Here is a 134,290-nt window from a genome sequence, read left to right on the forward strand (position 1 = left end):
CATATGGGATCACTTTATTCAATTTTGGAATTTCCATTACTAATTTTTATAGTATGAGTTTACATTTTATGCAGTTTATACTTGTTTACAGAGGGAGGTTGAGTCTGATACAAGCTACTTTATCATGTCTGTGTAGAAATAACAATTTTCCTTTTTTTAAAACTTATAATTTGACTTTTCTCTGCCTCCTTTTAAAAGTCAACTTTATAGAGGTATAATTTGCTTATACTAAAATGCATCCATTTTAGGTGCACAGTTGGATGTGTTTTGACAAATTTTGTCTACCACCACAATCAAGACAAAAGAACCTTTACATCACCACTATAGAGTCCCTTGTGTTTCTTCTCAGTCATTCCCTCACCACCCTGAGACCCAGGGTGGTGTCTGACTTCTTTTGTGTCTGATTCTTTTGCTCACCCTTCTTTTTCTCACTCATCTATGTATTTGTGCATATCAATAATTCATTTCTTACTTAAAAGTAGTCCATTCTATAAATATGTAACAATTTATCACCTATTGCTTAACATTTGTGTTGCTTCCAGTTTTGGTATATTATTAATAAGGATGCTATGTAGATTCATTTGCAAATATTTGTGTGGACATATGTTTTCAATTCCCTTGGATAAACATCAAAAAGTAGAATTGCTAAGTCAAATAGTAAGTCAGATTAGAAGAGCATGTTTAATATTTTAAGAAACTGATTGTTCTGCAAACTGATTATAACATTTTATATATCCAGGAGGAACATATGAATTCCAATTGCTCTGCATTTGATTTTGTCACTAATATTTGATTTTGTCAGTTTTCTAAATTTTTGCCATTTGATTACATGTGGTTGTATCTTATCATGGTTTAATTTACACTTCACTGATGAATAATAATGTTAAATACTTTTTCATCTTCTCATTGACCAATCACATATTTCCTTTGTGAAGTATGTGGCCAAATCTTTTGCCCATTTCTCCTTGGGTGGTTTGTTTTTGAATATTGACTTGTGGGATATCTTTACACTTTTTAGATTCCTATTTTTATTGGATATGTGCATTACAAATATTTGCATCCAGTGAGTATCTTTCCTACTCTTGTCCTTATTAATATCATTTGAAGAACACAGTTTTTGATTTTGGTAAAATCTAATTTTTAATTTATTTTTATAGCTCATGCTTTTCTGTCTTTTCTAAGAAATCTATAGCTATTCCATGTTTATGAAGGTTTTTCTCCCGCTTTTTCCCCTAGAAACTTAGTAGTTTTAGCTTTTGCATTTAGGATAATAATGTAATTTAAGACAATTTGTGTGTGTAGATTGAGGTAATAGTCAAATTACTGATGGATAGCCAGAATTTTCAGCATCATTTGTTGAAAGCACTAAACTGCCCCTTTTAAATGCTTTGTCGTTTTGATTAAAAATCACCTGAGTGAGGGGCTGGCCCCGTGGCCGAGTGGTTAAGTTCGCGCGCTCCGCTGCAGGCGGCCCAGTGTTTCGTCAGTTCGAATCCTGGGCGCGGACATGGCACTGCTCATCAAACCACGCTGAGGCAACGTCCCACATGCCACAACTAGAAGGACCCACAACTAAGAATATGCAACTATGTACCTGGGGGCTTTGGGGAGAAAAAGGAAAAAACTAAAATCTTTAAAAAAAAAAAAATCACCTGAGTGATATGTGTTGGTCTGGACTCCATATTCTTCTCCATTGACCTATATCTCAAAACTTATGCCAATTGTGCACACTCTAATTGCTCTGAATACAATACTTATCACTATATTTAGACAACACAAGTTGTATATTTCTGTGGCTAGAATGCACACAATGTGCCTACTATGACTACCTTCATCCCCTAAACCCTCTGGCTGCCCCTTCTTTATTACAAATTAGTGCTTTTGACACGTCATTTCCTTCTAATCGTCTTCAAATGCACTCTTGATCCTATTTATATGTGATCTCTGTAAGGAATAGTTCAATAGCATTAGGGAACTGGAGGAGCAACAGTTTTGGCACTTTCATCCCTTGGTATCTCCCAGGACCATTCCATAAAGAAGTAGCTGCTTTTATAAGTTCTATCTCTGGGCCTCTTTAAATTTACAATCTCAATAAATGTCTTTGGGTGATATTGTGAGAAATAATTCTTTAAGATTCTACAACGGGTTTGTATATATCTCCCAAAGACTATCTTTCTTGGGCTTGTTTTGGGAATGTAGGAAGGGTGGTTGTTACACTACTGATCTGGTTCCGTTTTATACTACTCATTAGGAGAAGTTTCCTTCTCCATGTTCAGGAAATGGATGTTTAACAGCCAGATAAACCAAAGAATTTAATGACCAGTTCTCTTCCTTACTTAACTTTGTAAGCTTTCCTGGTTTGTCTTCTAAGCTATACTGTCAACCACATAATTTTTACCTGAAATGTTCACAGGTACTTAACACAAACATTTCTTACTTAGATTCTTTGTTCTACCTTAAGAACTTACCCTTATAACTTTCTCTATTTTGTTGAGTTGTATCACAACTGCCGAAGACTACTAAACTTCTCCGTCAACTTTACGTCCTCACACAATTGGCTATTATTTGCCATCCATTGCACCACTCCCAATTCCCACTGCTACTACCTGAACTCTGACTTTCATGTGTGTCTTTTTGTGATATGCATTTGAAGAAGCTCTGTAGTTGATCTTTCTGCCCTAAAGCTTACCTTCCTCCCATCTGTCTTCCACACTGCTACTATTTACATCTCTAAATATAAATGCTATCATATTACTGTTATATCACCTGTATTTCAATAACTCTCTGAAATGTACAAGATAAAAATCCTTCTTCCTAGTGTTGTATACAAGTTTCCTTCATTATTCCTCTAATTTTTTTGACTCCTCTTCCTATACATCCCATGCTTCTTTTATATTGGGACTATAAACTCCTTAAAAAGGAGGTCTATGTCTGTTCAATATTTGTACTCATGTTACATAGCTCACAATAGCCACTTATTACATATTACATTTTAAATGAATAAATAGGTGGATATATGCAGGAAAGAGAAAAAAGAGAATATAAAAATGTAAGCAAAAACAAATATAACTCAAAGTTGTTTTATCTAACCCTCTAACAATTAAAATACTATTTGATAGCTTTATTCAGTGGTCAGTCTTCATATTAGCTAAAAAATCATCACATATGAGATTCTTAAAGTCTTAGAACTGTTCAATATTTTGACAGATGTGGTGGATACACAAGCCTAGACAGGTCTTAAAATTGTGTACTACTTCGCACATACACACATATACACATACAAATAAAACTGGGGAAATCTGAATATGAACTATGGATTATATCAATGTCAATACCCTGGTTGTGATATTTTGTTATAGTTTTGCAAATTGTTACCACTGGGGGAACCTGGACAAAGGTATACAGGGATCTCTCTGTGTTACGTCTTACAACTTTATGTTATTCTACAATTATTTCCATAAAACTCTCAATTAAAAAAAGACACTGATATTAGCCTTATAGATCATCATTAAAAATCTAAATTACTTTCAACATGGTTTTGTTTAATACGTATTATTACACTATTTTGAACCTTCCAGCATGATTCAAAGTTAAATTTAATAAAAGGTCTGTCCTTGGGCACCATTACACTTATCACAACCTATCCTGGATGATCTGCACTCGTTTTTTTCCTCACCAGAATGATGACTTTCATGAAGGCAGAGACCTTGTCTGTTCTATTGTTTATTACATATTTTAAATCTCTGTAAATTTCCCATAACACTTTGTGTTGTTGTGAGTTAAATAAAATAGTGTGATGTTACAAGGAACTGAAAAGAATCCAAGTGAATTCAATGGCTAAGTAATTTTTATCTAACTTGTCCTCGTTTTTTCTTTGCCAAATGAGTAAGGTTATATAATACGTCATATCAGTCTTGTTTATTGGAGTGAATACTAATAATCAACCTCTTACGTAGCTCACTGTTTCATGGTTTATATAGGCCATGCTTTCACAGTTAGTATGAGTTTCTTCTAAGAGTAACTTCATACCTTATATAGAGCAAGATATGCCAAGCTAGCACACAGGGATGTCTTGCTAAAGCATCACTGGAAGGCAGCTGCTACAAGTCTGAGGAGTCTGAGTGTTACTGAACCAGGTTCACTTTTGCCCGTTACCCAGAAAGCCAAACACTGAGACAACGAGATTGCAGCTGAGACAGAGTTTAATCACAAGGCAGCCACATGAGGAAGCCTCAAATTCACTTCCCCAAAAATAAGGACTTAGGGATATTTATGGGATAGAGGTGCAAGGTGATGGGAGGTGAGGAGAGGTGAGGTAATTGATGATCTACACAAGCATAGTCAGACTTCATGCCTCTTCATAGGACTCATGTTCACAAAATGGCAGTGTTAGTATGATCTGAGGATGGAGTTTCTAGCCTCTCGACATCAAAAGGTCAACTACTGGACATCTGTGTGGGTCTAGTTGATGAGTTGGTGGTCTCAATTGGCCTGAAGTGGACAAAGAGTTCTAATTCCTGAAAAACAGCTCACACATCCATTACCATGGTGACCCAGGCTACAGGAAGATGTAATCTATAGGAGCCTAGTGGGAGTCAGAAAGCATATTGCCCAAATAGCAAAGTTAGCAATGGGTGGGTTAAATAGCTAAAAGCTATAATCAGTAATTGCAAAAAGGAAAAAAAATTGGTTCCTAGCTACTTAATCATCAATGGCTGTTTGTCAGTTTCAATCCTCCCTACTCTTTGGTCATTCCTCATTCTTGAGGGATTTGGGGTGATGACCAATCTAGCTACTTCCTGCTGAATCGGGGCATAGATCTCTGTTAGAGGAATGAAACTATTTAGCACTCATTTGGAAATATTCCCTTGTTCCTGGCTTCAGGTTGACACTTTGGTATTATTAGAATTTTGTATCTTGCTCAATAGTTTTGGAACATCTAAAAGCACATTTTATAATCAAGTGTCCAACTAGAAGGATAAGAAGTATAGATAACCCAAATTTTAACAGCTCCTGAAAAATAGACTAAATCCTAGTGGGGCCTCCATCTGATCTCCAGGTGGGCTCAGACATCTAGTCTCAGATCCTACAGTCTTTTGTTTTACTGTATATGTAGAGACCAGAACAATGCTCTGTATCCTGATCTTTCAGTTGTCATTGATGATGGCCATCAGCATAGACTCTCTGCCTGGGGATCATCACATTCCTAAGGAACTCATAAGAGCAAAGTTATCAACTTATAGCAGCTGAGAGTGGCCATAACATCTACAGAGCATGTCTGGGTTAGTTAATCAGAGGTCATTCAAAGTTATAATATGGTTTTTTTCTTACAATATAGCTTCCCTTATGTCAACCTTGTGTCAACCAGTATCGTGAGAAGTGCTCTCAGGTTCTAGAGGTTGCCTACCAGTTTTCTCTTTGCTCTTCTTGTTATGCTAGGCTGTGTTGACATTTATTGCACTAACATGATTCATGAGGCATCTAAATTAAACATTTATTTTGAGAAAAAATAATTTATACTTTCAATATAGGTATATATTTGGATGACTGCTTGTGAGGTTCATGTTCCAAAGCTTACCACCTCAGAAGGTATCCATATCTGTTTTATACTTTAAGTTACACAAATGTGAATTACAGAAAGCTTATAATTACACAAGAAGTACTTCTTAGGACATAGTTTTAAAATTGAGAGATGCTTTCAATATTTTGTGGTGGTATATTTTTGTCTCTAAAGTTATTTGTTTATTTTTCATGTATTTAATATTTTTCCCCTATTTACTTACAAAAATAATTTGAAAATTGCCAAAAAATAGAAGCTTTGCATGTAGGTCGTTTACAACACCGAGAGTCCTGTAAACACAGAAGGAAAATCTAGATAGTTGTATTAGCAGCCAAAATACAGTATACTAACAGTGCATATAGCACATAAGTAGACAGATGTTTACTTCCAAAAATCTTGAAGCTTAAAGTTAAAAAAAATTAGCTATACAGTTTTCATTAGCTCATTAATGTGGATAAAGCCATTCTTCTTGATAATCAAGCATTTTTGGTCTGATATTTTCTAATGTAAAAATTTCATTATATGGATACTATATTATCTAATGGATTGTGAATATTATAAGTGATTTTTTCAACACACTTTTGAAGGTTTACAAAGAGAACAAGAAGCTTTTTATAAAGCTTTGATTTAAATTTCACAGAATAAAATATAAGAGTATTATACTGGATTGCAATTCTGGAAAATATTTGCTTAGAGGATTGAAGTAAACCACTTCTCTGATGATTTACTTGAGAGATCATAAAAAATAGGAATAGGCCATTATCATTCCTCTTTGATTATCACCACTAAATGGTTACTTAAACTGGGATCTCACAAGTATCACACAGGAAAAATATGAAAAGTTCATTAAATTTTCATTAAAAAGTTAAGATTGTGTAATTGAAATGTTCTTTAAAACTATAATATTCATGTTGGTGGTTTAATTTAATTATAAATAAAAAGAGGAGCTAGTCATATCTGGCCTTTCTTGGTTATTTACTCTGAGTGAACACTGACTCACTTTTCAGCTTGAGCAGAGCTTTCTTCACTTCCTTGTTCCTCAGGGTGTATACCACAGAGTTTATAAGGGGTGTCAGCACAGTAGAGAAAACTGCCACAACTCCATCCACTGCATCTTTGGAGCCTGGCCTCAAGTTAATGAAAATACCATGGCCAAAGAAACAAAGGACTTCAATGCAATGGGAGGCATGGGTCTGAAAGGCTTTGTGTCCCCTCTGAGGTGTGGGTCTTCAGGATGGAACAGACAATGGACACGGAGGACAGCACTATCAGGAGAAAGTAGCCTGAGGCCTGAACTCCAATGTTGACAAAGACCAGGATGTCCACGAATGCCCTCTACTGGGAGAACTTTTGGTATGGCAAGTCCATTGCAAATATAAGAATTATGGAAAAAGAAGAGAGAAAAAAAGGCCAACATTAGGAAAACCTACCCTTTGGGCTTGGTATGTGTTTGCTTAGGGCACAGGCTAAAGTCAGGAATGTTCCAGCAATGATAGCCCACTTCTTTGGCACTGGATTATGGTAACTGTAGGTGAAGAGTCAGGAGATTGGCACGTAACCTGCCTTCTGCCCAGATCCTTCTGACAAGCAGTATCTACAACGCGTGCTTCATGGTGATCATACATTGTGATAGAAAAGCAATGGCAGCAAACTGGTGGCACTGAATCACTGTGTACAGGAAAATCTCAGTATATGAGAATAATGTGGGCAGCAGAACCCTCATAATAAATGACCTGTCTTTGTTTGAAAGGTAAAGCAATCTTTGAAGACAAACTCATGTCAAACATAGAGACTTTTTCAAGCCAAAAAAAAAAAAGTACATGGTGTTTGAAGTTCCAAAGAAACAAGCAATAACTTCAAATACAACATTCCCCAAGAGGATACATAATTAATAGACAAGAGCAGGATAATAAAATAACTAATACATAATTAAAGATAAGACTAGGATAATAAAATACAGTTGCCAGCCCTTAGCAATTCTCGGTAAGATAAACTCAGACATCGATGTGTGGCTTTGCAGTTTAGAGAAGAGTCAACAGAAAGATATCAATGAAAGAAAAGTTTTTCTTAATATAAAGATCCTTCTAAATAAACAACTTTTAGATAGACGAGGTAAAAAGGCCGTTCAGAGTGTTGTTAAATTACATTTTGGATTGGCAGGCTGTTCTTTACAGTATCTATCTCTAAATTGAAGTTTCTAGTTTCAGGTAATCCTCATTAGTACTTTCCCCAAGGAAACTCTTTGAATAGAGTCTTACATTCATTTTTTTCCACATGTTTCATCTTATAACTCTTCATAAAACCAATGAAAAGCATTCTTCACAGTTTTCCCTCCCTTCACCATCCTGGACTAGCACAGTCCCTGCCCGTTAGCTTCTGCCTCCACACTAGGCATCTAATCTCTGTGCTTATCTGATTTCATTAAAGCCGTAGACCTTTCTCTGAGAGTAGTAAAAGAAATACTCGCCTAAGGACAAGACGCTCATCATATCCTGCCACTAGATTCATCATTACATGGGAGCATCAAAGATGATGGAGGAGACAAGAACACTATCTCAAATAAAATGTGATGGTGAGAAAGTGACGTTATTAGAATCCGCAAAACAGAAAAGCCTCTCACAAAACATCTCATTCAGATTTTGATAGACATCCCAGTTTCTACTTACTTTTGCTTAGACAGAAGCATATCTCTCGAAGTGCATGAGAATGTAAATAAACTTGGTCTTAATCTTCCTTTAAAATTTTTTTTCTCTACAGTCATAATTCGTATTATGGAAAGACTTGATAAGTAGTTCTTAATGTAGGCTTTTGTAACAGTAGAATTCTTAGTTCTGGGATGAAAACTAATAATGATTTCCTTGTAAAATCAGTTTTAATTGGAGATCATGACTGTTCTGATCAGAACAATTTACTTGGTGTGTGTCATAATATGACATTTATGATTATTTTACATGATTCTTTCTTGTTTCTCTGAGGCTAATTTTAAGTTACTTTGTATTTCTGAATGTACAGAAATTAATTCTTTGAACATGATAGTTAATAATGTTAATTGACACTGTACATATGTATTTATTAATGACACATTTCATTGCTCACTGAACTCTTATTGACTATCCCTTATTTGAAGGCATTGTTCTAAGTGTTTAAGATTTACAATTCCATCAAAGAACCTTTACAACCTAGATGGGAATGACAGGGAAGGGGAAAAAATGATTACAAATTACTGTTTTATCTTTATGCACAAGGATTATCATGGGTGCTTAATGAATATTATCTAATCCTGCCAAAATCTACATGAAGGAAGTGTTATTATTTAGGACTGAAGTGGAAGAAACTAATGCCCAGGAAGTTTAAGAGGCTCAATGTCACACAGCAAGTAAGTAGTGTTTCTGGAAAATCAACTGAAGTCTGTATTTCTTACTGTCTCTAAAGTGTTCCACTGAAGGAAGTCCATCAGTAAAAGTGCATACCACTAGAGAAACACAGAGGAGAAAAGCTTCTCCAAGTCACTGTCGTGGAAGAGACACTATTTGAGAGGAGTCTAGACTGAAGAATTTAGTAGTGGTTTATCAAACATTCCTGGACTCACAGCACAGCGTGTTTGAGAAAACCAGAGCTCAGCTTCAAACATGGGCATGTGACTAGAAATGCCTGCAGGAGTCAGCCTGTGAAGGGCCTTGTGTGATATGCTATAAAGTTTCTACTTCATACCACAGACTGTGGAGATCAGATGGTGTTCTAAAGGGTAACATAAATCAGTGTGGACAGGAGGCTGGACTGAGACTGGAGTAGTGGCTGGGATTCTCTTTAGGAGGCCATCTGGGTGAGATCAGGGTGTGAAAAGAGGTGGTGACAATTAGGAAGGAGAGTGGATGATAAATAAAGGAAAAATAATTAACAAATAGAGTAGTAGGACTTAATGGACAATCTGTAGAGTGAGAGAGTGAAAATGTAATAGTCTGCTCTTTGTTTCTGACTTGGGCATTTGAACACGTTGCAATGTCATTGCTCAAAATACTGAAGGGATGAAGGGAGATAATAATTTCTCTTGTGTAGTATCTTAATTATGTAAAAAGGCTCTGATGATCGATAGAGAATTACTCTCTTTGTTGTGTGTTCAGTATAAAGCTTAGCTTGCCATTCAGTTGGAGAGTATTTATGGTGCTTCTTGATACATATTAGGCTGAGGTTAGGAAAAACTTTAAACTACGTTATTTAACTATATTTCATAAGTACATCCATTCATCTACAAGCAGATTGGGTTGTGTGAAGTATCATAACAGAGGATAGAATAACATAACAACGTATATTGAAGGATCCTAATCAATCATCTTTCTGCCAATTTCCTCATCTATGAGTACTAAAAACTGATGAGTAACATAAGGATTCAATCAAGGGTCAAAATAAAATGTCAGTTCTTTTACTAATAAAGCTGGATTAAGAATGAAAGAGAATGCCCTTTCTTTCTCCTTCTAAAACCTTGGAACCAGCAGCATCTTGATCTGCCCTCCCCCTTCTGCTCTGGGGAAGCAGGACCCTGACTTCAGCCAACTGGTTGCCAAGCAACCCAGGGAGAGCTGCCTGGATCATCCAGCAGACTATCCTGCTGCTCTCTCTTCAGAACAGAACATAAATTGATTTAATATCAAGGATACACGGTACTCTCAGCCAAAAATGCATTCTCTAATCTATTTCTCATCATGAATTATGTCAAGACATGTTTTTCAATATAATTCAACAGAAGAACCCGCAAAATGAACATGAACAGTGTTAAAATATGCCAAATAATATAATGCCAACAAAATTAAACTGCATATGAATATCAATTCTGAATATGAATCTTCTGAAATCTGAATTTCAGAAAGAAATTAAAATATAAATATGAAATACCCTTTTGTTGAACGTTAAAGTCCAAAGAATTAAGATTCCACACTTCTTCCCTCCACAATTTCATATCCTTCTTGTTCTAAGACTGAGGCGCCTTATTTGGGGTCATGGTTCCTTCTGCCGTGGCTCATTTCTGGTCTCTCTCCTTGCAATGGGATGACGCTCCCGCAGTACTTCCAGTGTGAATTGCTCCAACACAAAAGCTCTTAATTAGTGTCCACTTTCTCAAGTGGTAATAGATCATTTTCACAAAATCAGCCCAATGCCTAAAATATTAAAAACTAAAACAAAGCCCAGCCATATACCAATATCCCAAGCAAAAGAATATTTTCAGGACACAGTACATGATTTAATTTCAACCCAATTGCTATTACAACCAAAAACTATGTGAGAGACCTAGTGGTTCTGGAGGGTAGGAGCATAGACAGAGAAATGTGAGAGAAAGGAGAAAATCTTGATGTCACCCCTATCGGGATGCCAGTCGGTCTGTGCAGGTTGCTTGGAGCCCATAAACTCTGAATTTGGATTTAAAATTAAATCGTGAGAAATATTCTTTTGAGAGGTTTATTATGGCATTAGGCTTCCATTAGGGAAAGGATTCACATATAAATAGTTCTCCTTGGTGGAGGAATTTGAGATATTCTTGGTTTTAGCAATATTCAGAAATTTACACTGGTGACAACATAGTCTTCTGGTTTTACTTAAGATGTCCTTCAATTGATGTCAGTTTCTTAAATTTAGTGTCCATGTTCATTTTATTCACTTCCTAACTATTTTACTGATCCTAACTATTGTACATAATATGTGATCAAGAAATATGTGTTGACTAATAATACATAATCCAATACATGCTTAACATTAATTTCCATTTCACTTGAGCCTTGCTTTCTGTCACAGCAATTATGAATGCAGTACAGTCATGCATCACTTAACTATGGGGATATGTGCTGAGAAATGTGTCGTCAGGCGATTTTGTCATTGTGTGAACATCACAGTGTGTATTTACACACACAAACCTAGATGGTATAGCCTACTGCATACCTAGGCTATGTGGTACGAATCTTATGGGACCACCATTGTTTATCCAGTACTTCATTGACTGAAACATCGTTATGCTTTGCATGACTTTGTAGTAATTCTAACTCATTTTACAATCAAGGTACCCCACATTCATAACTCTGTAAGCAATGTTTATGGCCTTGCATTCTCCTCAGCCAAACTTTCCCTCACTCTACAAAGGTGATTTGCTCTATGTTTGATTGCACAACACTGGATCCCACACTACTCAGTGCTCATCTCCTACATATGTTCCAAAACTGTTAGGAGTTTGCCATTTCACTGTTTCTTGCCCACTTAAATGAGTTTTAGGCAAAGTTATTTCAAATCATGTGCTCACAGGTGATAGTTTAAGGAAAACTATGAAGATTTCATATTGATATGTTAATGGACAAAGAAGTCTTCTGGGCCTAGGTGATTTGGCTTCAGGGTTTCTGGCTAGTAGAGGAGAGGACAATTTTGTGTTGTAGAAAATGTGAAATTCCAAAACAGTACCAGGTGGTGGAAGAGTGTAATGTGAGACAAAGTGTTGAGTGAAATGGACGATGGAATTCTTAATTTGATCCCCTAAGAATTCTGGGAAATGGTTTCCTTTCCTAATTCTGCAGCACCTAGTTCAGGAATGTATTCACAGGAGAGTCCATGGACTGCAGCATCTCAGAGCAATGGTTGAGGATTTTGTGATGGACCGAATTTACTGTGTCCTCCGCCCTATAATTCTGTTGTGTATTCCTGTAATACTGAGAATTATGAGGTATTTCTGTCCCAGGTTGAGGCAGTTGGCAGCATATATATACACAGGGATAGTCTAATCTTATGTTCTAATGTCCATTAGTCTGAGTCTGAAGGGACTCAATGATGTTTCTAGAGGTAAACTCACTCATTCCTATACTATCATTAACAGCCCTGGGTTCAATGGTAAAATTTAAGTCCAAGAATATTGTATCTTCTGTCTTGAGAAATGTTGCTGGTGTCTCTGTAATATATCATGATTGTGCCACTTGTCTTCTATATCTTCAGAATAATAAATTCTGTTTTTTGGTTGACTGATGTCATTGCCTAGTGTTTCATATCTATATTTGCAACTAGCAGGCACTAAGAAAGTGAAAGAAAAATTGTTTTCATTTGTTGGATAATTTAGCAAGGATTTCATTCCAAGAAAACATGTGTTTTTCAGTCCCATTATTATTATTATTTTCAGTCCCATTATTCTTCCCTCTATCCATAATCCCATTTCCCCAACCAGATAAAATGATCCACAGTAATACAGAATGACAGAATTAGTATGTCAGAGTTGGAAGGGAACTTAGAAGGCATCTAGTCAGGTGGAAAAATCTTGTTTTGATATCTTTCACATCTCCTCCCCAAGGAGATAAAGTCTTAATATGATCATCTCATCTCATGATTGCAGCTGACAGCCTTTATCATATTCTCAAGAAGATAGGTATCATATGCTTAACCCACTCTTAGAATGTCATTTTGATATAAATAAATAGGGCAAAAGGGAAAACTCTTCCTTACAGTAGAAAGCTAATTAATAAATATAGTAGGAATGATAAATTGGAAAATCATTATTTGGCAAATATCATACAATAATTGATTCAGGCAAGAATCATCCATGTATGCTAAAACTAACAGGTAAAAATTTGAGGAGTAACAGGATATTTATATAATTTCAAAGTACTTCTCTCTCTAAAAAAGATCACTATTTATGAGGAAATTGAAGTAATAATTAGCACTTGATTAATCTGGCAGCTACCACCTTAAAAGAATGATCAGCATTAACCTCACTAGTAATGGGACAAAAGCACAACACTTGCCTCCTGATATGATGTATTGGAAAGAACACAACATCATTTCTGAGTCAGTCCTGCCCAAAATGCATAATCTGAATCTAATAGGAAGGAAACATCAGACAAACTAAAATTGATGGATGTCCTACAAAATATCAAGCTTAAAATCTTTGATAACATTAATGTCCTGGAATACAATGGAATACATGACTGAAGAAATATTTTAGATGAAAGGAAACCAAAGAGAAATAACTTTATGCAATCCATGACTCTGGAAATTTTCTTTTTTCTTTTTTCTTTTTGCTATAAAGGATATTATTGGAATAGTTGGTAAAATATAAAGAATGTCTGTAGATTACATAAAGAGGTGTATCAATGTTAATTTCCTGGTTTTGATAACTATATTATAGTTGTATAAGGAGGTATTCTTGTTTTAAGAAAACACACTCCAAGTAAGGTGTGAGGGGAAAGAGGACATTATGTCTGCAACTTATCACATCTACAACTTATTGTGGTTTAGAAAATAAAGTGAGTGTGTTTGTATGTGTATATATATATATAAGAGGGAATAAAGCAAATATAATAACATTTTTGGAATCTGAGTAAAGGGTATACATGGATTCTTTGTACTACTTTTCCAACTTTTCTGTAAGTCTGACATTGTGTCTAAATTTAAAAAGTAATTTGATGAAGTTTATAGGGGTGCTTCATGAGAACATAAAGGTTAAAAATTATTTATTTTGTATTAGATTTTTTATGTTTAAAAGCTGTTATATGTTTTATGTTAGGAGAAATGAAAGTTCAGATTCAATAAAAATGCCCTCTTACAACAAAATGATTAATTCTTGTTTATTAGGTATTTTTATGGTTATGATGACTTGTCTGGAAATTAAGCAAAGTTATGTAGCATCAAGATCATCTGTAAATTTCTCAGTTGCGTTTATAAGTTTGTGAAGCAGAAAAAGAAGTGATCTGCAAATCAGAAGCTCTGGTTTCTACTTTTGATTCTGCCATTGACTAAACACATTTCTCAATCCAGGCTCTTAGCCTATAAACTCTTCGCTTCTGTGGAAAGTGAAGAAATTGGAGGACAGAAGGAGGACAGGACTAGTTGGAATTACATTTTAATACACATTAGAGGAAAATTGTTAGGGTAAAATTCAAAGAGACTTTCTAAATCATTTTACTTTTACAAGTGCATATTATTTTTTAGTATTGCCACCTGTTTCTTTGTAGTGACATGTGATAAAACGCGGAAAACAAAAAGTGTGTGTGTGTCTGAGTGTGTTTAAAGAACAGAAGAGTGGGAGTTGTAAAGCATATGCCTATTTCAACATTCGCATGCCAAACGGGGAGTTTAAGGAAGAAAAAAAATGAGTGTTTACATTTAGGAAGATGGAAAGCAATTAATATGAATCCTTGGAGTTTAGAGGAAGAAAGAGGTTAATGTGTATGAATGCAGCTGACGACATCATGATAGGGCTTAAAGAATAACAATGACTATTGTGTTTTTTGGGTAACAGAACGTTTAAAATGATAAAAACATTGCTATAATGGAAGCTATTTTTTTGATATTTATAGTAAAGAGATACAGAAAATTGAGCTATTACATTTTATCTTTTAACATTTGATGTTTAATATTTCAGTTCAATTGTTGCCTATCTGAAGGCTGTAACTTCAGCGTAACTAACGTTGTGTTACCTCACAAGGTTGTGGTTCTCCTGCCCAGTGCATACGAACACCTAACTAATTACAACATCAGCTTTTGGGGGAGAAATCGGCTTTATTCTATTTTAATCAGCTAGATCGATCTGCAGGGTGACAGGTGGCGTGTGCCCTCAGATCTGCCTCCCTGATTCAGGATTTGGGGCAAAATTTAAGAAGTTAGGGAGAACAGGCTGGCAAACACGGAAATGCTAGTGGTACAGGTTTTGATTGGTGGATTCGAGCATTTATGGCAAGGTTTTAAACATTTATGACAGGGCTCTAAACATTTCTGATGAGATTTTAAACTTTTATGAGAGGGTGCTAAACATTTGTGATGAGGTATGGAAGGAATTTTAACCCTGGATTTTCCTGAATGAGAGACCCCTCTCTTTTTGATAAGAGTCTGACTTTTAAGTTCCGGTCATGTCCTGGTCCTTTGGTTATGTGGGGATATGTCCTTTAGTTATGAAGATCTTTGGTTCTGTGGTAATTTCAGGTCAGGATTTCTTCTGTGCATGCCCTGGCTACATGACTGCAGATTTTCTGAAAGACAAGTCTTAATCCCTCTGTTGATAAGAGCTGAGATCAGTTGAACTGGCACTGGAGGGCCCACAGTTACAGTTACCTGAAATCGGATTAGTGTCCTTTTGATTTCTAGCCACAGTGACTACCTAATTACTTGTAAGGTACAATTACAGGGTCTCACATTACAGATTCTTATACAGCAAATCACAAAGCACTGGTGATTGACATTTCCTGTCACTGGAGCTCATTTAATATTTCCTAATAGCTCACTCCACACTCAGTGTGATGGTTATAGTTTCTACCTAGGAAACTTATTTTTAATCATCTGAGATGTTAGGCAGGAACTGAAGGGAAGAGAAGCAAGAAAATAATAATTCTATTATGAAAAATACTGTTTCACTTCTAAAGTAGATATTTATTATTATTTTTGGGTTTTTTTTGTTTAGTGTACTATTAATTCTCTGGTTATTTCCAAAAATGACTTAATGTGGGCTACAAGAAAAGCCATAAAGAACTGGTAGGTAAAATATAAAAAGAGAAAACAAACTTAGGAAAACAAGAATGAGAATATATTAAGTTCACATAGTATCTATAAATAAAATGTACCTATTTGTTTTCCTTAGCATTATGGATCACAGAGATTAGAGAAGTCAAAACAAATTTTATAAATCTTACTATGAGAAAAAAAGAAACATATTCTTTTCAATGGAGAAGCAAGTTTATCGCTACATGAATTTAAATGAAAATTCTAACTTGGGTTTTCTGTAACACATAGGGATAAACTAATATTCCTTGTTTGGGAAAAACATGTAGTAGCATATTTAAACTAGATTGGGCTTTTTTGGTTTGTCTGTTTTTTACTATATTTTACAAAACTAATGCTGATTCTTTTAGGGGATAATGGGAAATGATTCAAGTTCGTAGCCTTCCAGGACTCTAATAATACAGAAAGAATATCCAGATACCAAAGGAATGTGCACACTAGAAAAATCTTTAAATCCCATTAGACTTCACTAAAAAGATCTTACTTTAAACATTACTTGAATGAATTTGAGTTTTGGTGCTTATTGGCAGAAAATTGGAGATTATACTCTACGAGAAAAAAGGATATTGAGTTATTCTATTCTGTATTAAGCTAGGCTCTCTCGAAATTTTTTTCCATTCTCTCTTCACTCTAGACACATATGAATGAATTTTCTTGTTTGTTTGTTTTTTTGTTCAAGGAAGATTAGCCCTGAGCTAACATCTGTGCCCATCTTCCACTATTTTATATGTGGGACACCTGCCACAGCATGGCTTGATAAATGGTGCTAGGTCTGTGCCCAGAATCCAAACCAGTGAATCAGGGGCCATCGAAGTAGGGTGCATGAAGGTAACTGCTGTGCCACCAGGGCTGGCACATGAATGCACTTTTAACTGAGATTATGAGAAAGAAAATAAGTTCTCTTAACTCTTTGGAAGATTTAAAGAACTAAGAAATGCTTTGTGGAGAATGATGCTGCTGGGAGAGCATCCATGCAGTGTAAGAATCAGTTCAATATCTGCTAAATGACTCCATTAATTAGATTTTATTATGAAACAGGGAAATATGAAAACAGACATATATTTTAAAAGTTAGCAAGTTTAAGTGATATATTTATTCAGAGTACATTTAATTTCAACATGTCGTGGAAGCTGCAGATGAGAATTTGTCCTAAGAAATGGAGAAACAAACTTTGTCCAGCAAAGTTTTAGAGTTTCTCACTTATTTTTCAGAGCCAAACCTCTTTTAGGAAATACATTCCTCAGGGCTGATTTTACATCCTTGTTCCTCAGGCTATAGATCAGTGGGTTCAACATGGGGGTTACAAGATTATTGAATACCTGAACTGTAGCACCAAGCAAGGCACTCGGATTGGGCTGTAGATAGATGATGATCACTGGCCCATAAGCACAAAAAATTGCAGTGATGTGTGCACTGCAGGTGGAGAATGCTCGTTGCCTGCCCTCTGCTGAGCGAATTTTTGATATGGAGATCCCAATTCTAGCATAAGAAACAAGGATGAGAAAAAAGCAAATGAGAGACAAAAGACCAACATTTGTAAAACCCACCCTCTGAGCTAGAGATGTATCACCACAGGCTAGAGGTAAGATTGCAGGTATGTCACAGAAGTAATAGCCCACCTCATTAGAGCCACAGTAGGACAATTGGAAGGTGAGGGAGGTTAGGGTAATGGCATGGACACATCCACCTATCCAGGTCCCTGTGGCCAAGATGAAGCAGAACTTGTGGTTCATTATGACCATGTATCTCAAAGGGTAGCATATGGCAACAAAGCGGTCATAAGCCATGACTGTGTACAGAAAACCCTCAGTACAGCCCAGGAAATGGTAGAAGAAGAGCTGGGACACACAGCCCTGTAAAGAGATACCTTGACTCTGCCCTGAAAGGTATAACAGCATCTTGGGAGCAGTTGTTGAAGAGAAACCCAAGTCAAACATGGAGAGATTTCCCAAGAAAAAATACATGGGAGTGTGAAGCTGAGAGGACGAGATGATAGCTGTAAGGATGAGCACATTTCCCAAGAGAGTACATAAATATAATGATAAAAACAGGAGAAAAAGCACCGTCTCTAGGCCCTCTGTCTCAGGGATTCCCAGCAGGATGAATTCAGTCACCATTGTGTGATTTCTCATTTTTATGGAAGAATCAACTCGTGTGTGTCTGTGAAAAGAAATTTGTGGTTAAATTTAGTATGCAAATTACATGTGTTTGAACTGGTGAAATGGAAAAGGATGAAATGATCTAGATTTTTAGAGAGTGGTGCTTCCTGTTAGAATTGTCTTGATTTGCCTGCTTCTCTCCATACTGGATGTCTCTCTGCAGTGTAGTTTCTATTTACAGATGATCCTTTTTACAATATCACCAAGAGGCCTTACATGACCAACCTCCTAGCCTCCATTCATCATATACATTACTAAATCGCATTAATTCTTAATATACTTTGTGATTCTAAATGGATAAATATAAAGACTTAATGTTTTTATAACAAATAAGTTTCCATCCAAGTTTCTTATATTCATCTAAGACAATTTGGTTAAAGTAACTCTCCAAAAATCATTTAGGATCATAGAAGCCATGCTTAGAAAAGATACAGAATCTTTTCCACTTCGCCTTCCTTGGTATGCTGGTCAGCATTGACAAAGTAGCCAAAAGAAGGGTCTTCGATAGCTTTTAATGAACAAAAAGTTACATTAACAGGTCCCATAAGCTCTGGATTTTACTACATGTGACTAACAGGTAGTCTCCATTTTCCTGAATTTGTACAATGAGTAACTGATAGTCCCCTTTCTGACTCCAAAATCTGTAATAGTTTAAGCAGATCCAACTTAAGCAATTGCCCAATTTTATTATAAATTCACATGGGTAGGAGTCGTAGAGACTCATTTCTAATTTCCATATTTTGAAAAATTTTGATTTCTTTTTCTACTTTTTAAAAATTTTCCAACACAGTCAGATCTGTAAATTATAGATCAATCTATCAGTTCTATTGCCTAAAACCCTATCTATCTCTTTTTATTTTTTTAATTGTGAGAGGATGGACTGAGAGCCAAAATAAAATAAAAGTGAAAGACAAAATTTGGGTGCTTAAATGGCAAAAAGGGAACATCACTTGCTGGTGCTTTGAATGTTGTTTTCCTTTCCTAATCCAGCAGAAGGAAGGAGTCCTCCCCTGCCTAAATCATTACCAGCCTGAACTCTGCAGGGAAATATCTTGAATTCTTCTCTTTTTCAGTCACTTTCAAATAGAGTGTCACAAATCTAAATGTGCTTAAGCTCCCTTACAGTAATTTCCTTTCCAACTCCAAGAAGTGCAATAATTTCCAAACACAGGAGATTTTAAATAACCTTGGTTTCCCTTTGGGTATTAATCCCCCAAGTCAGGGCTCTTACTGAGTCAGGGAATGATTAACTACTGGGTATAATTACACCTTAGAAATGAGAGGGAGAAGGAAACTAATTAAAGATTAAAACTTTTGTGATTTCCTTTATAAAATATACTTCAGTGGTATAATAATTGCTTTGGCACACTTATCATATGTGTTTATATGTATAGTTTCATATTTAATGCTTTTTCATATTTATGTGTTGTTTTATGAATAAATTACGTTATTTTACCACATTGTACCAATGTGATTGACTTATTGCAAGGGACAGTAACTGGGGTAGTTGAGAGAATTAAATAAATGTATGAAAATCTAGGCTCATTAAAGAGTGGGAACTAGGGCAGGTCCAGGTGTCTCAGCAGTAAGAACGTATGGAGCAGCCTCAGGGCGCTGCCATCACATGATTCAGCCTCAGCTGCCTATGGCTTCTGTGTACCCCAGATCAAGATCCAAATCTGGTTTCCTTGACTGGGTCACAAGTTTACCTCTGTGGCCAGGGTTCGGGGACAGTTGAATGGAGATGGGCAATTCTTCAAAGGGGAAAGGCCCATTGCCAGGAGAATGGGGGAAGAAATATGCAGAGAGGTCAAAAGGAATTTTAAGCTATCACTTGAAGTATCTGTCCTAGACTACTTGGTATCTGTTCAAGCTTCTGAGTTAAATGCCTTGCATACTCAATAAGTATTTGAGGAAAGTAGATTCCCAAATTCCTTATTGAATACATTCATTCATTTGCTTATTTATGCATACATAGATTCATTTATTCCAGCTAATACTGAGTACCAATTATGTCAGACAGGACATTAATTATTTGCCAGGAGAGCCAGAAAGTTCGAGAGAGTCCCTCTGCTCAAAAAACTTAGACTCTATCTGAGAGGAAAAGAGGGTGTTACAGTCTTATTTAAACCTCAAAGAACACTGATGAAGTCTTTCACAGATGAGGAAAGTTAGGATCAAAGAATTTAAATAACTAGCCCCAAATTATGAAGCTACTCTGAAAGGAAATGGGATTTGGCCTCTTCTTTAGGACTTTTGGACATAAAGTTTCTGATCATCAAGTTTCAGTATCTAAGGAGTTATACTATTCCAAATATATCTGGAATTATGACTTAAAAATTAGAAGTAATGTTTCTGTTGCACCATTAACTAATGATAAAAGATTATAAAAGTTATTGATTCTACCATCCTAGTCATCCCTGATTACTTTTAATGTTTTTAAGCATGACGACTGACTTGAAAAATAGTTTGTACAGCCAAATAAGATGATAAATACACTTCTCACAAGGAAATAAAATACTATTAAATTTACCTTGGTCTGGTAAAAATTTATTCAGGTGAAAATGACATGGATTCTTTTAGATGTCCAACCGGACATTTTAGAATCAGGTGGCATGTGCAAAACTAATATCATGGTCACAGTGTAAACACAAATCTACATTCTCAAAAGGTCAGATGTTTCCAGTGATGATACTTCTTACAGAACAAAGAGTGATCAGACCACAATAGGACAGACTAACAAAATAACTGAGAAAGTTTTCTTATTTTCATGTTTAATTTCCTCCAGAAAGTGTAAAGAGGTTCCAGACTTATCACATACAAGAAAAGCATAATGGTAAATTGTATTTTATCTGTATTTTTTAGGCAAAGCTTCAATTTGTTTTTTATAAAAATAAATTGTTATTTTAAGCCTCTAAGTTTTATTATTGCATTTTATATAGCAACAGACAACTGAACCGTTAATTCTTGACCTTGAAGCTGAACCCGTAAAGGCAGCTTTCATCCATCCTTCTGTTACTTATTTATTTATTTGTGGGGAAGATTCACCCTGAGCTAAAATCCATTGCCAATCCTCCTCTATTTTTTTCGCTTGAGGAAAATTAGCCCTGAGCTAACATCTGTGCTGGTCTTCCTCTGCTTTGTATGTGGGATGCCTTCACAGCACGGTTGATGAGTTGAGTAGATCCACAAACCTGTCTGCAAACCCAGCCACCAAAGTGGAGCACACAGAACTTTAGCCACTTGGCCGTGAAGCCAGCCCCCATCGTCTGTTTTCAACAGCTTTACTGAGGTATAATTGACAAATAAAAATTGTATGTGTTTAATGTGTATAACTTGATGTTTTGATATGTGTATACATGTTGGAAAGATCGCCACAATCAGGCTGGTTAACATATCCATCATCTCACAGTAATCTTTTTTGGTTGTTGTGGTAAAACACTTAAAGCCCACCCTCTCAGCAAATTTCAAATATTCAATACAGTATCGTATTGTTAACTGTAGCTAACATGCTATACGTTAGATTTCTAGAACTTCTTCACCTTGCATAACTAAACCTTTGTACCCAAGTTGCGTTAAATGTAGATTCTAGATCTGTCTTGAATATAGAAAATATTTATAATTAATAAAATATAATTTTTTAAGTTAGTGTTTAATTTACATTTTACTCAGCAAACCATGTATTCAGGATTTTTATTTTCTTCAACAGATGAAGGGCACATTAAAGAAGTGATCATACAACAAAGCATTTCACCCTTTAGGAAATTTAATTTATTAAAGACTAATATTTATTCAAAAAGGTTTGAAATGCATAAGCACCATGCTTGATAGAAAGTTCATATAGAAAGCTAAATGATAGAATGATGTACTTGGTCTAGGTTCTCGGTATGAGACAGAGAGAGGGTGAGGAATGAGGCTCACTAGTCGGAGAAGAAAGCCATTCTCCTTCTCTCCTGGTTTCAGCTTTCCCTGCTGTGACTGGGCAGATAAATCAGGTGGCTCCTGTTCTACAGGTCTGGCTGTCTCCACTTTAGCCAGGAAAGAGGAAGAGTCTCCCCCTGGACTCAATTTAAGCCACATTTTCCACTAAGTTTAGCAGAGAATTTCATGATGGGAGATATTAAAATATTGCTGATCTTTTAGTCCTTGCTTTGCTAGTGAATCCCATTTTGATTCTTCATTAGGCAGAACTCAAGACTAGACTAAAATTCTTAGGCACCAACCCCATATCGACAGTCATTCCAATAGGGCATGAATGGAATTCCAATAAAGAAGAGTAACAGGATAGCTAGTAAACACTTAAGGTAGTGATAATGAATTTATGGTGTTGCTAAACTGCCTGGCTTGTGATTTTTCTCTAAGAAAGCCTAGCAGTATGGGTGCAGGCAGTAGGCAGATGGGTTCCCTGAAGACTGGGCAGGGAGACAGAATGGAGGAAAGGATTTGAGTAATTTGGAACTACTCACAGTAATGGTCAAAACATCTAAGCTAGATAAGAATCTAAGTAAAACAAGAAAAGGCTGAGAAGAGGAGAGAAAGTGACGTGAATGAATTAGAAGCTTCAATGAGTTCATCCATTCCTTCCTCAAAAATTTATTAGCAGCTACTGTGATGTGCCCAAATTGCTATGTTCTGGTGAAGAGAAACTAGACCATAGCTCTGCCCTCAAGGAATTTACAGTCTAGCAGAAGAAAGGCATTAATCAAATAATCATATATATATATATATATATATATATATATAAATAATTATTTAATGTGGTAGATGCTGAGAAGAAAAGTTCAACTGATTAAAAATTATAATGATATCGTATTTGTACCCTAATTAGTTCACTCATGTTCCTCTTTCATGTCAATAAATATGTACTCACATCACAATTTGTGTGGCTAGGTAGTCTTCCTGGATGGTCTGGGAGGACTTCCCTGAGAAAATGTTATCCCAGCTGAAATGTGAAGAGTGAGTAAGAGTACAGGGAGGGGAACAGAAAACATTCTAGGCAGGGGCAATAGCATGCGCAAAGGCTTTGCAAAAGAGCACAGCACATTTGATAAACTTGAGGAAACAGAGGAAAAGAGTTGTGAGATAAAGCTTGAGAGGCTGAAAAGAAAATGATTACTCAGGGTCTGGTTGGTCATTTTCAAGGATATGTTCTCTATATTAGGAGCTTTAAAAAACTAAGAGTGTTTTAGCAGCATTGCCTTTGAATGTATTGTGGAAGAGAGGGGTATGAAGAAACAAATCTAGCTACAGTGGGGAGAGTGGTTGGAGGGAGTTAGAAAACATTTGGGGGGACAAATAAGGAAAGATCGATGGGCTACAGAATTTTTAGATGTTTGGTGAAAAAAAAACAGAAGAAAGGATAATCACTAGCTCAGAGAAACACTGCTATCAATGTATATATTCAATGCCCTACTTTAGCCTAATCTGATGACATAAGAACAGAATTTTATTTTTTGCTTTTTAAGTTTCTATACCTGAACATACAATGAGACTCAGATTTCAGTTCTAATGATCAGGTAAGGCCCCTACACAGATATCTTCTGCAAACACCTAGAAGAGTAGAACTGACAAATGATAGCGCCAAAATGAGGATGGGAATGATAGAACCTCAATGCATGGGAAAAGAACATTTTATTAGAAATTAGTTTATGGGTAATTTATAAATAATATAATAGCATTAACTTTAGAAATGACCACTCAGTTCTTTCTCCTAAATAATTGCTCTGGATTTTTTTTCCTTAAAACTCTGTAGTTCAGATAATTAGCCTTACTTGATCCCATTCTTATATGTCCTTTTTATTCTCTTGAAAATAGCTTTTTTAAAAAAGTAAGTGTTACAATCTCTTTGTAAAATCGTGAAAGAGACACAGAAAAAATATAATGAAGAAAGGAAAAATCGCTCAAAATTAGATTACCCATTTTTAACATTTGAGGGAACACTGTTTCAATCATCCATTTATACACAGATACATTTATATGGAAATAAAAAAATATGGTATAAGTATTTACAATCTTTTTACTGCTTCTACGTGCTATGAGATTTCTGTCTTTGCCATATTCTCTGGGTCTTTATTTTATAGAATCAGTCTATTGGGTAAGGGGAGGGCTAGAGAACTTGGGAAGGAAAGATAAATGAAAATGTTTCTAATATTTTTAATCCTAAGCAACTTAAGTGTGGTGCCTGGAACATGACAGATGCTGAATTAATGTTTAATAAACCAAAAAAGAATAAATAAATGCATTCCCTTATGCTGTTTGATAGAGTGAATGGAGGCAATGACTCTAGTCATTACATAAAATGAGAAAGAAGCCCTTAGTTGTGACTTCTTACAACAATCCTCGATACCCAGACTCCAGAGTGCTCTGAGCACTGTCAAGAGTCATGACTGACTCAGTTATGGCTCAATTATGGAAAACAAATGTTTTTTCCCCTACTTTTCAGTTTCTTCTATAGAGTTCTTAGGGTCTCCATGCCAAAACTCTCTCTTTCCTAGGTACCATGGAAATCGACTTGGTTTCTCTAACTGCAGACCCGAAATGGTCATTTTCATTCAGAATTACCAGAGAGGATGCTGTATATATGATGGCTACCTTATCACTTATGGTGATTTTCTCAGAGTTAACATAGGTAAAAATATGTCCTACCTTTGTAGGAATTTAAATTATCTCTAGTGCTTTGGGAGCCCGATCCATAATATATCCCAAGACTCAAGGAGCAGGAGCCCTCTAAGCATAGGGAGCAATTAAATGCTGGATGTTGAGAGAGTTTATGAGTAAGAAAATAGTACACAATAATCAAGATAATCTTTAAAAGAATTGGTAATCAAAGAGCTTGTGGATTCCCCCTGGCCACCCTATTATTCTATTCTTGATAGACATTTGATGGACCCCTTTCATTCTCTATAGATCTCAGAGATTTGGCCTAATTATCTGTCATTTTTCCTGTTTCAACCTATTCCCTTCCCTTTTACCATTGTAGAATAAATTAGAACATAATGAAAAGAGTACCATTTTGGAGCCAGAAGATTCTGGGAGTGAAAAACAAGTCTTTTTCTCATTAGCTGTATGTCCTTGTGCAGGTCAATGGTCCTCTCTGAACCTTAATATTGCCATTTGTAAAATGTAGTTATAATAATATTCCTTAGGAAGATTTCAAGGATTAAATGAAATTATGCTTTATAAACTTACTGAAACATGCTACTTACCCCTATGATTTTTATTGAAATCGGATGATACATAGATTTCTCTTCATTGTTAGAATCTTTCTTTTCTTTTCTCTTCCCTTCCTAATTTTAAGATGATTGTTTTGTTCTGTTTTGTTTTTTTCTATTTGGTTGGCTTTGTTTTGTTTTAACTAGTAGTAATTACAGTGACAAACCAAACCAAAATGAAACAAAACAATTAATATTCATAGAGTCAGAAAAAAATATAAGAAATCTCAGAGTCCTTTTCATAATAATAGCCTGTTCTCTATGGAATGAAAGTAAAATTTTCCAGAATCTCTGGATTCAACCAGGCCAATGCAAGAAAAGGAAAGTGGACCTAACATTTCAAGACTTCTGAGCGATGACTTTAAAAAATCTTATTTTAGGTAATTCTTACAACACGCATTTAAGGTAGGTATTATTAGTCCTTTTTACAAATGATGAGAACATCAGAGAAGTTGTTTTGTGTAATCCCAATATTATACAACTAAGTAGTAGAGATAGGAATTGAGCCCTAGCTCTTTGAACCTAAAGCTCACAGACTTGATTCTATGGCAGAATCAAGTTGATCCTAATAAATCAGAACCTGATTCCTAGTTTTCTCTACAATTTTTGACCCTCTGGATGAGCAAAGTATGCTGTTTACTAGTTCTCAGAGATTTAAACCTCTGAGCTTCACCTTGCCTATCTCCTTTTGCACTTATTTATGCTTCTAGTTTGCCCAAAGTATATTTGCTTATAGTTGATGACAACTGTTAATTTTAAGCAATGATCAGCGTCTTCTAAGGAATTTCTGACAAACAGCTAAGTGGCTTTGTGATGACAGCCATTATTGCTGTCTGAAATTAAAGCTGTTTGTCTTAACATGTAAAATACTTAGCACTGGTTTCTAAGAACTCAGTACATATTAGCTAGATATGTTTTTTTTACTCCATCCTATCTAGTATCCATCCATCTAAGATAAGTTTCTGTTGAATCTGGTTTTCATGTTCTCTCTCCAAACATAAAGTGTGCGTGCTACTGGTGATCATATAAACATGATGCCTATTTTTTTTACTGTGGAATACTACTCAGCCATAAAAAAGACAAAATTGTGCCATTTGCAACGATATGGATGGACCTTGAAGGAATTATTCTAAGCGAAATAAGCCACACAGAGAAAAACAAACACCATAAGATTTCACTCATATTTAGAAGATAAACAAACATGGATAAGAAGGACAAATTAGTGGTTACCAGAGGGGGACGGGGTGGGCGGAGTGTGAAAGTCGTAAAGGGGCACATATGTATGGTGATGGATAAAAACTAGACCATTGGGGGTGAACTCGATGCAGTCTATACAGAAACTGATATATAATAATGTACACCTGAAACTTACAAAGTGTTATAAGCCAATATGACCTCAATAAAATAATTTTCAAAATATCTATTAATTATAATTGTTACCATGAATAGGTCTGGTAATAAAAGCTTATAAGACTGGTGTATTCTTCTGGGCATTCGTTTATTTGATCTTTTTGAAATCTATCTTACAATATCTTTAGTGGATAGCAATCACAAGGCTTAACAGTATAAATAAACATGAGTATTTATACGTATTTATTCATTAATCAAACAATTTTATACATTTGGGGCATTTATTTACTTGAAGGTTTGTAAGTTTTAGGAACACATAAAGGGCTGAAATATGAGAACAGTAGGAAGTCTTAGAGGAATTGCTATGGAAACATCAGAGGAGAGAGAACAAACCAAATAGGAGACTTTGATAAAATTCCATGAGAACAAATGTAGAGAGAGAACAGCAGGAAATGAGAGGATGAGCAAAACAACTTATTGACAGCCTGTTCTGAACCGGTGCTGAGTATTCTACGTGATAACACAAATAACTGTTTTTCAGAAAAGGAAATGACTCCCAGAACTGGATGAAAATAAGCAGCATTCTACGACCAACATACACTGGCATAAATGAGGGCATATGTGTTACATTGATGGGTGCTGAAGTGAATTGGATCCTGTTCTAATAATGCGCAGATCTCTCTCTTTTATGCAAATATGCTTTTCATATTCAGAAGAAGATAATTTTCTTAAAAGTTTACTCTTTTGGCGGCTGGCCCAGTGGTGTAGTGATTAAGTTCACACACTCTGCTTCAGTGGCCCAGGGTTCCTGGGTTCAGATCTCTGGCACAGACTCACATACTGCTCGTCAAATCGTGCCGTGGTGGCTACAATCTTCCAAATAGAGGAAGATTGGCATAAATGTTAGCTCAGGGATAAAACTTTACTGTTTTTATTGATCACAATCAGGTGTATTAGGTAGGATAAAATTTGTGTGGCACAAAGCCCAAATAGCTGTTACAAATCATAGAGAAATTCATTACTTTCTCATGTAAAAATCTGTGCTAATATAGCATTTCTACTTCATGAAAGACTCAGGGATTTAGGATCCTTCTAGCTTGTTGCTTCTCTATTCTTTCACTTATTGCCCTAGTCCTCATGGTCCAACATGGCTCAGAATATATCTGCATTCTCACCAGTAGGTAGGAAGAGGGGAAAGTGAGTAGGGGAGACCATTCTCTTCTCCTTGAAAGGGTACAATATTGTGTTGCACCCATTCCTTGCATCCCATGGGCCAGAACTTAGTCATGAGGTCACATCTAAATTAAAGGAGGCTGGGAAATGTTTTTATTCTGAATGACCATAGACTTGACTAAACTTGGACTAAACTTGAGAAGGAATATTGGAGAATACTTAGCAAGCAACATTAAGGCACAAGGACAGATGTTTGAACGGAGACTCCTAATCTAAAGTAGTCTCTTCATTCTCTGTTACACTACTTATCCTGTTTTCTTTAAGCACTTTCACTACCAGATTTTGCTTTTGCTTATTTTCTTGTTTATTTGTTTTTTTTTATTTTAATATTTCTTTTCCTTGCAATGTAAGCTCCAGGTGGGTAAAGATTTTTGTGTCTTGCTATTGCCATAATGTCAACGTCTAGAACAATGCCTTACATATAGTAAAAGCCCAATAAACATACGTTGATTAAAAGAATGCATTATATGTTTCTCTTTCAAAAGTTTGATCATTGGGTTTATTAAATAGTTTATATGAAAAGATGAAATTACTTATTGTTTTTAAACAAAATATGAATAAACATAAATAAAATGCATTCATATTTTAATAGCTATAAAGATCAGTTTAATTGTGTTCATAGTGCCAGGTTCAGAGACTTTTCATATAATTATCTTTCCACTAACCGGCACATTATGTATGTTTCCTGATTCGGTTCCTTCCAACCAAACTGCCATGTCTGGTCTGTGGCAGACATCTAGTTCTAATCTCTTTAGTCCAGCTGGATCAGGTGACGAACTCTGCCCACTTTTCCAGCTTCTGACTCTTGTTGCCCAGATACTTCAGCCAAGAGAAAAACATTATAGCTGAGAGAGACAATGCTAGACATAATTTCTACCAAGAGAAAAGGATCATTCCCTCTCATAATTAACCTTGGTATATGTAAAGAACATAATTCTAGGGTCAAATAATGATAAAATAGAATTTCTGCTTATATTGTGCTTTATTATATAGGTATATATGCGTGTGTGTGTGTGTGTAGACATATCCATTACTTTCACATCCATTAAGACCCATTGGATTTTTAAATACAACCCAGGGAGGTAGGTATGGCATTAGCTCATTTCATAAAAAAGAGAACAAACTCAGAGTGAGTAAATGTGGCAGAATGAATACATCGCAGAGACCAAAATCAAGCTGTGTCTTCTATACATATCGTATTTTCTTTACCCTGTACAGATTCTCAGCAGCAATTTGACATCTTTTTAAAGCCTGAGATTTAATAGGAAAACAAAATAAAGAAAACATAGGAAACCTGATCACTTCCAGTGTCCTTTAGCCAGAAAAATGAGCACAGATCTCAATTACTTACATTGTTACCCTCCAAAACTTGGTTTTATAATCTTGATGGCAAACCCATAAGTGACACATGACTGGAAGACTTGGATCCTGTGGGTATTGCCCTGGATCCTCCTCCTCTTCACCCTATGCTGTAGGGAGGATACAATCTAGGGACATATGACTCAAATTAGAGAGGAAGATTCAATAATATAATGCCCATAAAGTTCAGGGCCTACCACGCAGTATTATTAGCAGTGGGTAATACACACTAAGCCCTTTGTGATTTAGTCTATTACAGAAAGGGTTTTTGTTTTTGTTTTGTGAGGAATATTGGCCCCGAGCTAATATCCCTTGCCAATCTTCATCTTTTGCTTGAGGAAGATTGTCCCTCAGCTAACATCTGTGATAATCTTTCTCTATTTCATACGGAATGCCTCCACAGCGTGACTTAAAGATTGGTGCTAGCTCCCCGACAGGCATCCAGGCCTGCAAACCCAGGTCCCCCAAGCTGAGCCTGCAAATGTAACCACTAAATGTAACCAGGCAGACCCAAGAAATGCATAGTTTTGGAAGTCATTGTCGATGTTACTGTTACAGCATTTTCACTTGAAGAAAAAAAATACCTTCCCTTTGCCTATCCTCTGATTGCTCCCTAGCCTAGAACAGGCAAAGGAAAAAGCAATAGTTCCAGGGTGGAAGAATTTTCCGTTGATCCAGAGAAGAGCGAATGTTAGACTAATTGTTTAAGAATTTCCCGTCGATCCCTTAGTCTTGTAATCGCTACTTTATAAACGGTCCCTAGAAGGGGGAGGGCCTTCCTGGAAATTTTGACTGCAGCTGTTTTCTCTTTGCTGTGACTCCGAGCCTCCGACCTACAGCGGAAGGTAGGTGACCAGGCTGCCCGCGCTGGGGCTGGCTCCCATCCCTGACCTCTGAGGACTTGGACCCGCCCATTCTAACTCGCTTTCTCCATCTCCAAATCTCTCGGGGTTTGTTTAAACTGCAAGCCCAAGGGGCGGGGAATTTAGTCCTGGGGTGCAATCCCCGGGGGGGTGTCTGCAGTTTGGCAGTTTAAGGGAATTTTGTGGGGGGAGGTGGGGGTGGAAGGGGGATTTAGCCATCTTCTAATAATCTCCAAGTTCCTCTTCCTACTTTCCTTTATTTTTACTTAACATTTCTTTCTTTCATACGGACAATTGATGTTTTCTCAGTTTTATGTAACTTTATGTTGTGGAAATGGAGCTTCAAACTCCGCTTCCCCCAACCTCGATCTTATTGTAGCCCCCTCAGCTCTTCTATATGGAAATTTAAGGGACCGACTCTGATCCCTTCTGTTAACACTTGGACGCTGAAAATCTAGGACTGAAAATGTAGGGATTAAATCATTCTCGGTTTCTATCCAAGCCCCATTCCACAAACAAACCGCCTGCTTGGCTGGGCACCAGGTTCTCCACTTCTCCCCTGCAACAGGCTGCAGGGGTGTGGTGCGCTGGGCCACCCTGCCCCTTCCTCCCCCAGGTGTGGCTGAACAGTGCTGGGCCTGGACTCCTGGATGTCTGAGGGTCCACGTAACACGCAGCCCTTCTGGCTCAGGGAGTCACCCTCTATTTTCCCAGCTGCCTCAGATTCAAGCCTTTGACCTGTTCAGCTGCTGTGGCCAACTTTGCCTACTTGTTGCTAGGTGCATTTCCGAAATGCATCCTGAGGGACAGAGAACTAATTCTGACCCAGCTTAGTTTGTACTGGGAAGGGTCAGGGAGAGGGTGCAGAGCAGCAAATTTCCCTCAGTGAGGGATTTGTCCTGGGGTTAGAATCAGGAAGTAAGGCTGTTTCTTTGTAGGAGACACCCCTCTACTTCTGTCAGCTCACCTGAAAGCCATCCTGGTGAGTCCTGCTGAGCCTCAGAGCACCATTTGGTAGCCTGAGACAATTTCTTCAGCTGTTGTATCCCTGTGTCCTGTGACCTTCTACGTTAAGCTCCCTGCTGGTGTTATTAGAAATTCTTCCCTCCCCCACTCCCCCTGTTCTACCAGACAACTTACCCCAGTCAACTGTCTTCATGGAAACCCTTTTCCTGAGCAGCCTCTTCTCTGCCTACAGCCACTACTGCCCTCAGTGTTTCTATCAAATGTGAGCCATGTTGCCACTCTCAGTTTTTATTCAATTCCTCAAAATAAAAACAGACACAGAACAAAAAGTCTGATTTGTTGGCATTGATTTGTGGGGACAGGGCATGGTGTATAAGAAACATTATTTCCATCAAATGGATGAGCAACATAGACATTGCTCTGGATTGGGGTAGGGTGTGATGTTTTAAATGGTGATTGGGATGAGCATTGAGGGCCTAGAAAGAGTCCTGCCAAAAGCTTCAGTATCCTTGAGGGGAGTGTTCTTCTAGGAAAGAAGCTTGCCTTTCTCAAGAGCCCACATGTTTTACTGGCCTGTAGGTTCCTGAGTGAAGGTTGTGGTTCCCAGTGACTCATCTGCTCCGGAGACTCTAGATAAGGACATTAGTTTCACTTTTTTTCAGCATTCTCTGTGCACCACGTAATTCCATTTTAATTCGTAAAGCTGTATTTTGAGTGAAAGTCCCCTTCATTGATGCTGGAGATTGCAGCTCAGGTCACCCTTTGACAGAACAGGGAGAGGCAAGCTCACAAATGATTCAGTTCAGAATGGTCAGCGGGCAGCTTCTAGTGGTTGTAAGGCCAATGAGTAAGACCAGACCCATCTATTGATTCTCTGGATTAAAGAATCATAATTTAAATCATAATCTAGGTAGATAATTTTGTCTCTTTGTTCCCATATCACATGAAATGGTTGTCTAAGTTTATAATAAAATTTGGAAGATATGTTTAGTATGACCTGATTTAAAATAGAGGACATGTTGCATGTATGGTGTTTGTACATATATTAGAGTATCTTGGATGGAAGCAACAAACAGTGGTTTCAATTATGCGCCTCAAATGAAAAGTGACAAGGTAAGTGATCTAAGTTGCAGGGATCCCCTTTGGATCAGGCAGCTTCTTACATGCAGGTCTCTGAATACCATGATCCAAAGTAACAGTCAGGCTCTATTTAACAATAGTAACAGCAATAACAGGAACAACACTTATGTCAATCATCATTGATTAAATGCTTCCTATAGGCAGGCTCTCTGCTAGAGACTTTACATATATTCATTCATACGTGCATATACGACATATAGGTATTATGGTTTTCATTTTAAAAAGAGAATATTGAGGTTCAGAGGTGTTAAGTTAATTAGACTTATTCAATGTACCTAAAGAGCGGTATATTAAATACACTTTTGAAAAAGAACTGGTGTTTGAACCAATCTCACGAGGTGTCACAGATTTCCTGTTTATTTGATACTTAGTGAATCTTACAGCTTTCCCACCTGGATCTGGCATTTGGAAGTGATCTTACTATTGGCATCTTTGTCTCCTTCTTTTCAGCTTCTTCCTCCTTCCTATGTCCATTGTTAACCCTCTGATATATTCTTATGCAAGACAAAAGTACATAAGATATTAGTATTTGAATAGATAATCCCTAACATGTCATCTGTTCATGACATGTCTTTTCCACAGTAACCCTGTGTCACCATGGTGCACCCCTGTGGCCTCCTAACCCGGCGAGAAGAGCCAGGTAAGCCTCATTGGTGACTGTTACTTGCCATCGAATCTTTGGCACCTAATGTAATGCCATGCCTGCAGGAGGCATTCTGTTAATGTTTGTTGAACTCTTGAACTCTGGTCTATTTCCAGTGCCACTCAAGAGCATCTCTGTGACCTTGTCCATTTGTGAGTTTGTGGCTGGTGTGTCTGCTACCTTAAACTATGAGAATGAGGAGAAAGTTCCTTTGGAGGCCTTCTTTGTCTTCCCCATGGATGAAGACTCAGCTGTCTACAGCTTCGAGGCCATGGTGGATGGGAAGAAAATTATGGCAGAATTACAGGACAAGATGAAGGTAATAGGAATGAGTACATTATCTTCTCCCTTCTTATTTCTTTAGTGTATGCTCTTTAGGACCTCTAGCAAATGCAGCTTCACAAAACTGCTGATGTTGGATGCTCTTCCTCCACTCCCCTATGACCGCTATTTTCCTAAAATCATTTGGAGGGAAAAATCAATCAGAGACGCTCAAAGTATAGCTGTGAATTTGGTGAGACCAATCACAGTCCCTCCCCCCCAATCATTGTTTTCTGTACCACTTGTTTCTTCATCAGCCATGTCACCTTTGAGACCACCTTTCTTTCCGTTCTCCTTAGGCCCACACCAACTATGAGAATGCCATCAGCCAGGGCCACCAAGCCTTCCTATTGGAGGAGGACAGGTGCTCCAGGGATGTCTTCTGTTGCAATGTGGGGAACCTCCACCCTGGATCCAAGGTGGCACTCACCCTGAAGTATGTACAGGAGCTGCCCCTGGAAGCAGATGGAGCCCTGCGCTACATGCTCCCAGCTATCCTGAATCCTCGATACTCTCTCTCTGGTGAGTATCCTCTCCCTTTGAATACTAGTGGTTGGTAAGATAATTGGGGAAACCTCCTCAAGGTTGTAGGGGTGCTAAAAAGTGTGGGAAGGGAAAACAGAACTAAGGTAACTTTTTGTAGGATGGTCTGAAGACAGTTGCCTTAATATGAAGACTCCTGTAGTCCCTTTGGAAGACCTGCCCTACACACTCAGTGTGGTTGCCACCATCAGTTCCCAGCATGGCATTGAGAGGATCCAATCCAACTGCCCTTTGAGTCCTATTGAGTACCATGGAGATGATAAGACTTCTGCTCAGGTAATTTATAAGAGAACACTGTTGTTGCCAGTGCCCTTATTCTTTGGGTCCTGACTTTGTTCCTCACTCCCTCTTTCCTAAACATTCCATACTTTTCCATATCAACCCAGAGGGAATCACAGTGTGCTCCTTCTTTATCCCTGTTTAATCTCCAGTGCCTTCTCTCCATTCTTGCTCCTGCTCCTGACCATGCTCACTTCTGGAAGAAGCCTGTAGCCCTCAGCTCTGACCTCAGCCCCAGGCAGCAAGCAGTGATAATTCTAACATGGCTCCTTTGCCTGTTCCCTGCTCAGGTTTCCTTGGCTGATGGACACAAGTTTGATCGAGATGTGGAACTCCTGGTTTACTACAGTGAGGTACATACCCCAAGTGTAGCTGTGGAGATGGGGAAACCCAAAACAGATTCAGGTATTTTCTTTCTCTCTTTTAGTTACCTCCTAAGGGGTAACTCCTGTCTTGGAATTACCCTGAAAATTCCCTCTCTTTTCTTTCCTTCTATCTAGTAGTGGGCAAAACATTGAAATGGCTTACACTATGGCATGCAAAATAGTTGTTTTCAAAGAATATTGTGTGCATATGTCTTGTAGGCAAACTTAAGTGCATCAGTTAATTTGACATAGGGCAAGAAGACATAATTCTTAAGAGGAAACACAGCTAGTTTACAAACAAATGTGACAATGATCGGTCTCTACGTGTGCAAATCAAAGTAAAATAAAATAAAAATAATGAGGTGACATTTTCACTTTTCAAATTGTCAGAGATTTTCAAGTGTGATAATGCCTCATGTTTCAAAAGGTGTGGTGAATCTGGTGCTCTTAGAGATTGCTTGAAGCAAAATAACTTTTTATCAAACTTTTGAGAAGAAATTTGGCCATAGATGTCAGTCAAAATAAATGTTCATTTTGGTAATTCCAGTTTTGAGAATCTTATCTAAGGAAATAAATCTAAGTATAAGTAAAAAATGTGCACCGAGGGGCCACCCCGTGGCAGAGTGGTAAAGTTCACGTGCTCCGCTTCAGCGGCCCAAGGTTTTGCTGGTTTGGATCCTGGCTGCGGACATGGCACTCCTTGTCAGGCCACATTGAGGCAGCGTCCCACATGTACCACAACTAGAAGGACCCACAACTAAAATATACAAACAGATATTGGGGGTATTTGGGGAGAAAAAGCAGAAAAAAAATAAAAAAAGATTGGCAACAGTTGTTAGCTCAGGTGCCAATCTTTAAAAAAAAAAAAAGGTATGCGCCAAAATGTCCTCTGCCATTTTAATAATATCAAAGATTAGTAAAAAATAAAATGTCTTACAGTAGGTAAATTCCCTGTGCTAGGTATACTTGAAGAGTTATTATGTAGCTGCTAAAATAATGTACATTGACAGATTGAAATGATATGGAAAAAAGGTTTCCAAAGAATCTTAAGTAGTAAGTTAAAAGTAAAGTAAGTTATACAGGTAGGTTGCCACACCTATGCACTGGGAAAAACATGTCAAATCACAGGAAGTATTCCAGTAGTAATTGTGATTAAGACTAAGTTTACTTTCATAACTTTTTTTTATCTAATAAATAACTTTTGTCGTTTGATCATGACACCTACATGTAATCTCATCTGGAGTTCTTTTTTTGTCTTTTTTTTTTACCGTGGTAAAATTTACCTAATGTAAATAACTTGTTTCAAGTGTACAATTCTGTTGCCTTAAGCATATTCACCTTGTTGTTTAACCATCACCACCATCCATCTCCAGAGTTTTTCCATCTGGCCCTAGTTTCTTAATTTCTAAGATTAATTTTAGTTCCTTAATAAATTTAGTTTTTTTCTTTAATTTCTCTCATTTTCTAAGTTTTCCTTAATATATCTGTACTTTTCTTTGTAATTGTAACTGGTGTAACCCATGACATTCCGTTGCTGTCTTGGGGCCTTACTGGGTTGCCATGCCCCTGGATTGCAGGGACCATGAAGTATAACTGGAGAGATACCACCACTTCTGAAGCATTTGCTACATTATTGGGATGGAAGCATCCTTGAGGACAGTCATAGTCAAAATGCTATGGCTTGGGTTAGGTTCTTCTATAACGACAGCCGCTGTGAAGACAGTTCCCTGTATTGGTCTTCAACAGGCCATCCTTCTCTCTCATTGTTAATGCTTGGCCAAGATAGCTTCATACTCGAGCTCTCAAATTGGAACTCCTTAGTTTGCCCTCACATGTTCTACCATTTTTCCTCAGGGCAAGCTGTCCCTGATAGAGCGTTAGAGGCTCCCGTCCTCAACCAGGTTGGCTCCAGCACCTCTTCCGTGAAGCCCCATTCTTTGTCTTTGTACCTTAGTTACCTGGTTTTGTCCTTTGCTTCTGGTGAGTTCCTCCATGAGATAGTCCTACAACAGTGACCTGGTCTTCAGTCAGGATCATTTTAATCCACCAGAGAAAGATCTATGATGTTGAATCTTAAAGGGTAAGGATTGAAATCTCTTTTCCTTTCCTTTCAAGAAGTTTCCTTGGCCTCTATGCATATTTCCTCATCTGTTCCTTGTAACCGGCTCTGCAGGCCACAGGGGGACATCAGGGGCAATATTTATGAATCTTGTGAATTCCTTCCAGAAGGGCAGCTCAAATCTTGCTTCCTAGATCGTATGAGACGTATGTGATTGTATGTGATATTCCCATCCATACAAAGAAACCAATGACAAGAGGCAGCTTGGCTCACTAAAACCATTTGGATTTCTGCTAAATGAAGCATACCACTACATGATGAAAATACAAAATATGTTTTTTAAAAACTTAGAATGCACTGACCATATTAAGAACATGATGGTTTTTAAAAATCGCATTTATAAATTAATAAAAATAATTGCATAAAAACAAAATTTATAGATAATTTTATAAAATTAAGAGTCTAATCTGAGTGGAGCCCTAGACTGAGTTCCTTAGGTGTATTATATCACTTAACCCTTAAAATAATCTTGAAGTATTACTACTTTGATTCTTGAGTTGAGGCAACTGAGGCTGACAAGCAGAAGAGCTTGCTAGGATTTCAAATGCTTCATTTAAAAATGAGGAAGCTGAGACTCATGAAGCTGAAAATAATTTCAGCCAAGGCATAAGAATTATGTAGATAATAGATACATAGTGCTTACTATGTACCTGACATTTTTCCAGACAGTTTAGATATATTAACTCATTTCATTTCATTCTCATGGCAACCTTTGTGACTTCTCAGTACAGCGCCAGTCACGCCATGACCAGCTGTCTCTCGGAATGGAAAGGAGTCCACCTTGTCCATTAAAAAAAAGTTACTTCTTCCACCTTATGTCCAGAGATCTGGATTGTGTAAAAGTTATTTTGGGACCAATGTTCTATCAAATATTTGCTGAGCCACACCCATTTTATTTGGAAGCCGGTTTGGTTATTGGGGTACCCCATGGCTAAAAGATTAAACTGAACCAGGTCCTGGAATCATTCTGAATCCCAGGGCTACTGAGAATTTAAACCTATAATCCTGGAATCACTTCATAAAAATTAGATATTGGAGTTTAATTCTATGTCCTCTTATATTCTCTGAATTGTAAAACCGGGGTTGATATAACCCAAGCATTCTCATTTCATCTCTATCTCAATACTAACATTTCAATTCCTGCATCAGTTTTCACTTACTCCTCAAAATTAAATCATGGCTATGGCTTTGACAACTTGGTGACATGGGCCAGGATCCTGTGGGTCTGCTCTATACCAGCATTTGGATGATGCTATTAGAGTCCAACACACGTCCCAGTGCATCTCTTTCTTTGTTCTGGAGAGTATCGGTAAGCACTTCATACCCAAAGCAGATGAACTTTCCTTGGTGTATGACACTTATTACACTCTCAGCTCTTTTAAGTTGTCAACATAAGATTTGTCCACATCAGCATAATTCTTTTCAAAGCTGTAATTAAAGACTTAAGAACCTGTGTGATAAATTCCCCATTGATTTGTTTTGAAGAGGTGTCTATGCAAATAAAATAGCTAGATTCTTCTGGCAAGTGCTGGAACATTTTGCCTTAATGTATTTCTCTCATTTGCCTAGCAGCTAGGAAACTAGCATTCAATTATGGTATTTTAATTATTGGTTGCACCTGGTAACTTCTACCCTCTTTCTTTTGTGTGTGTTCCTCTTCTATATCTTTTATATGTTTATAAGTCATCTCAAACCCTTTGCCAGCAGATAGAGTATAAAGATCAAACAGTGTTTTAGATTTGGGTTTTCTCAGCTCCCTATGTAACTCACTGCAATTGATTCTTTGGGTCTTTAGGATTCTCGAGTTCCTTTTTGTCTTACGGTGCCCTTATCCTTTCTGGGTAGATTGTTTGATGGGAGATCCATCGGCGATGGTGAGTTTTTACCCAAATATCCCAGAAGCTCAGCCACCAATCACCTGTGGAGAATTTGTCTTCCTCATGGACTGCTCAGGAAGTATGCAGGGGCCCATGAGTAAACAGGATAAATCTCAGCTGCGCATAGAGGCAGCCAAGGTAAGACTAGTTTTTTTTCTTTTTCTGGTCACATGCTCAGGTGGGGATAAATCTCAGGGGTTAAATTAGGGTCCATCTGGAGCTGCAGGTCTGTTCCCCACCTGAGCTACAGCTAACATGTCCACCTGAGGCTAGCCTTGGGCCATGAGGGCTGTAGGCATGAAGGAGGTGAAGGCCCAGACCTTCAAGAATGAGATTGGCGGGGTCTGTGTCTGAGAGGATCCTCTCTCACTCTCTTTCCTCGTACTCTCTTCTTTCAGGAAACACTGATTTTATTGCTGAAGAGTTTGCCGATAGGCTGTTATTTCAACATCTATGGATTTGGATCTTCCTATGAGGCATTCTTTCCGTAAGTTGCTAGAAAGGCCATAGAGAATCCAAAAGATAAAGAAAGGACTAGCTTGTTAAAGGAATTACTGCGGAATTGACTTTGGCGTTGGAGGTTTCAGATAAGGTTGTTTATGATGAGTGTATCACAATTCAGGGACTCCATACCGGCCAATGTCCAGTAGCTTTCATGTCACTGGGTGTGTTTGTTTTTCTCAGGAACAGTGTGAAGTACAATCAGCATACAATGGAGGAGGCACTGAGGAGAGTTAACCTTATGCAGGCTGACCTAGGGGGCACAGAAATCTTGAGACCACTCAAGACCATTTATGGGGCATCTTCCATCCCAGGCCACCCTCTACAGGTAAGAATTGCAGCAGAGCTAATAGAAAGGGAGTGAGAGAATGAAATCCCTACTCAAGAATCCATAGCCCTGAGCTTCATTGTAGGATTGTTGAAATATGGTATGTAATTCAGGGTCTTCTAACATGTAGTAAAGATAAAAAGATAAGAGGCCTTTCATAGAATTCTTCTTCCTTAGATCCATGCTGTAAACAATGGAAGTTCTTTTTCTAGAGTGCTTCAAAAGCCTCAGATGAAGCTAGTAGTGTGAGGTGCTGAATATTCGGAGGGTCCTGAACAGACCATGTGAGAATGTTAGGGATCTCCCACCTGTCTGAAGAGGCGTCAGTGTCTCTGGAAAGAAATAGTTGGGTTTTTCAAGGGCAAATTCTGGCATCTTAAAAATGAACTTCACAGAGACTTGAAGAATATCTTCTTTCTTTCTGCAGCTTTTTGTCTTTACAGATGGAGAAGTTATTGACTCATTTAGTGTAATTAAAGAAGTTAGGAGCAACAGTCTGAGGCACAGGTATGAAGAGAATGTCATTTCTGGGTGCTAGACCAAGTAGTGCCATGTGTATTCTAGTGCCACATGATACTAGTGTTGACATTCATTTTAGAGGACAGAATGATTTAAGAATTTTACTTTTACCAGCTGACAGTTTTCTTTCTATATCATTTTTTACATCTCTACTAAAAGATAAAAGTAATTTTCTACAGAACATCAACACAACAAAATCATTGTCTCATTCTCTCTAAATCATAGTGAAAGCAGGAATTGAATAGTAAGACTTTTTTTTTGCTATAAACATTTTTATTAAAGTAAAACATACAGAAAACTACACAAATCATAAGTATGCAGCAGGATTGATTATCAGAGTGAACACACGTGTAATTACCACCTAGGTCAAGGACTAGAATGCTACCATTACCTCTCCATCTGTACCCTTTTCCGTCACACCCCATTTCTAATCACCACCCACTTTTTCCTCCCTGAAGGAAGTAGCTTTCCTGACTTATAACACCGTGGATTATTTTCGCTTGTTTTTGAATGAAAATAAATGAGTGATACAGTGTAACTCTGTTTCTGTCTGTCTGTCTTGCTTCTTTCCCTCAGCAGTATGTTGAGATTCATACCTGTATAGCATGGAGTCATAGTTAATATTCATGCCACTGACATTGAAAGAGTACTTGCTAATTATTTTTGTAGAATCTCCATTTATGTTTGTTTAAATTCATTAATATTAAATATTTTTGAAAGAAATAATCTAAAAAGTAATGTTGGGCCTGGCGATGAGTTTGACCACTTAGCTAAAGGTTATATCTGAAGATAACTTTGATATATTGTAAACATCTTGTTCTCAGCAAATGTTTACTCAGTAGTTTTAGCATTCACTTATGCTTATTGCCCAAATAAAATAGTGATTTTAAAATCCTGTCAGCTTTTACATATTTATTAGTTGACATCTTACTGTAAAGAAGAGCTTTCCCTTTCTCCCTTCTTCGCATCCTCCCTCCCTTCCTTCCTTTTGCTGTATAAATATGTACTTTTGGATTCTTTCATTATTTTTCAATTTTTTTAAGATACGTTATTCTTATTATTCAGAATCTCAAAATTTCCAGATTTGGCCAGTGGGAGCCCCTTCTAACTTGCTCCTATGTCATTTTCATGTTTCTTTGGTTTATGAATATTTCCTGTCTTTCTTAGAAAAATATGTTTCTGATTCACCTGTACTTTCCCATCCCTGTGCCTTGTTCCTTTTAGTGAAAAAATTGATTAGAAGTCAGTATTTAAGTGTTAGGTGTAACTGTTTGCTACCGGGCTGTTATTGAGTCTAGCCATTTTCAGCAGACGGAACTAACAAATATGTCTAAAAAACACAAATTTTTACTGAAACCCCTACTTCCAAGGTAACAATATAACATTTTTTCTATTTTTCTCCTATTGCATATTTGTATCTTCTTCCTCCATGGTGAGGAACCTGGTGTCCCACAAAATGAGTAAACTTACTCGTTTGCTTAATCTTACAATACACACAATATCTTTCTATAATGTTTTATAATGCTCTGTGTAGAGGTCTTGATGTATTTTTCATTAGATTTTTTTCCTAGGTGTTTGATGCTGTTTTAAATAGTATTTTTTAGACATTTTATTTACTGGATGTTTATTTCTAAATATAAATTGATAACAATTTACAATAGCTTTTAAATTTACGTTGACTTTGTATTCAATAGCCATGCCAAATTTAGATATTAATTCTAGTAGTATATTTGTAGATTCTTTTAGATGTTCTATGGATAGTCATGTTTGAAAATAATGTTAGTTTTATTTTTTTCCTTTCTGATCCTTATGTCTTCATTTTTCTTCCTTTCTGTACTGCCCTGAAAAGGACCTCTAGTACAAACCTGAGTCGAAGTGGTCATAGCTGGCATCCTTATCTTATTTTGGACTTCAGAGAACATGTTTAGCATTGTATCAATAAGTGTGATTGTTTTCTATATGTTTTTTTTGCAACTAAGGAAATGTCCTTTCATTTCTGTTTTGAGAGTTCTTTTCCTTTTCTTCTTTTTTTAGATAATGAATGGTTATTGAATTTCATCAAATGCATTTTATGTATCTCTTGACATGAATGTATGATTTTATCCTTTATTCTTTTAATGTGTGAATTATATGACTATCGTTAAATGTTAGACCAACCTTGCATTTCTGAAATAAACCCAAATTAGTTGTGACCTATTAATATTTTTTCATATATTTTTGGATTCAATTGGCTCTTAATTGTTTAGGATTTTTGAATCTATTTCCATGAGAAATATTCAGATATATTTTCTCATAATATTCTTGTCAAGTTTTGATATCACTCTTATGCTGGCATCAGAAATGAACTGAGAATTTGCTGATTTTCTATTACCTGAAATATTTTCTTTCTTAAATATTTACTAGAATTTGCTAGGAGACTTTTTTGTGGGAAGGCTTTTAAATCTCTTTAATTAAAATAGAACTATTTGTATTTTTATATCCTTGGTTTTTTATGGGAGTTTCTATGTTTTATGTAAATTTTCAAATTTTTTAGCATAAAATTCTCTCCGATATCGTCTTGTGATATTATTAAATTTTGTAGAATCTGTGGTAGTATGACGTTTTCAATCTGGGTGTTGCTCATTTGTGCCTTCTCTGTTCCTTGCCCTAAATGCTTGTCAATTTTGATAATCTTTTCAAAACACCAGCATTTTTGGGTTTGTTGATCCTCTCTATTGCATGATTGTTTTCTATATCAATAATGTTTGCTTCCGTGTCTCATTTCTGTCTTTAAAATTCTTTGGGTTTATTGGCTATTCTTTTTCTAACATCTGGAGATGGATGCCCAGGTAGTTGATTTTTAGACTTCTTTCTCTTTTCTAATATATGTATTTAGAACTATAAATTTAAGCCTATCTGTAGCTGAATCCTGAATTTGGATATGTCATTTTCCACTGGCGTCCACTTGAGAATATTTTCTCATTATCATTATGATTTATTTCTAAAGCCTGTCTTATTCAGAAGTATAGGGTATAATTCCCCAATATTTGGGGATTTTCTGTTTCTTTGTTAGTTGTCAGATATTTCATGTGAAATATTGTAGGAATATCTTTGAGCTTCTAGATGACGTTATCTTCCCTGTTAGAAGACCTCCTCTTTTCTTGTGACAGGTTGCTAGTCTAGAGGCAGATAATTAGTCCGATTAGAGTCTAATGAGTTTCAGTTATTTGATGGCTAGTTTACTTCTATTCGCCTCTACCTCTAGCCTGTAGGTTCCAGGGTTGTGTGAAAACCTGAGGTGTCTACGGGACATCTTGTCTTTGGAAGGCCCATATCTGAAACTGCTTAGCTTTTCAACCCCTCAGCCATCCGTTTGTACTTGACACTTGCTTCAAGGGGTGGAGGGATACCAGATCCAAGCTCATCTCTCTCTGCTTCCCTCCTCTCCCAAGTCTAGGCCATAGATTCTTATTGCCCCAGTAGCCTTTTGGTGTTTTCAAAGAGATGATTTAAGATATTGTATGCAGATTTTCTAGTTCTCTACTGGCTTTAAAACAGTTTCTTTTGGCATTGCTCTGAGCAGAACTCTCCTAGGATGTTATACTTTAAGTCAGAAGTCATACATTTAACTTCCAGTTCTTTTGCTTGCCAGCTGTTTGGACAAATCAAGTAAATTCTCTAAGTCTCAGTTTCCTCACTTGAAAATGCAGATAATAATAGTACTTACCTTATATGTTTATTGTGATGGTTAAAAGAGTATAACTAAATAAAGCATTAGGAACCATGCTTGACACAAAATAAATGCTACATGAATTTTTGCCATTATTATAATTATCATCCACATGAATCACTTAAATAAGTTCTAGGTATATAGTTATCCATCAATATATGTTGTTTAGCTTTTGTTTTATGTATAGAAACACTTAAACATATATATAAAAGCTCTTTGTAACCCATAAAGAACACAAGCCACAGTTCAAACATCATGTTGGAAATTTAAAGGTGATAATGTCAAGATGCTGGCAGGCTGTGTCTCTAGGGAGCATTTTCACAGTTAGGTCACCATAATTAGAAGTCGTCTTCTTAGCACTACAAGTTCATAACATTAATCCTTGTGCTGGTGTCACTAGACTTGGAGATGATGACTCACACTAACCCAACGCAAAAGAGACTGATGCATAAGCCAAAATTCCAATGTATTAATTTACAATGAGAACTATCCATGTCACACTTTCTAAAAATGGTTGTATTTGTATCACCGATCCATTTTCTGTTTATAGACAGTTTTATTTGGGAAGTCAAATTGTGATTAATCAGCCATTTGATGCACAGGGACTAGTGCAGGGAGAGAGCAGTTAGAAGAGCAGGAGGCACTCTTTCCCACACTGAGACTGGCCTTGCTGGGGCAGATGTGGTTCCAGTATAATATTAGTCTAGCACTGATGATAGTGTCAGTTTTTTCCTAACTCCCCTACCTTCTGATTAACCCATTCTTTGGTTGATTTGAAAACAATGGATGAAGATGTGGTCTTATTATTTTGTTTTTTCTGCTTCTAGAATCAGTATAATATATAATGGTTTGCCAGAGGGATCTTATATTCAGACCAACCAGTGCTCATATGCCATCTCTACCATTTAGTAGGTGTGCCATCTTGGCCAAATTTCTTAAATTGTTTGGGCCTCGGTTCTTTATCTGCAAAGTGAAACATAAGCCTGCCTCTTAGGAGTCTTGTGATGATTAAATTGCAATATTAATTTAAGGCTTTTGACCTCCTGAAATATGGAATATGCTCAATAAATGGTAGCTATTATGCATATGGCCAAGGAAATAGACTATCTCTTTATGTATTTTTTGACCATTATGTATTAATTTTGTAATTTCACTCTTTAGTCCCTTTCTCTAATCTCTTGTCTTTTTATAATTACAGATGTTTCTCGTTTGGTATTGGAGAAGGAGCCTCCACCAGCCTAATAAAAGGCATTGCTCGGGTAGCAGGGGGCACTTCAGAATTTATCACAGGCAAGGAAAGGATGCAGTCCAAGGTTAGGGGCAGGCCTTGTATCCAGATGTGGCGATCTAGAGCGAGTGTGGAGCAGGGTGGGCATTGCTGCAAGAGTAGAGGCAATAACTCGCCTCCGGGATTCATTTTCATATCCCCAAGGCCTTGGGCTGTATACTTAATGTGGCTACTTTTGGTCTTATGGAAAAGCGGCCTGCTGTAGTTTCTGGAGAAATGACATCTGGTCCTAGTAGTTGGAAGCCCAGGGACAAGATGCTGGAAGAGGTAGGGCTTTATATTTAAGGCCAGAAACAGAGAGACTACTAATTTTGACTGTCACGATTGAGATTGTAGGTTTGTGCTTTAGGACCTCCTTAGATACCATATCCTATCCTCCATGCAAATGATACAAAGAGAAATGAGAAAGAATAATTGTAATATGTCTGGTAGATTGGAAGAAGCAGTAAATTGATACTCCATTTGGTTAGTATGCATGAGGGAAGGTGTCTTCCACATTTTGTTATATTTCTAAGTTCCTATTTCCCAGTTGGTGCCATCTCTTGTTTCTACTTCTCCAGCGTCTCCTTTCCTACACATTTACTTCATTCACATTTATGTTAAAACTCTCAGCTTTAACTTCCTCACATGTAAAGCAAGAATAATAATACCCATCTCCTTGTATAGTGTTAAGGAATAGACATAGCATGTATCATGTCTCATAGTACCCAGTGCGTGATAAATATTCAGTTAGTAGTTGTCATTGTTGCCATTATTGTTCTTTGTGCTTATTTTTTCTTTCTTCTACCAGGTTCTTAGAGCCCTGAAACGTTCTCTACAGCCTGTGGTAGAGGACGTGTCTCTGAGCTGGGATTTGCCTCAAGGTCTTTCTGCTAAAATGCTTTCCCCAGAGCAGACTGTCATCTTTAGGGGTCAGAGGTTAATTGTCTATGCCCAGTTGACTGGGATGATGCCGGTGAGTTCTCATTCTCGCTTATTCCTCTAGTCAGAATAGCTACTGCCCTGAACTCTGCTCTGGACAATGTCATTAAAGCTGGTGGGATCTCATCAAGGGATTGCACTTCCAGGTGCAGTGAGCCTGCCCCCTTCTCCATCATTTCAGGTCTCTGATTTCCCGAGCTACCTGGTTCCTAGTCAGGAATGTTAACATGTTAGGTTGGGGAGCTGCCCCAGTTCTGACCTTTCTCTTGGTGAACTCTCCCTTCCGTTATTTCTACTCTTCTCTCATTTGTAGCCAGCAGAGGCCACAGGAGAAGTTTGCCTTAAGTACATACTCCAGGGCAAGAGTTTTGAGAATAAGGTGACGTTTTCTCTACAACCCAAGCTCGATGCCAAGTGAGAATTCATTTTTCCTTTGCTATTTTCTCTTTCTTTCTTTCTTTCTCTTTGCTTCTTTCTTTTCCTTTCTTTCTTTGTCACTTTCCTTTCTGTCTTGTCTTTGCTTTCTTTCTTTTCTTTCTTTCCTTCCCTCCCTTCCTCCCTCCCCCTTCCTTCCTTTCTTCCTTTCTCTTTCTGTCTCTGCCATTCTTAGGGATTGGTTTCCTTCTTTTAATTTTCAGCTTAATTATTTCCCTATAGTCACTTCTCCTTTATAACCCACTCAAGTCTTATCTGTCCCCTATCTGGCTTTTTCTTCCCCTCTGTCATCCCTAACTTTTGAGGGCCCTTAGTAACTGGCACATATATGCTTCTCCCTAAGTCACAATCGTTTTTTTCTTTTAGCCTCACCATTCACCGCCTCGCTGCCAAGTCCTTTCTTCAGACCAAGGACATGGGTTTCAGGGAGACTCCAGCAAATGATAAAAAAGATGTGTTGAAAGTCAGCCTTGAGTGTGGAGTCATAAGCTCCCACACAGCTTTCATTGCCATCAACAAGGATCTCAACAAGCCTGTGCAGAGGCCCCTGGTTCGTAGGGCCGTTCCAAGGCCAATTCTAATGAGTACTCCTGTTGTGATGTCATCATATAATCGAAGTGGTGAGTTTTCCCCCATTAAAACTCACATAAAATAAGGAGTCTTGGATATCTGAACATATCATTTAAAGGAAAGTTTGTGAAATGTCCTTAAGTTGCATTTTTTTCCTGTCTCTCCACATCTAGGATTTCTGGCTGGTGATAAACTTTTCTGTTTTAGGGTACTAGAATATATCTCATTGGCAAGGAGATTTAAAATAATCCAAGGGAAAACAAACAAGGAAAATTAAAACATAGAAAACACACAATTGAGTAGTCCCACTGTCTGAATCTGAAGGTGATTTATCCTATTGATAATTAGATGGTTAATGATTACACATATGGCTGATGAACAAGCTACTAGTGTTAGGGAATGGGTGCTGATTATTGGGATTGTCTCAGGCATAAGACAAGCAGGCTTGATTATAGATGTTAGGGGCTTGAGGATTAGGATCAGGTGGAGAAATTCCCTGGGCAGGACTCCACAGCTGGAGGGGAATGGATGATGTTAGTTCTAGAGGCAGGTTTCAAGGTAGCCCAGATTTCTAGTTGTGCAACTGGGTGGATGAGGATACCATTTATTTAAATGAGTAACAAAAGAACTCAAATTTGGGAGTTAAATAGTTTAATTATTTTTAGAGCACCTTGAACTTGAGATGCCTGTGGAATATCCACAGGAAGATGTCCAGTAGAAAGTGAATAGATGGGTTTGGTGGTCAGAAGATAGACATTTGGCAATACTTAGCATCTCAGTAATAACTGAAGGCATGAGAATGGATGAGATTATTCAGAGGACAGGTATAAGTGAGATGAAAAGGAGGATGAGATTGAAACACTAAAGAATACCCAGTATCTAAGGGATGGGTAACAGAGGATTTCCCCAAACCAGAATAAAGAGGAAGGAAATAGGAAGAAAAGAAGTGAGTACATATTCAAAACAAAAAGAAACTATGATAAATGAAGTTATCAAAGAATCAGATACTGCAGAGAAGTCAAAGTAAAAATTGAAAAAGGACTGTTGGGTTAATATCAAAGAAGTCTTGCTAATCTGATCAAGAGCAGTTTCATTGGCTGAGATCAGGAAAGAATTCCCATCAGAGAGTGTTAAAGAGCAAATGAGAGGTGGAAAATGAGGGGTAGCTTGTAAAGATAGATTTTATAAACATTAAGCTGAAAAGGGGAAGGAGTAGGAATATCTATAGAAGAGATTGTAGAGTTGAGCTGGGTTTTTGTGCATTATATCTCTTTAAAATTTCAGAATGGGAGAGATTTGAGGGTGTTGTAATGCTAATAGGAAAGTGCCAGTAGAGAGGTTGAAAATATTGTTGGGAAAAAGGATAGCTGATTGAGAAGGGTGTTTGAGGAAGTGAGAGAGGGTGAGATCTAGGGCTGCAGTGGAGGGATTAACCTTTAATAGGACAAGTATTAGGACAATCTCCCACTTATTGCCGGGAAGTGGAGGACACGTAAAGGGATTACATTTTAGTTCATAGGCTGAGAGGCAAGTATTTGTAGTTTCTGTGTGATAGTTTTTCTATATTTTTAGTGAAAGAGACAGTAAATTTAACTAATGAGTATGAGACTAGAAGTGGTAGAGAAGAGAATTTGAGGAAAGGGTTTGAAATAACCACTGTGGACAATTGGAGAGTGAAATACCCAGGGAGAAACAGCATTTGTCAAGGAGTTTTGAGGGTCCAGTTTAGTTGTGATATCTTGACGTTTTTAGTGGCACCAAACTTCTAAAGGGAATCATGGTTTACGTGATTCATTTCAGCAGTACTCGGCAGCTTTGGTATAAGCATGAATGGAGTAGAGTGTTGGCTCTGTTTTGAAGTTGGGGTTTTGCCAGATGGATGTGATGAAAAGGAAATTAGGGACATGGAATTGAAGACATTGATAAGAGAGTACTGAAGTATTGGACCTGAGATTTAGGCTAAATAGAGAAGAGAGTAAAGATAGAAATTGACATATAGGAAAAAAGCAGAGGAAACAAGGACTTAGAAGTCCTGATGAGGTCAAAGACCAGGTAAAATAGGAATCTCTGAGTTAGAGAGCTGGAAAAATTGGATATTGTATTTAAAAAGCAATATTTTGTTTTTCAATGTGTTTTTTACAGGTAGAACAGTTCTACTAGATAACAAGGTCCTGGCTTGGGAGGGAATGGCGGAAGTAGGATGGAGGCTGAAGCCATTTGATTTGAGAAAGTTAAGAAGCTTTGAATTAGGGTGTTGGATAGATTATGTACATGGGTAGTGAAATCTCTCAAGATGATTGTAGCCTTGCAGTGAAGTAGTAATCTGTAATCTGGCTTTCAGATGCTTCAATGAATGATGGGATGTGACAAAGAGGTTGGAGGTTAACAGAAGTGAGGATATGAAGAAGGTAATCCAGTGAGGGTGGAGGGTCTGGATGTGGCAATTGGAACTGAAGAGGTTGCCAGCCCTACCTCCCAAACCTGGATTCTTAGGGTATGATACCTTGAGCAACCACCATTTGAGGGGGACAGAGGGAGAACAGTTTTTTTTTTTGGAAGGAAAAATTAGTTTTAAGTCAAGATAAATAGTTGGAAGAAGCCTCTTGTAATAAAACTAAAGATGCAGGAAAGATCATTAGCATGTATCAAGGGTTACAGAGGACACAGTAGAAAGGCCTCAGAGGGTGAGTGTGTGTGCAGGAGGTGGGCTCATAGGTGAAGAAAAAATGCACAATAAAGATGGTGGCTGAGGCTGACATGTTTAGGAGGGTATGTACCTCAAATTATCAGGCCCTTTACCTACAAAAGAGAGTGGAGGGAGCCTCAGTGTCAATGTCTGTAATGGTGTTTTTCAGCTCATTCAAAGCCCTTGTCCTCCTACCATCCTCCTGCATCTCGGCCCACAAGGAGCACTTCCTTTTTTTTTTGAGGGAGATTAGCCCTGAGCTAACATCTGCCGCCAATCCTATTTTTGCTGAAGAAGACTGGCCCTGAGCTAACATCTGTGCCCACCTTCCTCTACTTTATATGTGGTACGCCTACCACAGTGTGGCTTGCCAAGCAGTGCCATGTCCCCACCTGAGATCCGAACTGGTGAACCCCGGGCCGCCAAAGTGAAATGTGTGCACTTAACCGCTGCGCCACCAGGCCGGCCCCATGGGGAGCACTTCTTATTACTTGAGGATGTCATACCAGCAGAATGGTCATGATCCCTAGAAGTCCATGATTAACAAGGGCCTGTACTCTCTAGGTGAGCATCTTTCCAAGGACTTCTTCTCACCAGTGTTTGTCTGTCACACATATAGGACTAGGCAAAACCCAAGCTCTTGGTCAGAAACTAAAGAAGAAATGCAGACCTCCCGAAGAGATCTCTCCTGAGATGGAAACAGCTCGTTCTTCCAGCAACAGGACCAACTTGGAAACTCGCAATACAGGTGAGATAAGCCTTAGTTCTCTTCTCTGATCTATGGGGACTCAAGAATTAATCTTCAACATTCTGCTATCTTGTGGCTTTTACTACCTAAGAGGTAGTCTGTTTGAAAAGCGTCAAGCAGAGGGTGAGATTTGTCCACTCCCTATATTTTCTAGACCCAGCATAGCTTCCTTAGTCTACACTATAGGATCCGGAAACCTACCCCAAGGGAGTCTGGCTTGAGTCCTAGTTAAACAAACTCCTTTTGCCGTCTCAGCTCACACACCTTGCCTGCAGGCTGGAGCCCTCCTCCTGCAGAACTCTGCTGCCACCCTATCTCGGCCTTGCTGCACTGATCATCTTTTTACAAGTTGGATTTCAAGATAGGTATTCCTGATGCTCTCTGATGACTTTCTGTCTGTCACCAAAGCATTTCCCTTGGTCGTTGGATTGTGTTCCAAGCAACTGAGCTTCTCATGTACATGACAGATTGAGTCAAAGTACACTTCATCACTAAGGGGTGCCTTTTCTGCTAAAACAGGCTTCAAAGAAATTTGTTTCTAGTCTCCAATTTTTGTAGCAAGAGTTTCTGGTGTACAGTTGTTTAATTGTTTAAACTTCTTCTTTGCCGCTTACTCTCTACTTATTTATTCTCCCTAGGCAAGAGTGTTTCAAGATCTGTGGTGGATTCAGATCTGTGTACTCTCAATTACTGTGGGATTTTAGGCAAATTAATTCACTTATTAGAACCTTAGTTCTCTCAGCTGCACAACTACTCACCTCACAGAGTTGTCATGGGAACCTCCTTAATGTTAGCCACAGAGTAGGTTCTCAGTCTGTGTTGGTTTTCTATGCTGACCTAATATCCCATTAACTTAGAATATCCCTAATCTGAGATTTCTCTCTTATGAATCCTCTTACCAAAGTAGAAAGAAAAATTACCCAGCAGTGTTATGCTGCTGATTTTTGTGAATTAATTAACTACTATTTTTAGGGAGCTAATTAGAGGCCTTCTTGGTACTTCACATTCTTTCCCATGACAATAATTAGGCATTATTGTCTCCAATTTTCAGAGAAGGCTGAGATTCCTACTAGTTAAGTAATTATTAAATTTTGAGTGTTACCAGAGCTGAGATTCAAACTAAGGGTGTTGAAATTCAGAGCATTAGATTTTTTTTCCCCATTGGAGTAGAACTGTTTTTCTAGTTACAGTTTTTCTTGCCTACTAATTTCTACATTGGTCTAAGTATGTCATCTTCTATAATAGATAGCCAGTGTGAGATAGTTTCTATGAAAATTGTGTGGTCTTTAACCAATTTTCGCACCACCGGGATTAGACACTAGACTATTGCTTGAGGTAGACTGCTGACTGCTTTGAAAGTTCTGATAATTAAAAATCAAGCTATATTTGTCTAGAATTTTTTAATATGCTTAAAGTTTTAAGGACCGTTTGAACAGGACTGGATAAGATTTTATACAGCAGTTTCCTATGGGTTCTTGAGTACCCTGTATCTTTTCCTTATTGCTGAAGTTTTAAATGAAGCTCCCCTTAAATCAGTCCATCCCTGAGGTGGCCGACATTGTCACAGAGAAAATGCATATCTCCTAGGTGAAGAACTGAAATAGGGATCTTGGTAGGATCTGCTTAGCTCTGCACTCTCACTACAGCTTGTCTGTGAATTCAGACCTGTCTTTCTCAGATATGCTAAGGGACCAATAACTCCGTAACTCCCCATCCTCTCTCTCTGTTTCTCCCCCAAAGTCTTTGGAAATGAGCACCTTGTGCAGCTGATTTCCCTCCAAAAAGCAAACGGTTCCTGGGATCTGAATGAAGGTCTGGCCGTGGTCCTCGGTATGAGTTTGGAAGACGTACTGGCAGCACTCCCTCTCAAGGTGAGATTCAGAGACAAATAAGCAGTATGTATGTTTTTGAAGGATTGGGGTCATTAATGAGAACTGAGGTGAATCATGACTCACCCGAGGAAGGAGAATACAGCACACCGTAGCCTAAATTAATTTCTAATAAATAGAGGCTGAAGATTTTTCTGGATATGTTAGAGCAGAAAGAACAAGGAGCGAATGGTATGCTGGTAGAGTGGATGGGTGACAAAGTGAAAGCAAAAGTCCTCTTCTACTTTAACTACACTCTCTGCCAATCATCTTAGTTATAATAACTAATGTTTATTGAAAAATTAATCTGTGCCAGGCACTGTGCTGAGCACTTAACATTCAGGATCTTATTTATTCATCGCAACAATTAATTAAGGTAAATCCTATTCACGTTACTGTTTAAAGATGAAGAAACTGCAGCCCAGAGAAGCATAATAATGTGTCTGAGTTTACCCAGCCAGTCAGTGGTGAGCTGAATTCAATTCTAGATTATCTGTCTTCAGAACCCACATTTTTGCTCCTCTGCATATAAAAGGAAGTAGTCTAGAAATTAGCAAAATTTTATTTAAGTCAGGATAGGTGAAGTAATCATAGGAATGAGCTAGTTATTTCAAATGTGTTTGAGTATGCTGACGAGGACAAATTATGTTCCAGAATTTCAAGGTAACTTAGTAAATCTAATTGAGAAATTGTTAAATATCAGACAAATGCTGAAAGCCTAAAGGACAAGTGTCATTCTGAATTTTCAAAATATGGAAGGTGATTAAATAAACTTCACATATCCTATAACTGCACCATACAATACGGTATCCACTAGGCACTTGTGGTTATTGAGCTCTTGAAATGTGGCTAATGCATATGAGGAACTAAATTTTTGATTGAATTGAGGTGTGCTACAATTGTGATATACGTACTGATTTCAAAGACAATATGAAAAGAGAAGGTAAAATATTTCATCTACAATTATTTTTATATTGATTATATGTTCAAATGATATTTTGAATATATTAGGTTAAATGAAATATATTTGTAAAATAATGGTATCTCTTTATTTTTGCATTTTTACATGTGGTTACTAAGACATTTAAAATTATATGTGTGTCTAGCTTTATACTTCTGTTGAAAAATACTGTTGTAGAACAAATAATTAAAAGGCTAACATAAACAATTGGAAGAAAATGTAAAGATCATGAACTTCTTAATTTCATTGGGAACAAGACATGTTACACTAGCATTTCCTTTGGCATGGTAACTGGGCCAATAAATCAAGGGAATCAAGAGCCCTGGTATATCTGAATTTCAGTAAGGAATTTGAATTTGTGTGTGTGTGTGAGGAATATTGACGCTGAGCTAACATCTGTTGCCAACCTTCCTCTTTTTGTTTGATGAAGGTTGTCACTGAGCTAACATCTGTGCCAGTCTTCCTCTACTTATGTGGGATGCTGCCAGTGTGGCTTGACAAGCTCCACAGTGTGGCTTGATGTGCTAGGTCCACACCCAGATCTGAACCTATGAATCATGGGCCACTGATGCGGAGTGCACAAACTTCACTATGCCACTGGGCGGACCCCTTGAATGTTTTTTTTAAATTATGGGTATATGAACTGAGTACAAACTAGTTGAAAACCCATAGCACTGAATAATGAATTTTTTCAAACCTGAAGTAGTTTTTTAGACCCACCAGGCTCCAAATTCTCTGGAGGTGCATATTTTCAATGAAGATTTATATGAAGATGTAGACCAGTGCTTTCCTATTTGTCTGTGGCAAAACTGGAAGTTAGAGTATGAGACAAGAAAAGCAGAATCCCAAAAGACCTTGAAGAATGACTTTCAATTTTCCATGGGGAAAAAAAACACAACTTAGTAGTAATAAAAATACTGTTTTTTATTCTAAATTCTCAACTATACAAGTAGAGAACAGAAGCAAAATGATTTAAGAGCTGTTGCCCATGAAAATCAGAAATTTTAGATGACCATAAACAATATGAATCAGCATATTTGAAACATGATTAGTGGAAGGAACGGGATTATCAGAAAAGCTGCATGTCTTATGTATTTTTGGGCTGTGGTCATAGCATTTTGTAAGTACCTATACTTCCAGATGTGACCATTTAAGAAGATATATCTTAAAAATCACTGTCATGTTTGTTTCTAGACTAGGAGAACAAGCATGGGGAGTCTTCCTGCTTTGACATAAGCGCTCCTCTTAAGAAAGAATTAAAAGAACTTAGAATTTTGATCTGAAACAAGACTTCTCGGAGAGGACATGATAGCTGTTTCTAAATTTTAAAAGTCATGATACGAAAGAGGAACTTCCCTTGATCTGTTGACTCAGGAAACTAAAGTTGGGAGCTGTGGGTGAGAAGTCATGGAAGAACACTTTCTGTTCTTTAGCTGAGACTTTCTATTGAGCAAAATGACTCCACTCAGAATATTTGGCCTCTAGTTCTCGCTCTGTCATTTGCTAGAGGCTAATTTTGGGCAAATCATTTCACTTTTGTGTGAATCTGTTTTCTCTCTTAAAAATGTGATTATTTATGATCCCTCATTTTGTGTTTGTTTGTTTTGGTGAGGATTCAAATAAAAGAACTTGAAGGTACTTTATAAAATCTGTAAGCAACTATGCATATGCTTCTCTCGTCACAGTTGGGTATTCCTCGTTGGGGGTGTTTTAGGAGTTTCCAGCACTGTACTGGTGGTTACACTGGGTTTAAAATTCAAGGCCTTTCTACCCTAAGACTCAATGGATTGTTGTCCTGAGGTTCAGAGCCTGGCATTATGCCTTGCAAATCATAGATGAGGTAAAGAGAGATCAGATAATGCCATTTAGTGTCAATTTGGGGGATGGTAAGTGAGGGGGGAATAGAACTTTTTGCATCCTCTTGAGGGGCTCCCTGCTCCAACTTGTAGGCTTCAGGGAAATCTCTATCTGTTGTACAGAATGTGGATTCCTCAAGTTGGGCCACAGTCCTGGCAGTGCTCTGGCTGCATACCTATAATAAGGATTTGCAGTATGAGTGGGAGCTTCTGGAAAGGAAAGCTGTGGCCTGGATTCGCTTCCATGCAGGTAGGAGCATAATCCTAAGACCTATTTCCTTCTCTCCTTAGGAAGCTAGCCATCTTCCCAGGTACTGAGCCTCCAGGCCTGACAGAGGAGGACCAAGAGAGAATCCCCATAGTCTCCTCCCTTGACCATCCTGGTTCAGACCTTTTTGGGTCTCTCAGATAGTTCTTTCCTTGGCAGGATAAGGGTGGAATCTTATATTGGGCAGGGGGTTAGGGGGTATGGGGGGCAGTGAGTAAAGAGGCAAAGGGATGTGGATGGGGAGTGCAAATTGTGAGAAGGACATACATAAAGTGGCATTTATTTTACTATTTGAGTACTGTACTGAGTATGTAAGACTGGACTTGGATGTTTATAATCTCAGTGCTGCTGTATATTTCTGGGACCAGAGAAGATTAAAAGAGAATCTGGACAGAAGGAAGAGAAAAGTCAGGGCCACTGAGGAAAGATAAAAGCAAGATTCAGGGGATTTGATCAGGAAGCTTAGGGGAGACTGGGAGAAGAGCATTTGCTCTCATGGCTGTCTCTCCACCCTAATCCTTGTTTTCTCCTCATAACAGGCTCCATCATGCATGTGCTTGTGAAAGCTGCTGTTGCTTTCCTGAAATCATCCGTGGATCCCACCATGTTTGCCTTCTGAGGAAAACAAGTGCCTCTCCTATGCTATTGTCCTTTCCTTTACCATCTCTTATGCTGTGATGTATTTTTGTATTTTACACCTATTGTGTCAGTTTCTTGCCATAAAGATAAAGGGTGCCCACCCCACCTTGCCTGTCATTCCCGTTTCCCTTTGGACATGAGCTTTCTATCTCCACATATACCCTCAGCCAAGTGTCAGTGGTCCCAGAACCTATGCCCTTTCTTGGAGGAGTTCAAAGCATTCATAGGCAGTAACGTTCCTCCCAGGTTTTCCAGAGTGACAACATATAAAACAGGTGACACAGACTGCAGACTAACGATTGGAGCATTGATGTCAGGGAATACCCAAATTAGACAATTATCTGCATAATATGTGGCTATTCACTTTTGATCTTATGTACTTATCAGGACCAGACTAGTGAACTATACAGTTTTCTATTCTTAGATAGGATGAAGAGCTGGAGGGGAGGTTGAAAGCCAACATCAGGGTCAGTATGGCCTCAAGATCACAAAGAAAGAGACTCAAGGGGTCAGCTGTGAGAGTTGGCACTGTTGGCAACTTTTTTGGTGGATTCTGCTTAGGCTTTGCTATCCTATATTGCATACCTTTCCTCCCACTGCCTAAGGGACTTGGGTTGAGTTGTACCTGTTGGAGACAGATGTTTCTTCTTAATCATTAAACGTCTTAGTGAGAAGGTGATAATGGAATCTTTAGTCCTAGCCTGAACCCATGGGGCTTCTAAGTCAGGCTCTGATGTAGTATAAAAAAGGAAATAGTGAGTGTAAAGGCAGTTTTACCTGAGACATCAACCTAGATCACTCATCCCATAAAGAAGAAAGGTACTCCTCCTGATTGCTTCTGACCCATATGTCCCACATACTCTGTCCTGATGGAAATGACCCCATGCTATATGTTGTCCTCTAAAGTACTATTGTATCAGTATTAAAATGACTGTCTCTACACTGCACTTTGTTGTGTCTGATCTTTCATAGATTTAGGTCATTGAACCTGCCTTGGTTTTATTCTCTCTTGTTTTTCCTCCCAGCTTTTCTGATGCCTGTACAGTTCACACTGTGTCCTATCCCCATATCCTCTGTTGTAGGCTGATTTCCTGTAGTATATAAGGCAAGTAAAGGGCACTGAACAGAAAACTACGATTAGAGTCCTGATCATACACTTAAATAGTTATGCAATGATGGCAAATGATATAACCCCTCAGGAGCTAAGTATCCCCATCTGTAAAACTAAGGGATTAAACTAGAACTCTGTTATCACTTTCATCTTGAATACCCAAGAATTCTGAACAGGACCTCAATATCTGTTCAGTAAGGTAGCTGGTGGCCTGGACCTGAGTTCCGTTAACCTGTTGAGTTGACTGGCATTAGGAATATTTGCCTTACTTGCATAGTGGAGACTGATCTCCCAGGACTTTCTTCCAAGTTTGCTTATGGCAGAATGTGACCTGTGGAATAGGGCTGTGGCATCACTTAGAAGCTTGTTAGAAATGCAGAGTTTTAGGCAACCTCAAGAACTACTGTATCGAAGTCTGCATTTTAACCAGGTCTCCAGGTAGTTCCTATGCACATTAAACTTTTAGAAATCAGGGCTTAGACGTTTTGTGAAATAGGCTTGTATCCAAGTCAGCCATTTAGACAGGCCCTCTCGATTTAATGATAGAACAGACAGCTTTCTCAAGACCATGAAACTTGTAGAACTACACTCTGCCCACAAAAAGATGGCCCTTTGCATTTATTATGCAAAACATTTGTTATATTTATTGTTCACCTCCCTTTTCTCACCCTTCAGCTTCCAAATTAAGCTAGTGCTTTGGGACTTTTAAAGCAAAGGACGAAACGACTACGACGACAAAAAACAGTCTTACTTTTGTCTTCTTTGAAATGCAGAATCAACTACAGTTTTAAAACAGCATGGTTTTCTTTGTCCATTGAATTCTCATGCTATAAAACGTAGTACCAACTGGAAATTCCTCAAATCACAAGCATTAGTTTTCATAATCAACGAAGATGTTTTGGCACATTCATTGTAGCCCACTTTCAGGGCCGGTGCTGCATGTTTTCCTAAAAGCATGTTTTAGGAAAACATGAAGCACCATCTGTGCTTTCAGGAACTGATAATCTGGGCAAGGAGCCCAGGAGAGAAGCTACTCTCATCTCCCTTTGGTTGTTCTCACCCTGCAGTTGTTTCCTGGCTGCTGCAGACTTGGCCACAAGAAAGATGACAGATAGCATTGCCTCAAGATTCTCCCACTCGAACTGAGCCCAGTGCCTCCCATGCAGGGCACACAGTTCTATGTAGACTTATTAATGAAACCCATTACCTATTTTCCCCAATTCCAACATAGTCATTTAGCATTTAGCATAGCCAGTCAACAGCATTTGCTGTTCCTCTCTCAACTCCCAGCCATTGCTTCCTTCAATACAGTCCATCTGCTTGAAGAATCTGATTGACCAGAAGAAAAGCAAGGAAAAACCCCAAGCAGTGACCTAACTCCACTTATTCTGTTTTGCCTTTCAGTTCTATGAGTTTTTGCCTCACATATTTTAAGGTCCTCTTGTTAGGTGCATACACATTTAGCAGTATTATATCTTCTTAGAGAATTGACCCTTTTATCATTATGTAATATTCACTTTTTTCCCTGATGATTTTCCTTGTTCTGGAATCTGCTTTGTCTGAGATTAATATAGCCACTTCAGCTTTCTTTCTTTTGATTAGTTGTTAGCATGGTATATATTTCTCCATCGTTTTACTTTTAACCTCTTTGAGTCTTTATGTTTAAAAGTGGGTGCCTTGTAGACAACATATACTTGGGTCTTGTTTTTTTATCTACTCTGACAATCTCTCTTTTAATTGGTGTGTTTATATCATTCATAGTTAAAGTAATTATTAATATAATTAGATTAATATCCACCATTTGTTTTTTTAAATTTTTCCACTCTTATCTTCACTAGTTTTAATTAGGCATTTTGTGTGATTTTGTTTTATCTCCATTATTAATATATCAATTATATATTTCTAGTATTTTTTTTAGTCATTGCCCTAGAATTTGCAATCTATATTGAAAACAATCTTAAGTCCACCTTGAAATAACACTATACCACTTTATGTGCAGTGCAGGTACCTTATAACAATTTTCCTAATTCCTCCCTCCTATCCATTGGGGAATTGTTGTTGCTCATTTCTCTTATCCATATATTATAATTATCCAGTGCTTTATTATTATTACTTTAAAAGGTTATCTTTTAAATCAATTTAAAAATTTACTTCACTTTTATTTATTTCTTCTCCAATACTCTTTCTTCTTCATGTAGATCTGAGTTTCTGACCTATAACATTTTCCTTCTTCCTGAAGAATTCCTTTTAACATTTCTTGTGCAGAACAGGTCTGCTGGAAATGGATTTCCCTAGTTTTTGTTTGGGAAAGTCTTTATTTCTCCTTCACTTTTGAGGGATAATTTTACTTTCTGTAGAACTTTATATCCTACACTTCAGACATTTCAACACTTTAAATATTTCCCTCCACTCTTTTCTCACTTGTATAGTTTTCGGCAGGAATCTGCTGTAATTCTTATTCCTTTTCCTTTCTGGGTAAAGTGCTTTCCCCCACTCTGGCTTCTTCCAAAATTGTCTCTTTGTCTTTGGTTTTCTATAGTTTGAACATGAAACACATAAGTGGAGATATTTTCATATTTATCCTGCTTGGTGTTATCTGAGCTTCTTGGATCTGTGGTTTTCTTTGTCATTACTGATGGAAAATTTTTGGCCATTATTGCTTTAAATATTTCTCTGCTCCATTCTCTCTTCTCTTTCTTATATTCCAAATACACATCTGTTATACCTTTTGAAATTGTCCCAGAGGCCAGTTTTTGGATATTCTACTCTGTTTTTGTTGTTGTTCTCTTTGCATTTCAGTTTGGAAGTTTCTATTGGACTGTCTTCCAGCTCAAAGACGTTTTACTCAGTCATGCAAAGTCTAACAGAGAGCCCATCAAAGACATCCTTCATTTCTGTTACAGTGTTTTCATTTTCTAGTATTTCATATTGATTCCTTTTAGAGTTACCATCTCTCTGTTTATCCATCTTTTCTTGTACATGGTGTACTTTTTCCATTAGAGCTATTAACATATGAGTCATAGTTATTTTAAATTCCCTATCTGATAAATCCAACATTTTAGTGATAGCTAAGTCTGGTTCTGATGCTTTCAGACTATGTTTTCTCTTGTCTTTTAGCATGCCTTGGAATTTTTTGCTGAAAGCCAGATATGATGTATTGGGTAAAAGAATTGAGTTAAAGAGACTTGATTTGTGAGGTTTTATGTTAATCTGGCTAGGAATTTGGATGTGTTTAATGTTTTCTTTAGCTGTAGTTGCCAGTGGCTTCAAATTCCACTAGTGTCCTTATTTTTGTCTCCTCTATTGACTTTAGGCATCCTTAAGTATTTCTCAGAGAGAATCTGTGCCTTGTGACTATTTCAGCTGTAATATACTCTTATAACGAAGCCCTGTTGGTTTGTTGGTAAGGTGTGGGGAGGGGAAGCATTCTATGGAGTGAATATAAAGATAAAAGGCGTGGCAATTGAACCCTTGGGCACTCCAGCATTTGGAGGTGAGAATAATGTGATGAAGATAGATGAGAAGATAGAAAGATAAAGCTAAGAAAGAGTATGTATCTGGAAGTCAAATATAATAAGTAGCTCAAGAAGAACATCGTGAACTACTGTGACACATGGTCCTGACATATCAAAAAACATGATGAATTAGAATTGACCCCTGGCTTGATCAACATGAAAATTGTTGGTGGCCTGAGAGAGCTATTTTGGTGAAGTTAGAATGATAGTCTGATTGGAGTGGGTTAAATAGAGAATTCAATAATATATTAAATCAACATTTATTGAGTGCCTACTGTGTTCCAGACACTCTTTTAGATGTTGGGGATACAGTGGTGAACAAAACAAATAAAACTCTTACCATCAAGGAATTTGCATCCTAGTGGAGGAAGACAAGCAGTTGCCTAAGTAAAACATACAGTATATTAGAGGATATTATGTGATTCGGAAAAAAATGAAAAACAGGAAAGTAGAATAAGAAATTCTAGAATGATGTTGCCTCACTACCAAAAGAGTCTTGTAGCAATTAGAGGTCAGAAGATGAAGAATGATTTTCTAAAACTGAGCAAGGGCTAATGTTTATGGAGCATAACATTTTTAGTATTAATCATATACAAGCTGATCATAGTACTTTGGCTGTGAATTTGAGATATAGGGACAGGAAGGGTTTTTCTAAGAACACCTCTAAGAATTCCAGGGCCCTTTTTCATTCTTGCCAATGGTGATGAGGAAGCCAGAGAAGGGATGGTCTTACCAAAGACTGCTGAGCTTCTGGGCTATCTCTGTACTGCTATCCATGGAGGCTGAGGAAAAGTGGTCTGTCCTGGAGCACATGGAGCTCTTGCAATCCTTCTTGACTTTACATGAGCAGAGAGGAGAAATGTAGAGTCGATATGAACAACTTTTTTTTTCTTTTGTGGAATCTTGCTATAAATGAGAGAGATATTTGAGAAGTGAAAAGAAGGATCCATTAAAGAAGAAAAAAGATAGAATTGCAAAGAAGAGAAGGGACAATTGTACTAATGTCCTTAAAAAGCTATGGTCAGGAAATTACAATGTAGCGTGAAAGTTTCAAGATAAGGGAAGTACATGTTGAGAGAAGGCTTTGTGGAGTAAACTTTATGTAAAATTTAACTTTAAGCCAGAAACTAAAGAATAATAGACAGGACTAAATAATTCCAGCTCTGGTTAAATCAAGTTAAATTAACTTTAAATCAACTTTAGCAGTAGATAAGTTGGAGAGGTTGGCCTTGGAGACATGAAAGCAGAATTCAGTCCCAGTAGCAAAGAAAACTACCGTAGGTGAGTGCAGATAGGGGCACTTTGGGAGAAGTGGTAGTTAAGAATGTATGCAATTTCTCCTCTGATTTCTTCTGTGTTCCCAGTAAAATAGAGGCAAAGGTTGTCAGCTGGCAATGAAGAAGGAGGAAGGCATTTCTTTGTTGTTGTTTTTTTTCCAGTTTTATTGAGATGTAACTGAAATACCATTGTATAAGTTTGTACAACATAATGATTTGATATATGTAGATTTGATATTTTGGACAGAAAGGGTGAAATGGTTGTTGAGGAGAGTGAATGTGTGAGTATACCAGGAAAAGTGTGTTTTTAGGCAGCTCCAAGGACTTGCTTGAGTTAGTGGTTACAAATTTCAAGTAAAACCAGTGATCATAGTTGCGTGTTTTTCTCCAGCTATGTTCAGCTGCTTGAATGCAGGAGGAGAGTAAGAGGAAAGTTGATATAACCAGGGTTGGATTTATTTCCTTCTGGCTAATATCCTTCAGTCTCCAGCTTAAAGTTTACTTACCCTGTGCAGTCTTTCCTGAACTTTATAGCCCTCTTACTTAAAATTTTTCATACTGAATTTTAGTTTCCTATAAACTAGTCCATATTTCCAACTTATTTTATTGTGTATGAGAGTAGACCCAAATAACTTTAGCCTCTAACTCTGTGAATTGTGTGTTAGGATAAACTGGGTTATGATATGATAGGAAAGAGAGAAAGGGAAAAAGGGGGAGAGAGAGAGAGCAGGAGAGAGGAACAGAGGGAATGAAACAGGGAAAAAGGAAGGAGAGAAGAAAGTCAATGGTTTAACATACCAAAAAATCATTTCTCACTCACACAGTGTTTCCTTTATGTCTAGGTAACTGTCGATAGTGGCTTAGTATTGTAAGAAGCTTCAAATTTATGACATCTCCATAATAGCACATGCATCAAGATGATCAAAGCAGAGGAAATGAAAATATGGTGAATTTCACAGTGTCCTTAAATGTTCTTGCCTAGAAGTGAATTTCATTTCTGCTTATATCATTGACCAAAACATGGCCACATCTAATTTCAAGGGACAGGGAAATATGGTCCTCTCCTGTGCTCACAAGGAGAGGCGAATCAGACAAATTGGTGAAGAGCGTTAATATCTAACAACACCTATTTTGCTGTTGGACTCTTCAGGAAAACACACAAGTGTTACTTTAGGATATTAGAAAGCTGATTTGTTGGGGGCTGGCCCTGTGGCTGAGTAAAGTTCCGTGTGCTCTGCTTGGCAGCCTTGGGTTTGCAGGTTTGGATCCTGGGTATGGACCTACTCCACTCATCAGCCATGCTGTGGAGGCATCTCACGTACAAAGTAGAGGAAGATTGGTACGGATGTTAGCTCAGGGCTAATCTTCCTCAAGTGAAAAAAAGAGGATTGGCAATGGATGTTAGCTCAGGGTGAATCTTTCTCACAAAACAAAAGAAGGCTTTTGTTTGAACACTTTTATGTACAATAAATTGTACTAAGACCTAAAAATACAATGATTAACAGGAAAGATGTGATCCTAGATTTCAGGGAAATTATGTTCCGGATTTATGAACAGGATGATAATATAATGCTAAAAAGGATATTTAGCCTACCCAATCCAATTGGGAAGAAAAGGCTTCAAAGATAAAATAATACATGTATTAGGACTTAAATTATCCTGGCAAAGAAATGGGAGGCAAGCATTCCAAGCAAAAGAGAAAAGATGAGCAATCACATGAAGATTTGAGATACCATGAAGAATTCTGGGAATAACTACGAGTTTGAAATGTCACAAATTTATGGTAAAATGGCTGAGTGATAAAAGAGGTCAGAAAACTTAAGGACAATTCTCTGTCTATTCTCTTTCCAATTTTAGCTATTGCATAAAATAATTTGAAATCATTTTCAAACTCATAGATTCATTATAATTATAATTATTAATAAGTAGATATTACATATTATTATACCTCCTATTTGTAACATCTCATATTGGCATAATAATATTATATCTTATTGTTGTATATTTAATAAATAATAAATAATTGATATAATAATAAATACAGTGATTATTAATCATATAGCTTTCCAGAAGTAAATTCTTTAAATGCTGAATTTGCTACTCAGTCCAGTGGAGTAAAATAGATCAGAACAGACTCTGCTTTGGGTTCTATCATATTTTTGGTACTTACTCTGGCAGATTCTCAAACTCTACTGCCCTCTTCTCCTTGCTGGGTCTCTTGGAGCAGTCTTTGTAGACACAGCCCTGCTTCCGCTTTGAGGACCAGTACTGTACTTTGGAAGGAAGCATTTAAGCTTTAAGCAGCTGGGCCTCAAAGCAGCTTTTTCTAGGCCTCAGTTTCATTTTCCTTGCTGTTATATTGCACTCTTCTTGTGTCTTCAGTTCTGATAATAAAACCTTGCCCTTATTGTCTGAGCTCATATCTTGATTTGGGTCACTTGGTCATGACCTTGGTCTCTCTGCATTGGAGTTCTGGTTATTTTTTTCAATTCTCCTTCATGAAGTCCTGCAACCTGTCCCTGGATCCAAGTCCAGAGGATGTATGAATATATCTTATATGATTTATATGTATATATATATTTATATGTATATATATGTTATATGATATATATGACAAATGATATATGATATATTTGGTATATGCATATACATAACAGAGATATCTCTCTCTATAAATATGTTTTTCCCTTTGTAGGGATGTTCTACTACATCTTCTAGTATATCTGTTGCTTACTGAAAGTTTTACTCTTCCTGGACCTTGACCTACTTGTCTGCCTGTGCCATGGAAATTGGATACTGTAGCTTACTTCATGAACTGGGCTATATCTCAGACTCTGCTAGATTAGTGATCTCTCTCCTAGTACTTAGTCTGCTCCATCTGATTCAGGGGCTGTTCTAGATTCCAGCCTGCTGTGGTTATCTGAACTATATCCCATCAGTTTACAGGCTTTGATAGTGAGAATGGGGACCAAATGGAAGCATGAGGAATCACTTAGGAATTGGTGATGATTGAGGATACCAAGTCACTCAAGAGAGTTTCCAGGGATTCAAGTCCCTGATATTTCTGTCATTCCAATCTCTCCCCAATAAAAATGAAGAAAATATGTTTTATTCTTATATTTATTACTTTAACTCCTCCATTAGGTGGATCACACTTCTTCCATAGAAAACATTAAATTGTCAGGAAGCCAGGAAAAGCAATTGAGCACTTTCCCATAAGAGGAAAAAAAAAAAAAGTAAAGAAAGAAAGGAAAGAAAATATCAGCTTAGGAAATTTGTCACCCAGTAAGTAGACATCATTTACTCTCTTCTATTTTTGGCTCACAATCCAATTCTTCCCTGTAGAGTCTTTGAAGATAAAGGAAGAAACACACATGGCTATTGACCTCAGACCCCATCCCTGCCAACAAACAATAAAGCACCTGTTATTGGACCAAGAATTCCTAGACTTAGCTCTGCTATTTATAATCAGAAAATTTTTCTGAATGATTAGTTAAGAAACCAGTTGTTGTTGGAATATGTCACTGACTGACTTGCGTTCCTGGAGTACAGAAAAAAAAAGTTCAACAAGACAAGCTGTTTTCTCTGATTAAAACAAGGATGATCCAAATATAAGGCAAATTTCCCTACAAGACTACTATAGCAACATAGAAAGACAGCTCTCTTGAGAAATATCTACTGAATTTTCTGGAACTTATTCCCTATGAATTCTCTATGAAACAGGGCATGAGCTGAACAAGCTTCTCTTGCACAGGTGCACGCTCTTTCTTGTGAGCTTGCTCTTGCTCTCACTCTCCTTATAGTTTGTCATAATCTTGTCAGGGAATACAAGACAAAAACAGTAATGACTGTAAGAGTATACATGAGAGTCCTCCAAATCTCTAAATGAATCTATTAATAATTCTCCTCTCATACAGGGACAGCTGCTTGCTATATGGAGTCGTTTTGGGAAGCTGTGATGATGTAGTGGAAAGAAAGCTAAGCTTGGGAATGCCTGGGCTCTTCTACTGTATAACTTTAGGAAAGTTGCAATTTCTCTGAGTTCCAATGTCCTTATTTGTAAAATGGGGTTAACAAGAGCCACCTTACCTGGTTCTCAAGAGTATTAATTAAAACACCATAAAAGTGCATTGGAAAACTGAAGCAACCACAAATTTAAAGTTATATTAGTTATGAATGAGCATTTGAAATAAGAATTAGTTGTAAACTTGTTTTTCTTTATAACTCTAAGGGAGCAGTAATATCATGTTGGATTTGAGATGTATCTCTGCCATTAACCAACTCTATTACCTTGCTTAAATTGCTTAAACTCTTTGAGACTAAATTTTCTATTAGAAATGGGGAAAATTATACTACCTGCCTAATAGACTGCTAGTGAGAATTGAAAGAGCTACTACATATGGAGCACTGAGCACGATCCAGTGTATAGCAAATGTTAGCTATTATTAAAACTATGCTCTATTCGCTAAGAATCCTAATAGGCCACTCTCATCTGGAAATCCTGACTGAGTAGCATCTGGACTCCCTCTATGATGTATGTTTCTCTTCTTTTAAAAATGTTTTCACAACTGTCTTGGCATTAGAATAGTTACTTTTGTAACCACTATAGTCATATTCATAGTTCATAATTTCTTTGGCATAGGGGTTAGTCGAATTGCCATCATTAAATATTAAAACTCCACTTTTATTGTGTTACGTCAGTATCATTGAAAAGTTTTACAGCATAAATAAAATCAAATAATTTTAGAAATAGTAAGAACTTTAACTCAAATTTTTCATTTCATCTGAGAATATACTTAAAGGCATATCTGAAAGATGATTCTCTTTACACGTTCATGGATATTTCCAGTGACCAGAAGCTAGCCATTTCACAAGGTTGCTTATTTCATTGGTGTACATTTTTTTTTATAATTAAATACTTCCTTTCTACAGTGAAAATAAATCTATCTTTCTACCACATCTGCCAATGATCCCTGAGTCATTACATAGAACAGCCACATAGAAAGTCTATCTACCAGCCCTGCAAGCATTTGAAGATCACATTATATCTCTGTTTTTCTTTGAGTGCAAAGCCCACATCTCTGGAATTCATCGTAGGATAGTGCTTAAAGGCATTGGCTTTGAAATTAAAGGGTCAATTCAGTCACTTTCTAGATGAGTAATCTTTAAGTAATTTAATCTGTACTTCCTTTTGTCAAATAGTAGCACCTACTTTATAAAGTTTCTTTTGGAGATTAAATGTAACAATTTAAAAATTTAGCATAGCACTTTGCACATGATAAGTGCTTACAATGCATTGTTAATTGAATATTATCTATTTAGTCAATCATTTTTCTTTTGAACTGGTTTACAGACCCTTTATTTATATTGGTCACCCTCCTATGAATGTGTCCAGTGTATGACTGTTTTTCTCCTTGGTATTGGCTTGAAGGATACATAATGATGGTTGATGCATAATAAATAGTTACTAACAGTTTGGGTTTCTGTCTTGAATACTGATGTTTATGAGAGATAACCATATGATCATACGAATGTATAGATAATTTCAAAGCACTAAGACAAATGATATCAAAAGCAAAGGCTTGAAGTTGTAAAGGGCAACCAAAAAAAGGGCTAGCATTGCAAGTGGTCTAAGGTTAGAATTGAAGCTCATTCTACCACGCCAACAATCTCAGAGGAACCCAGATGTTTCCCACTGTACAGCATCCCTTTGTGATGATCTCATTACTATTGTGTCATAGCTGGATGATGAATAAGGTTGACAGACTAACTGCTCCCTCAGAGCCATCACTGAGTCCAAAGTAGGGCTTAGGGAATCTGAGAAATCTTCCAAGGAAGCAATCTAGGGAGAGTGAGTATGCACAGTTCTTGATTTTACAAACCCTGTGAGATTCAATTCCTTTTAAGTAGGAGAATTGAAACTCCTTTGGCTGGAGTACTCTGTGCTCTGCTCAGAAACAGTAAATGTGAGGTCTTGTTATAACACTTTGGAAATCTTGACTCTGTTCTCAGAGGAACTGTGTGAGTGTTCAAACTGCTGCCCATGACTCACTGTTAGCCTCTGCCCCTCACATACTAACAGGTCCACAGCTAGGGACCTTCCTGGTCCTTGGGGACTTCTTTTTCCTGACATAAACTTAGCAATCAAGCAGGATTATACAGTCATAGATTTTCATAGTGTTTGATCATAGGCAAGAACCCAAGACCTCTGAGAGCCTTTGCTGACCAAGGAAAGATGATCCAGAGCTCACAGAAATTTGCATTGCTCAGAGACACTATTCAGGTATGGCTAAAATTAGTAACAAGAAGCAAGTTGTCAGCAGCTTTTCTCCCCCCAGAATGTCACTGTTTCACTCTTTGCTATCTTCAATTTTGCCAAGTCCTAGGGTGGTATATGAGTCACTCATTTTGGCTTGGTCATTTTCTTTTGATATGTTTTTCAGTGGCATTTACCACAGTCTGTGATTAGAATCCCCTTGTTGAACGTGGCTCTATAACTCGAAAACTCCTATACTGGAGTTGATACCAAAGTCTAGCGTCAAACAGATTGGAAAAGCCTGTTGTCTGATCTCTAAGGAATTAGATACTAGCTAAGTGTACTCTAAAGTCAAGACTGAACATGACCAGGAAGAAGTAAGACAAGAAGAATTTCCCAGTATAAAATAATGATGTGAACCCATCTAGAAGGATGTCGTTGCCTAGCAGTGGAACATGTTGTCTTAAAAAGCAGAGGCAGGCGGTAATTTTCCCAGTGAATAAGGGCACAGACAAAGGAATGAAACAAGTCTGAGACTTAGCTCTGTCACATACTAGCTTTGTAACCTCGGGCAACTTGCTTAATTTTTCTAAGCTTCAGTTTCTTGATCTTTAGGTTGGAGTAGTAATAATAGTTTCTTCTTCTAGGTTTATTTAAAAAATGAATCAGATTTTGAAAGTGTTGAGCCTAGTCCTTGGAACACGGTAAATATTCATTAAATGGTATGTCTATATATGCATGTATCTATGTATTATTATGATGATGATGTGAGTAATGAGAGGAAGAGGTCCCTGTATCTTCCAGGTACCATATTCTGCTCTTGACTTGTTTAAACTTCCTCATTAGAGCTGTTTTTGACCTTCTCCTATGTGGGTCACTATATTTCTTTCTTCATCATGGTAACATGAATTTGATGGTTCCCTTGCTGTTACTATTTCTTTTGCTTAATATTTCAGAGTTGCCTTAAGTCTACTTAGAAAAGGCTAAACGGATCAGAAGAACCAGAGAAGTATCTCCTGATAGAGTTGGGGATATTAGACTTCTCAAGTCTGGAAGGATGCGGTCTGAAGAGGGTGTGATCTAGGTCTATCAATAATGTTACTTAATAAAATATTTATTTGCAAATAATTATAGAATGCCAACATTAAAGGAAGGCACTTAAAGAAGAAGTTTAAGATACATAAAAGAAAAGATGCTTTTTTTCATTTGGATTTATGTTTTTTGCCAGATACTCTCACAGACATTTCATAAACTTTACTATGAAACCAGGGTTTTTTTGTTGTTGGTGTTGTTTTTGTTATAATAATTATGATTTTCATTTTGTAAATGATGAAACTATGTCTATGTAAGATATTGTACAAGCTGTTTTAACAAAACCAGGAATCGAATTAAGTGTTCTGATTTCTAACACAGTGCTTTTTCCGAATATTTCTCAGAGTAATGAATAGTGGGAGTTTGTAACTCAAAGGTATCGGGAGTGTTCAAAATATAACAATGCCTAAAGAGCGTAAATCCATGAATTAAACAACTGTAAAAAAGCTCCTAATTTAACATGAAAGTGTTTTGTTTATATCTCTAAACTTCTGACCTAGTCATAGAGAACATTGAGAACCATCAGCCTCTGCAAAACATTCCTTCCAGGACTAGATAGACTGTGGCTCTGAAATAGCCATTTCTTCTCACCTGATATTTTTGTATAGATCTTGCTGTTCATAAGAAGGATGGTTCTTGCTTGTTGAAAACATAGCCAAAGCACTCATCAACAAAAAGCTTGATAATTTGATGTTAGTGTTCAGACTTTAGTGTCTTAGGTCCCTTTTTGAGGTCTGACTTTCTCACAGCTATGAGGAATGCCTCAGTAGTGACAGAATTTATCCTATTGGGCATCCCACACACAGAGGATCTGGAGGCCATGCTCTTTGTCCTGTTTTTGTCCTTCTACATCTTCACTTTTATGGGGAACCTGCTCATTCTACTGGCAATTGTCTCCTCCACTCGGCTTCACACCCCCATGTACCTCTTCCTGTGTAAACTGTCTGTGTGTGACATATTTTTCCCTTCTGTGAGTTCCCCTAAGATGCTCTTCTACCTCTCGGGAAGCAGCCGAGCTATCTCTTATGCAGGCTGCGTGTCCCAGCTCTTCTTCTACCATTTCCTGGGCTGTACCGAGTGTTTCCTGTACACAGTGATGGCCTATGACCGCTTTGTTGCCATATGTTACCCTCTACGCTACACCATAATCATGAGTCACAGAGTGTGTGGAGTCTTGGCCATGGGAACCTCTTTGTTTGGCTGTATTCAGGCCACCTTTCTAACCACTCTCACCTTCCAATTGCCCTACTGTGGCCCTAATGAGGTGGACTATTACTTCTGTGATATCCCAGTGATGCTGAAGCTGGCTTGTGCAGATACCTCAGCTCTGGAGATGGTGGGGTTCATTAGTGTGGGCCTCATGCCCCTCAGCTGCTTCCTTCTCATCCTCACCTCCTACAGTCGTATCGTCTACTCCATCCTGCAGATCCGCTCTGCAGAAGGCCGGCGTCATGCCTTCTCTACCTGCAGTGCCCACCTCACTGCTATCCTGCTTTTCTACATGCCAGTGGTCCTCATCTACCTAAGGCCAACTCCAAGTCCCTGGTTGGATGCAACTGTTCAAGTCCTGAATAACCTGGTGACCCCTATGTTGAACCCCTTGATCTACAGCCTCAGGAATAAAGAGGTAAAATCATCTCTGAGGAAGGTTCTGCATCAACTGGCCTTACTTCCAGACCAGTTGTAGAGAAAGAACAGTAACTAACACATCACCCACACTTCTTGTGTTATAAAACATTTTTATGTAGTTTTCACAAATATTTTTTTAATTTGAGACTGTAGGTATTCTTATGATTATTTCCATTTTACAATGTGGGAACTAAGATTTGAAGAGTTAAAATGACATGTTGAAGGATACATAGGGAGTGAACAGGAGAATGAAGACTCTAGGGCTGATCATCTGACTCTGGGACTTGAGCTGTCTTGAGGATATACTACTGATGAGGGAAGGTGGGAGCTCTTCCCAGTAGGCAGAATGATGAGGACCTCTGCTCTTCAATCTTTATTTTCTTCAACCTCCTACATCCCCTTCTCCTCTTCTTTTTGCCCTCACCCTAGCAGTTCCCCATCTTGGCTGCAGTGATTGCCTCCTCAAATGTCTGCATTGGATAAGCCCTCATTTTATTGGTCTAGGTGTTGTTGAAAAAAGTGCGAGAGGTAGATCCCCATGGCTTCAAGCACCCTAAAAAACACAAAGAAATTATGTAAAGAGAAAGATTTCTGGCTGGGAACAGAGGCAGGTCCCTTATGAGTGAAACGGAGGTACTGGTGTAATGTACTACCTGCAAACCCTATCTGTTGGGCGTGGGCCTGAAAGCAGGTCCTGGCTGTAGAACTGCAGCACACGCACGAGAACCTGGAAAGTCAGATGGGGACTCTCCGGAGGGTGACTGTGCTGTGACTCTGTGTTAGAAAACCTGGACTAGGCTTTGTATTGCTCAGTACGACCAGGGGCGATGCTGGGTCCAAGCTGTCATTATTTTGTTTCTTTGGCTTTTCTGTTTACTGAAAGGATTTAACTTTGTTCCCATTTCTAAATGTCTTTATTTTTTGGCTGAAGTATGCTAAGAATGAAAAATGTGCTATTTGAATAGAGTGAGCTGTTGTTTTCATGACTGAGTTCGTTGAGAATCCTATCACACTTGGGGAATATAGTTGCATACACTTTGTTCTAAACAGTGGTGCAGAGAGAAAAGAATACTGGGAAGAGGATGATGGAAGAGAAGGGGGCAGAGGCAGAGACCTTTTTTTTTTTCTCCTGCCTGTACTTCTCAGAATCAGAGAGCAATTAAGGAACCTGCCAGATCAAACAAGCACTACTGTGTCCGTGCCTCCAGCCACTGGGGGAGCCAGCACCTGCTCCTGGAGTGAAGACAAACTCTTTCCTAGTCACTTCTCCTAAACTCCTCAAAACCCTCTCAGTCCTATTTCTCCCTTGTTTCTCAGTAAACAAGAGCCTAAATGGGAAGGTGGAAATACCTCTCGAATTATTTCAAATTTAGTGTATCCTAAACCTTTCTCAAGCCTCTCTGAGTCCATTTGAAGACCTCCTCCCATTCCTCAATTTCCTGGTGGTAGTTGCTCAGATGATCAAAATAAAGCAATATATAAGAATAAAAGATGGGATCCAATTTATTTTTATTTTTGCTCAATCAGATGTCATTTGATGAATAACTCTGTGCTAGGGATGAGGAAAGCAAAGATAAAGAAGACATGATCCTAGTAAAATGAAGTCAAAGTCTTCTGGAGAAAAACAGATGTACAATTAGCTAGAAAATCTCATGATAAATACTGTGATAAATATATACATGATATATACTTTCTTGTATAAATAAATACATGAAATACTAAATTTCATAAGGTATGAAATAAAGCAGAAAATGTAGAGTACATTTTTCTGGGACTGGAAGGGGACCTCACAGAAAAGGTGTTGAATGTTGGAGTTTTGTTTTGGTTTGGCTTTTTGTTTTGTTTTCACTCAGATGAAGAGTGGCTGAGAAATATTTTTCAGGGAGAAGCAACACACTTGTCAACCTTTTTTTTTTGGTGAGGGCAGGCATGTGAGAGATAATTCCTCTTAATAATATGGCATCTATGAGTGAATGCCCTTACAGGAAAAATAAAATTCATTTGACCTCTTTTCAAGGTTTTCCCTCCAGCTCAGCTCTTTGTTCCTGGATTGAAGGAACACCTTGCACAAAATGACTCTATCCCTATCTCCTTAAACAAATTGACCACTCTGCTTGTCCCAGAGTTTATGAGAGATGCTGGCAGCTCTCATGTCTCCAGGTAGTATCTGAGCTTTCTTTTAACCTAAGCAGGAGCCCAGAATGTCAGTCCCAGCCTGGGGTATGGAGGCCCAGGTTGGGTTTGATAGTGGAATGAGACTTTTCTGTGTTTTATAATTAAAGGGACAATCTAAGACAAATTTGAGAAAAAAATGTCAATGGAAGGAACCCCAAACCAGGTAGACCTTGTAAAAGACTATTTAATCCACAGGGGCAGAGCAAAAACAGAGAATCAAGGCCCAAGACCAGGGTGGCCAGAGAAGAATAAGAATATTGAAGCAGAGGTTCAGAGTATTTTTGAGCCACGTGGGCTATAGTAGCAGCGTTTCCTAAGACACTGGATTCAAGCTTTGTCTAGGAGTGTCCTCCAAGAGCTGACTCCAGGTGGATTCTGATGTCTTTAAAGGTTTCTCTGTTCATCCCAATATTTTATGCAGCATACCATTGTAGTGTCCAGTCACTGTTCCTTTTTGCTCCTCTCTAAATTTTTTACGTGACCAATGACTGTTCTGAATTTCACCTATGTATTTTATTTTACCTACAGTTCCAGAGAGAGAAACTGTAATGTGGGCATCTGAAGTGGAAACCTAGCACACGGAGGCCAAAAGTGGAGCTGAGATGATGGCTACTCACATGGCATAGGGGGATTGTAGAAAGAGGTTTTCAGAAGAGTGTTCACAGGAGTAGAAGCCTGTTCTGTGTGTTTCTCGCTCTCCCTGGGATCCTGCTGATTTCTTCTAAATCGTATTGATTGAAGTGAATTAATAACTAGTCAGAAATTAAAGTTTCCATCACTTGATATGCAACTTTTTTTTTGGTCAAGAATACTGACTTTATCTTTACAGAAACGATTATTCAAGCTAAAAGAATAACGTTATTTTTTTAAAAAGTAACATTATTTGTGTTTTGCTAGTTCACTTAGGGTAACAGGAGCAATAATGCCTGTAGTTATTGCAATCCTAAATTTGTGAGAAATAATCTAATCTATTATTTATTATCCTCTTTATTTTACATCCCTTGTTTAAAAAATATTTAAATGCTTGTTTCAATAATATTCTGCAATGGCGACATCAAAAAGCCATCCTTCATTGTCCTGTTGGAAGTCTTTATACAAAAAATGCTTTTATTTAATAGCAAACAATTCAAAAATAATATTAATACAAAATATGTAAAGTATAAAGAACCATGATACAATGAACACTGGTGTCGACTACCTGGTTTAAGGAAGAGAATCGTGTCGGCAGCTTGGGTGTTCCCAGTGGACCCCAGCCTGATTCCATACCCTTCACTCCCTCTAGAAGTCATCACTCTCCTGAATTTTGTGCTTATTATTCCCTTGTTTTCCTTTATGTTTTACTTCTTATATTTGTGTCCCTAAATACCATGTTGCAAGTTTTTGAACTTTATATTAATTTACTTCTGCTGAAATTTGCTTTAAATTTTACATTTTTTGACACATTATTTCATTGGTTCAAGATTAATTCATTATCGCCAAAATGTAGTATCCCATTGTGTGAGTATATCAACATTTATTTTCTGCTGTTGTTTTTATTCACAAGTAAATGTGAATTTTCAGAATGTAAGAAATTGTTTGTTTTAAACAGCTGCAATATTTTGGTGGGTTCTTCATACCTATCAATATGTATAGATACGGCACAAAGATACCATCCCCAGCCTCCCCTTAAGATTTCCTTCTACCAGGAAAAAAAGAAAATAGAAAATGTTATTTAATTTGGATTTGCCCAATAGCAGACACTGAGGCAAAGGTTTGGGTATAAGCAATTTATTTGGAAGATGATCCCAGGAAGCATGATAAGGAAGTGGGAAACTGAGCGAAATGACAGTCAGTACCCTCAAAGTGCATCAAAGTCACAAATGGCAAGATTTCATTCTTTATTGTAGCTGAGTAGTATTTATATACATGTATATATGTATCTACCACAACTCCTTTATCCATTCATCTATCAGTGGACACTTAGGTTGCTTCCATATCTTGGCTATTGTAAATAATGCTGCAATGAACATAGAGGTGCATGTATCTTATTTTTGTGTGAGGAAGAGTGGCCCTGAGCTAACATCTGTTACCAATCTTCCTCTTTTTGCTTGAGGAAGATTGTTGCTGAGCTAACATCTGTGCCAATCTTCCTCTATTTTATGTGAGATACCACCACAGTGTCGCTTGATGAGCAGTACTAGGTCTGTACCCTGGATCCAAACCTGCAAACCCAGGGGCGCTGAAGCATGGCACGTGAACTTAACCACTACACCACTGGGCCAGCCCAAGGGGTTCATATATCTTTTTGAATTAGTGTATGTTCTCCTCAGATAGATACTCAATAGTGAAATTGGTGGATCATATGGTAGCTCTGTTCTTAATTTTTTGAGGAACCTCCATACTGTTTCTCCATAGAGGCTGCACCAATTTACATTCCCACCAAAAGTGCACGAGCATTCCCTTTTCTCCTCATTGTTGCCAACCCTTGTTATTTATTTATTTTTTTGATAATAACTATTCCGACAGGTGTAAGGTGATAGCTCCTTGTGGTTTTGATTTGCATTTCTCTGATGATTAGTGATGTTGAGCATCTTCTCTTGTTCCTGCTGGCCATCTGCATGTCTTCCTTAGAAAAACGTCTATTCAGGTCCTCTGCCCATTTTTTAATTGAATTGTCTGGTTTTTTACCATTAAGTGGGCATGAGTTCTTGAGATATTTTAGATGTTGACCCTTTATCACATACGTGATTTACAAATATTTTATCTCATTCAGTAGGTTGCCTCTTCATTTTGTTGATGGTTTCTTTCACTGTGCAGAAACTTTTTAGTTTGATGTAGTCCCATTTGTTTGTTTTTGATTTTGTTTCCCTTGCCTTTGGAATCAGGTCCAAAAAACATCACTAAGACTGATGTCAAGGAAATTATTGCCTATGTTTTCTTCTAGGTGTTTTATGATTTTAGGTCTTACATTCAAATCTTTAATCTGTTTGGGTTAACTTTTGATGTGGTGAAAGATAGTGGTCCAGTTTCATTCTTTTGCATGTGAGTCTCCAATTTTCCCAACACCATTTATTGAAGAGACTGTTCTTTGCCCATTGTATATTCTTACCTTTTTTCTTGTAAATTTATTGACAATATATGGATGGGTTTATTTCTGGGATCTCAATTCTGTTCCATTGATCTATTGTCTGCTTTTATGACGAAACCATACCATTGATTACTATAGCTTTGTAGTATAGTTTGAAATCAAGAAGCATGATACCTCCAGCTTTGTTCTTTTTCAAATATCACATGATTTCACTTACATGTGGAGTCAAATATACAAAACAGCCAAACAAACAAAGCAAAACCCAGACAGAGAACAGATTTGTGGTTGCCAGAGGGGAAGATGTTAGGGGGGAGGTGAAATGAGTGAAGGGATTAAGAAGTAAAAGCTTCCAGTTATAAAATAAATAAGGCATGGAGATGTAATGTACAGCATGGGGAATATAGTCAACAGTATTGTGTTAACTTTGTAAGATGAGAGATGAAACTAGACTTATTGTAGTGACCATTTCACAACTTATACACGTTTATTCACTTTGTGATACACCTGAAACTAATCTAATACTGTATGTCAGTTATACCTCAATAAAAAAAACCAGTGACTAACAAAAAATAAAATAAAATAACTGAAAAACAGTATAATATCTGTGGAATTAACGGACACAACCTACCTTTTTAGTCCCTCAAAGTCATATGTTCACCCAGCAACACACACATCTCTCTCACACCCACTCTTAGCTAAACAGTCCTTGCCATTCCCTAAAGTTACCCCTTTGCATTTTTTATTTATTCATTGACTTGTTTTTTCAATAAACATGTATTTAGTGAGCACTTACTATGCTAAGCACTGGAGTTACAAAGTTCTGCAAGTCCTATTCTTCAGAAGCTCATAGCTAAGCATGGAGCTTACACATGATTAAAATAAAATATAACAAGTATTAATGGAAATATATAAAATATAGACTAGTAAAATGAAAGCATAAATGAGCAATCTTGTACAGACAGTGGAGGAGATTCAAAAGAATTGTTTAAAATAGATTCATTCACAATTTTGAGCATTTATAAGTTTTATTCTCCCTTCTTGGGATGCCCTTCCTGGTTTCCTCTGCTGGAGAAACTTCTACTCTTCCTTCAAAATTCAAGCTGAACAGCCATTTTTGTTGTGAAATTTCCCTATCTCAGACACAATTGACTTCTTATTTCTTTGTGTTTCAATTTTATATCATAGCACAAAGCATCAACTCATCATGTGAAAATAGTATTGGCAAAATGACTCTCACAAGTAACAGTTAACTAAGTGCAGGCAGCTGAAGAAAGGTCACAGATGGGTACTTATAGTTTAGAGTTGCCCAACCCTTCATTTGTTGAATGAATAAATGAAAGTACGACTTCTAGACGACATTTTGCTCATAGCAAGAACCTCAGTCTATACATTTGTTAAATGTTATTAAGCACCTGCTAGGAACAAAGTAGGCTCATGCTCTACTTTGAGAAGAATAGTGATAGTTTATGCTAAGAGAAGTAACAGGATCAGATATGGTTTGAATTTCATCTTAAAATGTATGCATTTTATAACTTTTAACAAGTTACTTAACTAGCATAAATTGTTATGTTTAAATTGCCAAAATGGAGATATTTAAACCTTCTTCACTGAATTATAAAGGTTGACTTAGAAAGTTCTTTAAAGCATCTAACACTGTATCTTGAACATAATAGGAATTTGATAAATATGTTACCTTCCCCACTTTTCTGTTTCCTAACAAATATATTTTCTTTAAGTAAAAAGAAAAATTCAATAAAAAAGTAGTTCTCAACTTGCAAAATTTTTCTTTGAAAACAATTGTTCAAGAATATTAGTGATAAAGAACAGTATTTACGGACAGTGTTTAAGAGTGTGCTGGGCTTTGTAGCCAGACAGATCTGAGTTTAAATTCCCTCTTGGCCACTTGTCATTTGTATGGTGTTAGGCAAGCTCTCTGAGCACAATCTCTTCAAATCTATTAAGAGAAGGATACAAGCACCAAACTCACTGGGTCCCCATGAAGATTGAATGATACTATCTATGTAAAGAGTTTAGTGCAGGGCTCAACATAGAATAAGTATATGGTAAATGCTAGCCAGCATGGTGTATAATAACCATTTTAATTTAATTTAATATAAAATACTCATTCTATACATTAACTTATACTTACGGATTAAGGCAAAATCGGAGGAGGCTCTGTTTCCTGTTATAGTTCTCACAATTACTTTTCTTTCATTTGAAGTCTTTGAAATGCTAAATGCTCGAATATAGGATCCCACAAAAATGATGCATATTGGAATTATATGGTTTATCTAAATCCACCATCTATTTGGGCTTTAGCTATAGCTAACAAATTATAGGCAGATATAAAAAAAGACTTAGAAAGAAAAAAAAAAAGAACCTGTTCCCAGTTTGCCCCAAAACATAGGATCTGATATTCTCAGGAAATATCAGAAATGCTGTTGCCACTGCTGCTTGTAACTACTACCAGAAATTAAGGATTTGATGAAGAAACTTAAAAGAAACAAAAATACAAGATTAAAGGTTATATTAGATTGAATAGGACTTAAAGAAGCAAGCTGATAGACTTTTAAGTTGTAACTGCAGATGGAAAAGATAACTGAAGCTACCATTGAGATACCAAGAAAATGTAAATTTTTGTTGTGATTAACTGAGATTTATGGAGCATTTATCATGTGATAAATACTGTAGTTAAGATTCGGTGCTTTTGGGGCCGGCCTGCTGGGGCAGCAGTTAAGTTGGCACGTTCCGCTTCTCGGCGGCCTAGGGTTTGCTGGGTCAGACCCCGGGTGAGGACATGGCACCGCTTGGCAAAAGCCATGCTGTGGTAGGCTTCCCACGTATAAAGTAGAGGAAGAGTGGCATGGATGTTAGCTCAGGGCCAGTCTTCCTCAGCAAAAAGAGGAGGATGGGCAGCAATTAGCTCAGGGCTAATCTTCCCTCCCCCTCCCCCCCCCCCCAAAAAAAGATTTGGTGCTCTCACCACAATGGCCTGGGTTCGTTTCCAATCAGGGAACCACACCACCCCTCTGTTGGTTGTCATACTGTGGTGGCTGTGTGTTGCTGTGATGTTGAAAGCTAAGTCACCAATATTTCAAGTACCAGCAAGGTCACCCATGGTGGATAGGTTTTAGTGGAGTTTCAGACTAATCAGACTGGGAAGAAGAACCTGGCCCCCACTTCCAAAAAAATTGGCCATGAAAATCCTATGAATAGCAGTGGAGAATTGTCTGATATAGTGCCCGAAGGTGAGAAGATGGTGCAAGAAGACCGACAGGGTTTCACTCTGCTGTACGCAGACTCGACCTCACTAACAACAACAAAAGCACTGTGATAGGTCCTTTGCATTCTCACCTCTTTTCATTCTCATAGTAACCCTGTGAGGTAAGTGCTTATTGTTATTTTCTCTATTTTACAGTTTAAAAAATGAGATTGAGAGCTTGGGCAACTTCTTCAAAATCCTACAGGTAGTGTGTGCTCCAGCCAGCATTCAGCCCCTAGTTTGTCTTACTCGCTGTTATGGGCTGACCTGTGTTCCCCCCAAATTCAGATGTTGAAGCCTTAAACCCTAGTAGCTCAGAATGTGACTGCATTTGAAGATAGGACCTTTACAGATGTGCTTAAGTTAAAATGAAGCTGTTAGGGTGGACTCTAATCCAATGCAACTGGTGTCTTTATAAGAAAAGGAAATCTGGAGACACAAAGAGACACCAGGGATGCACATGAGGAGATATGACCATGTCAAGAGGCAGCAGGAGGGTGGCCATGTTCAAGCCAAGGAGAAAGGCTGGAGCAATCCTTCCCTTGTGGCCCTCAGTGGAAACCAACCATTCTTGCACCTTGATCTTAGACTTCTAGTCTCCAGAACTTTGAGATAATAAATTTCTGTTGTTTAAGCCACCCAGTTTTTGATATTTTGTTATGATAGCCCTAGCAAACTAATACACTTCTAAGCCCAGCTCTGCTCTAATGCCTCTCATGTACAATGTGTGATTTGTGTTATTGATTATATCATGTACTTTCTTTTTTTTTTTAAAGATTGTCACCTGAGCTAACATCTGTTGCCAATCTCCTTTTTTATTTTCTTCTTCTCCCCAAAGCCTCCCTAGTACATAGTTGTATATTCTAGTTGTAGGTCCTTCTGCCTCTGCATGTGGCACGTGGGATGTGGGATGCTGCCTCAGCATGGCTTGATGAACAGTGCTAGGTCTGCACCCAGGATCTGAACCGGAGGGACCCTGGGCCGCCGAAGTGCAGCCCGCGAACTTAACCACTAGACCATACCACCAGCTCCAGCATGTACTTTCTATGTTCATTCCTGTTAACATCATTGTTTGAAACTCAGAAAATGGTCCTTATTTCTCAGAGTAGGTAATGGAAAGCTTCAGATAAGAAACACATTTACAAAACTTTTCTTACCACTGATGTCAAGCTGTAAGATTTCTCTAAGGGAATCATTGAGAAGAAAACTTTTTAATTAATTAATCTCAAAGGTACTTGTCCCTATGAGATGCTTCTCATGCTCATTATGACTTTGGCTTTTTTGGCTAATTTTTTGTTCCCATTTGTGAGCTGTATAATGGGGCAAAGGGAATTAGTAAGACTGGGAATTGGCTTAGGAAGTGCAAGAAGGCTTGTTAAAATGTTTATGGTCTTGGGTTTTGTCTGTAATTATTATTCCAAGGAAAAACGATGTTTGAGTATAACAAAAACATATACTAACATACAGCCTCATTTCTACTTTCATGTTCATGCACAATTTCATTCACGTCAATTTTTCCAGCATTTCCAAGACGAGGCTGATTCTTCCTAAATCACTGCATTAAAAAAAAAAGGAGAGAGAGAGAGATCCTGTGACATCAACTTTCTTGTGAGAGTTAGTGATAAAAATCCCACTAGCCAGTTACAATGCAATTAAATAGCCTTGACAGAACAGTGAAAACATGGAGTTTTTAATATCAAGGCTTCAAATAGCTACATATTCTGAGTGTGGAATCTTCTCACTCTCAAAGAAGCATGAGTGGAAAGTGTCAATCATATTTCAGTACTCAGAGCTGGTTTTGTCCAGTAAGTGGTAAAAACCTGAATTAAAATAACTCAGTTAGACTGAACAGCAGGGCCAGGGTAAGCAATTTGAGACAGAGTGAATTTCAAGAGAAAATGCAAAAGGCTCAATTTATCAACCATGACAATTCTCATGGCTTAAATTAACAAGACACTTGCTGATCCTTTTTATCATTGCGTACTGTGAAGATTTATCATATTTCATGTCCTACCCCCCAAATTTTTTAATCCAAATTTACATTCTTAGTTATTTTGAGGGCACTAAGAAATATTTAATTACCTTAAATACACACAAAGAAACACACACACAATATAATCAATGGGAATGATAACAGTTTTGATAATATACCAATTGAATGAAATCTGTTGTTTTCAACTAAATATCATAAAAATCCTTGAGAGCCCCCAATAAACAAACTGTCTCTAACAAAATAAAGAGATAAATTCCTACACCTTTTTAGACACAAAAGGACAGAGTTGGATGAGAGTTTAAATATTACATAGAGCAATTATCTCATTTTATATATGATGAAGCAACAGGGCCCAGAGAGGCCAAAACACAGGCATAACAAGTGAGAACAAGATGAAATACTCTACTATCCAATGTTACTTCACTTAAAAGAATGGATTGGTATCTAATTTAGGATGTAAATCTTCTACTGATCTTGTCTGCTTTAGAATAAGTTTTTATATTTACCTTCGTACTTGTCTTACCCACCTCATAGATTGCAGATTCCCTGAGAACAGACACAGTAGGCCCCACATATCTTCTCCTAATAATTCCATCTTTGTTTCATCTGCAGTGGTTTAGCACAGGGCCTGGGAGTTGTTGAATGCCTATCACTGTTTGTATTATCAAATTGGATATCCTCTTGTAAATGATATCCTTAAGTAGCCCTGCCCTCAGTCTTCTGCCAATTTTATTATTTACAGAGCTCAGTCTATCCACTTGGAAGCCAATGGTGAGCAGAACTAAAGGGGAAAATCTAGACTAGGCCCCATAAGAAAAGCTGGTCTAAACACACCTTAGTTATGTCTTATTTTTATGTAATGATTATTAGCTAGAACCTTTGAGCTGGAAGGGAGCTTAGAGATCCCTTATGCAAACATTTTTCCTAAAAATGAGGAAAGAGGCCTATGTAGCTAAATGAGCTCATGGAAATGAGTGTACTAAATTGGGAGTTCTGTTCTCCATCAAGTGATCTGAGGCCTAAGTAGGTTTCTTCCTATTTTAGTTAACTGTTGAATTAATTTAGCAAACGTTCATTGAGAATCTAGTAAGTCACTTGCTAAGGAGAATAAAAAATAAATCAGACAGAGGTCTGATGTGATTAACTATGAGACAAATTATATATTACCCTATCAAGAAAAATATGGTTAAAATACGAAGTGGGTTCAAATGAGAGAGGTCAATTTGATCTGAGAATATCAGGGTGAGTCTAAAGGAGGAGAGGACACATGGACTGAGTCTTATTGGCTGACAGGATTTGAAAATTTGGGAATGTGGGTGGCCATTAGAGGAAAATTTATGAGATCCTAATGCACAGAAATGTTAAGAAAATTTGTAAAATGCCGTCAGTTTTTTTTCTTCCTTTTCCTTTAGCTAAAGAACTCAGTAATATCTAATATCTAATATTATGTATTTATAACACTTTATTTTATTAAGAAATAGTATGTTATATATAATATTGCATGTATACACAATATATGTATACATATATGTGTATGTATATATACTATGTATAATAATATTATACATTATTTTTATTTTATACTATTAATTTAGTATAGTGTTTTCATAGTATTTAAAATGTTTATAGCATAGTATACAACAGATTTATATTCACTTGGCATAAGCCATGCTAAAAGCATTGGTTCTATTGCCAGGACCTGAGGAACAAGAAACAGCAGGCTTAAAACTAATTCTTAGGCTATCTTTCTGTGCTCTCCTTTCTCTCTGCATTTGGTTTCCATGGAGACTTTCTAGAGAGAACTCTATGGGTGAGCAAAAGACCAAAGCTGGTTTGCGGAGCCCTATGAAATGAGGTGTAAGTTTTGAGTTCAGTGAAAACGTTGCAAGTAAAATAGCACACCAGTCAAATAATTTTCAAAGTCCGTTAAAGGTGATTATGCCTATTATCTTCCACTCGCAATTCTGTTCCCAGCCATCATACTTGCTGGCTCTTGACTCATATCTGGATACATGTATGTAACTGATGCCACTATAATCTCTTGGGAAGCCACAATTTAAGGTGATTTCAAACATACTAAGAGGATACATAGTGGGTAAACTATTGTTCATATGCTATAAACTCAGATGTGAAAAATATGACTTCCTTCATTTTTCCATAACTAGGCTTATTTTTATTTTGAACCTCCACTTCTGCCAAATGGTAGGAAAAGATATTTTAGTTACATTCAAGTTACATTTCTATATTCAAGCTACAAAGTTGTTACATTCAAGTTACAAACCCAGTTAATTTTGAACTTTCTGCCCTCATCCTTCAGTTCTCCAGAATTGATTCTAAACTCTGGGACTTGAGGCCGGTCTTGTGGCACAGCAGTTAAGTTCACTTGCTCCACTTTGGCAGCTGGGGGTTTGATGGCCAGGATCCCGGTGCAAACCTACGCACTGCCTGTCAAGCCCAGCTGCGGCAGGTGTCCCACATATAAAGTAGAGGAAGATGGGCATGGATGTTAGCTCAGGGCCAATCTTCCTCACCAAAAACAAACAAACAAAAAGAGTTCATATCTAGTTTTATATTTGAGATAACATAAGACATAAGAAAATTTAAATGTATGTCAACATGAATATTTTTTCTCTTTTGTATATAACTCAAGTTGAAATATCAATAGTCTGCATCCAACATTTCACCTCTGGTTATATACCCAAGAGAAGTGAAAACATATGTTCACACAGAAACTTGTATATAATTTTTTAGCAGCATTATTAATAATAATCAAAAGTGGAAATAACCCATAATCTATAAACTAGTGAATGGATAAACAAAGTGGGATAGCTATAAGTGGACTTGGATCATAAAAGGGAATGAAGCACTGATAGATGCTATGATGTGAATGAATCTTAAAAACATTACACTAAATCAAAGAAGCCAGACACAAAAACACTACATGATATATAGTTTTATTTACATGAACTGTCCAGAAAAGACAAATCCATAAAGATAGAAAAGTAGATTATGGGATTCCTGGAGCTATGGGTGGACACAAGCTGTGACTACAAATGGGCATAAGAGGTCTTTCTGTAGTGATGGAAATGTTCTAAAATTGGATTGTGGATTGGTGGCAAAACTCTGAAAATTTACTAAAAAATATTGAATTGTATGCTTTAAAAGGGTGAATTTTACGGTATGTAAACTATATCTCAATAAACCTGCTATTAAAGATGCCAATAGTCTAGGTCTCTTCAAGACCTTATACCAGCCATTTTTAATAGTACTTATTAAATGAAAAATAATCAAAATAGCATTAATTCTCCATATTTACAGAGAGATTTACATTTCAAAAATTGCTTTGTACACAATATATCATCTGAAATTCAGAAGAATATAATGTGAGAGGTATTATCACCTCAGTTTTATAGATAAAGAAATTTGATGACCGCCAGACAATTTAATAACTTGTTCATTCTCATATATCAGTAATAGGATGATCAGGATTCAAAACCAGTTCTAATGATTCAAATCTTATGTTCTGGCTCTCATGCAACAATCATGAACCCTGTAATTGGTTTGGGGGAAAATACACTGTTGAGAGTTTTGTTAAAGTGTTAGGAATGAGGGGTCAGCCCTGTGGCTGAATGGTTAAAGTTCCACGCATTCCATTTCCCCGGCCTGGGTTTGCAGGTTCGAATCCTGGGCGCAGACCTACTCGTCAGCCATGCTGTAGAGGCATCCCACATACAAGATAGAGGAATATCAGCAAGGATGTTAGCTCAGGGCTAATCTTCCTCAAGCAAACAAAGAGGGAGATTGGCAACAGATGTTAGCTCAAGGAAAATATTCTACACCAAAAACAAAAAGTATTAGTCATGAAAACTTTCTAAGTAGGACTATCTCTTTGCTTTTCAGAGATAATGAGTTGGAGGTTCTCCAAGGTATCTGGTAGCTCTTCCAGAGTAGTCTTGGGCAAAAGTTTCAACATCTTGTGTACAAGGACCAATTGGTTATGTCCCATTCTAAAAGAAATGAAAACATAAATAAATAAAAAAAATAGTTTCTCCAAACTAATTAATGAGAAAATGATGTTATCTCTAAGCCATAGGGACTCAAAACAGACTTCAGGGAATCCGCTCCCTTAGTGATGCCAGCTCTGTTTAAACCTCTGATACCCACTTCTAGGGGAGGCTTTAGAGCCTACAGAAAGGATCAGAAAATCAATGAGGTCTGGTTTCGGAGTTTATTTGCACAGACCCTGACTAGCTCAAGTGTAGAAGCATGGAAACACTACAAATTGAAAGACCCCAGGACCAAGCCAGTCTGTAGAATCCTTTCTTAATTAGGTTACCCTGAAAAGCATCCATAAGTGGTACCAGAAGAACAGAAGAGAATAAGCCTGAGTTTGACTTGGACCAGAACTGTTTACATGACAGGTGTAAGCCTACAATTTTATTACGTACTTTGCTTTCTCTCTCTCTCCCTTGATTTTTTTCCCATTGCTCTCTCTCTCCTCTCTGCTCTTTCCGCTGCATCTCTTCTTTACTCTGGTTTTTTTTGTTTTGTTTTTACCTTTTGCTCTAAGTAGACTAGTTACAAATTTTTCACTATTTCTTTATGCAAAATAAAAATTTGTTTTACCTTAGCGTTAACTTGCTTAATCATGGATGTCATGTATCATTTTTCTAGTAGAGTCTGTTGAGTAGTTATTCTTCATTTTGATGGTTGTGAATCCTTTTAAGAACAGAAGAATACTATTGGTCATTTCCCCAGAAACATGTGTGTGTGTGTGCGTGTGTGTGCGTGTATCTCCCTCTCCATAAAATGTTGAAAATGATGTCAAGGGATTGGGTAAAATTGATTTAGAATCACTACAACACATCTCAGACCTAAATTCTGATCCTGAATCTGTGACATTGGGCAAATTTTTTCTCTCTTAACCTTCATCTCTTCATATAATATTTGAGGCATAAAATGAAATCATCCTTTTGATTCCTTCCAGATTTAATCGTCTAAGATTAATTCTGCATTGGGTTCAACATATAAGCCAGTTCTATGGCCCATTTTTGTGTGATGATGATAAAGACTTGTCTATAGTCAACAAGTATTGCCATATGGATGCCCATTAGAACTTTAAGACTTGGGCTTCTGGATTGTTAAATGTCCTCTGGCGTGATTTCTCTCATCGATTTTGGTATTTGCTGAAGAGAAGAAATTTAAAGTCATCATCTTAATACACTTACAGTGTTGTCACAGGAGACTTACTGACATGCCAATGTGTTATTTTCTGGTATTCACTTTAATTCTATCAAACATAAAGTAAATGCTTATCCTGATATTCTTTTCTACATCCAGTTAAGTGTTTGACTCAATGAAACTTCAGCCACATGACTGTATGAGGCTTTTTTTTTCCTCCAGCATGGAATGTGGGCTGAAAGCCTAAAAAACTCAGGAATAATCATATCCTAAAAAAGATGAGTTGTGGGGCTGGCCCCGTGGCTGAGTGGTTAAGTTCGTGCGCTCCGCTGCAGGCGGTCAAGTGTTTCACTGGTTCGAATCCTGGGCACGGACACGGCACTGCTCATCAAACCACGCTGAGGCAGCGTCCCACATGCCACAACTAGAAGGACCCACAACGAAGAATATACAACTATGTACTGGCGGTCTTTGAGGAGAAAAAGGAAAAAAATAAAATCTTAAAAAAAAAAAAAAACCAGTAGTAATCATGCAACTCATGTTTAGCCTAAGATTTCACCAGATCTCTATTTTTGTTTGGCTTCAGAAATTGCTGTCTAGCAATTTTAAACAATCTGGCAAATTGCTTAATCTTCCATGATTCAATTTACCCTTGTGTAAATTAGGAATAACAATAGTAACCACTATAGATAGATGTTATGAAGATTAAATACGTTAATATATACAAAAACTTTAGAACTGCATCTTTCTAGCTCAGAGTGAGTGCTAAATAAATATTAGTAATTATTATTTATTTATTTATTTAAAATTTCTGGTGTTAAGCATGCGTCTGAACCACAGAATCATCTGGGGAATGGTGAGGAAGGAGAGATTCAGAACTCCCCAGATTTCTCAAGGACTCCCAGCAATTTTCTCGTGTTCTATTGTGAGTACTTCTCTACTTCTTCATACACTCAAGGAGTAATCTTCCCTTTTTTCCAGTTATATGTCTGGCCCTGAAATTCTCTTTAGTTTCAGAGTCATGCATCCAAATGCCTTCTGGACATCAACAATTGGTGGGTCTGGAGGCTTCTCCAATTTGACAGATACAAAAGCAACCCTATTATTTATCTTGAAAAAACTAGATTTGCATTCTATAACTTACTTAGCTCCATATCTCATTTAATAGCACTACCACTCAGTCTTTCTATTGTTTGCCAAGACATTAATTCTACTTCCTAACTGTGTGTGGATTTATCATATGTTCCTCCCTTGACTGGATGATTGCTTTAGATTTTTGGCTTTTCTCTCTAACTCTAAACTATTCACCCTGTAAAACCCTATATGTTGTTACCAAAGTAATTTATCTTAAATATAAAGCTTATAGTTTTGCCACACTGGCTAAAATCCAAATATTTTATTCCTTCATATAGTGCCTTTTATAGTACAGACCCTGAATACTTTTTTCCTTTGTGAAAACTTTCCTCAAAACCCCAACAGGAAGTGTTAATCATTTCATAATTATATCATGCATATACCTTTAATGCTATAACTATTACACTGTATCATGTTTAATTATTTCTATTCATTTCCCTTTAGTCTACATGATTCTTTTTTTTTCATTTTTAGGAATATCTTTTTCTCCCAAATTTTATTTTATTGTGGTAATAACACTTATCAGGAGATCTACCCCTTTAACAGATTTTTAACATACAATACAGTATTGTTGTTTCTAGGTACAAAGTTCTAGGGCACATCCCTAGAACTTATTCCTCTTGCTGAATTGAAACTCTATGCTTCTTGATTAGCTACTCCCTACTTCCCTCTTGCCACAGCCCTGGGCAACCACCATTCCTCTCTTTGATTCTATAAATTTGACTATTTTAGAAACTTTCTCTAAGTGGAATCATGTACTATTTGTCCTTCTGTGAATGGCTTATTTCACATAGCACAATGTTTTCAAGTTTTCTCAGTGTTGTTGCATATTGCAGAATTTCCTTGTTTTTCAAGGCTGAACAATATTCCATTGTACCTATATACAAATTTTCATTATCCATTCATCTGTTGATGGACTTTGGATTGTTATTTATCTTGGATATCGTGAATAGCAGTGCAATGAACATAGGAGTGCAAGTATCTTTTCAAAATCCTTATTCTGATATTTTTGGATAAATATCCAAAAGTGAGATTGTTGAATCATATCGTAGTTCTATTTTTAACTTTTGAGGAAACTTTATACTGTTTTCCATAGCAGGCACACCATTTTGCATTCCCACCAACAGTATACAAGGGTTCTAATTTCTCCACATCCCTGCCAATGCTCGTCTTTCTATTTAATTTTTTATAACAGCTATCTTGACAGGTATGAGGTGATATCTCATTGTGGTTTTGGTTTGCATTTCCCTGAAGATTAGTGGCATTGAATATTTTTTCATCTACCTGGTGGCCATTTGTATATCTTCATTGGAGAAATGTCCATTCAAATCCTTATCTCATTTTTAAGTCAGATTGTTAGGGTTTTTTTATATTGAATTGTTGGAATTCCTTATACATTTTGAAGATCAACCCCTTATCACATATATTTGCAAATATTTTCTCCCATTCTGTAGGTTGCCCTTTTTATTCTGTTAATAGTTTCCTTTGCTGTGCAGAAGCTTTCTAGTTTGGTGGAGTCCCATTTGTCTGTTTTTGCTTTTGTTGTCTATGCTTTTGGTGTCAAATCCATGATATCTTTGCCAAAATCAATGTCATGAAGTTTTCCCATATGTTTTCTGCTATAAATTTTACAGTTTCAAGTCTTGCATTTAAGTCTTCAATCCATTTTGAGTTGATTTTTGTGTATGGTTCAAGACAGGGTCAAGTTTCAATGTTTTCCAAGTGGATATCCACTTTCTCCAACACCATATATTGAAGATATTATCTTTTCCCCATTGTGTATTCTTGGCACCTTTGTGAAAGATCAGTTGAACGTGTATGCATGAATTTATTTCTAGGTTCTCTATTCTATTCCACTAATCTATATGTCATTTTTATGCCAGTTATCATACTGTTTGGATTACTGTAGCTTTGCATTATATTTTGAAATCAGTAAGTATGATGCTTCTAGACTTATTTTTCTTTCTCAAGTTTTATTTGGCTATTCATAGTCTTCTGTGGTGTCAAATGAATTTTAAAATTGCTATTTTACTTCTCTAATGTCATGGGAATTTTGATAGAGGTTGCATTGAATCTTTGAGGTGTTTGAACATTTTAGCAATATTAAGTCTTTCGATGCATGAACATAGGATGCCTTTCCATGTGTTCGAGTCTTCTTTAATTTATTTCATAAATATTTGGTAGTTTTCATTATCTAACTCTCCCCTTCATAGTTAATTTTTTTCCTAAATATTTTATTGGTGCTGCTATAAATGAGATTGTTTTCCTAATTTCCTTTTAAGATAGTTCATTGTTAGTATGTAAGAATGCAACTGATTTTTGCATATTGATTTTGTGGGCTGCAACTTTACTGAATTAATTTATTTATTCTAATAGGTTTTTTTGTGTTTGTGGAGTCGTTAAGGTTTTCTATATATAAGATCACGTCATCTAAAAGCAGGACAATTTTACTTTTTTTTTTCCAATTTGGATGCCTTTCTTTGTGTGTGTGTGTTTCGTTTTTGTTTTGTTTTTTCCCTAATTACTCTGTCTAGAAGTGATAAGAGTGCGCATCCTTGCATTGTTCCTGATCTTAAAGGAAAAGCTTTCAGTTTTTCACAATTGAGTATGAGGTTAGTTGTGAGCTCTTCGTATATAGGCTTTATTATTTTGAGGTAATTTTTCTTGTATTCTTAGTTTGTTGAGAGTTGTTATCATGAAAGTTTGTTCAATTTTGTCAAACACATTTTCCACATTGATTGACATGATTATGTAATTTTTGCCCTTTATTCTGTTCATGTGGCATATCATGTTAATTGATTTTCATATGTTGTAACATTCCTATATATCAGGGATAAATTCTACTTAGTCATGCTGTACGACCTTTTAAGGTACTGGTGGATTTGATTTGCTAATATTTTGTTGAAGATTTTTGCATCTATATTCATTAAGGATATTGATCTGTAGTTGTCTTTTATGTCTTTGTCTGGATCTAGTATTGAGGTAATGTTGGCTTCATTAATGAGTTTGGAAATGTTCCCTCCTCTTCAATTTTTTGAAAGTGTTTGAGAAGAATAGGCATTCATTTTTCTTTAAATAGTTGGCAGAATTCAGCTGTGACATTGTCTGATCCTAGGCTGTTCTTTGTTGGCAGATTTTTTTACCCAGCTTTATTGAGATATAACAGATATATAACGTTGTGTAAGTTAAAGGAATACAACAGGGTAATTTGATATATGTCTATATTGCAAAATGATTACCACAGTAAGATTAGTTAATACATCTATCACCTCATATAGTCAGCATTTTTGTGTGTATGGTGAGAAAATTTAAGATATGCTCTTTTGTCGACTTTCAAGTCTACAATACAGTATTGTTAACTATAAACACCACACTGTATATTAGATCCCCAGAACTTATTCATCTTATAACTGGAAGTTGCCCTTGACCAACATCTCCCCATCCTCCACCACCCCCAATCTCTGGCAACTACTAATCTACTTTTTATTTCTATGAGGTTGGCTCTTTTTGATTCCACATATAAATGAGATCATACAGTATTTGTCTTTCCCTGTCTGGCTTATTTTACATAGCATAATGCTCTCAAGCTTCATTCTTGTTACAAATCAGAATTTCCTTCTTTCTCTTTCATGACTGAATAATATTCCAACGTGTATGTGTGAGATATATATATATATATATATATATATATATATATATATCACATTTTTCTTTATCCATTCATCCATTGATGGGCACTTAGGTTGTTTCTATTCTATGTCTTGGCTATTGTCAATGATGCTGCAATAAACATGGAGGTGTATATATCTCATCAAGATAATGATTTCATTTTTTTCAGATATAATATACTCAGAATTAGAATTGCTAAATCATATGATAATTTTATTTTTAATTTTTTGAGGAGTCTCCATACTGTTTTCCATAGTGGCTGTACAAAGTTACATTCCCATCAACAGTGCACAGGGGTTCTCTTTTCTCAGTATCTTTGCAAGCTTTGGTTATCTCTTGTCTTTTGATCATCATAGACATTCTAACATGTTTCAGGTGATATCTCATTGTGGTTTTGATTTGCATTTCTGTAATGCGTTAGTGATGTTGAGCACCTTTTCATGTACCTGGTGGCTATTTGCATGTCTTCTTTGGGAAAATGTCTATTCAGATCCTTTAACCATTTTTTAAGACAGATTACTATTATTGTTATTTTGCTATTGAGCTGTAGGGAGATTTTTGATTACTGATACAATCTCCATACTAGTTATTGTTCTATTCATGCTTTCTATTTCTTCATGCTTAAGTCTTAGCAGTGTACATTTCTAGGAATTTATCCATTTATGCCAGGTTATCCAGTTTGTTAGTGTATAGTTATTCATAGTAGTCTCATATGATTTTTTGTTTCTTCTGTCTCATCAATTGTAATGTCTCCTCTTTAATTTATGATTTTATCTTTCTTTTTTTCTTAGTTTTCCAGTTAAAAATTTGTCAAATATGTTGATCCTCTCAAAAGCTAACTCTTAGTTTTGTTTATTTTTCTTTTGTTTTTCTAGTCTCTATTTCATCTCTAATCTTTGTAATTCCCTTCCTTCTGCTAACTTTTGGCTTGTTTGTTCTTCTTTTTCTAGTTCTTTGATGTGTAAAGTTAAGTTGTTTATTTGAGATCTCTTCTTTTTTAAATAGTTATATAATCACAGTATTTCCCTCCTAGTACTGCTTTTACTACATCTCACAAATTTTTGTATTTTGTGTTTTCCTTTTCTTTTGTCTCAAGATATTTTCTAATTTCCTTATTGATTTCTTCTTTCACCCAATAGTTGTTCAAGAGTTTGTTGTTTAATTTCCACATATTTGTGAATTTTCCAGTTTTCCTTCTGCTGTTGATTTCTAGTTTCATTCAATTGTAGTCACAAAAGATACTTGCTATGATTTCAATCTTCTTAATATTTTTAAACTTGTTTTGTAACCCAATATATCATCAATCCTGGAGGAAGATCTTTATGTCTTGAAAGAATGTGTGTATCTGTTAGATCCATTCGGTCTATAGTGTTGTTCAAGTCATCTGTTTTGGTGTTGATCTTCTCTTAATATTCTACTCATTCTTGAAAGTGAGATATTGAAATCTTCTACTATTATTGTATCATTGTCTATTTCTCCCTTCAGTTCTGCCAATATTCACTTATATATTTAGGGCCTCTGATATTAAGTGGCTGTAGATTGATAACTATTATGTTTTCCCGGTGGATTGATACTTTTATCATTATATAATGTCTTTTCTGTCTCTTGTGACCATTTTTGAACCTGTCTAATTCTTCTGATGTAAGAATAGCTACTTCTGTTCTCTTTTGTTTACCATTTTCATAGAATAATTGTTTACATCCCTTCACTTTCATTCTATGCATGTCCTTAAATCTAAAGTGAGTTTCTTGTAAATACATATAGTTGAGTCATGTCTTTTTATCATTCAACCACTCTTTATCTTTTGATTGGGGAGTTTTATCCACTTAATGTTTAACGTAATTATTGATAAAAAAGAGTTTACTACTGCCATTTTGTTAATTGCTTTCTTTCTTTATTTTTTTTATCTTTTTTTCTGTGATCTTATTTATTTATTTATTTATTGCAGTAACATTGGATTATAACACTATATAGCTTTCAGATGTACATCGTCATATATTTCAAATTCTGTGTAGATTACATAATGTTCCCCACCCAAAAACTAATTACAGTCCATCACCTCACATATGAGCCTAATCACCCCTTTTTCCCTCCCCACTTACCCTATGGTAACCACCAATCCAATCTCCATTGCTATGTGTTTGCTTGTAGTTGTTTTCATCTTCTACTTGTGAGTGAGATCATACAGTATATCACTTTCTCCTTCTGACTTATTTCACTCAGCATAATGCCCTCAAGGTCCAACCACGTTGTCACAAATGGCCGGATTTCACCTTTTCTTATGGCTCAGTAGTATTCCATTGTATATGTACACCACATTTTCTTCATCCATTCGTCCCTTGATGGGCATCCAGGTTGCTTCCAAGTCTTGGAACTTCAAGCCCCAGGACATCAAAGCAGAGTGGGCTACCTTAACCAGTACACCACTGGACCAGACGCAGGCATGATTAATTTTGTGTTTCAGTATCTCATATGGTTTATCGCCATTGAATATGATCACCATGTTTGTTGAATAAAGAGAATAATCTAACATTGTAGGAATGAGAGTTTTTTCAATTAATTTCTAAACTTTTCTTAATTTTATTGTGAGTCATAATTTCTCCACTCTGATTTGACAGTCTTCCCTCTTTTTTCTCTTGGCTCAATAGAATCAATAAAATGTATTCTTCTGACCCAAATTTTGATTAAAAATAGAGCAAAATATATTATTCAAAAAGGCATCATCTAAATGATCTCTTATGATCTATTTTATTGTAAAAATATTGGAATCTTCTTATTCCCTGATGCAATGAAGAGACAACAGTCGCAAAGGTGTGGGTATGGTGGATTTCTCAAACCTAATCATTTGTTTGTCTCATTCATTACACATATTAACTCTAATTTTGTACTCAATGGCTATTTTCTCTTTATATGTAAAAAAAAAATACTTTTTAGGATGTTAAGTTCACATGATAGATTCGTGAGCAGAAAATATTCTGTTCCAGGTAAGTCATGGAATTTGTTGTTTCTTAATCCTTTTGGGAGCATAAAAAAAAAACCTCTCCAGAATCTTATGAAATATTGTGTCTTTTCCATGACACTTTATCCACAGTAGCTGAAAAGTTTTTTGTATATACATTTGTGCAATGTTAAATTGGACCCTCCAAATTTAGTTAAATTGAAAGAATCATTAAAGATAATCTAGATCTCTTTCCTATTCAGATCAGGAAAAGGATGTGCAAGATCTCCAACTCTTTTAGTAAAGGGAAATCTGTTACCATTTTAGCCAGATTTTTTACCAATTTCTTTGAAATAAAAATAGATAGATAGATAGATAGATAGATAGATAGATAGATGCGTCTATGTGGGCAAGAGCTTAAAGGGAGACAGTAGTAGACCTCATGATTAAAGGAAGGTCATGCTGGAAAGAATAGAGTTTATACTGAATGACAGAGACAAAATCCACAAAGATGCTTTGATAGGTTTTCTTGATGCATAAATACTAAAATGGTGAAAAGGGACACCTAAATATATATGTAAAGATCTGTGGTTTTACAGAAACAAAATAAAACAAACCAAAAAGAATGGTCCCAGCACTGAGAAGCAGAAACAAGTGTGACAGCCTCCTTATAGTTTTACAGTTTTTAGAACACAGCGTCCTCAAAATTTCTTTGAAGATTCATAAGATGTTTGACTGCTTTGATAGAAATAGAGTAAGAAATGGGATGATAATATTCCTCATTGTATAACTGTCTGAAGTGTTGAACAAAAATAGATGAAAAGGATAGAGTTAATACAAAAATTATCAGAGGGGAACTCCATGACACCTTGGCAAGGATGTTTATCAAGAAATTCAAATTAAAAAATGATTGTTGGAATTAAATTTTCTCCAAGGGCCTTTTAGTTCAAAGAATATATTGCTTTTTCTCTTGTCTTAATTTCCACAGTTCTTTCTTCTTCTAAATTATGGTATAATGGATTTAGAATCTTTGGGTTCCAATCCTTAGTCCACCATGAACTGTGTATCAGAACTTGAACGATTTTTTTAACTCCCCTAAGTCATTGTTTCTTCATTACTTATGAAATGGGAATATTATACCTATCTTATAGGATTCTATGAAAGCTTAACTAGAAAATCTTATGAAAACTCTATGTAAACTGTAACTGTGCCTCATCCTTTTTCTCATCTTTTCTTCTATTTCATTTTCTTTTCCTTTCTTTATCTTTCCCTTTCTTTCTCAATTCTCAATCCTTCTACTCTCTTGTTATTTGCTCTTCTCTATCTGATAATAGTAAAATAACAACTTTCCATATATCGGTCAAGTGGCCTGCATACCGTCCTCACCCCAGAGCATGTATCTCTTTCTGAGGTGTTTGCTACTCCTGCAGTCTGAGTCACAACAAACACGATCCTTTCACTAATGGAGTCTATGATTGTCTTTCTCTTTGTGAATTACTGGTAACAAGCAGTGGTATTTAGTGCCTTGGGTTGTGAACTTATGGTCATATTTCCTCCTTTCCAGGATAAAATTCAACTTCCATGGCTGTAAAGAATCACACTTTGGTTACAGAGTTCATCCTGTTGGGCATCCCACACACAGAGGGGCAGGTAACTGTGCTATTTGTTGTGTTCTTGATCTTCTACCTCTTCACTCTACTAGGAAATTTGCTTATCCTTTTAACTGTGATGTCTGATTCCTGCCTCCACACTCCTATGTATTTCTTTCTTTGTAACCTCTCTGTGCTGGACATTGGTTTCTCTTCTGTGAGCACCCCAAAGATGTTGGCCAACCTGCTTGTAAGAAACCAAGTCATTTCCCTGGGTGGTTGCATATCCCAGGTCTTTTTTTACCACTTCTTAGGCTGCTCTGAGAGCTGGCTCTACACAGTGATGGCATATGACCGGTTTGCTGCCATCTGCCACCCATTGCATTACACTATCATCATGAACCACCGGGTATGTGCCCTGCTGGCTGCTGGCACCTGGATTATTAGTTCTTTTCATGCCATAATTCTTACTACGCTGACCTTCCAACTGCCATACTGTGGGTCTAATGAGGTGGACTACTTCTTTTGTGACATCTTCCCTGTAGTCAAATTGGCCTGTGGTAACACCCTCATCATTGAGACAGTGAGCTTCACCAACATTGGCCTTGTGCCCATGATATGTTTCCTCCTCATCCTTGCTTCTTACATCCGCATTATCATTGCAATCCTAAAGATGCACTCTGCTGAAGGGAGGCGCAAGGCGGCATCTACCTGTGTTTCCCACCTTTTAGTAGTCACACTGTTCTTTGGGCCCTGTGCCCTTGTCTATACTCAGCCATCTTTGAGTGAGGTGCTGGTAACCCCGGTGCAAATCTTTGCCAATGTAGTCACCCCCATGCTGAATCCCACAATCTACACTCTGAGAAACAAAGATGTCAAGGGAGCCCTGAAGAAACTGGCTGGGAGCCAGTTTGTTTCAAAAGGAGATCACTAGTCCACTAATGGATAAAGCTGATTTTTTTCTCCCCATTTGCGTATTAAATTATTTTAAAAAAAATATATCCATGACAGTTGTAAAGGTCTTTCTCCCATAAAGATAGCTGGGAAGCAAATCTGACTAATACAAACCTGTGACATCTTTCCCATCTCATAGACCCAGATCAGTAAACATTTTCTCTAAAGGTTCATATAGTAAATATTTTAGGCTTTGAGGACCATATGGTTTCAGTAACAAATACTTTGCTATGCTAGCATGAAAACAGCCCAAGAAAATATGTACACAAATGGTCAAGATGTGTTCCAATAAAATTTGGTTTATACAAATAGGCAACAGGCAGGATATTCCCAAAGGCCATAGTTTGCTGACGTTTGTCATGCAAGCTAGATGAATTTGAAAACACTTTTTTCAAGGTTATTTGGTAATAGTTTAAGAGTGGACTTTGATGTGGCCTGGTTCCCACCAGGGCACAAGCTGAATTATTGATCAAGGATAGGTAGTGAAGAAATGGTCGTTAAGGAACATAGGGAGCACACTCTAAAAAGAACTCTGCAGGACCTCAAGTACACCTAGTGAGAACTGCTCGTAGCAGCAGGTCCATCTGGATATGATCCATGCTAATGCCTAGAAACACATTGATGGCTCTGGTCATAGTTCCTGAGATGGCTTTGGGGCCAATTTTCTTAGACATAAAAGTCAATAGTCATTACTCTTCTCATAAAACAGTCTCTGTTCACCTCAGAAGTTGCTCAGCTTCCCTCTGTCAGTATCAATTACTCCATTAGCATTCCATTCATAAAATACCAAAAAGATTTGTTAGGCACCTTGGAATATTCTTATGACAAGATTACCAAGCTCTGTCACAGATGTTTATTTTATCTCAGCTTAGCAGAGTACTAGACAGAGTGAATCTCCTGCTGCCATTAGTTTGACTGCTCAGTGGTAACGGACATAATGTGTGGTGTGTGTATGCGTGTGAGTTACTATGGCTAATTCAATGGTGGGACCAGGCCCTGTGAGGGGACTGAGAGGACAAAAGAGTAATGCTAGAAGTCAGGGAGTATTTTGCCCTCCTTATCTTCACAGAGAAACAAACTCTAACAGGCAGTAATTGTTTTCTCTTATGGACCATGCACCCTTCATGCTTTAGTCATGTTCTATCTATTCTGGGAAACTCTCTAGTCCTTATTTAACTAATTGGGCTAACTGGGCTTTAAGGTAGTGCTTGCAACTACAGTTGGCCTTAGCCTCACAAGTTAGATAGATAGATAGATAGATAGATAGATAGATAGATAGATAGATATAGGTATAGCTGTAGATATGATATCTAAATATATAGCCTTCTATTTAGCTATATTGGGCTAAATTTTCTCCTATTTCCCCATAAAAACAGACCTAATAAAATCCCATGATGCTAGATTTCCAGAACTTTCAAAGGGCTTACTACACTGGAGCTCATCTTTTGCCATTCCTAAGACTCTGAAAGAATGCAAAATACACACTTATTCCAAAGGACAGAAGCCAAGCATTTTGGAATACTCTGGGATAATCACAATGACTACTGATTTTGACCTTTTCAAGAAAGGTTGTCAGTAATCACAGCTTCTTTTGGGCTTGGGTAGAAGTTTGTATAACTGTTACCCTTAAATTAATATTATTTTTCTTTATTGACTTATTTGCATATCCCTTGCTTTCTATTTTTGTAGTCATCCAATAGAGGTTTGGAAAGGATTATATGTCTGAAATCTTGGTGTCAATTCTAGGGAAGTGAAATAAAAGAACCAAAAGAATGACCCAGGAAAAATGGTCTGGATGTGGACAAACAGTACAGAGAGTAATATAGGACAACTGGCAATTCTCAGGCTTTATCCCCTGATTTGCTCCCCAGCCCATCAAAGCTTTTTATTGCTAGAGGTTTTTTTTCTCTGCTACTTCATCTCCAGAGGGACCACCATTTCCTTAAATCTCTCCTAGAACATGCTCTCTTGAATAAATTTAATAGTGAAGAAATCTTAAAAACATCTCTCGATTCTTCCTAATACCATCCTATTGTTTTACCTTTTATATGTAAGTACTAATATTCCTTCTTAGTACAGTTGCATGTTTTCTCATTAACAATCTTTTGTTCTCATCTTCCCAGCAGGAGGTGATGCTGTTTACCTCTGGGACACATGCTGTACATAGTATTGAGTGAAGGCTGTCATCCAACAAGTTCTAGAATCTGCGGCTGAAAGATACCAATGTGTCTTATTATAATGAAACTCAGAGCATCCAAGGTTAATCACAGGAAGGAAAAACTTCAGTACTTTTACAAAATGGTCTCAAATCTGTCTCTACACATCTTGCTTTTTCCTTGTAGCTCTCGTATTTTGATTAATGCTTCCATCATCACACACATAGACAGATTGCTACTATCAGTTAACAATCTGAAACTGGTTTTTGCAACATACTTTTTTCTCTTATTTAAAAGGATGTTATTAAATGGATACCAAAGGAAACAAGGGATATAAATAGTGAGACCATATAAACATAAAAACAGATTGGCTTGTGAAGCCAGACATCATTCCTTCAGCAGTGACTGCCTTCCCCATGAAAGCAGCTTCTCGTGGGGAAAGAAAAATGAGATGTAAGATATAATGGTGTGCTAGCAAAGAGACTTGGCCTGAAAAGATAAATTTCTAGGAAATGAGATACTGGGAGTAAGACATGTGCCGTCACTCTTCTTTTCAACTGGAGAAAATGTATGCATGAAGTAGGTGGAATGAAATTCCCAAACATGAAGAGCAAATTGACTCCAACACAAAGCTACAAAAGGTGGAAGAAAGGAGAACTCATTCATTCCTTCAGTAGACATTTATTGAGCACTGCCATGTCCCAGGCACAATCTAGGTGCCAATACACCTGAAATATTGTCTTCATGTCTCAGATTGCACTTCACAGGGGACACTGACAAACCAGAATGGTGAAAAGTCAGGTATCCAAAAAAGCATAATATATGAAGAATGGTTTTTGGAAATTAGACTGTTTAGATAAAGAGAAAGTAGTGTAGGGACCTGGAAATGGCCACCCCAAGATATGTCTCTTTGGCATCAGGATTATTTGAGGCTGATTGCTTTTGATAAACTGGGACAGGGAAGGAGGCTCTGAGGAATGGAACTTGCCCTTTGTTAGGACAAGTTTACATTGTAAGGTAAATCTCTATCTGTAAAAGGTGCCTCCCTCTCTGTACCAGGAAGAAGAAAGGAGATAACCTTCTCTCTAGAAACTCTTAATACCAAAGGCAAGGACTTAAATCTGCATTTTATTGTGCTTTTCTGGTAACCTCCTGTAACTGACTTCCCTCCCCCTCCCAACGTTGGCATTTCTTTAAGGATTAAGCATCTTTCCTTAGGCTAGGAACTGATTGCTGTGCTCACCTGTGACCGCCCAGCTCCAGACACTAGACTTGCCTCCTGCTACGCCCTCTGAGATAGTAGACCCACTACCTGCTGTGTCCATGAAGCGCTGTGCCGACAGGGCACTCTTGTGACTATTGTGGGAGGGACATTTCAATCATAGGTGAAACACCCTGTTTGGGGGTATATAACCACTCTGTGTACCCCACTTCTTCGGTGCCCTTTCTTCCTTCGGGAAGAAAGCCCCCAGGCCATGGTTCCTCATAAAGCTTTGTTTAATTTTCTCTTGCTATTCTGTCTCATGTGAATTTAATTCGTTCTCCGGCCAGACGAACCCCCATTTGGGAAGAGAAAATGTCTTCCTCCCCTACAGTAGATATGACCAATGATCTCAAATTTGTAAAGGGGCATTGAATGAAAAAATGATTAGATTTATTTGGCAGGTTGCAAAGAGCAAAACAAGGAACATTTGCTAGAAAACTCAAGGAGGCAGGCTTTCACAGGACGAGATTATTAACAATGGTATGGTCTGCTTGGAAAGAATGCCATTTCTGTCCCTGGAAGTGTTGGAATAGATTCTGAGTGTGACAGAGGATAGAATGAATTATTCAGCAGCATTTTCAAAGTGGAGATTTGAAAACTCCCAGAGATTCCCAAAAATGATGCCAGTGATGAGGATTTTTAGGCTGCTTAATTTTAAAACTGCAGATGAGACGCAGGCTCTGAGGACTGGAATTTTGCTTGCTCTTTTGAGACATTTGCGTTTGTGAAGGAAGGGGGGATGACCTTGTAGGGACCTGAAATTGGCCACCCCAGGATATGTCTCTTTGGCATCAGGATTGTTTTGGGCTGATTGCTTTTGATGGGCTGGGACAGGGAAGGAGGCTCTGGGGGGGTTCCCTTGTTGGGACACATTTACATTTGTAAGGTAAATCTCTACCTGTAAAACGTGCCTCCCTCTCTGTACCAGGAAGAAGAGGAGAGATGACCTTGTCCCTAGAAACTCTTAATGGGGAAGGCAAGAACTTAAGTTGGTTGCTGTCTGGCAATCTCATGTAACTGGTTTAGGGTGGTGGTGTCTAACCTTTCTAACCTTTACTTAATCCGATTTGATTCTTGTCTAAAAGTCATGGGATCACCCAATGACCAGACCCCACCTGCACTGATACCATTTTAACTTTTTTTCATGTTCTTTCCTTTGTCTTCGTAAAGAGATGACTCACATACCTATGCCTTAAATTTAGCCCTAACCCTCAACTCAGGGCAGCAGCAGGAGCTCTGACTGCCCGTGGGTCCTGTCCCCACACACCAGCTCTGCCTGCCCATGGGTCCTGTCCCCATGCTACACTATTCTCTAAATAAAAGAGCACTATGCCAGATCTTAAGAGTCTAAGAAATCTTTCTTTCGACTCCTCGGCTCACTGACCCTGCATCATAGACCATGCGCCTAGTTATAAAAAATTGAGCAATGCCTAGAAGTAGATGCCTAAAATCTTTCACTTTTTAACATTAATTTTTAAAAAATTTAAAGTATGAAGCGTTAAAATACAAAACAATGTGTTTTGAAAACTATTTTTGTCCGTTTGTATGCCCTAACGTGTAATGAAATTTTAATTGGTATTTTAATATATATTTGGTGAACAAACCAAACATAAGACAACGTTTCAAAAATTATGTGGCAATAAATTATTTGTTGTTTTCCATAATCAATTCAAGATAAATTAAACAGGATGCACTCTTTATTGATTGGAAATAAATATATATGTGTTTTATATGTTATTTACATTATTATAACATTTAAAATAAAATTAATGATGTATTTTTCATTTATTGCAGTATTTTAAATTATTTTTATTATAAAATATCTTTTGCATATTTCAACATCTTATAAAACTTAAAGAACATTAATAAATGCATGTGTACGTTTCAGCCAGTACAGGATATATAATATAATCTGGAAATTCTTTTTGTGTATTTCTGTCTTCCTCATTCTTCCAGAAGTTGTTAGCAAGTTGAATTTTTCTTAAAGAAATACCCTTCTTTTATTTACGGATTTACCACCATGTAAGCATTCCTAAACAATATATTTATTTTTTTCTGGTTTTGGGGTTCACTTAAATAGATTTGTACATGGTTACCTCTGTTCCTTCCAAACTTGCTTTTGAGATTCATCGATTTTGATGCATATGGCTGTAGTTTTACATCTTATTATCTCTTTATTCATTCTATTGTTGTAAAACACGTAGGTGATTTCTACTTATTTGTTATTATAATCATTCCTCTGCATGTCTCTAGGGCACAAGTTCAAGAGTTTCTCTAGAGATACATTCAGGAGCAGAATGGCTAAATCAGAGGGTATACAAATATCAAATTTACAAGGCAATGCCAAACTGCTTTCTGAAGAGATTGTAACAATTATATCTACACCCTCAGTGAATGAGAATTCCTAATACATCTCATTCTCACCAATAAGACAAGACTTATATTGACATACTTAATATTTGCTCGTCTGATTGTATGAAATTCTGTTCATTGTGTTTTTAAATTGTAATACTTGATAACTGATAAAGTTAAGCATTTTTTCATGTTTAATGACAATTTGGGTTTCCTCCTTTGGGAAATTTATGTGATTATTTAATCTCAGTTTTCTTTTTAGTATGTTGACTTTTGTAAAATTGACTCATAGTAGTTCTATATTCTAGATACTAATATTATGTTGATAACATGCACTGCAAATATCTTTTCCTAGCTTGTGGCTCCTTTCTTCATTAGATTTAAGGCATTTTTCAATAAAATCAGTGCTTTTATTTTAATGTGAATGATTTATCAAAGCTTTCCTTTATAATCTCTTTCAGACATTATTGTGTCTTGTCTTGAAATCATATATTATCCTTAATTTATATCTGTAATTTTTCTTACAGTTTTGATTTTCACTTTTAAGTCTTTAATCTACCTGGGATTGATTTTTGTTTGTGATAAGGTGAGAATTCAATTCCTTTCTACTTACAAAAAATATATACGAATAGCCAAGTGTCCCAGTACCATTTATTTAATGGTTTATCATTCCCCTACTGTCCTACAAAGCCTCTAATATGGCCTTCAATGACCCCCACTTTCTAGGATTCAGGTTTTTGTCTAATGATCTCCCCTAGATTTAGCGACTTGGTTTTAGTGAATAGAATGTGGCAGATGTAATGGGATATCACTTCTGAGATTAGATTGTAAAAGACTATGGCTTCTATCTTGGATGCACTGGCTCTATCTCGTTATCTCTTGGATTGATTACCTTCATAGAAGCCAGTTACCATGTTGTAAGGCAATGTGATGGACAAGTGTCAGGACTGCCAACAGCCGTATGAACAAGATTGAAAGTAAATTCTTCCCCAGTGAAGCCTTTGAGGAGACTGTAGAACTTGCCTCTAATTTGACTGTAACCTCGTTAGACACTGAGCCAAAGGCACCCACGTAAGCTGTGCCTGGATTCCTCACCTGCAGAAACTGTGAGATAACAAATGTCAATTATATCAAGCCACTAAGATTTGGAGTAATTTGCTATGACGCAATTGAAATTAGTATATATGAATAGTCAATTTTTTAATTTTTTTAGTCTGTTTTGATAAGGTGCATCTTTCTAAGATTTTACCCAGTTTACCAAAGTTTTCAAATTTATTGAAAAAAAAATTTTTTTTGAGGAAGATTAGCCCTGAGCTAATTGCTGCCAATCCTCCTCTTTTTGCTGAGGAAGACTGGCCCTGAGCTAACATCCGTGCCCATCTTCCTCTACTTGATATGTGGGACGCCTACCACAGCATGGCTTGCCAAGCAGTGCCATGTCCACACCCAGGATCCGACCCGGCGAACCCCAGGCCGCTGATATGGAACATGTGCACTTAACCGCTGTGCCACTGGGCCAGCCTGGAAAAATATTTTAATATCTCATAATCTGCTTAGTCCATATGCTTCTGTCTTATTTTCCCTTCTTTATATTGCTTAATATGGCTTCTCTGTTTTTTTCAGTAATCATCTTTACAAAAGTGTATCTATTTTCTTAGTCTTTACAGAGACCCAAATTTTGACATTTTCTATTCCTTCTCTTTTTGTTTTCTCTATTGCATTAATTTATGCTTTTATATCTTTTTAGTTCTTTGAAACCTGTGACTATCTGTTACATGAAAAATGAAAAATTCAAACATCTGGTCTTAAGGGGCAAGGTTCTTGAATTCCTTTGCAAAAGAGAAATTTCAGATTTAGAAAACATGTCTTGGGCACAGTTGTATAAGTTCTTAATAAATATTTGTTGAGTAATACAATTTTGAAAAAACAAGTCATCTGGAGAACAATTTCTGGTTCAGGGAAGCAAAGTCTGCCAATTGACAAAACTGCTTTTTAAAGAGTCTGATAGTCGAAATTATATTTCCTAATCTAAGTATTAGAAAATGTAGTTTGAAAAGTTGAAGAGAGGCTATGGAGAGATTGAGATCAAGATTTCAAATTGGATATTTAAAAGTCTGAGATATACGGTTGTTATTTCTCCCTCTGATAGTATATCCTGAAACTGAGGAAATTATTTCTACATATGTTCTAAGAGTGAGCTTTTCTCTCACCTTTCTGAGTCAATCACAGAAATACAGTGTATAGATATGACTCTATCTTGTTCACACCACAGTAATGCCACAAGGAGGAACATCACAACATTCTGTTTCAACTAGATTACTCACTCACTTCTAATTACTCCCTTTGCTCAACAACTCCCTTGAATCAGGACTCACTCAGGGATGGTATCCCAAGAGCTCCAAGGGCATTTAAATTTCCATATATGAGAAAAAAAAGGTAGCTGTCAGTGTCTTGGAAGAAATCTTTGCAGAAGCAGGGATGCATTCAGCTTTACATTATTTAATCTGAGTTTATTTCACTAAAAAGAAAGAGCTTTCCAGCTCATGGGAGGACATCCCTGACCTTGGCTTATGGTCATTGTAAGTCACATAATTGCCATCCTCATCTGTTTTTTTTCCACTCCTCGTTTCTTCTTCATGTGTCCAGTGGAGAGGAGAATTTGGAGTCCTTAGTTTACAAATGGTTTCAGAGTCCAGGATGAAGAGGAACATGGGACTACTGGGCACAAAAATAGAACATTTGCTAGGTTTGGCCCATCAACTCAAAGACTCCATTCTTATTAGTGCCCTTTATAACCATGGATCTGGACTTGATTTAGAATGATTAAAAGTTTGGCCACCCTAAATGAGCCTACACCTGGACATTTCAGTCCAGTTCTTTCTGTAATGTGTGACTCCTCTCGATAAAACATCCAGGACTTTTGGGGAGGCAGTATAGATTGTGTGTAGCTCTTATCTTGGGTTTTGGCATCTTTTAGAGCACAGTGAAGAGCTTCTTCCTGGGTACAAGTGTCATGAAGGTAATCAGAGAAATTCTAAATATTCAGAGGAATAGGATAAAAGAGCAACAGGTATATGATCAAGTTTATTTACAAGGTTGTTTAGAAAGACTACTATCTGATAGCATCATAAAAGTCCTTATACAAGACAAAACAACTGAATGAGATCCAATTCTCGTCAATCACTGAGTGAGTCATTTAGCTATTTCATTCATGAAACATTTATTAAGAACCTAGTCTGTGCCAAGCACTGTTTTCTGCACTGAGGATATAGCAGTACACATCAAAAAGTATTTACTCTCTTAGACTTTATACTTTTGTGTGTGTGTAGTGCTGGTTGTAGCGCAAGGGTGAGAAAGGTTGGCTCTCTACTACTTACTAAGGAGGGGCAGGGAAATTTTTGGAGTCTGGTGACATCAAAAGGGAAAACTTGAATAATACTGGCACAAAATTTGACAAGTTCAATAATGCCAGAGGCCATCACAGATGCATAGAGTGGAAAGACTAATGTCAGAAAAAGAAATTAGATCCTGTGTTCTGCCATTTTTAGCAACTTCAATTTAGAAGAGTTGCTTAGACTTTCTAATGCTCAGATGTTTTATTTGCTATAAATTTATCTCAAAGTGTTATTGTGAGGATTAAATGAACTGAGGTTGTGTTCTGTAAGCATTTCTAACTGTAAAGCAGTGATTGTTCAACCCTTAAAGCTCACTAAAAAAACAAAGAAATAAAACATAATATTGTCAGTAGTAGTGGTTCATAAATGTAGTGATTCTCAAGGCACAGTTCATATCTCTAGAGAAATGAAAGGGCCCCTGGCTGATTCTGAGGTTTCTGATATCCCTCCATGCTGAAGGAATATATGTTTGTGTGGGCCCTATGCTTCCCTTTGAAAATCCTTACTCCAACATGTTTTGTTAAGTATTATTTTAATAAGGGACATCTACATTTGGAATCAATACAATAAAAATATTTAGTAAAGAAACTATTAAGTTTGCTATGGCAGCTATATTCCAGTTAAAGTGTCTTGCAATTTGGATCATAAGCAGTCTTTCCAAAACTTTGAACCAAAACACTATCATTTAAATTATACTTTTTATTTCCTGAGTATGTGCACTCCATTGACATCAAACCAGGGCATTTTTCCATGTCCTCTGCTTCCTTTTCCTCCCCCGGGACTGACTCTCATGGAGAAGAAGAACGACTCACTGGTGACTGAGTTCATCCTTTTGGGAATACCACACACAGAGGGGCTGGAGACTATACTTTTTGTCTTGTTCTTGCCCTTTTATGCCTGTACCCTGCTGGGAAATTTGTCTATCCTTGTGGCTGTTCTGTCTTCCACTTGACTTCACACACCCATGTATTTTTTCCTGGGGAATTTGTCTGTGTTTGACATGAGTTTCTCCTCTGTGACTTGTCCTAAAATGCTGCTCTACCTCATGGGATTGAGTCCCATCATTTCCTACAAGGCCTGTGTCTCCCAGCTCTTCTTCTTCCATTTCCTTGGCAGCATTGAATGCTTCTTATATACTGTCATGGCCTATGACCGTTTTACTGCTATCTGCTAATCCTCTGCGGTACACAGTTATCATGAACCCTAGAATCTGTGTGGCCCTGGCTGTGGGCACATGGCTGTTAGGGTGTATTCATTCTAGTATCTTGACTTTGCTCACCTTCATCTTGCCATACTGTGGTCCCAATGAAGTGGATCATTTCTTTTGTGATATCCCAGCACTCTTGCCCTTGGCGTGTGCTGATACATCCTTAGCCCAGAAGGTGAGCTTCACCAATGTTGGCCTAGTGTCTCTCATCTGTTGTCTCCTAATCCTTGTATCCTACACTCGAATCACTATCTCCATCTTGAGTATTAGTTCAACTGAGGGCCGTCACCGTGCCTTCTCCACATGCAGTGCCCACCTCATTGCCATCCTGTGTGCCTATGGGCCCATCATCACTGTCTACCTGCAGCCCACACCTAACCCCATGCTGGAAACTGTGGTTCAAATTCTGATGAATCTGGTAGGACCAATGCTGAACCCTTTGATCTATACTTTGAGGAATAAGGAAGTAAAAACAGCCCTGAAAAAAATATTGCACAGGACAAACTATGTTTCTGAGAGTTAGTAAGAATGGATGGATGGGTTGATGACATGGAATTCTTTCTGTCGCAACATACTAAATTTCATTCTGGAATCCTCACGTGACTTTTCAGCACATGCTGAATGTTGTGGATCACTGTATCATAATACTTCATCTTTTTGTCTATTTTATTTTTTTGTATTATCTAAGTCCTCTCCCTCCAGCTTCAAAATAATGTAGTTTTGGTGGTTGTTATTTTGCTTCTCTTCTGTGGAGAACCTCTTGCCACTAACAGAAAGGAAGATAGTCTTTGCCATTGTACCATTTTGTCCACCTTTCCTTGTTTACTTTCCTTGAAATTTTGTGTGAGGCCAAGTCTATGAGAAAGGCAGTTAAGTAGGAGAAAGAGGTTTTAAATAACTGATTAAGAGGATGATAGAATCTTCTCTCTTTTAGTATTAACAGATTAAATGTCAGAGACAAAATGAAATGTTTTCTTTTTCTTCCTCAACTGTTTGAAAAGGGAATAATTTAAAATTTGTCAGCCAAAATGTTCTCTTCTCCATCCCATGCTTGTCGTCCTGCCTGATTTCTCTGCCTGAAGGTCCTTAGGTAAATAAGATTGACTCCAACTGCATAAGGAAAGTGAAAAGCTTTGTGACTAGTATCCTAGACTAGGTGTTTCCATTTCACTACTAGCTAATAATGTTATTATTAATGTGATAAAACAGTAATTTTATCAGGTCAGATTATTAGACTGAGCCAGTTGTTTTCCAAGCATGATTCAAGGAGCCTCAGGTCTCCAATGAATTTATCCTAAGGCTTCCGTGTTAAGTATAGTGAGAACTTCCCTTCTATCTTCTTCATATACTAAATCTCTGGGAAGATTCTATTGAAAAAAGTTTGAAGCTCTCTGGAGTACGTGATCTCCGTGGTACCTTCCAGGACTAAAAAACAAGATGTATATTATTTTCTTCTACCCAAAACTTTAAAGGTGTCACTGTGTTTTCTTCAGCACCTGTATCTTAACCTCACCTCTTTAACATTCACTTGGGTTTGTTACACTTGTTAAAGCTCCAAGGTTCAACCCATTACCTGTCAAAGAATTCTGCTGTTCCAATAAAAACAGCTATAAAGGAAATATTTATTACTATTTGGTCTCATGTGACCTCTTCCTTATTTGATATACATCAAAGACATCTACTTTAGCTCACAAATGGCTACACAGAAGCTCTGTGGAAGGCACTGATTAGATCTGAAATGCCATTGAAGGCAGAGGATTTCTCTGGATCCATGGTATTAACTGCCTAGAGTACATGTAATTTTATCTCAACCCTTTGCATCTCTGACCAAAATATTAAGCACTGTACTATTCAAATTCTAGCTAGAAAATCTCCTGATTCATTGTGGTGTAACACGAATTCAGTTCCACAGTTCTCTCCTAAGACTCCCTAGACATGGTTCCTAATAGCAAAGTCTCCCTCCAGAATTTTTTGAATTCTTAGAAATATCAGATATGTAATTGTTTTAAATAACCTCTTCACCTATTTGTGCCTCAAATTTCTGCCTTTGGTTCAGTAGTATAAAGATTATTATTTATAGAGCCCTTACTATTTTTCAGATATAATGCTAAATGCTACACAAAATAATCTCATTTAATCCTCAAAACAATCTTGTGATATTTGTATTGTCCTCATTTTATTGATGAATTTCTAATGCTTAGAGGAAAAAACCAAGTTTCTTACTCAAGACTACACAGCTAGAATGTGATAAGGCCTGGTTACGAAGCTGAGACTTTTTGTTCTTAGATGTTAGGAAACTGCTACCCAAATGTTTAGGAATCTTTCCAATTAAGGAGAGATAAGGTACTAAGCAGGAGCACTGCCTTTATCTATGCCAACTGAAGAAGATAAAACATCCTAGATAAGGAGACTTTTTTCCACCCTTAAGAAGGAAATGGTAACCAAGGCAGTCAGTGGTATTTTCAACTCCCAGGACATATGTGGCAGAGGCACCAAGGGCTCTGGCCCCATAGTGAGATATGATAAGACATACCAATTAGCATCCAACTAGGACACATCAACAGAAAGGCAAGAAGAAAGGGCCACACAGAAATAAGAAGTTCCACATCTTTCTCTATGTCCTTTTCCAGAATAAAAAGAGGGCAGGAGCTATAAATGAAGGCTCTGGAGTCTTCAGTTGTCTCTTCTGGGGAAACTTGCGAAGAGGACAGGTGACCAAGGATAAACAAAGTAGCAAGAACTGGAGTAAAAGCTCTGTCCCCAATCAAACACCCACTTTAGCCCTCCTTCTATCACCCGTGATCGTCACCTCTGTTGTTAGGAAGTTTCTTTGACCATGTAAAGAGATGGACGCTTATTTTCTAGCGTGAATTTTTCACCTGATCTGAGCTGTAGCCTTTGGTCTAGCAGCTCGCAATCCTCTTTCTGAGTCACACTATCATTTGCATTGAACCTGGTGAAGTCTTCTGAGGAATCTCAGGACATCTCAAAGGCTCTGTTATTGGGCAAGGGAGCATCTCATAAAAATCCCAGGGTACCCATGGTGGTTTCAAACTTTACTCATCTCCCTAGAGGAATGATAACAATAGAACTGCAGGTTTCTCTCTTCTTTGAGAGATATGTATTTCTTCGTAACAATTTAAGACAAAAATGAAAAACTGAAGACAAAGAACCACATTCATTTTTTTAAAGGAATGCCAATCCATTATCACAAAATCTTCTTTGTTTCTGTTACCGCTTTAACTAAATCTGATTTTACTCACAGCTTGCATAAATTAATTTTGGTCTGATTTTTAAAGGTAGGAGTCTTTGGGATTTTAAATGTTTCTTATTAGTGAATCATTAATTAGTAGTTTGCCATTACTAGGGTTAAAACATCTATTCTACACAATTCCTGCAATATTTTCTAAATCTATGCTTCCTGTACAAGTCTGAGATGATTCACAATCACAATAGAAAAGCTCCTTTATCTTCTTTGTTGTTTTAGCTTGCTGAAAAGAGACTGTGCAGTGGCACTCTATGCTTTAACTCCTCCTCCGTCTTTATTTTTTAATTAGAAACAAAATTTTCTATGGCAACCACCACTTTGTCTCTCCTTTCAATAGAGCTGTTTGCCTTAGACAATGAAGTAACTAGTTTCGTAAACAAAAGCCAGGCCTAGCAACTCTCAGAGATTTTTCCCATTCCCTCCCCCCAGCCATCCTCAAATAATCTGAAATTTTTTTAAGTAAAATTACTTCTTTTTCAGGAATATTTAAATCATGCTAACAAAACAAAACATTACAAGGCAAGGTTATTCAAGAATTTCTTCTCTGCACTCCCTCTCCTTACGAGATGCTGCGAGCTCTGAGGCCTGGCAGTCTATGATGGGAGCAAGAAAGTATCGCCAAACAATGTTTCTTAAGGAAACCCCGTGAACTTGATGAGGATTTTAGGCTGGTTAATTTTAACACTGCGGATGAGAAGCAGGCTCCTAGGAGTGGAATTTGCTTGCCCTTTGATGAGAGGCAGTTGCATTTGTGAAGGAAATCTCCATGCCTCCCTCTCTGTGCCAGGAGGAAGGGGGGATGGCCTTATCTCTGGAAACTCTTAATGGGGAAGGCAAGAACTTAAGTTGTTTGCTGTCTGGCAACCTCATGTAACTGACCCCCTACCCCAATATCCTCCTTTGTCTTTAGCTGAAGATAATATTTAAGTGGTGACTTCTGCCATTTACTCAATCCGGTTTGATTCTTACCTAAAAGTTGTGGGACCGCCCAATGGCCAGACCCTACCGGCACTGGTACCATTTTAACTTTTTTTGTCTTGTAAAGAGATAACGTACACACCTATGCCTTAAATTTAGCCTTACTCTCCACCCATGTTTGCAGCAGAAGCATGGCAGCAGCACCTCCTCCTGCCCGTGGACCCTGTCCCCACGCAGGAGCTGTGACTGCCCATGGGTCCTGTCCCCATGCTATTCCACACTATTCTCTAAATAAAAGAGCACTACTGCCAGATCTTAAGAGTCTAAGAAATCTTTCTTTTGACTCCTTGGCTCACTGACCCCGCATCAGTAAGAATGTTAGTGAGTTTGATGTGGGGTCGGTGAGCCGAGGAGTGGAAAGAAAGATTTCTTGGACTCTCAAGATCTGGCAGTAGTGCTCTTTTATTTAGATAATAGTGTGGAATAGCATGGGGACAGGGCCCACGGGCAGTCAGAGCTTCTGCTGCTGGCATGGGGACAGGACCCATGGGCAGGCAGAGCTGCTGCCGGCATGTTGCTGCTGTTGCTGCTGTTGCTGCTGTTGCTGCTGCTGCTGCTGCTGCTTCTGCTGCTTCTGCTGCAAAGTTGGGTGGAGAGCAAGGCTAAATTTAAGGCATAGGTATGTGAGTTATCTCTTTACAAGACAAAGAATATGTAAAACAGTTAAAATGATGTCAGAGCCCATATGGTCCGGCCATTTGGTCTGGCCATTTGGCGGTCCCGCAAATTTTAGATAAGAATCAAACCGATTGAGTAAATGGCAGAAGTCACCACTTGAATTTTATCCTCAGCTAAAGACAAAGGAGGATTTGTTGGGGGGGGGGGGTGGTCAGTTACATGAGATTGCCAGACAGTAACCAACTTAAGTTCTTGCCTCTGGCATTGATTAAGAGTTTTTAGAGATAAGACCATCCCCCTTCTTCCTGGCACAGAGAGGGAGGCGTCTTCACAGATAGAGGTTTCCCTTAGAAATGTAAATGTTTCCCAACAAAGGGGCAAACAAATTCCACTCCTTGGAGCCTGAATCTCATCTGTAGTTTTAAAACTAACCAGCCTAAAAATCCTCATCATAAGCCATTTTAAAATTAAGCAGCCTAAAAATCCTCATCATTACTACTGTAATAAAACAAGGAAAGGGAACACAAAATGTGAACATCAAGCCAACTTCCAAGTTTCCATAAAACTTTACTCTCAATCATACTGGTCAAAGCACTTTTTCCAAAATATCTTTTTTGTGTCTGAAATTCTGTCATTAAAAAATCAATGTCTCCCTAATTTCTACATTCTCTTTTCAAAAGAAAATTCCCCTGCAAGTAACAGAAATGAGATGATGTCTATCTGAGAAAGAGTGTTTTCTGCTTATGGTTGAGAGAAGGAGAAGCAAAAAGGCAGATGAGAAGATACACAGATATATTTCTCTTTAGATTTCAATTTGGCTAATGGTCATCCTGATGACCTCAAATTTCTTTTGTCACAAGACACTCTGGAGAAGTAATTCAGTCAGTATTCATTAAATGTCTGTTTTGCAGCATATACTATTCCTATGCTAAGTCTATAAAGATGAATAAAGTCCCTGCCCTGAAGGATTCCACCATTTGAGGTTAGAAGGTTAGAATCAGACATAACAGAATTGTCCATAATAAAATGTGATAAGGACAAAAACACTTTTTAAGGGCTTACTATGTGCTAGGTATTATTTTTAAGCACTTTGCTAATATTTACTCCTTTGATCCTTATCATAATCCTATTAAGTATTAGTAGTTGGTATTATCTCCATTTTATACCTGAGAAAACCAAGACACAGAGAAATAATTTTCCCCACCAGTAAGTCACAAAACTAGCATTAAAAGTTCTACTTTTGACTTTTGTGTTCTTTCTTTTAATAATTTGCATTACAACATTGACACCATAAACACAGGGAAGCTGTAAAAGAGTGAGTGATTATTTCTGCTTAGGGGTCTCTGAAAAAGCTTTGCAGAAAAGGTGACAGGTGAGCTAGGCTTTGATGGATGAATGATGAGGAGGATGAATAAATGTCAGACAAAGAGGGTGAGGAAATGCATTGAATCAGAGAGAAGGGGGACATCTTTTGTGAATGCAGAGATGTGTGATGTCCATATCATTTTCCAGGAGAACAACATTAGTAGTAAGAGGATGATCAGAACTGGGAGTGGAAATGAGGGCAGAGTACAGTAGGGGGAGAGAAGCAGATGATAGAAAGGAGACTAATCAAGTTATTGGGTTCTATATCTATGTAAGGAGGTCACATGTCTAGGTTTACCAGGAGTGTTTATGGATGATTTTTAATAGTGCCCATGTTCTCAAAAGTGTTCTGATTTTTAAGATAAATTGTATGGACACCCTACTTCCGTAAGAAGCTAAGAAGTTGTAACATAAGAATTTGACAATGGAGAGCCAATTTAAGTGTGGAGGCTTAGTATGATCAAAGTCTGTCAAGAATATTTACCAGTCCAGCCAGTGCCAAGCTTAAAGTGGACAAGCCACTTAATTAACAGAATAGAGAGGACTCTGCTTTCTTATACTCCCATGGGGAGTATTTACCATTCAATGATCTTTGCTCCATCAGATGTAGGCTGTCTAACTCAAGTACTTACCACCTAGGACCCTTTCTCTTCCATTTTCTGAGCTCGTGCAGCAACCTCATGACAGAAATGGGACTGAAATGGAGCTCTCTTGTTTCTCTGTCCTAAATTATGTCACCTATAACCACTTAGATTTTTCTCAAGTACAAGTAAATAATGTTCTATTTTGTTATGTATTATTATGTAGAGTCACACTTATCACTTATCATTGGTTGTTAATTTTCAAAACTAAAGCTAATTATACTTGTTTGTGCATGCTAATTTACATGTGAATTGATGATACTTACTAGCAGGATAACCACAGGGAAGCTGAGAGTCTCTCTGAAAATATGCTTCCAACTCAAAACAACTTTCATAATGAAGAATCAGATAAGGGGATGTTTTGTTTTACTAAGTGGAAAGTCTCATAGTCAGTAGGATGTGGTTGACACTTATGCTCATAAGACATATGACAAGGAAAGTGCTGAGACTCTCTAAGTTATCTACTCACAGACCCAAAGATCATTATCACTGAATTTCAGTCTACTTCCAAACCTTTCCAGTCAGTGATCTGCATCCCCAGATTTACTTACTCATGACTCTTTTCCACTCTATCAAAATTATTCTTTCAAGGAACCTCCAAATAAACAAATATGGAGACTTACCCAAGGTTCTCTTTATCCCTGGATTCCGTGACACTACCTTATGACAGGTTTCTTCCGATTCTCTCCTCAGATCTTTTCTCTCACCTGGATTACCTCTACAAGAGGTTTGGCCCATATTTCAGTACTTAATTTTCCTTCAATAATCTCTTTTAATGGAGTGACTTCAAAAGGAAGTAGTTAATTAGATTTGAGTTGAATTATATAAAGAACTAATGTAAGGGGCAGATTTCTATAGTTAATGAATATTTCAAAGCTTCCTTTACATGTGCAGCCTCATTTCCCTTAACGTTCTGGATTACCTTATAGGTCTCTGGAATTTTATATTTCCTACCTATGTTTGGTGAGACCCTATATTTCCTTTGGTTTTTAATTATATTTCAGTCACCTTTTATGATTAAGGTATGGTTAAATAAAATGGTATCATCTATCTTAACCACATTTTCCACTTGATGTTTAGGGCATTTTATTGCTTGACTTATTTATGACATGTGGATGCTGGGTGCTCAGAAAAACTTTAAGGGTGGATGCTGTTTGATGAAAAACATGTATGTCAAGATCCCCCAAAGAAGGGGAAAATCACCAGATGTGATGCCACAAACAGTCCCTTGTCTCTCTCTCTCTCCTCTCAGTAATGGATCCAATTGTTTGAGCTTCTAAGGTGAAGGTAAGGAGGTAAACTGGTAGAGAATTGTGAAAATTGCCGCACTGTGGGGAGGCGGGTTTGCTTATATAAACTATTTATGCAAGTTTATTTTTTGAAGCTGGGTTTGAGGTATTATGTTAGCTTTTCCCACGATGCAGAATTTATCTTAAGTTCTCTTAAGTCTGTTAAGGATGTCACATTGGTCTCTATCTTTGCTATCTCTGTCTTTGTCAGTATCCTGCAAACTACTAACAGAGAATCCGGGTAACAAGCTTATTTGTTGAGTGATAATGTATTTTCAGTTTTACGAAATTTATAAAAATATTGAAGCCTAGGGGCCTGGTGGCATTGTGGTTAAGTTCGCTTGCTCCATTTTGACAGCCTGGGGTTTGCAGTTTCAGATCCTTGGAGTGGACCTAGCACAGCTTGCCAAGCCACACTGTGGCAGCATCCCACATAAAACAGAGGAAGACTGGCATAGATGTTAGCTCAGCAACAATCTTCCTCAAGCAAATGGAAGAAGATTGCAACACATGTTAGCTCAGGGCCAATCTTCCTCACACACACAAAAAGATAAAATAAAATACAAAATATTGAAGCCTAATATTCCAACAGATGAGGAATGAAATTAATTTGATTGCAGAAACCTGAGCAGAGAAAAAAGAATGATTTCTTCAGCTTAATGTGTATATTCTACATTCTATGTTCTCTTTACAACTATAACTCTATTGGGTCACCCTAACCCATACTAACTCCCTATCCTAAGAGTTTTCCTTATTCTCACTTCCTGGTTTATGTATAAAATGTATAAAAAAAGAAACAAATGGCAATTAAATAATTTACAAGCATCCATAAAAAGAAATTAAGACCAAAGTTGATATGCTTAAAAGTAGAGTAAACACAGCTTAAGAGAAGACTAGAGAGCTGGAAGAGCAGTTGCAGGAAAACTAACTGAATAAAGGAAAAAAGGAAAAGTAGAGAGAAGAGGTGTAAGAGAGATATGGGACATAGTGAAATTACCTAGGAGAAGAAGAAAAAAGGAGATGACAAGGTTCAATATTTGAGTAAATACTGGTTGAAATATTCCAAAATTGATGAAAAAATAAAGAAATAAATCCATAGAATCACAAAGTACTATAAATCTCTAGAAGGATGAAAAGAAAACCACACTTAGGCATACAGTATGGAAAATACAAATGCGTAAAGAGAAAGAGAGTGATAAAAGCAACCAGGAAATAATGATAGCTCCCTTTAAGGAACAAAAAGTTGATTAATATTTCAATTCTTAAAAGAAATGGTAAAAGACAATGAAATAAAATATTTTTAAGTGCTGAACAAAATAACAGGCAACATAATATTCTACATCCAGTGACAATACACTTCAAAAGTGAAGGTGAAAGAAAAATATTTCCAGATAAACAAATACCAATAAATAAATAAATATATGAAATTGTTTCCAGCACACACACTCTATGCAAAATTTTAAAGGTCTTCAGGAAAAAGGAAAATAAAACAGAAATCCTATCTGCACGAGGGAATGAAGAATGTCAGAAACAGGGTCTGGCCTGGTGGCATAGTGGTTAAGTTCGTGCACTCTGTTTCTGTGGCCCAGGGTTCATAGGTTTGGATCCTGGGCATGGACCTAGCACTGCTCATCAAGCCATGCTGTGGTGGCATCCCACATAAAATAGAGGAAGATTGGCACAGATGTTAGCTCAGTGACAATCTTCCTCACACACACACACACACAAAACGAATGTCAGAAGTGCAAATATACAGGGAGGGAAATACAAAGGCATTTTTCTCATTTTTTCATTTCTTTAAATGATGAATGGCTATTTGAAGAGAAAATAATACGAATGAAAAAATAATAACACTGTGTTGTGGAGATTATAACATATGAAAAAGCAAAAATGGATGACAACAGTAGGACAAAGTATGAGGGACAGGAAAAGGGGATATATTGTTGTAAGTTTATCACATTATTATGAAATGGTATAATATTATGAAGATAGACTGGATAAGTTAAACTGCTAAAACTTTTATCAATCACCAGAAATGAAACTAAAGAGGTATATATAAGCCACAGTGGAGATAAAATGGAATACAAGGAAAAAAACCATCTTATTACTCCAAAAGAAGGCAAGAATGGAGGAAAAAAATGAAGAAATAATAGCTTTGGCAAATAGACATATAGTAAGTTTGAACTCAATCATATCAAAGATTCTTTTAAATATAAATAGTCTGAGTATTTCAATTAAAAGGTAAAGAAAGTTAGGGAGAAATAAAATGAATATCTGTTTATATGCTGTCTAAAGCACAACATGTGCACTCACACATTTTAAATACATAAAGATATAGCTAGGTTAAAAGTAAAAGATGAAAAGAGATTTATCATGTAAGTCTAATAAAAATAAAGCCAACTAGCTGTGTTAATATCAGTGAAAGTAGATAGAGAAATCTACCTGGGATAAAGAAAAATACTTCATGATGTAAAAAGGTGAATTCGTTGGTAATACATGAAAATTGGTATTTGCAACTAATAACAGGGTTTGAAAATAGATGTGTCTAGGTCTATGAGGTCCACCTCTTCCGCTAGATGATGGAACTGCCATCCTTCTGCCTGGACTCCAGCTTGCTGTGTCACAGTCAGAAAATTGTCCCCTAGCAGACAGCAAACGTGATTATGAAGCTTACTTTATCAGCTTTTCTTTATTCAGTGATCATAGTCTTGCACTGCCTATTTTCCGATGCCTGAAAACAGTTGTCTTACATATTTTGTCCAGTTTTATGGCTTTGACAAGAGTATTATTTCAGAACTGATTATTTGTCATGGCTGAAATAGATTTTAAATGTTTAAATTCCCCGAATTTCCCCTCAGTTTCAGTCAAAAATGACGTAATTCATCAGATATAGGATGACCATATACCAACAATGTTTGACTAATAAAAAATAATTCCCCTTCAAATCTCCTCAATTTGTTGTTACAAATCAGAAGAGAATAGTTACAAAAATTCGTAGTACAGAAAATGAACTTATCTTTGAGGAGACAAAAAACCCATTCCTTCTCTGTCCTAGTCTTTATCTACATGATCTCAATGGTGGTAAACCTGGCCTTAATCTTTTTCAGTTTTTTAAATTTATTGAAGGATAATTGACAAATGTAATTGTATATACTTTAAGTGTACAGAGTGATGATTTGATATACACATACATTGTAGGATGATTAGCAAGATCAAGATAATTAACACATCCATCATCTCACATAATTAACATAGTTAACTTTTTCTTGTGGTAAGAATGCATAAAACCTACTCTCAGCAATTTTCAAGTATACAATACTGTATTATTAACTATAGTTGCTATGCTGTATATTAGATTCTCAGAACATATTCTTAGAACTGAAAATTTCTACCCTTTGATCAACATCTCCCATTTCCCCACCACTTGGCCCCTGGCAACCACTATTCTATTTTCTGTTTCTATGGAATTGACTTTTTCTTGCAGGTTCCACATGTAAGTGACACTGTATGGTATTTGTTTTTCTCTGTCTGGCTTATTTCACTTTGCATAACACCCAAATTAATCCAAATTAATTAATCCAAATTAATCCATGATGTTGTGAATGGCAGTATTTCCTTCTTTTTCACAGGTAAATAATATTCTTGTGTGTATGCTGCAGTGAATATGGGTGTGAAGATACCTCTTTGAAATAATGATTTCAATTCCTTAGGATGTATACCCAGGAGTGGGATTACTAAATCATACGGTAGTTCAGTTTTTATTTTATGAGGAGCCACCATACTATTTCCCATAATGGCTATACCATTTTACATTTCTACCACCAGTGTGTAAGGATTCTCTTTCCTCTGCATCCTCGCCAACATTTGTTATCTCTTGTCTTTTAGACAATTGTTATGAAGTGATATCTCATTGTGTTTTTGATTTTCATTTCCCTGCTGATTAGTGATGTTGAGCACTTTTTACCTATTGGCCATTTGTATGTCTTCTTTGGAAAGCGTCTATTCAGGTCCTTTGTTCATTTTTTAATTAGCTATTGAGTTGTATGAGTTCTTTATATATTTTGGCTGTTAACCTCTTTTCAGATATATGGTTTGCAAATATTTCCTCCCATTCTGTAGGTTGTCTTTCCAATTTATTGATTGTTTCCTTTGCTGTGAAGAAGCTCTTTAGTTTGATGTAGTCTCATTTGTTTATTTTAGCTTTGTTTCCCTTGCTTTTGTTGTCTTATCCAAGAAATTGTTGTGAAAACCAATGCCAAGAATCTTTTTCCCTATGTTTTTTTTAATCTTTTTAATCAGGATCAGTTCTCACCTTCACAACCCGCTGTTAGTTGTTCCTTAACTACTTTTCCTTTTTATCTCTACTATTTCTCTGTCGAATTAACAAAAATGTTGGTAAAAGTCATCCCCCTTTGGGATACATTACTGAGCTCTTTTTCTCCAGATACTTTGTACTGATGACACCTGTATGCTAACACCCATAGCTTATGGCCATTGTGTGCCTTTTATATCCATCTTTCTTTGTCTCTCTTGGTCTGTTTTCTGCTCATTGCTGGTATGTACACATCAGGAGCCTTTGAAATCCTTATTCTTATTACTTACTTATCTCATCATTCCTTCTGTAGAACTGATGTCACCCACCCTTGCTTCCGTGACATCCTCCCCTTCTTGAACATTTCCACTCAAGAGCCTGCCCCTTCTGCTGATGAATTAAGTTGGATTCAGGGTGTTTGGATTTACTTTGGAAATATCCATTTCTTTTAACTTCATTCTTTTCAGCTTTCTTTGAATCTACTCAACCAGGACAAGTACAAATATTCAATACTCTTGTCCGCATGTATTTTATTTTTCTTTGTTTTCATGGTTTTTTTCTTTGTTTTCATGTTTCCAGTATCTTCTTGTATTTTAAGACAGCAATAAGAACTGACACATCCCAGGAGAAGGTGGTCTGCATGTTTTCCACCATCATAAAGCCCATGTTCATTCCCTATTATACAGCCTGAGGACAGCAATGACGAAAATGTCCAGGACCATGCAGCAAACTGCCCAGTTAAATATATCGGTGAGTTTTTTCTGCTTTTCTTGGTCACTGATTACTTTCAAGAAAAATGCCATTTTAGAAATTATTAAAAATCTATGAAGAAAAGTTTTGATGACCCTTACTTCCTATTCCAGCTGCCCAGGGCCATTTCAGATCCCTAGCTTCCCAGAGACCTGTGACAATTCAGTTTCCCTGATCTACTCTCTTCTCACCCACAGATCCTGAGCAAGCTTCTCTGGCCTATGTCCTGGAATCAGTTTTCTAGCATGGAGGTTCCTCAAAAAATTAAAAATAGAATTACCATATGACCCAGGAATTCCACTTCTCAGTATATATCCAAAATAATTGTAAGCAGGATCTTGCAGAGATATTTGTATATCCATGTTCATATCAGCACTATTCACGATAGCTAAAATATGAAAGCAATGCAAAAACCCATAGGCCAGTGAATGGATAAGCAAAATGTGCTATATGCATACAATGGAATATCATTCAGCCTTAAAAAGTAAGGAAATTCTGCAATATGCTACAACAAGGGAGAAACATGAGGACACTATGCTAAGTGAAATAAGCCATCACAAAAAGACAAATACTGTATGATTCCATGTAAATGAGGTACTTAGAGTAGTCAAAATCATAAAGACAGAAAGTATAATGGTGGTTTCCAGGGTCTGGGGGGAAGAGAAAATAGGGAACTATTGTTTAATAGGTACAGAGTTTCAGTTTTACAAGATGAAAAAGTTATCGGGTACATGAACATGATAGCTGTTTTCCACAGCAGCTGTATCATTTTACATTTTCACCAACAGTGCACAAGGATTCCAATTTTCTACACACCCTTTTAATTTAATGTGATTTTTTTCATAATTGATGAGCTCAATCAACTGTGAACCCTATTTTTCCCTTAACATAACATTATATATATTTTCTTTATCTTGACACATTCTTCAAGTTTATTATTTAATAATACTTTTGCTTATTTAATGTTTATACAGATTTCCACTGAATAAATATATCTGAATATATCATCATTTATCCTGTAAGTGACTTGCCCACAAAATGGCTTAGCAAGCTGTGCTATTGTGATTTATAAGGAATATATATTTGGTTATTCAGATGACCAAAATATATTTCTCATATATGTTTGGTCTTTGTCCCCAGTTCCTGACTCACAGCTCCCAAAACCCTTGGAATTTCCCCAACTATAAGAGCAACGGGAGAATTTTTTCTCATAATATTTGGTCTCTTGTCCTCAGTTCCTGAAATTGCTTCAGAGGCATAAAGGTGAAATTGATGTCTTGTTATTCATAACAAGTCCCTTCCCATCACACTGGGTTTATCTTATTGAGGTGACTTTTGTAAAGCACCTAAGGATGGGGCTGGTTGTGAGGGGAACCAACCACCAATACGGAGTTGGAACTTCCAGTTCTACTCCCTGATTTCTGGGGAGAGGAATTGGGCTGGCAGTGGAATTAATTACCAATGGCCAATGATTTAATCAATCATGGCTACATAATGAAGCTGCCTTAAAAAGATCAAAGGGCAGACTCTGGAAAGCTTCCAGGGTGGTGAACATGTATATATATGAGAAGAGTGGCATGCCTGAAGAAGGCATGGAAACTCTATATCCTTTCCCCATACCTTATCCTATGAATTCCTTCCAGCTGGGTGTTCTTGAGTTATACCCTTTTATAATAGACCAGTGATCTAGCAAATAAAATCTGGGTTTTGTGAGCCACTCCAGTAAATTAATCAAACCCAAAGGGGGGTCATGGGAACCTCCAATGTGCAGCTGGTTGGTCAGAAGCCCAGATGACAACCTGGACTTGCAGTTGGAATCTAAAGTGTGTGTGTGTGTGTGTAGGGGGCATGCTGCTTAACCTGTGGGATCTGATGCTACCTCTGAGTAGACAGTATAGAATTGAATTGGATTGTAGGACACCCAGCTGGTGTCAGAATTGCTTGGATGTGTGGAGACGCCTTTTCCCCATTTTGGAAATTGAGTCCAGAACAACCATTACAAGCCAAACAGCAGGCATTTAATGTATGTATGGCAAATGTCCTAGATTCATTTCTACTTGTTATAACACTGCACTTATTCCATTCCTGTCATTTCCTAGCTCCAGACTAGCAGCCCTTTTTCTATTTATCTATACTTAAATTCCCTTAGAATTAGATTTTTTTGTTTGTCTGTTCTCTCTGCCTGACTTTTAGACTCACTCCAAGGACTTGACTCATACCTGTCTTAGTAGAGATTATTGTTTTGTGCTCTCTTGAGCAAAAAGCTTAGTAGAGAAGTACATCGGGTTCTCTGTTAGTTTCAAAGCTGCATAAGAGCAGGAGCAATTCAGCTGTCTTCCTAAAATCAGTCTATTCTCAGGGCCTGGTGCAGGGCTACTCACAGACTAAGTAGTAATGAAAATTTGTTGATTTTGATTAGTTGAGTGCACATTTGTTTTGTTTTGTTTCTTTGTTTTTAAAAAATCTGTTTTCTGGGAAGATGTCTGTTGTTATGGCAACATGTACACATTGTCATGGCAACATTCTTAGGTATCAATTTCTATTACTTGTAAAACAGAAATGCTTGCCTGATTCAAAAAATGCAAGAGATTCAAACTTATGCTCTCAGGTTCTATGTTCTCATGCCCCTACCTCACCTCTGATAATAACTCAGCTATCAATTGTTGAAACAAAAATGGAGTAATCTCAAAGACTTGTCTAATATTTTTGAGCAGCTAAAGAAATTTATTAACTTTCAGATTCCTCAATTTGTGAATGAGTATTCAAGGTCACATTTTTGGTAATTCACTCTTGGTGGATATAAAGAGAGTTAGATGGATTTACTTATAAAATCCAGGAACCCTGTTTGGGTAAATCTACCAAGCATTCCTGATGATCCTCAGGAGTATGTTTAACATTCTTGTCCAGGAAGAATTGACTAATGCTGGAATCTGATAGCTCAGCAGTGAAGAAATCTGTCAGTTGGTATGGTAGGCAGAATAATGCTTCCCAAAGATGTCCAATTCCTAATCCCCAGACCCTGTGAATATGTTAGATTACTGGTAAAGAGGAATTAAAGATGCAGAAGGAGTTAAGGTGGCTAATCAGCTGACTTTTAGATGAGGAGATAATCTGAGTGGGCCCAATGTAATTACAAACATTCTTATAAGTGGAAGAGGGAAGAAGAAGAGAAAAACAGAGAAATGGCAGCTGAATAGGAATTCAGCCCTACCAACACCTTGATTTTAGCACAGAGAGACTCACTTTGGACTTCTAATCTCCAGAACTGTAAGATTATACATTGGCATTGTTTTATGCCACTCCATTCATAGCAATTTGTTACAGCAGCAATAGGAAAGTAATACAGCTGGTATGTCTCTAAGCTTCACTGCCAATTCAGAAGCTGCCCTTGGACTCTGGCCTACTCAGCAAAGTTCTAGAGCTTAGGGCTGTGAGGGATGGAGGGATTGATAAGCTCCTGTCAACCTGTCAGCCTCACTGAGAAGATTGGCATGTCAGACTAGAAGCACACAAGAAGACAAAGACCTTAGATGCTTGCTGGGACAGGTCCTGGAAAGCCATCAGTGTAAACACTCAGCTCTCACTTGCCCTACGAGTGTAACTGTTATTGGTCTTGAGTAGATGTCCATTGGCCTCACAAAACAAGTATACTCTCAGTGCAGAGGTCCAGGCTCTCAGAGAATGTGAAGATAGAATTTTAACAAAAATTATCACACCCTCAGCATGGTCCAGATGATCCCAAGTATTAACTGTTAAAACCAGTGATAGTTATTTACTGATTGAAAAATAAGCACACCAACGACTTAAAAAGTATTCATAGTGATTAAAAAAAGGAAAAAATATGTTAGAATTTTGTATTTAAAGAAGTGTTTATCTTAAAACAATGAAAAAGAAAGGCTTATTCTGATTTGGAAAATCAATTCTTTGAGAAAAACATCTAAACTCACAATACGTACCCCAATAAATATCACATGGATGAAGAGTTAAACAATAAAAAGAAAACAAAGGAAACAAAACCCAATAATCTAATTGAGAAAATTTTCCTGTACATCTTCACTCATTTGCTAAAAAGAAACTTCCAAAAAACCCAGAGTAAAAAGGAATCAGTTACTGTGCATTGCCAAATTCACCCAAACTATCACCATTCCCAACATATAAATACACCACCCATTTCATTGTGGGAGCATCTCTGACTGGGACTTTTTACCAAGTATAGGATTGACACAGTTTACAATTATTTAATTACGTAACACAAAATACCATCTACTTTGCCTTTATTTTTGCAAAATAGAGTAATTGTGGTCTGTAGGAAGTTTTGAATACTTCAGATTTAGTGCCAAATTTCCTTTAATAAAGATATTCAGAATGAGGTACAAGAACTGTCAAAAAACTTTAACTTTTATCCCTCTTATTTTCATTTATGATCATCAATAAATATAGCAGAGAACAGCTACATTTCCCACTCATCCAGCTCTGAGAACTTTCCTGATTGAGAGCTTTGCTTCACTTATAAATAGGTCCATTTTATAATTATAAAAAACAATAACAAACTTACGTTTACTTTGTTCTTATTTTTGGAGAGCAAAACTAAGGTAACCTAAATCTGTGGAAAAGTTAGAATGCTTCTATGTACTAAATTTCTATTATTCCTTAAATTCAGGATGGGGAAAATGACTCCAAAGAAGATATAATCCAAAGAAATTCCCGTTGTATTCAGGCCCATTAATAAATGTAGCAGCAAAAATTAACTTCTGAGCAGCACTGAGACAGAGAACACAAATGGAGGCCCAGGAAGTCAGCATCAGGTGGGCTGGGACCTCCCAGAGACAGACAGGTACATAGGAATCCTTCTTTTAATCACACGTTCTCCACTAGCCTCTCTGATTTTGTTACAAATGTCACTACTAGTTCCAATTGCACTTGTAAGTGCATATACCATGACCCTAGACACTCACTATTTACTAGAAAAATGACCTGAGAATTATTCTACCGTCGAAGGAAATAGGGATGGCATTCAAGCAGAGTAGCAAATACTCAACTCTTGAAAGCAGGTGAAAATCAAAATCCATATTTTTTTATGGCATGATTGTAATTACAGAAAATTGCAACGGCAGAGTTACATTGCATTTACCAAAGATGCAGTGCTACTGTGCTTTCCACACCCACCCCAAGACATACATTCTTCATATCATAGGTTATTAAAATATATAGCTTGACGGTATGGTGGATATCATATCATTTTTACCATTCCTTTTGGGAGATGAGATATCTAACAGCTTCTGATCTAATGACTCTTCTGAAAGCCAATATTTTTTGGATAATTGAATAAATAATATATATGTATAATACATATTAAAGATACACATTTTAAAGATATATCTTTATTAAAGATAAAGAGGAACATATATATAGTTTCAGTCACTATACACATACATATACATGTATACATACATATATGTATATTATATATAGTGAATGATGTATAAATATATGCCACATACGTGTCTGAATATAGTGGCTGAGAACACATCAGAGAAAGAGATTCTCTGAGAAGGAAGTCTTTACACATATTTAATTCACTGAGATTAAGCTCTCTTTTAAGTATAGTCCAAGAGTGGAGAAGGGCATGACCAGTTAAGTTTTCATTTTGGTTTTTCCCTCTTAAGTAATTAAACCAGATTAACAGTAGCTAAATTTGTTCTTCAATCAAGAGATTTCAGTATTTTTAAACTTCTAAAACACTATTATCCAATGCATAAATATTTCTGAAAAATATTAACAATTGTTTACATTATTCATCATGCTTTCATTTCTATATGTTCACTTCAATTTTTTTAGTGCTGCTATTACTACTTTGCAAAATCTTGACATATTCCTTTTGCTCCCTTGCTGAAAATTGCCTTAGTATGTTTCCACTTTCTACTGACTTCAAGGCTGATTATGTTGAGTTTGAGATTCAAAGCTTTTTGAGATCTGGTTCCAAACGACATCCCCACTTTTATTTCTATTTCCCTTTCATACTTGACTTTTCCTCAAGCCAACCTAAATTACTTTGTAATTCCCCAAAACAATGTAATAGCATTCTGCAGTACAATCCTAATGCAGAATATTCTGTTGCCATGTTAGACCATGTTTCACACATTATACTGGACCATAGATCCTGAATTTTAGTGTGTGTTTCACATATGCCCTGCTTTTGTTTAGTGTTGTTCCCTTTGCTTGGCATATGAGTTTCATTATTCTCTATAGGTCCAAATCTTACTCATCTTTCAGGACACTATCCAAAACCTTCTCTGATGTTCCAAGCTAATAGAGTCTCTTCTCTACCCTGGAATCTCTTCTTTCGAAGTTCAGGTAATACTCCTAAATTTGCAAGCCCTGGTCACAAAAATGTTTTCTATTTTTATTCTTAGCAACCCCAGGAACTAGAGAACTTGAAACTTCCTTTTGACCAATATGTCAGTAATAGGATTTCATTCCCTCCCTCTTTTGAGTCTTCAGTTACTGTAATGTGAGCAAAGGTCTGGCTGCGTTGGACTGTGTGCCTCTGGACTCTATTTAGATCGTCTGCTTTATCACGTCAATGGAATGCAAAATGCACATGTTGGCTGTCCAAGGTCCCAATGATCCACTGTGATCTACTTTACCAAACTGAAAGTAATCAATGGGTGCAGTCTCCCATCCCAAGTCCCGAAGGGTGGAAGAATGAGGAATTCACTTTCGTCCTCTCCTTGCCTTTTGGGCTTGTGACTCAAAAGAACGAGGCATAACAGGCTCTTTTCTTGCTCTTTAAGTCATCCCTGGATCTTCTGATCTCTTCCCTATTATTTGTCCCTGCATGAAGGTGGCAGCTATAGTCGCCTTCTCCTTTTCAACATATATTAGCTTTACAGATAACAGGTATTCTGGGAGTAACATGGATCTGTGATGAAGTCTTCTAAGTCAGTAGCTCTAGGCATAAAATACTCCAGCCTGGACACAGCCCAAACATTGGTATTTTGCAAACTGTGCTCTATCGCCCTCTGGTGGATCTAAAAACATTTCCACGCGGCACTGAAGGTTTTCCCTCTTTACCATTCACCAGGGTGTTTGTAATTGGAGGGGCAGGGAAATGAGGAAACATGTTTTACGAGTTGATAATTTGGAGGAGATGACATTCTCTGCATAAATATTTATGTACAAAGATGTTCACTACCACATTATATGTAAGATTTGAAAAAATGGACACAATCTAAATATTGAACAATGGTGTTAAAAATAATTACATCCAATTAATTGGATTATAAGTATTTTTTCTGACATGGATTTTCTTAATTACAATGAACACGCGTGATTATTTTTGTAATCTGATAAAATGTTTTCTTTAAGTAATAAATCTACTGGATAAAATTAAATATTTTAAAAAATCAGTTTTATCTGTTTTTTTTGTGAAAAATCCAGAAATAGAAAAAGTTAAAATCACCAAATCAGTAAATAGTATTTAGCAAGATTTTGTTGTGCATATAAGAATAGTTTGCAAATTGGGAGCTTTCAAATTCAAAAACTGCTACAAAGCTCAGGGGCGTGAAGTTATAGGATGGCTCATAAAGTGAAAATGAGGAAGCAGTTTAATCTTTATAATGATTGTCTGTTACAATGGGGGTTTCCAGAAAGCAGGAAATTCCTTAAAAGTGATTATCTCTATCATTTTCAGGAAGGTAATTTTCTTTTATGATTATCTGAGACCTTTACAAAAAAATAACCTAAGTTTTGCTTATGTTGATGAAATAAATTAAATTTAGCTTTTTTTATTTTTTATTTTTATTTTTTTTAATTTTTATTTTTTTCTGATGTATATCATATTTCGAATTCTGTTTTAGTTTTGCTTACATGGCTGACAAGAGATTTTCACATACTGAAGTATATAGGGTAACTATTCAGGTTCAAAACTGATTCTGCTTGAACTAAAGAAGCCCGATTTATGTCCTATCAAACATATATTGTACGTCTGCTTTAACCATTAAGGTAAATAATGCATTCTCAATATAAGAATTGTAGGGGAGGAGGACATTTCCTCTCCCCAAATGGGGGTTCGTCTGGCTGGAGAACGAATTAAATTCACATGAGACAGAATAGCAAGAGAAAATTAAACAAAGCTTTATGAGGAACCATGGCCCGGGGCCTTTCTTCCCGAAGGAAGAAAGGGCACCAAAGAAGTGGGGTGCCAGAGTGGTTATATACCCCCAAACGGGGTGTTTCGCATGTGATTGAAATGTCCCTTTTACAACAGTCACGAGGCTGCTCTGTCAGCACAGCGCTTGACGGAGGCAGATAGGTCTGCTGTCTCAGTGAGCGCCGTGGGGTGGCAGGTGTGTTGCCTCGGGCTGGGTGGGGGGGGGGGGAGTCAGTGACAGGAAGTTACCAGACTAGCACAATAAAATGCAGATTTTAAGTCCTTGCCTTGGGTATTGATTAAGAGTTTTTGGAGAGTAGGTCATCGCCTTTCTTCTTCCTGGTACAGAGAGGGAGGCAGCTTTTACAGATAGAGATTTACCTTACAAATGTAAATGTGTCCTAAGGAAGGGCAAGTTCCATTCCTCAGAGCCTCCTTGCCTGTCCCAGTTTATCAAAAGCAATCAGCCTCAAATAATCCTGATGCCAAAGAGACATATCTTGGGGTGGCCAACCTCAGGTCCCCACAGAATGCATACTTCTCCTCCTATGCCCTCTCAGTAATGCCTATTAATAACACTGGTATTAGTCCCTTTCTGGACATCAGGGTCATATTGACCTGCTAATATGCAACTGAATACCTCTTTGAAACTTTGATGAATATATATTGTGGGGACCTGGAATTGGCCACCCCAAGATATGTCTCTTTGGCATGAGGATTATTTGAGGCTGATTGCTTTTGATAAACTGGGACAGGGAAGGAGGCTCTGAGGAATGGAACTTGCCCTTCCTTAGGACACATTTACATTTGTAAGGTAAATCTCTATCTGTAAAAGCTGCCTCCCTCTCTGTACCAGGAAGAAGAAAGGAGATGACCTTGTCTCTAAAAACTCTTAATCAATACCAAAGGCAAGGACTTAAAATCTGCATTTTATTGTACTAGTCTGGTAACCTCTTGTAACTAACTTCCCTCCCCCTCCCAACGCTGGCATTTCTTAAGGATTAAGCATCTTTCCTTAGGCTAGGAACCGATTGCGGCGCTCATCTGTGACCCCCCCCAGCCCGAGGCAACACACCTGCCACCCCACGGCGCTCACTGAGACAGCAGACCTATCTGCCTTTTCCATCAAGTGCTGTGCTGACAGAGCAGCCTCGTGACTATTGTAAAAGGGACTTTTCAATCACATGTGAAACACCCCGTTTGGGGGCTATATATCCACTATGTACACCCCACTTCTTCGGTGCCCTTTCTTCCTTTGGGAAGAAAGGCCCCGGGCCATGGTTCCTCATAAAGCTTTGTTTAATTTTCTCTTGCTATTCTGTCTCATGTGAATTTAATTCGTTCTCCAGCTAGACGAACCCCCATTTGGGGAGAGGAAATGTCCTCCTCCCCTACAATATCCTGGGCATGTTTAATGTACGTTCTTTGTTCTAAAAAGGTATAAGACTGTACTGAAAACCATGCTTCTCCAGAATGCTTTCTTCCTTCCTGGAAAAGGCCTTCCTGGGTTATCATCCTCACCTTGACTCAAGTAAAACTCAGCTATCTCTCTTACCCATAGAATGGTTATTGGTTATTTTGTACCAACATGGCTTAAATAATTGTATCTGCTCAGGAAATTCTCAAGTCTGGTCTCCATTTTGCATTTAATTTTAACATTGTGAAAGTACATCTGGTGATATTACTCCCATGCTTTAAAACATTTTGTGCCTTCTCATTAACTTTAGAATAAAATAAGCTTTTTAATACGCTTGCAATGATTTTTATAATCTGACTGTATCTAAGTGTCCAGCCTCATTTTCCATCTATTTCCTCTTCAGTCCAGAATTGCCAAGATACTTCTCATTTCTCCAGAGCAAACTGTCAAAATTTAGTGGCTTTGGGTATGCTGGTCTCATTCTGTACAATACAATTTATTCCTTTTTCATGTGTCAAAACTCCTTTGCAAAAAATTCTGAGCTGATTCCCTCAAAGAGACATAGACTCTGTTTCCTTGTGTTTTAATTTTAGATAGTAAATACCATAATATTGTACATGTTATAGTATGTTGTGTTCTTTAGGCTCCTTGGCAGCCTGGGCTGTGTTTCTGATTTCTACATATGTTATACTTCATTTATGTTGGCTTCACCGGAGGAATTCAATCGAAGGAAGACGAATTGCACACACGTTATCAAATTGTGGAGAAGAAGACATAATTTAGTATATTTTAAATTTTTTGCATGGTTAAATAAAAAAATTCAAATAGGATACCATTAGTTAGAAAAAGAAACACCATACTAATACAATAATTTCGAATATATCATGAAATATAGTTCATGTAAGAGGAAATCGAGCTAATAAACATAGATGATTGGCCTGACAATTTTTTAAAAATATAGTAATGTGACGTGTGATGCCATCTCACATCTACTCAATTAGCAAAATAATATTAAATAATCAAGGTACTTCTCAACAAGCTACAGAAAATCTGCAACACTCTTACATTATTGGTAACCTTTATTGATCACACATTCATCCAAGCGTTTGTTGAGTATCAATTCTACATTTTGTATAGTGGTAGAAGCTACATTTACAAGTCAAATAAGACATTGATCCCGCCCTCAAGAAGGTTATTACAATGATGCACTAACATGCAGGATTTCATAAGAGTGCTGAAGAGGGATATTTATTTCAAAATGGGAGAGATATCAGAAAAAACTTCCAACGAGGAAAGAAATCTTAAATTGAATTCTAAACAGAGAATATGAGTTAGCTCTGCAAATCAAATAGTGAAGGGGTGAAAAGATCAGGATTAATGAAAGCTCAAGGGGCTAAATGAAGCAGCATGATTCATTGAAGTGCTTAAAACATATTGGTGCATCCTTTAGAAAAGTAATTTTATAATAAAAATCAAGATAAATAAATATGTTCATAAACTTTGATCCAGTAAGTTGAATGTTGGGAATCATTATACCAAAATGTTCCAAAGGAAAATACCATATAATGCTAGTTCAGTTCAAGTAGCAACAGAAAAATAAAACAGCTTAAATGTCAATATCCAGATAATGTGTTAAGTATATTATAGCATATTGACCTAATGTATTACTATATGGTCCTAAATATTATCAACTATTAAAATTATGTAGCAGCATGAGAAAAGGATTACAAGATAATGTAAGATAAAAAGGGCAAAATACCACGTTTAGGTTACCAACTCATTCAGAAAGTCTCTTAGGGTTTTTTCTAGAAGGTATATAACCTTATTATCATTATTTTTTTATTTAGAGGTATGATCCATCTCAAATTAATTTTCATTTGTGGGCTGGAGTAAATACTAAGGCTTGTTTAGTCCCCATATTAATATTCAACTATTCCAGGATAATTTGTTGAAGAGATTTCTTTCCCTACTGAATTGCTATGAACTCACGGTCAAAAAATCAAGTGTGGGTCTATTTTAGACTTTATCTTCTATTTCTTTGATTTAGTTGTTTATGTCAATTTCACGTTACACTGATTATGGTAGCTTACAGAGAATCTGAGTCAGGCAGTCTTTCTTTCAACACTGTTCTTTTTCAACATTATTTTGTCTGTTCCAGGTCCTTTACCATACCGTATTAATTTCAGAATCAGCTTATCAATTTCTATTTAAAGAAAAGTAATGCTTGCTGGCTGGGATGGTTATTTGAATTGATTAGAATAGATAGGTGAATTCGGAGAAAAAAACACTGAACTATACTTAACTAAACTTAATTAACTGAACCTTTAAATCCATGAATATGAAAAATCTCTGTACTTATTTAGGTCTTCTTTAATTATTTTCAACAATCTTTTACAGTTTTTATCATTGAGGTCTTGCATTTCTTTTCTTAAATTTACTTTGAAGTATTTGATATGTTTTGACACTATTATAAATAGAATTATTTTTTAAAATTTTCTAATTGTTCTATGATAATATATAGAAATATATTTGTATACTGATGTTATATCCTGTAACTTTTCTAAATTTATGCGTTAGATATCATGGTTGCTTTGTGGATGCCTTAGGACTTTCTATACAGGAAATTATGTCATCTGCAAATAAAGGATTATCTGTCTCTTCTTTCCACCTGTATGTTCCCTTCTCCCTTTTATTGCCTTGTTGCACTGGCTAGGAACTTTGGTGTAATTTTGAATAAAATTAGCAAAAGAATACAGCTTGAATTATTCCCAATCTTAGGGGAATAACATTCAATATTTCACTATTAAATATTATATTTCTACATCTAATGAAATGATAATTTTTTCTCCTTATTCTCTTAACGTATTGAATCATTTTCATTGATTTTCAAATGTTAAACCAAACCAATATTCATGAGATAAATCTCACTTTGTTGTGTTGTATTATGATAGTCTCTTGCTAATATATTGTTAAGGACTTAAGCCTTTGAATTTTTATTTCTTGTAATGTCTTTTTCAGGTTTTGGAATCAGAGCTATACCTGCCTCATAAAATAAATTCGTATGTGTCCTCTCCTGTTCTACTATGTAGAAGTGTATTTAAGATTTACGTTATTTCTTCTTAAAAGTTTTATGAAACTATCTGAGCCTTGACCTTCCTTTGCTGAAGTTTTTCTTTTTTTTTCTCTTGTATTACAAATTCAAACAATATAATGGTCAGAGGACAAATGTGATTTTTTATTTCATCCCGTGTCAGAGTTGGAAAGTTGTGCTTTTAAAGAAATGTGTAAATTTAGTGTGAATTGTTGAATTTATTGGAAAAGACAAATTAGAATTAGAAAGTTAAACATTTCTGCTCATTAACATTATGTAAAAGATTCTGATTCCAGTTAAGATGGAGTAAGTACACTCCATCTGATTTCTCAAACTGAGCACATGAATTGCTATCTGAAGACTCTGAAAACTAAGTCATAGCAGGAAGATTAGGGAGAGAAACTGGGACTAAAAGTAAGACCAATACAGAGTGAATTTCTTGTTTTGTTTTGTTTTTTCCCCCTCCATGTCCTTCATCCTGGATTCAAAGGCAGATTGAAACCCCAGAGCACACCATTTGCAGACATAAAGAGCTCCTAAAGACGCACTTTCTGATCTGAGGAGTGGGAAAGAGGGCCCCAAGGGTTGGAGAGAGTGTAAGAAGTCCCTGTGAGAAGGCATCTTGGTGGACTGGATGGGGCCCTAGGTGAGACAAGGCTGCACATATAGGAACACACATCCTCCTGAAGTCGGCCTCACATCTTTTAACAGAGAGCGAGTCAACAGCTCATCCATGCCTGCTGCAACCCATTCGGTTTGCAGAGGGACCACAAACAGAGCATGCAGTTCCAGAACCAATCAGCCAGCCGATCATGTCCTGGGGTCCAATCCGCAGCTGCTGTGAAGACATCCCTTTGAGGTGCCATAAAAAATCCCCTTCAACCCAGCTGAGGCTGCTCTCTCTCTGAGACAGTCCTGACTCTCACCTGAACAGTCTTTTCTTTCCCTTTACTATTGCTGCTTAGTTGCTTAATAAGACTGTTTTTGCCCTTTATTCTGTGGCTCGAGCTTCAATTCATTCCTGCAGGTGCCCAAGGACCCACTTTCATTGGCCCAGGGCCCCAGGTGAGGCAACCGGCCTGGTGCCACCTGAACTTTTCTCATGTGTGGATTTTGGTTTTTTCCCATTCTCTTCTGCTTCCCCTGCTCCCAGGCCATACCGAGGCAGCAGTGACAGTGGCTGCGACAGTCAGGCAAGTCCCTAAAACTCTGAAGAAGGGAAATTGTGGGAATAATCTCTATTGCATTTTCTCTTTCTCCTGCTTATCCCTGAAGGCAGATACCATGACAGAAATGTGCAGAATAGTGAGATAACTAAAATCCCACTTTTCTAGCTGAAAAACAATTAAGTACAGCTAAAAGTGTAGTTCTAAATGTAGAGGACTGAAAAACAGTA

General features: G+C 37.1%; 5 protein-coding genes across 9 annotated transcripts; 4 read left to right on the plus strand and 1 right to left on the minus strand.

Annotated features, from left to right (window-relative positions):
* Nucleotides 1-6,531: 6,531 nt before the first annotated feature.
* Nucleotides 6,532-18,204, minus strand: LOC103550118 (putative olfactory receptor 10D4). Its single transcript, XM_070626659.1, is given in 3 exon segments — nt 6,532-6,769; nt 6,771-6,895; nt 17,620-18,204. Coding segments are annotated over 3 exon segments (948 nt in total).
* Nucleotides 18,205-29,861: 11,657 nt separating this feature from the next.
* Nucleotides 29,862-76,512, plus strand: VWA5A (von Willebrand factor A domain containing 5A). Of its 5 annotated transcripts, none has more exons than XM_008518851.2 (18): nt 29,862-30,229; nt 32,936-32,993; nt 33,113-33,315; nt 33,617-33,839; nt 33,961-34,136; nt 34,430-34,544; nt 38,469-38,638; nt 38,899-38,987; nt 39,185-39,329; nt 39,757-39,836; nt 44,756-44,870; nt 45,636-45,800; nt 46,080-46,180; nt 46,568-46,821; nt 50,077-50,205; nt 51,946-52,076; nt 55,014-55,140; nt 55,698-56,744. In XM_008518851.2, the coding sequence occupies exons 2-18, from the start codon at nt 32,951-32,953 to the stop codon at nt 55,775-55,777; spliced, it is 2,346 nt and encodes a 781-aa protein (XP_008517073.1). In that variant the 5' UTR covers nt 29,862-30,229; nt 32,936-32,950; the 3' UTR covers nt 55,778-56,744. The 5 variants fall into 5 exon arrangements, 3 of the variants coding, with proteins under 3 accessions (XP_008517073.1, XP_070479436.1, XP_070479437.1); XR_011540902.1 differs by lacking the exons at nt 55,014-55,140; nt 55,698-56,744 and adding exons at nt 68,604-68,660; nt 68,913-69,502 and having other exon boundaries at nt 30,126-30,229; nt 44,756-44,847; XR_011540901.1 differs by having other exon boundaries at nt 30,126-30,229; nt 44,756-44,847.
* Nucleotides 69,672-76,512, plus strand: LOC103550116 (olfactory receptor 10D1B). The gene is made up of 2 exons (XM_008518850.2): nt 69,672-70,675; nt 73,381-76,512. The coding sequence occupies exons 1-2, from the start codon at nt 69,800-69,802 to the stop codon at nt 73,399-73,401; spliced, it is 897 nt and encodes a 298-aa protein (XP_008517072.2). The 5' UTR covers nt 69,672-69,799; the 3' UTR covers nt 73,402-76,512.
* A 19,165-nt stretch (nt 76,513-95,677) lies between these two features.
* On the plus strand, nt 95,678-96,619 carry LOC103550137 (putative olfactory receptor 10D4). The gene has a single exon (XM_008518867.2). It carries the CDS (start codon nt 95,678-95,680, stop codon nt 96,617-96,619), a length of 942 nt encoding a protein of 313 aa, XP_008517089.2.
* Nucleotides 96,620-106,596: 9,977 nt separating this feature from the next.
* On the plus strand, nt 106,597-107,536 carry LOC103550115 (olfactory receptor 10D3). Its single transcript, XM_008518849.2, is given in 2 exon segments — nt 106,597-106,977; nt 106,979-107,536. Coding segments are annotated over 2 exon segments (939 nt in total).
* The last annotated feature ends 26,754 nt before the right edge of the window (nt 107,537-134,290 follow it).

The sequence above is a fragment of the Equus przewalskii genome, chromosome 6 (assembly GCF_037783145.1).
Source record: "Equus przewalskii isolate Varuska chromosome 6, EquPr2, whole genome shotgun sequence".
NCBI classification, from domain to species: Eukaryota; Metazoa; Chordata; class Mammalia; order Perissodactyla; family Equidae; genus Equus; species Equus przewalskii.

Excerpts from the sequence above, each read along its gene's own strand:
- VWA5A (XM_008518851.2), top strand. The coding sequence starts at position 32,951 with ATGGTGCACCCCTGTGGCCTCCTAACCCGGCGAGAAGAGCCAG. Across the intron at positions 38,988-39,184 it reads TCCTATGAGGCATTCTTTCC|GAACAGTGTGAAGTACAATC; the intron begins GTAAGTTGCTAG and ends TGTTTTTCTCAG. Across the intron at positions 46,181-46,567 it reads CAACCCAAGCTCGATGCCAA|CCTCACCATTCACCGCCTCG; the intron begins GTGAGAATTCAT and ends TTTTTCTTTTAG.
- LOC103550116 (XM_008518850.2), top strand. The coding sequence starts at position 69,800 with ATGAGGAATGCCTCAGTAGTGACAGAATTTATCCTATTGGGCATCCCA. Across the intron at positions 70,676-73,380 it reads ACAGCCTCAGGAATAAAGAG|TTCCAGAGAGAGAAACTGTA; the intron begins GTAAAATCATCT and ends TTTTACCTACAG.
- LOC103550137 (XM_008518867.2), top strand. The coding sequence starts at position 95,678 with ATGGCTGTAAAGAATCACACTTTGGTTACAGAGTTCATCCTGTTGGGC.